Below are 144,179 nucleotides of genomic sequence, written 5' to 3'. Positions count from 1 at the left end.
CTAGGATCTTTTTGACCAAATCTGAGATAAACAAAAAGTTGTTGAATGCACTTCCGAAATCATGGGATATGGACGTGGCTGACATCAAAAAGACAAAAGATCTCAATCATCTTAGTCTGGCTGATATAATTGAAGAACTTAACGCTTTGAATTGTCAATAAACAATGAGTTCCGCAAACCTTCCGGTCAATGAAGTGTCGTGTTCTCATTCACGTGAAGTTTCATGTTCTCAATCATGTGAAGATACGATTAAATTTCTTCGAGAACAAATTGATTTATTAAAAAGGAAGTTGAGGACCTGAGATATAATGGATATCAACTCAGGAAAGGACAAAAACCCCTGAAGGCTAAATTAGAAGAAAAAACCAAGGACTTTAGGAAGCTTCAGGAAGAGTATAGCAACAAGTGTGAAAATTATAACTATATTAAGAGACAACTTGATGCTGTAACTGAAGAACTTAACGCTTTAAAAATTAAGTGTGGAAAAAGCAGACGTTAGTTTTAAAAATTATACTGCGTCAAGTCAGACAGTCGATTCCTTATATGAAACCTAGTTAAAATTCAAAGAAAATCAAAACAAGGGTCTAGGGTATGATAGTGTACCTCCTCCTTATAATCATAACTACACAGCCATCCCTATGACACAGGACGAAACTGACAGGGAGCCACATCTTCGATATGGCAAACGAGCTGGATTTGTGTCAGGAGGAGTTATTAATGTTGAAAATACTAATGTTTCTGCTTCATGTGCAGGTAAAGTAGCAGAAGATGAGAACAAGGAGAAAACCATTGAACAAACCAACATCTCCTTGAACTCTGAATCTGTTGCTTCGAACTCAGCTGTTTCTAATCAACCTGTCGTTGAGAAATACAGGCCACCAATTCCAACGCAACAGAGTTCTTGTGGAAAGTGTGCATGTGGGAACAACAAGAGACAAGGCAAGGATACGCCACTAGGGGCAGGAAGAAACAACTTCACAGTGAAGAAAAAGACATGTTTTCACTGTGGAACACCTGGACACATTGCCAGAAATTGTCCAAATCGCGCATACATTCCCTACTATGCACAAGGCTGGCAGAACGCGCCAAGAGGGAGATACTTCAAAAGAAACCCCTTGAGATCACGATTAGACATTGACGACTGGAATGCCAAGAAGGCCAAGAATTCAACTCCCAAGGCCAAGAATCAAACTCCAAAGGCCAAGAATCCGAATCCCAAGGGCAAGAAGGGAATGTCGGCCAAGAAGTCCAATCCAAGAGATGCTCCCATGAAGCCAAAATCAAATTCATCTCAACGACCAACATCAAGTTCAAAAGCAAGTACTGAGCCACCCATCGGATCGAAAAAGAAATGGGTTAAACCCAACTACAAATGGGTTCCAAGGGCTCAATCTCCCAAATCAACTAACGATTCTAATATTTCTATGTCTTCTGTTTGTGATAAACAAGACATGTCATGGGAGAGAGTAACGTGCAAGGATGACAAAGTTCGACCCAGTTTTAAAATGGACTGGGTTCCAAAAACCAACTAATCCCGCTCTGTGTCGGAGCAGCTATGGAGGCATATCATCAGACTTCGGTTTGTTGGTAGTAGCTGTTCCAGGCACATGATAGGGGACATCTCTCAACTATACAACATTCAGACCTTTGTTTGAGAGTATGTGTCCTTTTGCGGGAAAGGAGGAAAAGAAGGGATCACATGGGGTTAGTGCTTAATGATATGAAGAATTTTCGGATCTGTTCTGAGATTATGCTTGCTGTTCTCAGACCTTCTGGATGCAAATTCAACCAGTGACTTACGGTTTGCGTTTTCTTCTCTATACTCTTGAGTTTATCTTACTCTGATTCGTTTCAAAGACAAATTTTTGTTTTAGGATAGTTTAAATTTGCGCATTTACTTTCGTTTCTCTCCTATGCACAAATTTAGGGGGAGAAATAAAAACAAAACAAAAATTAGAAAATTTTAAAAATCCAAAAACATTAGAAAATCAAAAAATCAAAAAAAAAATTGTTGGTTATGAAATGTGCTGCTTGAGGGAGATGTTTTGGGAAGTGATATTATCAAGTGATAACAGGCAACCTGAGTCTGCGTAACGTACCCAAAGTTGAAGGTTCTATGCTCTGGTTTGATGCGTCGGTAGGCACGGAAATTTTTAAAATGGACATGACTAGGCAGAGTTGAATTTAGGAAATTTATAGACTTGACAAATTTTGACCTAGTTAGATCCATTCAGCGTGACAATACGACGCTCGGATAGGTTGAGCAGGGAGATATATATGGGAATCTACTTGTCACATTAATTGAACTCGTACTTGGAATCATGGTTTAACTTTTCCTCGATGTGCGGATTCTGTCCTTAATTCCGGTTGGATGGGGCGACTGGTAAATTCCGATAAATTAGGTCTGTATAATATCATTTTCTTTCTTTCCGTCTGTTAGTCATATGTTGTCTCCTTTGTGTGACTTCCAATCCGACCTGGTACACAACATATGCAACTCTATTTCTCTGCATGTTATATATGTGAAATACTTCTTATCTGTTAGCCATATGTTGTCTCCTTTGCGTGAATTCTAATCCGACCTGGTAGACAGCATATGCAACCTTCTACTTCTCAACCCCTATGAAGTAATAAGTAATAGAATTCTGAATCTATCCTCTCTCTGAATGGTTGTCTGCTCACCCAGTGTAAGGAGTACTCTGGAAGTTCTTGATGGCTGGGGCATATCAGGAAGCGGGAAACACGTTCTAGTACACTTAAAATTGAACACATACAGATTGTCTATAGATCTCGCTGCTCAATTTAGGTGGACAACAATATCCCTGGTCGTCGTCAGCTGAATGGTCCTTAAGATATAGTATCTAGGAACTTAGGATCAGATATAATATCTAGGAACTTAAGTTCACCTTGTCTTGTAACAAATAGTATGTCCTAAATTTGTCACAATTTTTCGTGTTTAAGTGGATCACAATACCGACGATCGACCAGACAAAGATGTGAATATGAAAGGTACCGACAAGTGGATTAAGGTTGTCTAAAAACTTTGATCCCAAATCACTCTTAAAGTTAGATATCATTTTTATTTTTGTTAAATTTGTCATAGTTTCTTCTAATTTAAATATTAGGGGAGAACTAAAAATTAAAAATTATGAAAATAAAAAAATCAGAAAAAATTCAAAAATCAAAGAAAAATCAGAAAATTTAAAAATCCAAAAATAGTGATATTTATGTTTTATTTCTTGTTCAGAAAAATCAAAAATTCCAAAAAAAAAAATTATGTTTCTGTTTTAATTTGTGTGCTAAGTTTTCTTTTAGTTTTGCTTTGTCTTGAAAAGTGATTTCAGGTATAGATAAGACTCATGGAGTTTGTGTTGAAGATTTCTGAGCCAAAGCCTCGTCCATGAGCATCGAAGAATTTGCATTAGAAGGAGCAACAAATGAAGATTATTCTTTCAACATTCAATCCTTTAACCCCAGAAGCAAGGTGAAGCTGCAATTGAAGATTATGTGACGAATTGCATTGAAGCCTCCTCAATCAGTCTGCTAATATCTTAAACCTGCTGAAGTGATCAAGAAGATTTGTTCTCTCTGATGTTCTCTCTGAATATTCTCAAGCTGAAAGCGCTATCTTTCAAGAATCAGTATGTCAAGCCTCCTCACCCAACGTGCGTTCAATGCCAAATTCTAAAGAAAAGCCCAACCGCTCAATATGAAGTCATTTATTAAAGATTCATCAAGTTCATCTTGAAGCTGTGAAGAATTTGAAGATAAATGTTGAAGCCAAGCTCTCGATGAAGATTAACAAGAAAGGTCAGCTACGTTTTAGGGGGAGCTTGTTGGGTCATTTAAGAAAAGAAAAGAAAGCTATAAACCAAGGGGGAGATTGTTGGGTCAATATTTTGGTTTATACTTTGCTTTTTCAGGAAATTGTATTTTTATGTAATATCTTATGTGTTTACGGTCAAGTTTATGGCCAAGGGGGTGTTTATGGCCGTAAACCCTGTTTACGGCCCATGTCCACCGACCCATATTCTTGTGTGTGTATATATATATATATATATATATATATATATATATATATATATATGGGGGTGAGGGGTGTGAGAAAAAGGGGTGATGAACTGAATAGAGAGAAACGGGAGCTTATGTGTGTGTGTGTGTGAATCTCATGTAAAGGAGCATCATTCCAATCTATTCAATACATTGGAGATTCATATTATTCTTCTTCTCCTTCTCTTCTACTTGATCTGACATCATCCGTTTGATTGGGATTCCGCACCATCAAACGGATTTGATTGATACATAGGCAATTTTGGGGACTTACAGTTGGTATCAGAGCTTGGTTGTATCAATCAATTTTTTCAGATCTGTAGCTTATTTGATCTGACATCATCCGTTTGATTGGGATTCCGCACCATCAAATGAATCTGATTAATACACAGGCAGATTAGGGACTTACACTACGGCTCCCCGTAGCATCACTACAACCTCTCTCTCTGATTTGTGAGTACTACGGCTCCCCGTAGCATCACCACAACCTCTCTCTGATCCGTGAGTACTACGGCTCCCCGTAGTATCACCACAACCCCTCTCTAAGCCACTGAACTGCGGCTCCCCGCAGTCTTACCGCACCAGCCCTTACCTCTTCATAATCTCATTTTCACATAGATGCCACACCGCGATCGTGAACTCATGCCCTACGGACCGGCCATGCGTAGGTGTACACACCTACTCAAACTATGCACTGTTATTTCTGACAGCATATTTCGATACTACAGGACACCATCACCACATCCCATGATGCCTTATCTCAATCACTGATCTCGCACTCACAGCATCATACATGGATACTGCCTCCCTTCATTAGAATCTCAAAGACGATCCCCATCTTGCAACACTTGCAACCTCGAAGTATTCGCTTTCCAAATTGAACACAGGACATCGCCATTAACTCGTAACTCGACTACAAGGACCCGTAAATTCACCCATTGCCAATCGCTACTCATACCATCTTACTCATACCGTCTCCGAAATTAACTAACAGACCAATTGTTGCTTTTCCTGGTAAGGAGATCACATTCTGGACATATACCTGTCAACCTTTGCTGCTGCTCTCTGAACTCAAGGAATTAACTGTCTCGTCTTGTTTAACACACTGAAATTCTGACCCGAACAACCTCTCTGACCAATGGCCACCTGCCATAGAATCACTCATTCCTTCCTGATCATGCACGACATGCATCATCTCACTTGCACCTCGCCCTATCCACCAATTTAGCCCTGAACCCATGAATCTGCCACATAATCACTACAACCAGACCTCTAACTGCCTCTGCACAATTCTCAAATCCCTTTAGCAATTACCTGGTTCTCCCCTACTTAGGGTTCGAACCATCACCAATGGGCGCACTTTCAATCCATCCACAGACTGCTTCCATTAATAACATCGCATCTATGCTCTGATTGAGCTATGCAACACTTGATGACCTAGCAAAACCAAATACTCTGAATCACAGGCGAAGCCCTCATAACTTCTCCTCATGACTTCCTTTAATCATTCAAGACCTCATACTGCCCCATAACTGGACATCCTAACTGCCCCGATTCACCTAAGACTCTCTGTTTCCATTATTGGCTCTATGGTACAAGGAATACTTCACCACAGACAAACCGCTCAAACACCCCGAAACATCACCACCAGTACTACTCCACGACCTCCAATTTCTGGAACCAGAAACTCGATAACTCATTCTCCTTCTCAAGAATGGAAACCACGTAACTCTCGCCATAAAAAGCGATGGCTCATCCATCAGCTGATGGCTTGACTCGAACCCTGCTTCTTCAATAACATCATCCCACTTATCCTTAAGCTATGCAGTTTCCACTGGCGACTCACAATTAAAACCTCTTAAAATGAATCCTATTTCTCTTTCAAGCATTCTCCCTCGAACTCGTTCAAATTGGCCCTCAAGCCGCATACTCTCTCATACCTGATCTCGGTATAATCAACACAATGGCATAACTGGTAGGACCAGTAACACTAATCATCGTAGCCATGGTACTCGAACCATGACACACTTCCCAACCTACTTCCAAGCATGGTACTCAAACCATACAATCCCATCTCATATGCCACTGATCATGGTACTCAAACCATACGATCCTCTCTCATCTGCCACTTAAAATCCCAGGAACTTTCCATGCATCGAGTATGGGTCCTCTGCTTTCAGTAGTACGGGCCCATACTACCTGCCACATCTACCCATACTTTCCACATAAATCATTCCAGATCTCCGAAGTAGCTGCTCAACCTCCTCACTTACAATTTCCGTCCTGCTGGCCTCTCTTCCTGCGAATACTCTCCATTATCCGCCTACTCATCTAACAAGGATCACTTCCCAGGCTCTTCCTAGGTTCCCACACCTTCCTGCCATCAGCTGCTAAAGAACTCCTAGTGATGCCACCCGTCTACCTCCTGAATATCGTCATATTCACTTAGCAGCCGACTCCCATCACCGAGAATTCCACAAAGCACGAAGCAAGCAACATTCGGGCATCGAGTAGTCCCTTATCAACACGTATCACCACTCTAGGTTACAAATCCGCTTGCTACACTCGTAATCAAAGACGTCACCGAGCTCAAGCAACTCCACCCCTCACGGGTATCCGACTACCTTCTCAAAAGGCTCCTCAAATGCTCATCTAGGTATCTCTCCTAGATTACTCCTCTGCTCAAATCCTTCTCTAAATAGGATTCCTGCTAGATACTCATAATCCGCACATACACAAAAGCAATTTACAAATAATAGTAACTCCTAGGCTAAGGCATCACAAATCAGGCCACTCTAGCACTAAAATATGAAATACCTAGCCTACTCTCTAGAATATATAACATTTCACATATTATTCATAACACACAATGTAAGGGTATTTTTGGGAAATCACCGTTCGGGTGCTGGCTGATTGTACACACTGCTTGTTGTCTCTTTCTCTTATAAATTCTCTTACTCATTTTTAGAAAACCCATTTCTTTTGAAAACCTTTTTCTCAATCCTCAGTTTGAGTCGGGACATACCCGAAGGTGTACCCGAATCCCTCAAACCAAGGCTCTGATACCAACTGTAACACCAAAAAATTTTAAATTTATTTTATTCATTTTTATTTCATTAAAATGCACATTATTCCATATAAACATTTTATTGTTTTATTTTCAAAAATCATCAACAAGGTTTTCAGAACATTATGGAATTCCAGGATCTGAATTCATCACCCTTTTCTCTTGTGTGTGTACAATCGAGTCGCCGCCTTCCTGCGATTCCGAAGAACCTGAAACACATAACACATAACACGGTAAGCACGAAGCTTAGCGAGTTTCCCAAAATACCACATTCAACACATACGCCACTCAAGGCTACAATATGACCCTCTGGTTGGTGTGTCTCAGCGGAACCCTTCAGTTCCGTATCGTTGGACCCTCCGGTCCGGTCTATAAACTCCGCATAGCATAAATCACAAAGACATGATGCATAGCATATCACATATAACATAATACTCAATGTAAGCACATAAGACCCTTCGGTCACACATAACTACCACTCAAGGTAACGTATAGTGAGGAGACTCACCTGCTACTGCCGACTGAAGAACAAGATCACGCTGCTCCAACCACCGTCACGAACCCCACCACTGAATCACCGAAACCAATAAATACCAAAATTACCAAATTACCCCTGGAAGTCAACTGGTCAGCTCTTGGTCAAATTCAAAGTCCTCAGTCAAAGTCAAACTTCCTGACTGACCCTACTCGCCAAGTCAGCCCGTTGACTCGCCGATTCCCTCAACTCTGAAAACTCCCATATCGCGACCCCACTCACCGAGTCGCCCCAAGACTCGCCGAGTCCCACGAACTCTGAGTCACTTCCTGCTCAACTCACCGAGTCGTCCCTTGACTCACCGATTCACAGCTCAACCAGGAAAGGTTAGGTCCTCATGACCAGACTCGCCGAGTCCAAGAACAGACTCGCCAAGTCCAAGGCTATCTTCAACCAGCTCGCCGAGTTGTTCTTCCAACTCGTCGAGTTTCTGCCTATCTTCATACAACTCGCCGAGTACACCCATGTGACTCGCCGAGTACCACTAGCTCTTAATCCAAACAGAGGCTTTCCAAGCCATGCAGGGTCTCAAATCCATAGATCTACTCTTCTACAAGCCATCCATCACGTAAAGTGGAAAACTTTACGTGAATCCAAAGAGATCTAAGCATAATATACTCTGGGGCTAGGTTTTGGGATAAAAGAACTTCACCAACAACTCTTGAGCATAGACTTTATGGTTTTCTGGATGATTAACAACATATATCTGAGGTAGCAACCTCAGATCTTACACCAAACTTGAGATGGACCTCATCTATGCCACAAATGATAGATCTAGATGCACAAAAGCTCAAACAGCAGATTGTTACCTCAAATGAATGCTCCAACTGATGAAAAAAAGCTAAATCCCTGCAAAGCCCCTTGCTCCAACCTTCTTGTTCTTCGATTTCTCCCCAAGATTCCCTCCACAAAGGCTCCAAATGCTCTCCAACTCCCTCACAACCGAAAGTTAGGGTTTCTGGACTTCAAGGGAGAGTAAAGAGGCTGGGGACAGGGTATTATGTTCTTTATATAGGGCTCAACCCCCAGAATTAGGGTTTTCTCCACACAACACCAACTCGCCGAGTCCACCCATGCGACTCGCCGAGTTGGTCACTTATCACGCGACCTGAGATGCGACTCGACTCGCCAAGTCTAACCATAGACTCGCCGAGTCGACCTTCTTATTTACACTTTAATCCCTTCAACTATACTTCTGAATTTCCAGGATGTTACAGTAAAACCCTTTTTATAAAAAGAATTTTGAAAAGAGAAAATAACTTTTAAAAGAACAATACATGTGATGTGCGCGACCAGCCGAGCTCAAGTAAGTTTTCCCCAAGATACTCATACATGCTATGTTATGAAATGATATGATTACGAGAACTGCATACTAGATTAGGGCTAAGGATCAAGGATGCCTAATATGCCTTTTGTATATGTATGAGAATTGCATGCTAGAATAGGGATAAAGGATCTAGGAAGATACCTGTTATGACTTATGTATATGCTTACTGAGTTGCATGATAGCTTGGATAGGATAGGATCGGTTTGGGTTACTTAATGCCCGAATGTTACGTGCTTTGTGCTAAAAGGAGTTCTAGCTTTCTTTAGTTAACTAGTAAGCGAATACATTACACTACATATTACAAGGACTAAATAATTTCAGAAGGTGAGGTCTAACCCTATTTTGCATCTCTTGTTTGGTCTAACCGTTGTAGGGTAGGACCTCTCACTCGAAGAATTATCTGGTCTTAGTGATATGTAGTGGTATTCGCGAGATAGTTAAGTGAAGGTGGTAGGAATTTCTTATGCAGCTGATGGAAGAGAGTAGATTGGAGAGTTACCCTAGGGTAAGCCTAGGATAAGATTAGCTAAGAGTTCAATAGTATGAGAGGGGACTTGGTGAAGTCAAAGCCATCCTTGAGGAAAGTACCGATAGATGTGGAAGGTAGTATGGGCCGGTACTACTGAAAGCAGGGGATCTGTACTCGAGTCAAGGAGGCCTGAGACAGAACCAGGGAACTTATAGAGTGTGTGAGACCCCCGAGACTATGTTTGGTTCCGAAGACTATGTGTTTTGTTTCAGGATGGTGATGATTACACGAAATGGAGGGGGAGGTTCAGGACCGGGATCTGGATCAGGATCCGGCTCGGGGTTAGGTGTCGAGCCAATTGATGAGGGACTATGTGAGTTCATTGCTTCTGAGATCACGAGAGGCATCCTTGAGTCGACCCCGGTGATTTTCGGGTCGATCAAGGAAATTATTATCGAGTTGATGGAGGATCGCCTCAGGGCATTTCGGAGTGACTGGGCGTCTAGCCAGTCAGGGGCGCGTACATTGTCCTTTAAGGACTTCAGGGGATGTGGTGCACCAGACTTCCACGGGGTGAAAGACCCCATCGCTGCCAGGAGGTGGGTTGCATACATGGAGTCTGCTCAGTTGACTAGCTTCTGCCATGAGGGGTCGAAGGTACGGTATGCTATTGGGTGTTTGAGGGACAGGGCGAGAGATTGGTGGGAGTCAGATGGTGATTCGTTGAGAGCCTCAGCAGTGGAGGCTATGACATGGTCCAACTTTGTGACCATGTTTAGGGTCGAGTTTGCGTTCGCTGTGGAGCTTCAGCAGCTGGCCAGGGAATTCCTAGACATGAGACAGACTACAGAGACGGTGGCAGAGATTACCGCCAAGTTTCGAGAGAGAGCCTTATTGGTACCTCAGTACGCAGGGGATGAGGATATGAGGAGGACCTGCTATCATGACATGTTGAGAGCTGATATCTGGGAGCATGTCAGCTTCTCGGCATGTCCGACCCTGGATTCTATGATTGCCATTGCGAGGGAGAGGAGATTGATCTAGAGCACATCCAGAAGAGGAAGGTGGAAGAGGGACAAATGAATGGGGTTTCAGGGAAGAAACCCAAGGGATCCGACGTTGGGTCGAAGGTCCATCAGGGCCGGAGTCGCTGCGAGAAGTGCGACAAGCCACACGATGAGGCGTGCAGACTAGGGTCATCAGGCCGCTCTAAGTGCGGCAAGGTTGGGCACTTTGGCAAGGATTGTACTGCCACCGCCCCCACATTCCAGACATCAGACCTAATTTGCTTTCACTGCAATCAGAAGGGCCACAAGAAGGCCAACTTCCCGAGATTGACAGCAACAACGCCAGTGGCGGCGCCAGCGCCAGCGACCCTGCGGATTACAGATGGCCGGCAGGTCAAGACCGAGACTCCTGTGGTGAGGATCCGCGCTTTCCAACCAACTACGGAGGAGGCACGCGTTGCACCCGATGCGGTGACGGGTATGATTTCTTCTCCTTAACTTTTATTATATGTGATGGGTTTTTGCCATAAGAGCTTTCTTATGTGCGCATGCAAAACCCTAATGCTTGGATCTAGGCTTTCTAATTAAACATGCTTTGAATCCAACACTTCTAATGGCTAATTAGGTTAAATAACAACATTGAAACAGATCTAGAACCATACCTTTGAATTCCTTGTTGACCTTGTTGTCTTGGAGCTTCTAGAGTCACAAATGTCACTCCTCTAATGGCTTACAAACACCAATAGCAAGGAAGATGATTTACAGAGAGAGGAGAGGGGAGGAAATCGGCCAGGGTTCTCTTACTTTTAGTGAGGTTCCGATTTCCCTTGCCCATGAGGTCTATTTATACTTGTAGACTCCTTAAGGGTTACAACCTAAACCCTAATTGGATAATCTTATCTTAAGACTATCCAAATCCTTTCCTTAGATAACTCATTGGACGATTTTTGAAGCTATCCTAGCTTCTAGAATCCGTCCACTATATATATTTATAAGGATTTATAGTCTAAAGCTTAACTATCAAACAATTGACAGTTTTTACCCCTTTATTTAATTAACCTCTTTAAGTCACCAAATTAATTCCAATTAATTCTATGACTTATATTAATCAAATAACAATATATTATTCTTTATATTATTCCCATAATATATTAATAATATTCACTCTCTCTTAATAAATCATCCTATCAAGTTGCTATGGTGAAGGCAACCCAAAAGGACCATGCACAACCGGGTCAAATACTTGCCTAATATAGTTGCAGCCTTAGACACTATTCCAAAAGTCTCCCACTTGGATAAGTCTAGTAACTATATGCACAAGTACAATTCGGTTTGCAATCGTAGCTCTCAAACACGCTGTCAAACTCTGATCTAATCAATCTTGTCCTTTAGATAAGGGATCATACAGTCCTCTGTTAGATATCATGCTGACAATACTATGGAATTGTTAGTCAAGCATTTAGGTTTCTCGATCTCTGATTTATTTGACATAGAACTTAATCGAACACATCAATTCAGTTCTGATCGGGCCCGACACATAAGTCAAATCAAATCATCGAGCGGCCGAGATATCACTTTTACCTTCTTAGATAAAAGTTACAGATAAACTTCGACTTATATGCATTTACTTATTCATTAATCAACTATACACAACAATGTGTTTTATAACACCGAGTTACTGATGTGTTTTCGCATTATCAATGTACAATCAATTAACAAATAACAAACCATATATCTAGGTTTTAAGACTATATGATATTATCTTCTTGCGATCACCTTTTAGATCGTATTCCATAAGGTGATTCCAGCAAGCGCGGGTTTGTTCCAATGCTCAAAACTAGTTCATAAGCACTCATGAACGTTGCAGCAACCCTTTGCTATGTCTAAAACCATTTAGACAATCTACACATCAATTCATGACAATCTTCATTCATATCTACTTCCAACATATGAACGATTGTGGACAATTTGAACAATTCGATTATTCTTAATAAACTCAATTATTCTGGAAGTCAAAACATGCAAAGTGAAACAATAGTTAAACAATTAACATAAGACAGTAACATTACTCATAAATAAAACTCCTTTATTTAATCATCAAATGTTAATTACATTTATCTATTACACGTTTCTAATACTATCTAATCTATGCTAATATCATCCTTCAGCCCAATACTCCTAGCATGCTGCAAGTGCTTAACCCTACTCAGTCCCTTCGTAAGCGGATCTGCTGGGTTATCTTCTGATGATATCCTCTTCACTACGAGTTGTCCTTCTTCTACACGATGTCTAATGAAGTGATATTTTCTGTCGATATGTCTTGATCTACCATGATCCCTTGGTTCCTTGGTTAAGGCAACCGCTCCTTCGTTATCACAGAAAATCTCCATGGGCTCCTTTATGTCAGGTACAACTCCAAGATCACCGATGAAGTTCTTTAGCCATATTGCCTCCTTCGACGCTTCGCTCGCTGCAATGTACTCTGATTCGCACGTTGAATTAGCTACGGTCTCCTGCTTGGAACTCTTCCATGTCACTGCTCCTCCATTTAGGGTAAAGACCCAGCCCGACTGCGAACGGTAGTTGTCCCTGTCGGTCTGAAAACTGGCGTTACTGTACCCTCGCACCTTCAAGTCATCACTCCCTCCGAGTACTAAGAACCATTCCTTCGTCCTCCGAAGATACTTAAGGATATTCTTCACCGCAATCCAATGTGCTCTGCCAGGATTCCCCTGATATCTGCTAACCATGCTCAAAGCGAAGGCTACATCAGGGCGAGTACAAGTTATAGCGTACATGATTGAGCCAACTGCGGAAGCGTATGGTACTCGGCTCATTTCTGCTATCTCAGCTTCGGTACTCGGACTTTGAGTCTTACTCAACTTGGCATTACTTTGTATCGGTAATTCTCCCTTCTTCGAGTTTTCCATACTAAATTGTTTTAGTACTTTATCCAAGTAAGTATTCTGACTAAGTCCAATTAGTCTCTTACTTCTTTCTCTTACTATCCTTATTCCCAAAATGTAAGAAGCCTCTCCGAGGTCCTTCATAGCGAAGCACTTCCCGAGCCAGGACTTAACCTCCTGCAGAGTCGGGATGTCATTTCCTATGAGTAATATTTCATCGACATATAGAACGAGGAAGCTTACTATACTCCCACTGGCTTTGACATATACACAAGATTCATCTTCGCTTCGTACAAATCCAAACTCTTTGACTTTCTCATCGACGCAAAGATTCCATCTGCGACATGCTTTCTTAAGTCCATAAATGGACTTCTCAAGCTTACACACTCTATTCGGATGCTTCGGATCCACAAACCCTTCTGGCTGAGCCATGTAAACATCCTCAGCCAACTTTCCGTTAAGAAAAGCGGTCTTGACATCCATTTGCCAAATCTCATAATCATGAAATGCGGCAATTGCTAGCATCACTCTAATAGATTTAATTTTTGCAACTGGTGAGAAGGTCTCATCATAGTCAACTCCAGGAGTTTGAGTAAAGCCCTTCGCAACCAATCGTGCTTTATATGTGTGTACCTTTCCATCCACGTCGGTCTTCTTCTTGAAGATCCACTTGCACCCAACAGTCTTACGTCCGGGCACATAATCAACCAAATTCCAAACTTGGTTATCATACATGGATTGGATCTCGCTATCCATTGCCTCTTTCCATTTCGCAGACTCCGGGCCAACCATGGCTTCCTTATAGCTATTAGGTTCATCAAGATTTATTAGCGTACCATCACTAATATACGTGTCCCCTTCGGTAGTAATATGAAAACCATAAAACTGGGGATGAACTCTAACTCTATCGGAACGTCTAAGAGGTAAGGATTCGTCAATCGGTTCAACCGGAGTTTCCTACTTGGGTTGAGTGTCAGCGGTAGAGGTTCCTTCATCTATCGACTCTTGAATCTCTTCAAGTTCGATTTCCCTCCCACTGTCTCCTTGGCTTATGAGTTCTCGCTCTCGGAAAACTCCTCTCCTCGCAACGAAGACAACATTGTCCTTCGGTCTGTAGAAGAGATATCCAAAGGATGTCTGCGGGTAGCCGATGAAAATGCATCGCTCACTTCGAGGTTCGAGCTTGTCGTGAGTATCTCGTCTTACGAAAGCCTCGCAACCCCAAACCTTGATATGTGCCAACGAGGGAGCTTTCCCTGTCCACATCTCGTGAGGTGTTTTGGCAACCTTCTTAGTAGGGACTCGGTTAAGGATATGGGCAACAGTCTCTAAGGCATACCCCCAAAAAGAGACAGGTAGTGAAGCACGACTCATCAGAGAGTGAACCATATCCAATAAGGTTCGATTACGCCTTTCTGCCACACCACTCAACTGCGGAATCCTAGGAGGCGTCAATTGTGAAACTATTCCACACTCCTTGAGATAATCGTGGAATTCAAGACTTAGGTACTCTCCTCCTCGATCGGACCGAAGCATCTTGATTTTCCTGCCCAATTGATTCTCCACTTCATTCTTAAACTCTTTGAACTTTTCAAAGGTTTCTGACTTTTGCTTGATTAAATAGATATACCCATATCTACTATAATCATCGGTAAAGGTCACATAGAAGCGGTTCCCATCCTTCGTGGTTGATCTAAACGGTCCACATACATCGGTATGTATTAGGTCCAATAGAACCTCTCCCCTTTCACATGTACTCGTGAAGGGTGACTTAGTCATCTTTCCAAGTAAACAAGACTCGCATGTGTCATCTTCCTTAAGGTCGAATGACTCCAACACTCCATCCTTTTGGAGTTGGGCTATGTGTTTCTTGTTGACATGTCCAAGACGACAATGCCACAAGGATGCTTTATCCATACTAGTGGAAGAATCTATATTCAAAACATCATTTCCTAAGTTATCAACAATCATAATAGTTTCATATATTCCATTACATGGTATAGCTTCAAAGTAAAAGACACCATTTAGATAAGCCAAAATAGAACCATTCTCATTATTAAAAGAAAATCTAAATCCTTGTCTATATAAACCATGAAATGAAATGATGTTTCTAGCCATTTCTGGCGAATAGCAACAATTGTTCAAATCTAAACACAAATTATTCCTAAGCACTAAAGAATACACTCCAATCTTGGTCACAGGCGATGATCTTCTGTTCCCCGTGATTAGATTGATCCTTCCTTGCTCCACATCCCTACTTCTTCTTAGTCCCTGCGAAAGATGGCTTGATCTTTCCTTCTTTGATTGCTTGCAGGTACTCTGGGCAGCTTCTCTTCCAATGTCCTATCTTGTGGCAGTGGTGGCACTCTGCCTCCTTCAGGTTAGGACAGGGCTTAGCGGGATCAACTTTGGTCCCACTAGAAGAGGCACTATCTCGGGCTTTGACCTTGCGATAGTTCTTCGATGAAGCCTTCCTCTTCTTTCCCTTTCCTTGACCAATAGCCAAGACAGGAGCAGCAGGCGGATTGGGAGTTGGTGCAACAGACTTGTCTTTGAAGTTGCTCTCAGCAACCCTCAAGAGACCTGGGAGTTTGCTTAGGGTGACCTCTTCTTTGTTCATGTGGTAGGTCATCCTAAATTGGTTGTACATCGGAGGCAAAGAATGAAACACCATGTCGATCGACAAGTCTTCTCCAAAGTCAACATTTAAATTACGAAGGCGGTCGACATACCTTTGCATCTTTTGCAGGTGCACGGTAAGAGATTCTCCATGACCCATCTTAGCGGAAATCATGTTGGTGAAAATCTCATAACGCTCTTGTCTCGCGTTCTGGTGGTATCTCTCCAATAAGTCTTGGTGCATCTCGTACGGGTACATGTCCTTGTAGGACTTTTGGAATTTGGAGTTCATGGTGGCAATCATGACGCAATGTACCTTCGTTGCATCTCGCTCATGAGTCTCAAAAGCGGTGATTTCGGCCGGAGTAGCGATTTCAGGGTTGATTTTCTCGAGCTTCTCATCGAGGACATACTCATTATCCTCATAGCGAGCAATGGTGCGAATGTACCTTATCCATTCGCTAAAGTTCGTTCCATCGAAGGTGACCTTTTGGCAAAGGCTCATCAACGTGAAAGAACTAGCAGCAGCGTTGTTTGCGTTCGACATCTACAAAAGAAAAAGGACAAAGATAGATTTGAATAAGAATCCCTAATTATCACCCAATAAGAAAATTAGGCTAGGATCCAACAATAACATTCACATACTAGAAAAGGGATGCCGTAATCTAACATGCAAATAAATTGAAGGTAAGTGAATGATGTGACAATAGTCAAATTCGGGTCAAGTCTAAGTCGGATAAGGTCAACGAGTCAAACCGGTCAACTCAATTAAAACCTTGTATAATAGGGTTTATATTATGTAATTACTGTATAACTCACTATCTTAATAAGAATACATCACTTGGAAAGTTCGTGTGTTTAAATTTCTTTAACCTTAGTGCTAAACAATGAACAAGAACAATAAAACAATGTTGCATACTCATAGGGAGTGTGTAAGATCCTAAAACATGGCATAACGGGGTCTAAGGACCTTGCATTGCGAAGCCGGACACTCACATTCATCACACACGAAAACGCTCTCAATCGTTTTCACTCTATCTCTTCTTATCAAAAATCTCTCCCAAATCTCTCTGAGTATGTGAAATGTCTCCCAAATATCTCTCTGTATGTGAAATCTCTCCCACATATCTCTTTGTATGAGAAATCTCTCCAAGTATGTCAAATCTCTCCCAAATCTCTCTGAGTATGTGAAATCTCTCCCAAATATCTCTCTGTATGTGAAATCTCTCCCACATATCTCTTTGTATGAGAAATCTCTCCAAGTATGTCAAATCTCTCCTAAATCTCTCTGAGTATGTGAAATCTCTCCCAAATATCTCTCTGTATGTGAAATCTCTCCCACATATCTCTTTGTATGAGAAATCTTTCCAAGTATGTCAAATCTCTCCTAAATCTCTCTGAGTATGTGAAATCTCTCCCAAATATCTCTCTGTATGTGAAATCTCTCCCGCATATCTCTTTGTATGAGAAATCTCTCCAAGTATGTCAAATCTCTCCCAAATCTATCTAAGTATGTGAAATCTCTCTCAAATCTCTCTCGAAATCTCTCCCAACTTTCTATAATCACTCGGGGCATCCCGACCCTCGAATTTGGCGAAAACAGCCCAAAAACGGAAGTCTACGCGAAAAACGGACCTTAGGAACCAAAACCCCTCTTAGGAACCGAAGGTACTGTTCACACTAGCCGAACCTCGCCCATAAGGAAGATCCGAACCGAAGGTACTGTTCACACTAGCCGAACCTTGCATAAAAAGGAAGAACCGAACCGAAGGTACTATTCACTACAGTCCCTTCGGTTCTGACTACACTTCGGACCGAACCCTCGCTTCGCTTCTCGCTTCCGGCTCAGCCTCTCGCTTCCGACTCAGCAGCAGCAAGGACCGAGTCTCGGCCTAGGGACCGAACCTCGGCCTAGGACCGAGAGGTCTCGCTGGGAAGCTCTTTTCTCCCGGTTTTCAATTGAATTCGCGTTTTAAGCCCGTTTTTAATTGTTTTAACATGGGATTTTCACCCAAAACTTTATTTTAAAATATAAGACCCCTAAATTAATAATTTAATCATATTTTAAGGATAAAACCTTATCCAAAAGAGAGTAGGTAAAGTACAAAGGTAGAGTGTTGACTTTACCTTATTTTATGACACAAGCAACCCCATACCCACTCCATGATTAACCCACACCCCTCCCCACCATACCTTGTCACTTCCTTGTACTTTTTACCCCTCTCACAAGCCATCCCCACGTTCTAGGGCTGGCCACTCAACCTCTCTCCTCATTTTTCTTCAATCACTCTCATTCCACCAAAGATTCAACTCCAACTTTTTCTCTCCAACTTCTCTCTCTAATTCAAGATCTCAAGGCTGATCATCAAGTGTTCTTCCACTCTTGGTAAGTGTAATCCATCCTCCTTGTGATTTTTACACTTCATTCTACTCAAATCATTGATAGCTTATACAAACTCCATAACTATGATGCTAGATTCTCAAAAATCTTCAAGGCATCTCCAAGTGTTCTTGAGTTAAACACCTTCATTCTTCAACAATCATCTACTGAAAACACTTAACGTGAGTTCATATCCCTACATTTTTTATGTTTTCTTAAGTTTTTAGGGGGGGGGGGGGGGGGGAATACAAGCTAAATCACCAAGAACATAACTAAAATTTTCTAACAGCTTTCATCAGAAAAGTTGGACTCCATTCACGGACTGTTTTGGGCAACCTAAACATTTTAGTTTGAAAAACTGTTTTAGGTGTAAGTAGTTCCAGTTATTAGCTTTAAAATGACTACTTGCACATCTCCATACGATTTTTCTACAATTTATGGTGATTTTTACAAAACTGTCTATCATTTCAAACACCAATCCGGACCAGTCTGTGATTATGGACTTGGTTACACAAGTTAGAGGTCCCTAAAAATTATGGGAAAATTTATGAACCAACTAGACTCATTTTCCAAACTCCCAGAAGTTACAGAACTTGATTTGGACATTTTATGATTTTTCTACAAATTTTCTAATAACAGTTACAGAAAATGTTATAATCAGAAAAGCACTAGCAATTTCATTACACCTTGTAACATGTTGAGCAAGGTGTATATTATTATGTGTTTATGTATATTGGCAATATGTGACATTCTTGTGTTAGTATCTAGACATAAACCTGTTAACAAATGGATTTTTACTAGATAAAGCATGGATTACACAAAGCGTTATTATTGAAGTATACCCATTACACACAAACATTTAATAAAACTATGTTAAGTAAAATTTACGTACTTTACTGTTACTACCTTTATTTTGATAAACTATAATAGGTATAGTTTACGATGGATTTCAAAATGCATACATTACAAAAGGGAAACTTTCATTATGTTAAGTGTAAATTCGTTAATAACTTTGTGAGACATTCACTTCGCATAAATCATAAGTCCTGTATTGTAACCAGAGTCTCCTGGAGGGAGAGCGTGATAGTTGTATATAGATCTATATTGGGCTTGACAGCCCACACCAGAGCTGCTTGCAACAGCTAGACCGACAGGTCTGTGGTGACAAGTGTCATTTCAGTTCTACGACGCCTGAAGAACGTCGTTTTCAGGCCACCTAGGTCATAGTATGGTTATAATAGCTCACGGAAAGTATTAACAAACTTAAGAATTTACGAGAATTTCACTAATATCATACGCGTTTGTATTGAAATAAACTTACATTATTTTCTGTAAATAAGGAAGATTACTCATACGTTTCAGTCTTTGGATACAAGACTACATTACTCATTTTAAGGAAAATATCGGATTTTTCTGGAACAACTATACAATTACATGACGAGCTTTTTCATAATTATATACAAAAACTTATGAACTCACCAACCATTGTGTTGACACTTTTTCAAACTGCTTGTATTCTCAGGAAATCGCTAAACAGGTAACAAAGTACTTTTGAGGATGGGACGTTGAGGTGTCAAACTTATCATATTTTGTCAACATATTGTAATTGATTTTGAAACATGTAATCCATACAATGATGTAACTCTTTCAATTATATATATGTTGGTTGTGTTTACTTTCATCACTATTACCATTGTGGTTATGATACTACACATGAAGTCCTCCACCCCCGGACGTTTCCGCCATCCTTGGTTTGGGGGTGTGACAAATGACGATTCACTAATTCTCCATCACAAAACTTAACTATTAGTCCTAAGTGTATTGAGAATTCCTAGGTTCGAATGAGATTCATTGAAACTATTCAATGGCATGTTTAAATCTCGATATGCCCCTCTTGTTTGTGACTGGGATACCGAGGATCACAAAGAGGGTGTGAATTACCATGCAAATTCACATGGTGCCTTCATTGTAACGATCACCTATTCGATGTGCCGGTAAACCACACACGCTCTATCGAACTATGATAAACAATGAATCACCCTTTGCCACCTTTTCTTAGAACCAATTAGTGTGCCGGTAAACCACACACGCTCCACTAACTTCTTAGCAAGGGTGCAAAGTGTAATTTCATGGGATTGCATCAATTCACTTTTTCTAAAGTAACTAAGATTGGGAAATTTTAAAAAAATGTTTAGTTACTTTGTATTACTTATTATACTTTTAATGAGAGGATGAGGTTGCCCTATCCTACCCGTTCGGCTAACGACCCTCCACCAATCAAGCAAGCGGTGGGTGTGAGTGTACACCCATTAAGCGCCATTTTATAGGCCGCAACCTTATACCCACCTTATAGATCGGCTTCGTGAATGAGGCCTACTAACGGTAAGACTAGCATTTAGTTATACATATATATATATATATATATATATATATATATATATATATATATATATATATATATATATATATATATATATATATTATTCTAGTAATATCATATTAGTATAGGGTTGTATTTTAAACCTTTTTAAAATCTAGGGTTTGAAATTTAAGTTGTCTAAATTAAAACTTTTAATCACAAATATAAATTTCAAAACTTAAGGGAAAGTTTTAAAACATTTAAAACATAGAGGATCAAATAACAAATAATTCCAATTAACAATTAATATCCTAATTATCTATATTTGATTTTATTCAAGATTTCTTTGAAATATAATTACCAAAATAATTAAAATAATTAATTAATTATCATATAAGGAAATTAAATATTTTATTAGTTGATAAATACCTTTAACTAGATCAAGATAATAGTCATATATATCAAAAAATCGGATTTAGGTTGATCTATTATGATTAAGGTAAGTTTCCATAAGATAATTATGAAAAAATCCCGAATTTGGCCATTCCTGACGCCTGGACTCGCCGAGTGCACAAAGGGACTCGCCGAGTCAGGCCTACTCGCCGAGTCCACTTTGGAACTCGCCGAGTCCATGACTCAGAAACCAAAAAATCAAATTTTGCAGGTTTGTTTCAGTTAATCAAGCAACAATTTAAAGAAAACCAAGCTAGGCTCTGATACCACTGATGGGTTTTTGCCATAAGAGCTTTCTTATGTGCATGCAAAACCCTAATGCTTGGATCTAGGCTTTCTAATTAAACATGCTTTGAATCCAATACTTCTAATGGCTAATTAGGTTAAATAACAACATAGAAACAGATCAAGAACCATACCTTTGAATTCCTTGTTGACCTTGTTGTCTTGGAGCTTCTAGAGTCACAAATGTCACTCCTCTAATGGCTTACAAACACCAATAGCAAGGAAGATGATTTAGGAGAGAGGAGAGGGGAGGAAATCGGCCAGGGTTCTCTTACTTTTATTGAGGTTCCGATTTCCCTTGCCCATGGGGTCTATTTATACTTGTAGACTCCTTAAGGGTTACAACCTAAACCCTAATTAGATAATCTTCTCTTAAGGCTATCCAAATCCTTTCCTTAGATAACTCATTGGACGATTTTTGAAGCTATCCTAGCTTCTAGAATCCGTCCACTATATATCTATAAGGATTTATAGTCTAAAGCTTAACTATCAAACAATTGACAGTTTATACCCCTTTATTTAATTAACCTCTTTAAGTCACCAAATTAATTCCAATTAATTCTATGACTTATATTAATCAAATAACAATATATTATTCTTTATATTATTCCCATAATATATTAATAATATTCACTCTCTCTTAATAAATCATCCTATCAAGTTGCTATGGTGAAGGCAACCCAAAAGGACCACGCACAACCGGGTCAAATACTTGCCTAATATAGTTGCAGCCTTAGACACTATTCCAACAATATGATGTGGTGATATTGATACACTATGTTGTCTGCTTTGTTTAGGATCGTTCCATGTGAACGGTATCCCAGTACAGTGTAACATCCGGGATTTTAGGTATATTAATTAATCTTTTCATTTTGAGTTTTGAGAAGGGACTCGGCGAGTTGGTGCATAGACTCGCCGAGTTAAGACGCGGGTTCTCATCCGGATTGATGCTCGGACTCGGCGAGTCACCTTAGTGGACTCGGCGAGTCTGCGACGTTTAATGAAACCCTAATTTCTCGGGTTTGCGGCCTATTTAAAGGGCCTTATGGCCGTCATTTGCACTCATTAGTCCCCAGAGTGAAACCCTAGATCAATTGAGTGATTCAAGTGAGGGAAGAAGCCATTGTTGATTCTTGGAGTTATTGTCTAGCAAGGGAAGAGAAGATCTAGCCAAGAGGACGCAAGAGAGGGGTGGATTCTTAAAGAGCTAAGGTCCAGGACATCACATCTGAGGTACCATTCGAATCCTTCTTTGTTATTGTGATGTTCATATAGATTTAGGGTTTTTGAACCCATTTGTGGCTAGATCTAGCATCATTATGGTCCCTTGGCGAGTTATGGCTCTGAATCTAGACCCATAGAGGTCCAGAGCACCTCCTTGCCCAAGCTTTATGTGCATCCATGGAGGTTTTAGATGGAGATCTATGTATTTAAGGCTAAACCTCCATTAATGAGCTATATGATGCTTATTTAGCACCAAGACTCGGACTTTACGTGGTTAATAAGCTTAAGGGGACTAGATCTATGAGTTACTAGAGTGGATCTGACCTTAGAAGGTCATTTAAGGTTGTGCATGGAGTGCACTCGCCGAGTCCAATCCCAGACTTGGCGAGTTGGTGCGGGTTGTTCAGGGACTTCGGACCAGGGACTGTGTAACCGAGTCGGGTGAGTAACTCGGTGAGTTGGAAGAGATTCAGAGGGAATCGGGTTCCTGTAGGGACTCGACGAGTCCACGCCAGACTTGGCGAGTCGGGTTGACCATTGACCGTTGACCGTTGACCAGTGTTGACTGGTTTGACTTGGTGGTATTAGTCAGTCAGAGTCAAGTAGTATTAAGTAAAGATACACCTGTGTTGTAGGAGGACGATAGCTTGGGAGATCGAGCACTAGTGGTTGAGAGCTTTACGAGTTACCGAGACATGCGAGGTGAGTCTTCTCACTATACGTTACCCTGAGTGGTATTATGAGTTGACCAGAGGGTCTTATGTGTTATGTATGAGATTATGCGCTATTTATGAGATTGTATGCTATGTGTTATTGTATGTTGTATGACTATATAGACCGGACCGGAGGGTCCAACGATTCAGATCGGGCCAGAGGGCCCAATGAGCTATGACTGGACCAGAGGGTCCGACGAGTTGCGGGACTGGAAGGTCCCGCTGAGACATCTTGACCAGAGGGTCGGGTTAGCCTCGAGTGGCGTATTTGTTGTATGTGGTATTTTGGGGAACTCACTAAGCATTTATGCTTACAGTTGTTATGTTTGATGTCTCAGGTACCAGCGAGGACCGTGGGAAGGCGACGGCTTGACACGTACACACACACACTGATGGAGATTTTTATATCAGAGATCTTGGGATTTGTTTGTGAAAATAGAATTGATTATGGATTTTGATTTGTGATGTGATACATTATGTGATTTTGGAAATGAAAAATTATTTTGAAAATTTACGGTGTTACAAGTTGGTATCAGAGCCTTGGTTTGAGGGATTCGGATGCACCTTCGGGCGTATTTGAACTCAAACCGAGGATTTGAGGAATTTTCAAATAAAACTAAATTTTGCTAAAAAGAAAAAGAGGTTTTTGGAAACGAACAGAGTGGAAGGTGTGTACGGTCAGCCAGCGCCCGAACGATGAATCCCCAAAATACCTTTACATTATATGTTATGAGTTATGAGATATTATGTGGTGCATGTTAGAGAGGCTAGGTATTCCTATTAGGACTAGAGTGGGCCTGATTTGTGATGCCTTAGCTTAGGAGATCATTGCTGCTAGGAGACACTTTGAGAGAGTGAGTAGGTAGCAGTGAGGAGCTCAGGGGAGGGCTATTGAGAGTAGCCAGTGCATAGCGAGAGTAGAGTGTTTGCGATTTGGGATCCTAGGAGGAGGACTTGGGTTGTATATCGATTCGGTGTGGACGATAGTATTGGGCCCGTACTATCGAAGACACCGGATTGGTGCGCAGTCCAAGTAAGAATCCTTGGGAGTACCAGGAGAGAGGATGTTTGAGTTACCGAGTGTGAGTATGCTCGAGAGTATTCCTGATATTTCTTATGTTGTATTTCAGAGGTTGATCATGGTTGGGACACGCCATAACCCAGAGAGCAGTGGGGTGAGCGATGAGGAGATCCGTCGGATCATCCATGAGGAGGTGGCCGCTGCCATCAGAGCCGAGATTCCAGAGATGTTTGGGTCTATTAAGACCACACTGATCGAGACATTTGACGAGCGATACGCTGCTTTGACTGATGTTGCTGTTGCTGCAGCCACCGCAGCTGTTGCGGCTGCGAGACCCCAGGGTGGTGATTCGTTGTTGTACCGAGAGTTCAGCAACACGAAACCACCGGAGTTCGATGGTACACAGGATCCGACCGCCGCTATGAGGTGGATCTCAGACATATAGGGGTGTTTCTATACGTGCTCATGTCCGCAGCACTTGAGGGTGCGATTCGCACTCAACCAGCTTCGCTTGGGGGCGAAGGACTGGTGGAAATTTGTGACCGCGAGCTATTCTACAGCTGAGCTGACTGCAGTGACCTGGGAGAGGTTTACTGCGATGTTTCGTGACGAGTACGTTCCCCAGGTGGAGAGGGAACGTTTAGCTCAGGAGTTTCTGACCCTCAAGCAGGGGACCGAGTCGGTGACAGTGATTACAAGGATGTTTCATGAGCGGGCGTTTTTTGCCCGGAGTTGGTGTCCACTGAGCAGGCTCGCATGAGCCGTTATCTGAGCATCTTGAGGAGGGACATCCGTGAGTTCGTGGCGAACTCGACCTATCGTACATTTTCCGAGCTCCAGTCAAATTCCAGGAAGAGGGAGATCGAGCTTGAGACACAGGCGAGGGAGGAGACTGAGTTGCAGAAGGGTGATCGGCGACCGGCACAGTCGCAGCCGGCCGCCAAGCGGGCAAAGCCCGCTGATTCTAGGACAGGCAGTTCGAGGGGTCGCACTTGTGGGAAGTGCGGCAAGAGCCATGACGGGTCGTGCAAGACTGGGGTATGCTACAAATGCGGGAAGGAAGGACATTTTGCGAGGGACTGTCCGAAGGGGTTCTCGATTTGCTTCCATTGCAACCAGACCGGCCATCGGAAGGCCGAGTGCCCCCAGCTTCAGAGATCAGCGTAGGGATCTGCACCTATGGTTCGAGCTACCGAGACCCGGCCAGTGAAGGCCGAAGCACCGAAGGCTAAGGGGAGAGCCTTCCAGCTGACTGCGGAGGAGGTCCGCGCAGCACCTGACGTCGTGGCAGGTATGTAATCTTTATCTATTTTATGTTGAGTTTATGCTATTGTAATTGCTATATGTTGTGCGTAGGTACTTTTCTTGTGAATTTTGTACCTGCATTGGTTTTATTCGACTCGGGTGCGAGTCGGTCTTTCATATCTTTAGCTTTTAGTCGGCGCATCGGTATTCCGAGAGAGGCGTTGAGTCGACCTCTGCGGGTTTCCATAGCAGATGAGCGTGACGTATGTGCTACCGATGTGATACGTGGATGCGTGCTGGAGATCTTCGGGGTGGAGTTCCTGATTGATTTGATTCTGATTGCTATGGGGGATGTATGTGTCATAGTAGGCATGGATTGGTTGAGCCGTTTCGGGGCTATCATAGATTGCGAGCATCAGTTGGTGACGATCCGAGATCCTAGTGGGGGAGTGCTGACAGTTTATGGCGAGGGGACTCGTGGTGGTTCAGTATTCTGTTCGGCTGCCAGAGCGAGGCGGAGTTTGCAGCAGGGCTGCAAGGGATTCGTGGCCTATGTGACGGATGTACGAGAGGCCGTAGGGAGGCCAAGTTCAGTGGATGATGTGCCGATAGTGCGTGAGTTCCGGGACGTGTTCCCCGAGGAGTTGTCGGGCGTACCTCCCGAGAGGCAAGTGGAGTTTCGTATCGATTTGATTCCCGGGGCTGCGCCTATCGCTAAGGCGCCATATCGGCTGGCACCGCCAGAGATGCAGGAGTTATCCTCACAGCTGCAAGAGCTGTTGGGGAAAGGGTTCATCCGTCCCAGTAGCTCTCCCTGGGGAGCGCCGATCCTTTTTGTCAAGAAAAAGGATGGTTCACACCGGATGTGCATTGATTACCGGGAGTTGAACAAGTTGACGGTCAAGAACCGTTATCCGTTGCCGAGGATTGATGATCTATTCGATCAGTTGCAGGGGGCGTCTTGGTTCTCCAAGATTGACTTGAGGTCGGGATATCACCAGATGAGGGCTCGGGATGAGGATATCCAGAAGACGGCGTTTAGGACTCGTTACGGGCATTACGAGTTCGTGGTGATGCCATTCGGGCTCACCAATGCACCAGCGGCATTCATGGATCTCATGAACAGGGTGTGTAGGCCGATGTTGGATCGTTCAGTCATTGTATTCATTGATGATATCCTGGTGTATTCGAGGACCAGAGAGCAGCATGAGGAGCATTTGAGGGAGCTCCTCGGGGTTCTGAGGTCGGAGAGGCTATTCGCCAAATTCTCCAAGTGCGAATTTTGGTTACGGGAGGTCCAGTTCTTAGGGCATCTCGTTAACCAGAATGGAATATTGGTTGACCCGGCCAAGATCGAGGCTGTGATGAGTTGGGAAGTGCCGAGGTCACCTGCGGAGATCCGGAGTTTCTTGGGGCTGGCAGGCTACTATCGGAGATTTATCAGGGAGTTCTCCAAAATTGTTGTGCCACTTACCAAGTTAACCCGTAAGGGTGTCACTTTATCATGGGGTCCGGAGCAGCAGACCTCATTTGAGACTCTTCGCCAGAAATTGTGCGAAGCTCTCGTGCTTGCATTGCCGGAAGGGATGGAGGATTTTTTGGTGTACTGTGATGCATCGATATCGGGGTTGGGAGCGGTGTTGATGCAGAGAGGGCATGTGATCGCGTATGCATCGAGGCAGTTAAAGCCTCATGAGACGAGATATCCCACCCACGATCTGGAGTTGGGGGCTATGGTTTTCGCCCTCAAGATCTGGCGTCACTATCTATATGGGGTTCGGTGTACGATATACACGGACCACAAGAGTTTGAAGTACCTGATGGATCAGCCAAATCTGAATATGCGGCAGAGGAGATGGTTGGATGTGGTAAAGGATTATAATTGCGGGATCTTGTACCACCCGGGCAAGGCTAATGTGGTAGCCGACGCCCTGAGTCGTAGGGCAGAGAGTGCCCCATTACGAGACATCTGTTTGAGGTTGACGGTGACGACTCCGATTTTGGACACCATCCGAGGGGCTCAGGCTGAGGCTGCGAGATTAGAAAATCAAAAGAGGGAGCGGGTGGTTGGTCAGGTATCGGAATTCGTTACCGATGGTCGGGGACTTATGACATTTCAGGGTCGGATTTGGGTACCGTTTGTGGGGGGGACGCGTACCATTTTGATGGAGGAGGCACATCGATCGAAGTTCTCGATCCATCCTGGGGCTACCAAGATGTATTTGGACCTAAAGAAGGAGTATTGGTGGCCCTGTATGAAGAGGGATGTTGCTTGGTTCGTCGAGAGGTGCCTAACTTGTCGCCAAGTTAAGGCCGAGCACCAGCGTCCGCATGGTAAGCTGCAACCGTTGGAGATTCCCGAGTGGAAGTGGGAACAGATTACCATGGATTTTATCACCAAATTGCCAAGGACTGCGAGAGGAGTTGATGCGATTTGGGTGATCGTGGATAGACTGACGAAGAGCGCTCATTTTCTAGCCATCAGCGAGAGCTCTTCTGCGGAGAAATTGGCAGAATTATATGTGAGAGAGGTGGTATCGCGACATGGAGTTCCGATGTCGATTGTCTCAGACCGGGATGTGCGTTTTACTTCTAGGTTTTGTAAGAAGTTTCATGAGGAGTTGGGTACGAGATTGCATTTCAGTACCGCATACCACCCGCAGACGGATGGACAGAGCGAGCGAACGATTCAAACGCTTGAGGATATGCTCCGAGCATGTGTTCTGGATTTTAGAGGGAGCTGGGACACCCACCTACCTTTAGCAGAGTTTTCGTATAACAACAGCCATCATTCGAGCATTGGTATGCCACCCTTTGAGCTGTTGTATGGGCGGAGCTGTCGCACCCCCATCGGCTGGGGAGAGGTGGGGCAGCGGGTGATGGGTAGCACGGAGATTGTACTCCAGACGACCGAGCAGATTCAGCAGGTCAGGCAGAGGTTGTTGACCGCGCAGAGTCGCCAGAAGAGTTATGCGGACAGGCGTCGGTCTGAGCTCAGTTTCAGGTCGGTGATCTTGTGCTCCTAAAGGTCTCTCCTTGGAAGGGAGTGATACGATTCAGGAAGAGGGGCAAGTTGGGACCCCGGTACATTGGACCCTTCAGGGTAATTTCTAGGGTAGGCAGGTTAGCCTACCGGTTGGACCTACCTGCTGAGTTGGGGCAGATCCATGATACCTTTCATGTCTCGCAGTTGAGGAAATGTATTGCCGACGAGTCGGCAGTGGTGCCATTGGAAGATATTCAGGTGGATGCGAGCCTGAACTACGCAGAGAGACCAGTTGCGATTGTGGATCGAAAGATCAAGGTTCTGAGGAACAAGGAAGTGCCTCTGGTACAGGTTCAGTGGCAGCATCGGAAGGGATCCGAGTTGACCTGGGAACCGGAGCGGGAGCAGCATCCAGAGTTATTTCAGGAATGAGACTTCGAGGGCGAAGTCAGATTCTAGTGGGGGAGAATTGTAACATCCGGGATTTCAGGTATATTAATTAATCTTTTCATTTTGAGTTTTGAGAAGGGACTCGGCGAGTTGGTGCATAGACTCGCCGAGTTAAGACGCGGGTTCTCATCCGGATTGATGCTCGGACTCGGCGAGTCACCTTAGTGGACTCGGCGAGTCTGCGACGTTTAATGAAACCCTAATTTCTCGGGTTTGCTGCCTATTTAAAGGGCCTTATGGCCATCATTTGCACTCATTAGTCCCCAGAGTGAAACCCTAGATCAATTGAGTGACTCAAGTGAGGGAAGAAGCCATTGTTGATTCTTGGAGTTATTGTCTAGCAAGGGAAGAGAAGATCTAGCCAAGAGGAAGCAAGAGAGGGGTGGATTCTTGAAGAGCTAAGGTCCAGGACATCACATCTGAGGTACCATTCGAATCCTTCTTTGTTATTGTGATGTTCATATAGATTTAGGGTTTTTGAACCCATTTGTGGCTAGATCTAGCATCATTATTGTAACGCCCGGATTTCAGGGCTAAGAATTTTTGTCAATGTAATAGTCTAGGTCAACTCTTGTAACTCTTTTTGAAGTAATAAAGATGAAATATTTGAGTATTATGTGAATTATATGTGTTTATTATTTAATTATAAATGTATAATTAATAAAGAATAAAAATGAGCGTCAAAATTAAAGTGTGAGATAATCCCGATATCTCTACATAAAGTTGTAGAATATGTCTCAAGGTTTCCGTGCATATAAGGAACGCCGAAATCCGAGTTATAACGAAGAAGTTATGACCCGTCGAAGTTTCACGACAGAACCGGCACGATACCGGGAAGCGTGAATAGTGAATTTACGATAGAGCGAGATTTAGCCTTAGTGATCTAAACGAAAGTTGTAGAATATGTTAAACTAAGAACATCGATAAAAAGAACGCCCAAATCTGACTTCGTATGAAGAAGTTATGAGATTTTAAACAGACCAATCCTGTCCCGGCTTGTTAAAAATATAACTTTAAAAATAAAGTCAAAATTAGCCGACGGAGTCTAAACGAAAGTTGTAGAGTACGTCTTCACCTACGCGTGGATATAAAGAACGTCAAAAATAGAGTTCGTATGAACGAGTTACAAATTATAATAGCATATTTACGTATTAAAATAAAGTATAAATCATGTATACGTACACATATATATACATATGTCTATATCATTAGAAAGGTATCGACGATGCGGTCATTATAAGACTAATGTTGAGTTCTTTCGACATTAGTTTAGTACAAATATCATTAAATCCATTTATAATAGTATTATAGAGGGGTGTTTAGTTGTTTATATAACTAAAAGGTCATTAAGTAATTATGGAGGGTAGTTTTTGAAAATTCAATTAGTATAAATAAGAGCCTTGGGCTCTCATATTTCTTGCACCATTCTCTTGATTAAAGAGTCTTTCTCTCCTTATCCCCCGAGCATTTCGGTCCCTCGTGATTCGACTTCTCTTTCTGTACCTTAGTATAGTAAGGTGAGCGCTGAAGCGCTGCACGAATCTTTCTTAGAAAGATTCAGCAACGAAGTTCTGCCCCTGCAGAGCCCGACTCCTAGCTAAAACCCCCTTGTAAGTAAGTTATGCTTACCTTATTTTAATATAGCTTATATTTAAAATTAGTATTGTTATTATGAACTTATAATAAATATTTGAGCTATTATTATAACTTATATAAGTGTCGTTATAATATTTTTTTTAACTACTCGCGGTACAGGGAATCTGGTTTAAAGGGCCGCATAGGGTTGTTGGATTTCAGAAGTGCTATATGCCGAAATGGTCCTGCCCTCCGGTGTTTTATGTCTGGCCCCTGTCTGTACATAGTGGTTGGAAAATATTGTTTAACGCTTATATAATAATAATAATACTAAGACTAATACTTGGTCACAGTAAATATTAGACTAAAATTTAGCGATAATAATGCTAGGTTTCGTCGAAAGAAAATAGAATCGTTAGAAGCAAGCGTTGCCCGATTTTGGAATCATCACCTTAACAAGTGAGTGCATAGTTACTTTCAACTTACACATAGATATGAAGTATTTTATATAAATTACGTGCTATGTGTGCATATTATCTGAATACTTGCTATCTATGCTAGATGAACGTTGTTATACATGTTTTCAATGATTTAAACTGTATATGTATTTTATATCTACGAAAATGTTGGGGTAAAACATGGGTAGATGCAATAGGTGATGTGTGATAAAATGATGAGAGGCCTCGATGTTGATGTTGTTGATTCTGTCATCTAGCGGAGTATGGATGACGACCACGGACTCTTCTAGACAGTCCAGTGGAACACTAGCAGGCTCGCAACCTATAGGTGTTTGTGAACGATATGTTCACCGGTGTACTCCATCCCCCACATGGTTGCCTTTAGGACATTTATTGCTGAGGAATGCCCTTAGCAGTAGTGTCCGTCCCGATGATGATCCTTAGGCTAGGTCCCTTATGATAGGTGTTTAGGGACGTAAAGTGAGGATAACGGGAACGGGTAATTGGGTTATTGTTGATCGATGAAATTAATAAACTTATTTATTGTGGGTTGAAAACCCTATGTGCTCACCAGGCTCCCAAGCTTGACCCACTCAGTTTTATGTATTACAGGTAGTGGCGCATGAGCATAGGTGTGATGTTTTGGATGAGGGATTACGGATATAGGCCTGTAGATATGAAATAATATAGTAAGGCTTATATTGTACTGTTTATGCTTTTGATCTGTACGAACATGACATCCCGGGTCTTTTAATGAAATACATTTCTATGGAAATGCTTTTGATAAATCTTTATCATATTTTTGTTTTGGGACAAATTCCGCAACACTTTCATTTAAAATGTAACTCTGATTTTTAAACAAAGCATAGACAAACCGGTCTTTTCTGGCCGTGATTTTGGGGATGTCACAATTATGGTCCCTTGGCGAGTTATGGCTCTGAATCTAGACCCATAGAGGTCCAGAGCACCTCCTTGCCCAAGCTTTATGTGCATCCATGGAGGTTTTAGATGGAGATCTATGTATTTGAGGCTAAACCTCCATTAATGAGCTATATGATGCTTATTGAGCACCAAGACTCGGACTTTATGTGGTTAATAAGCTTAAGGGGACTAGATCTATGAGTTACTAGAGTGGATCTGACCTTAGAAGGTCATTTGAGGTTGTGCATGGAGTGCACTCGCCGAGTCCAATCCCAGACTCGGCGAGTTGGTACAGGTTGTTCAGGGACTTCGGACCAGGGACTGTGTAACCGAGTCGAGTGAGTAACTCGGTGAGTTGGAAGAGATTCAGAGGGAATCGGGTTCCTGTAGGGACTCGGCGAGTCCACGCCAGACTCGGCGAGTCGGGTTGACCGTTGACCGTTGACCGTTGACCGTTGACCAGTGTTGACTGGTTTGACTTAGTGGTATTAGTCAGTCAGAGTCAAGTAGTATTAAGTAAAGATACACCTGTGTTGTAGGAGGACGATAGCTCGGGAGATCGAGCACTAGTGGTTGAGAGCTTTACGAGTTACCGAGACACGCGAGGTGAGTCTTCTCACTATACGTTACCCTGAGTGGTATTATGAGTTGACCAGAGGGTCTTATGTGTTATGTATGAGATTATGTGCTATTTATGAGATTGTATGCTATGTGTTATTGTATGCTGTATGACTATATAGACCGGACCGGAGGGTCCAACGATTCAGATCGGGCCAGAGGGCCCAATGAGCTATGACTGGACCAGAGGGTCCGACGAGCTGCGGGACTGGAAGGTCCCGCTGAGACATCTTGACCAGAGGGTCGGGTTAGCTTCGAGTGGCGTATTTGTTGTATGTGGTATTTTGGGGAACTCACTAAGCATTTATGCTTATAGTTGTTATGTTTGATGTCTCAGGTACCAGCGAGGACCGTGGGAAGGCGACGGCTTGACACGTACACACACACTGATGGAGATTTTTATATCAGAGATCTTGGGATTTGTTTTTGAAAACAGAATTGATTATGGATTTTGATTTGTGATATGATACATTATGTGATTTTGGAAATGAAAAATTATTTTGAAAATTTACGGTGTTACATACAGGTGTTGTTTGACTCAAGTGCCACTCGATCATTTATCTCTCTCGCCCTTAGCAAGAGGTTCCCTGAGTCTTCGGGCATGTTGGATTGCCCCCTTGAGGTTGAGATTGCAGACGACCGGGAAGTACGGGCGTCAGAGGTTTATAGAGATTGTGTTCTGAGATTATTCTAGGAACGCTACTTGGTCGACCTAGTTCCCATCCCGTTGCGTGGGAACAAGGTCATCATCGGCATGGATTGGTTGAGTCCCAATGAGGTTGTGATCGACTGCGCGCAGCAGTTGGTACGAGTGAGGACCCCAGGTGGGGGAGAGCTGGTGATACAGGGCGAGAGGCCACAGTGTGAACCAGTATTATGTTTGACAGCAAGGGCTAGGCACTACATTCAGCAGGGTTGCACAGGGTATGTCGCCTATGTTATGGATACCTGAGAGGCGGGTAAGGCGACGGTGAGCAATGTACCGGTGGTGCGAGAGTACGCGAATGTATTCCTAGAGAGCTTCCTGGGATACCTCCGGAGCGACAAGTGGAGTTCAAGATCGACCTAGTCCCTGGTGCGGCTCCAATAGCCAAGGTACCATATTGGTTGGCTCCTCCTGAGATGCAGGAGCTGCTGGACATGGGATTCATCAGACCGAGCAGTTCGCCTTGGGGAGCCTTGATCCTGTTCGTCAAGAAGAAGGACGGGTCACATCGCATGTGCATAGATTACCGGGAGTTGAACAAGGTAACGGTGAAGAACTATTATCCACTCCCGAAGATAGATGATTTGTTCGACCAGCTTCATGGAGCATCTAGGTTTTCCAAGATAGGCTTGTGGTCGGGCTACCATCAGATGAGGGTTAGAGACGAGGATATACAGAAGACTGCTTTCCGGACTCGCTATGGCCACTGAGAGTTCGTAGTGATGCCCTTCGGGCTCACCAATGCTCCTGCCGCGTTCATGGACCTCATGAACTGCGTGTGCAGACTGATGCTAGATCGGTCTGTGATAGTTTTCATTGATGATATCTTAGTTTACTCCAAGACGCAGGAGCAGCATGAGGAGCATCTGCGAGAGGTTTTGGATACCCTGAGGAGGGAGAACTTGTATGCCAAGTTCTCCAAATGCGAGTTCTGGTTGCACGAGGTGCAGTTTCTGGGGCACCTGGTAAACCAAAACGAGATATTGGTCGACCCGGACAAAGTGGACGCAGTGATGAGGTGGGAGCTTTCGAAGTCTCCATCTGAGATTCTGAGTTTCCTCGGATTGGCGGGCTATTGCCGGAGATTCATTCAGGACTTCTCCAAGATAGTCGTACCTTTGACCCGACTGAAAAAGAAAGCCGTTGTTTTTTGCTAGGGGCCTGAGCAGCAGGCGACATTCAAGACACTGAGACAGAGACTATGCGAGGCGCCAATCCTCGCCCTGCTAGAGGGCTTGGATGATTTTGTAGTATATTGTGATGCGTCCATTTCAGGTTTGGGCACAATTTTGATGCAGAGAGGGCATGTCATCGCCTACGCCTCGAGGCAGCTGAAGCCTCACGAGGCGAACTACCCGACGCATGATTTGGAGTTAGGGGCGGTCGTCTTCACCCTCAAGATTTGGCGACGCTACCTCAATGGGGTCCGTTGTACCATCTACACGGATCACAAAAGTTCGAGGCACCTCATGGACCAGCCGAACCTGAACATGAGGCAGCGTCGGTGGTTAGACGTGGTGAAGGATTACGATTGTGGGATCCTTTACCACCCAGGGAAAGCCAATGTCGTGGCCGATACGCTTAGCTGCAAGGCAGCGCCAATCAGAGACATCTGCATGAGGATGACCATGGTGACTCTGCTGTTGGAGCGGATTCGAGAGGCCCAACAGGAGGCTATGAAAGAGGAACATCGGAAGAGCGAGCGTATTGTGGGACAGGTTTCCTCCTTCGATTATGACAGCCGAGGGTTATTGACACTACATCGTAGGGTATGAGTTTCCTATCATGGGGGTGTGCCCCAGGTTTTGATGGAGGAGGCACACAAATCCCGATTCTCGATTCATCCCGGGGCGACGAAGATGTATAGGGATCTTCGACCCGATTACTGGTGGCCCTGCATGAAGCGGGACATCGCCTGGTACGTAGAGCGGTGCTTGACCTACAGGAAGGTCAAGGTCGATCACCAGAGGCCACACGGAAAGATGCAGCCGTTAGACATTCCCATGTGGAAATGTGAAGATATTACTATGGATTTCATCACCAAGCTTCCCAGTACTGCACGGGGAGTGGATTCGATTTGGGTCATCGTGGATCGGTTGACCAAGATTGCCAACTTCATACCGATCCAGGAGAGCATATCGGCCAAGAAGTTAGCCGATATCTACATCTGAGAGGTAGTAGCTCGACACGGAGTGCCAGTTTCGGTGATTTTGGACCAAGACGTGCAGTTTACTTCCAGGTTCTGGAAGAAGTTTCATGACAAGTTGGGTACTCGTCTACACTTCAACACAACGTCCCACCCGCAGGAAGACGGTCAGAGCGAGCGGACTATCCATACATTGGAGGATATGCTACGAGCATGCGTATTGGACTTCGGTGGTAGCTGGGATACCTACCTTCCATTGGCAGAGTTTTCTAATAACAACAACTATCATGCGAGTATTGATTATTCCCCCTTCGAGATGCTATACGGGAGGAAGTGTAGGACCCTGATATGTTGGGGTGAGGTGGGACAGAGGGTCATGGGGAGCACCGAAGTGGTGCTCAAGACGACGGAGAGGATACTATAGGTTTGGAGCAGGATTCAGACTACTCAGAGTCGGCAGAAAAGTTATGCCGACAAGCGACGTTTAGACCTAGAGTTCCAGGTCGGAGATATGGTTCTCCTGAAGGTGTCACCTTGGAAAGGTGTCATCCGATTTAGGAAACGGTGCAAGTTGGGCCCCAGGTACAGTGGCCTTTTCCGAGTTGTTGCCTGAGTGGGCAAGGTAGCGTATAGGTTGGATCTGCCAGCTGAGCTTAGCCAGATTCATAGTACTTTCCATGTCTCCCAGCTGCGAAAGTGCCTGGTAGACGATTCTGCGGTGGTAACTCTTGAGGATATTGAGGTGGATGACAACTTGAATTACATCGAGCGACTAATAGTCATTCTAGATAAGAAGACGAAAGTGATAAGGAACAAAGAAGTGGAGCTGTTGAAGGTGTAGTGGTAGCACCACAAGGGCTCGGAATGGACTTAGGAGCCAGAGGAAAAAATGAGGGAGTTTTAACCCAAGTTATTTTCGGCAGCAGCAACGGACTTCGAGGACGAAGTCTAATTCAAGCGGGGGAGATTTATAACATCTGGGATTTTGCCAGATAAAATGAGTAAATACCTTAAGTAAATAATGGAAATGTGTGGTTGGGCCTTAGATTGGGCTAAGGGAGACGCGTACATAGGGCGTATATTGCCATGTACGCCCAACGTACACATGAGGAGGAAACGCGGATGCCTTGCACGTACGCCCAGTGTACCAGGAGTATGCGCAACCTACGTGTGCAGGTCATTAAACCCTAAAATTTAGGGTTTACTAGAAGCATTTTGAGAGTGTTGTGTGGGTGGTGTTAGTAAGGAAAGAAGAAAGGAGTTTGAAGAAGAAGCAAGGATCCATCAAGAGCTTGTAGATCTAGAGGATTGGCATCATTCTTGATCCTTTTGAGATATCAAGTTCCGTTCTTGATCATAGCACGCTTAGATTTGTTATTTTGGGACTTTAGGTCATCTTTAGACCCCATTGTTAAGAATACTTGGGTATTAATGGGTCCAGAGCTTAAGAGTTGTCCTTTTTTACTCTTGGAGGCATTTAAGGTCATAAAAATCGGATCTTGATGGTTAAGCAACAACCATGCAAGTGCTAGTTAGTCTTGAAGCTTGTTAGATGGGCCAAGATCATTTTTTGACCTCAACCATGCATGCAAGCACATAAAGTTTGTGATTTTATGGCTTAGGAGGTCTTAAAGGACCTGGATATATATTCTGGACAAAAAAGACTTAACGGATTAAGCCATAAATGAAGTCTTAGAGAAACTGACCAGTACAATGAGCGTACTCCCTAGTACGTCGCGCGTACTAGGTCAACACCCTGTTTTAGTCAAGGCCAGCGTACACTGGGCGTACGTGCCAGGTACGCTGCACATACGCATGCAAATTGGGAAAATTAGGCTTTAGGGCTCTAAGAGAATGGGCCTGGACTTTTGGGCCTCATGGCCCACTATGAAGCATCATTTTGAACTTAGGAATCTGAAACTTAAGTATTGGGCCTTTTTGGGCCAAGATTGGGCCCTTAGGAGCTATGTTATTGGAATTGGGAATTTTTGGGCCCATTTGGGGAAGTAGGGTCCAATTCAAAATTGGACAATGAGTGATCCCTTAGGGAATCCTTAATGGGCCATAGGAGAGCTGAGCTTAATAAGCTCGAATTAGGATTTCAGTGCATCCCAATGGGGCCGAAGGGTAAAATGGTCATTTTACCCTGAGCAGTGTTATAGATTCAGATTAAGTTTTATGTATCTATGATAGTCGGGAGTCATCGGAGTAGTTGTTAGAGATTCCCTCGCGTGGTTCGACACGCAGTTTACGAAGTAAGTTACCTTCTAGTAGAAGTGAGTCTAAGGCCATAATGCCGACCCACTAGTAGGAGTTGTATGGCAAATGACAGTCTTTGTAATAATCATCTAGGTTGCTACTACATGATATGTGTTGTGTTAGCATGGTATGATGTTATGTGATAGTGGTAGTAGAATAGGGGAATAGTCCCCAAGTTCGGTTGTTAGGATCGAGAGGTAGGTAAGACACCCCGATATGTCTGACAGGGGAAGGTTGAGCACCCCGGTATGCTCAGCAGGGTAGGTCGGGCACCCAGATATGCCTGGCATGGGGTAGGTCGGGCACCCCGGTATGCCTGACAGTATGTGTTTTGTATGGTATGCGGTATGATGGGGGAACTCACTAAGCTTCGTGCTTACAATTTTCAGTTTTGTTTCAGGTACCTCTTTAGCAAAGGGAAAGGAGCTGGCGCGGTAGCAACACATCACACTCACACATGATTTCCGCATCGAGATTTCTGGGATGGTACTCTAATTTTTATTATTATTGATGATATGGTATTGAGACATGTTGTTACATTTTATGAATTGATTTGACATTAGTAATGTTTTTAGTAAACTATTTTATGAGCTCCTTAATTAAAAAATGAAATTTTTTGCCTTGAAAATCGGGATGTTACAGTTTGCTTCCTTTCTCGTATAATTAAAATTTTGATTGTCTTTGTGAAGATGTTAGGGTTCTTAATGGTGTGTTTGTTGTTATTCTTACTACAAGAAGTTAAAGTATATTGGGTTTGTTTTTACTTTTTGATTTCATTTGAAAAAGTCTAATAAAAATATATCTTCATAAAAGGTTATATTTTTTGTTAAACTTTTGCCCTTTTAACCTCGATCTTTGTATTACATTTTTAAAGTTGTATAACATTATGTTAAATTTTTCCCTTAAACCTCAAGCATTATTTATGTTGTTTAACATCCTCATTTTTTTGTGTTTACAACATTTCATTATTTTATAACAAAACTACTTCTTATCGATGTTTGGTTTTCTTTGTGTTTACCTTGTATATTATGTATATAAATTTGATATTTCAAATAATAAAACTTAATGAACCAGAAAGAAGATGATAATAAGTCAAAAACTGAAAGTTAAGAAGGTCAATTGTGGTGATGCCGTGATGCTTGATACGAATAATGATACCAAACAAAATAATTTCACGTACCTATCCTAAGACATTTGTTGTTTTACCAAAAAAAAAAAGACATAATAACAACATAAATAATATCATCATGGTTGAACGAACAAAATACATAAGTCATAATCCAACTGAACAATAAAAGTCTAAACATAACAAAAGAGTGAAATTCATAAGTCATAACCCAATTCAAAACATAACCAAGTTTCAAATCACCTTCAAATGATTCTTAGTTTCACTAAAATATTCATAAATCTTGCATCTTCACATTGCCAGGTTCATTTCCATATCCAATCCGAGCTCTAATTATACGTACCAACTTCTCTCAATCCTATACAGATAGTATAAACATTAAAGGACAAAACATAATATGTCAAAATATTAAAGATAAACAACTACCTTTATCAATTTTTTGTAGGTTTTCTCTATCTTGTTCAAAATCGATGTTGTCACTTATACCACCCCGAAGCCAATCTTAGGTACAAATTATACTTTCAACAATCTTAGGAGTCAAAGAACCCCTATACGGATCCAAAACCCTCCCGCTAGTGCTAAAAACAGATTCCGAAGCCACATTCGAGACAGGAATGACAAACAAATCTTTAGTCATCAATGATAGAATCGAGAATCTTGGACTATTCACTTTCCACCAATCTAAAATGTTAAACATTGACGAATCTTCTTCAACACTTTCTTTCAAATACTTTTCTAACTCGCCAATTGATTCAACTATGTTTGTTTTCATCTTTTCTCTTAGTTTATTTCTCAATTGTGGTTTTGGTGTCATAGCATCCGGATTTTGGCATTTCCCTAAAATTAACTATGAATTACTAGACCCAGTAGTACTAGAAGTAGTACTTGGAGAATGAATTCTAATGTAATCATTATATAATTCATACATAGAATCCATAATATATTTCTTTTTGTCCTCCATCTTTTCTTTTCCATAACAATCCTCAGGTAGTATAACCAAATACTTTACTTTGTTCCTCGGGTCAAGAATCAAAGCAAATTAGAGCAATAAATTCATTTTTTCTACATCGCCAAAATACTTATCAAACTTTACTCTCATTGCCAATGCAATATCACAGAGGCTAGCATCGGAAATAGCATCATCCAAGAGTATACGAATGGAATAAATATCTTCAATGCACATGTTTGATGTCACGTATAATGTCCCAGAAATCCTTTCAGTAACATCACAAAATGGTTTTAAAAAATGACACAAGTGCCTAACATGTTACCAATCGCTCGGTGAAGGAATCGATAAACCCACCTTTTCAATGTCGGAACACAACTCATATTCCTCTAGATCATATCTCTCAAAAGTTTTTTCATAATCTTGGGCAATATTCAACATACGATAAATAGAGTTCCATCTTGTTGGAACATCTCTTACCAAGTGTTTCGTTGTACCCGGATTAAAAAGGTTGGCAAACTTGGTGAATTTTCCAACTCTTGAAGGTGATTGCCTAATACACTTTACCGCCCATCTAATTATCTCCACCGTTTATCAACCTTTTTAATACCATCTTGCACCACCAAGTTTAAAATGTGGGCAACACATTTCATGTGTGTCCATTTCCCATTTAAGAGACACTTATTGGAATTTTGAAAGACTTTTAAAAAAAAAAAAACTCAATTCCACATCATTAGCACTTGCGTTGTCAACGGAAATTATGAAAACATTTTTATTCCCTAATCTATTAAGCATTTCTCAACCACTAATCCAATATCAACTCCACGATGACTCTCTTGAGGACAAAAACTCAACACTTTTTTTTTCAATTTCCATTCGTTGTCTACAAAGTGGGCGGTGAGATACATATAACTTGATTGTTGTGTAGAAGTCCAAGTATGGGTGGCCAAACAAATCCTACCAACATTTTTTTTAATAAAAGCTCGAAGTTTTTCTTTTTCTTCTTGAAACAATTGGTAGGCATCGATTGTACTTGTGCTTCTACATGGAATTTTAAACATTGGTTGAGTAACACTATTGTAATGTTTAAAGCCCGCACCTTCCACAAAACTAAATGGAAGTTCATCAACTACTAACATGTGTGCCAAAGCCTTCCTACTCTCTTTTTGATCAAATTTCCAAGATGTTAATTTGTTTTCATCACCAAAAGCTATTTGTGTTTGACCGGCATTTACTTTAGCCAAGTAAGGCACACATTTGTTTAAATGAGTTAAAAGATTTTTGGTACCATGCCCTTTCCCTTCACACTTGTATCGCCCGGAACCACAATGCGTACATTTCGATCTTTCAACTCCCTCTTTGTCCGTAAATATTTCGAATTCATCCCAAATTTTGGATCTTGGTTTGTACTTTTTTTGTTGTGTCTCATTTACTACCGGAACTGAATCATTGGTTGTGCTTTCAAGGTTAATCGTCTCATCTTCAATATACTCATTCGTTTCAGGCATCTACAAGTGTATAAAAAAAGTTCAACCCTTAAGGGAATGGAAGTTTCTTTGATATATGAAAATTAAATATGAATTGTATGGAGGTTAAGATATAAAAAAGGGGGGGAGGTGCAAACTGACTAGAGACCCGCTGCAAAAAATAAAATAGACGTCTTTCAAATTACCAACATTTACATATAAAACAGTAACAAGGAGCAAAAAAATTTACAACTGGAGGTCATTGGGATTTAAAAGAAGAAACTTTGTTACTACCTTGATATTTTCCTTACAAAACCCGTACTACTTTCAATCAAACTTGAGATAAAGAGCACAAAAAAATCTTACTGTTTTCCATCACTGATATATCCCGAGCTGGATCAAATAATGTCATTAGAGGATCCCAATTCAACAAAGAACATATTTTGCAGCTCACTGGCATACAATTAAGGAGCTCAAAATAAACTTTTAATTTTCGAACTAATTTCGGGGACCAATTATAGGCAGTTTTTCGACTTTTAATCTAATTATTCTTCCCATAGCAATTCATTTTTTTCTTGTATAAATAGCAATGAAGTTTCAGGATTGTGAATTGGAAAAGTAGCATCTCATAGATTTTACTAGGAATCAGCATAATATTAATGCCAACTAGATTGATATCACTTAAGTAACTAAATTAAGATAAAGAAGGATAAACAAATAGATCAAAATGGTTTCAACACATACAAAATTCATTCAATCAACTTCAACATAAGAGGCTAAAAGCCACAATAACTAGATCGGAGTTTCTTTGTTAAGATCAACATGCATATATAATACGGCCAAAATTTACTTGATATTTATTCTTTATATGATGAAATTGTTCCAACTTAACATGTGATTAACAACAACACGACAGAGAAATCAAAGAGGATGCAAATTTTGATCAATCAAGGTTCAAGGAGACTGGTACTTTTCTTTTCGGCGTGATCAAATGGAGAGGGAAGAAACCAAAGCGTGATCCGTTGGAGTCGATGAGGGTTTAACGTCTTTGAGGCTGAGACGATTGTGAGAATTGCGATTGCATGGGATTGCTTAACATCGTATTTGCTTGCGTCGATCATAAGAAGAAACCGAAGGGTTATTTTTTGAAGCGTGCCTACCTAACTACCTCCTACTCATGTATAATGTATATTGGGTATTATTTAAAAAATGAATTCGGGTATTTGGGTATGCCTGAAAATTAATATTCATTTCTTAAAACTGACCTATATTATTATCGGGTTAACCTATTACCCAAATGTTCATACTCGTTACCCGTTACCCGCTCTACCCGACTCATTTTACCCGAATTCGGAACAGATCGGATGGGTAGAACGGGTTTCGGTGTTTTTCGACAGGCCTACTGTCTATGGTAAATAGTGTTATAGGTGCTATTTGTTTTTTCTAAGGCAAAATGTCTGCAGTTTGCGGACCACATTTGTAGACCTCTGCAATAGAAGAGGTGGATCAAACGTCTGCAGCATGAAAAAAGAAGACTGTTTGTTTTTTTAACATCTGCAGGCTACTAAAATAAACCGAAAGCTACATAAACTGATTTTTTTAAACTTCAAAGTGATTTTTTAATATTTCTATGACTCTGTTATAAATAATTAACGAATCTAAATCAACTTTTATGTATTATTGTATAAAAAATAAAAATAAAAATTATATGAATTAACGTATATATTTGATAAAAACCAACAACTTTGGTTGCAAAGTTATAACTAAACATTATAATTAGTGATCAAAGAATTTGATACATAAATGGATGTAAATAAACTTCGATTCAACTAAATTCATTAAAAACGTATCATAAATATTTTCTCAAAAAATTGACGATACTGTATTAAATAATGTTTTACAAAATTTGGCAAAAAAATATAAGAATATATGATGATTTTTTTTCATATTTATATAAACAACTTCAACAACTATTACTATAACAAATCTTTATTTATAAATTTGTCAAAAAAAATCATGTTTATATCGTAGAACGTTTTTTTTTTTAAGTTTTGTAATTTTTTTCAAATTGTTTATCATTAATAAAGTTGGAAAAAATATAAATTAAAAAAACTTATAAATAATAAAGATATATATGTTTTTTTTAGGCTAGAAGATGTTAGAAGACTTTGGTCTACATCTGCGCCAAGAAGAGGGCGCATAAACGTTTTTAGGTCTGTCCACATCTGCGCCAAGAAGATGACACATATATATTTTTAGGTCTGCAGTCTTCGAGAAAACAAAGGGTGCAAATGCTAATGTGTGGTGTGAGGTCACCAAAAACTAAGGGTGACAAATCGTACTATCGTTTCGTGTTTCTGTCTGACACGACACGACACGACAAAGTTTTTGGTAATACGAACACGACACGACACGATGTCGTGTTTTTCTTAACTAACACGAAAACGAACGAAGTAAAACACAACAAACACGACACGACACGACAAATATAACATATACTAAAAACTAGTTTATTTAATGAATAATTTATCAAATATAACACGATAAACACGACAAACATGAAAACATGATAAAGAACTACTAAATCATGTCAATTTCGTGTCGAATTTCGAACACGAACACGACACGACATAGCATCGTGTTTTTTATAGCTAACACGAACACGAACACGACACGAACACGAATTCAAATTTTAATTTCGTCCCAATTTCGTTTCGTACCGTGTATTTTTGTCATGTCGTGTCATAAATTACCAAAAACAAACACTACCTTAGTGTTGCCTAACACATTTATTCGTAAGTCTCGGCGCTTGCGAGAATTTCCCGCGTAGCTGCTTTACCTGCCATGTTCCTTAATTCCAGAATACCCAAGAAAGCTCTCAGTAATCATCACATCAATTTAAAATTCTCAATTTACTCCACCAAATTTCTTTCCTCCCTTGTTTCTGCTCTACAGGTCCCATCAATTTTCCCCACAAAACCACACAACCAGCAAAATTTCCCTACTACGTTTGACCCTTATCAGTACCTCAATGAATCAGCGAAATCACGAGACTATACACATGAAGAAACCAAAATCATACATACCCATTTCCTCAAAACCAACGCCTTCCATTCGAATCCCGAGTTTTCGAATTATTTATTGCGCTGTTATTATAAAGCTTCGGCCTTTGATCACGCACTCAAGGTGTTCGACGCAATTCCTCACCCAAACATTAATTCTTGGAATCTCATCATCTCGTGTCACAATGGAAACCTTAGGTATGCAGAATCTTGGGGAAGTTTCTGTAGGATGCATTCTTTGGGTTTTTACCCCAATGAATTTACATACGGGAGTGCTATTTCCGGTTGTATAGCTTCCAATTTTGTTAATTGCGGGAAACAACTTTACTCACTCGCATTAAAAGATGGTTTCTCTTTGGATGGTTATGTTCGGAGTGGGATGATAGATTTATTCCTAAAGAGTTGCAATTTCAATGATGCTTTAAGGGTTTTTTACGATGAATCTTGTGGGAATGTGGTTTGTTGGAATGCGATAATTTCCGGTGCCATTAAACACAATGAAGACCGTCTGGGTTTGAATCTTTTTCAGCAGATGTGTCGCGGACTTCCTTCTCCAAATAAATTCACATTTCCTTCTGTTTTCAGTGCTTGCGCTAAATGTCAACAACTTGACCTCGGCAGATTAGTTCACGGGTTGGTTATCAAATATGGTGATGGAGAAGACGTATTTGTGTCCACTGCTATAATCGACTTCTATTCTAAATGTGGCCAAGTAGATGAAGCTGTGAAGATATTTTCACGAATGTCTGTTCATAATGTGGTTTCGTGGACTGCTATCATCACAGGTTTTGTTCAAAAAGGTGAGTTTGAATCAGCCCTCCAGTTATTTAAAGAAATGCTATCTTTAAAGGTAGAAATAAACAATTACACTCTCACTAGTGTTCTTTCCGCTTGTGTAAACCCAATATTATTGTTCCAAATCCATTGTTGGATTTGTAAAACCGGGTTCTATTCCGATCCAACCGTGAAGAATTCTTTGATAAATTCATACTCAAGAACAGGAGCAGTAGAATCATCCCAACAGATATTCAAAGACTCAAAAGATTCAATGAATCCAAGTACATGGGCAGCAATGATAACTTGCTTTTCTCAAAATGGAAGATTAGAAAAAACATTTAGTTTATTGAAAAGAATGTTTCGAGAAGGTTTAAAACCCGATAAATCTTGTATACCGAGTGTATTGAGTATCACGGATCGATTACAATTAGGTGAACAGATTCATTGCTATACGCATAAAACCGGGATTTTTAATAACCCTTTAGTGGGTTGTTCTCTCTTCACCATGTACTCTAAATGCGATTGCTTAAAAGAATCCTACAAGATTTTCCGGGAAATCCCGGAGAAAGACGAAGTTTCTTGGGCATCAATGATTGCGGGATTTACAGAACACGGGTTTGCATATAAAGCTATTGAGTTATTTCAAGAAATGCTTGTTAATCATATCGTATTAGATGAAAAGACTTTAACACCCGTCCTTGCAGCCTGTGCGTCTCTTCAATCTTTAAAATCCGGCAAGGAAATCCACGGATTCTTTTTCCGGCGACTCATCTTTGCCGGAAGTCCGATAGTTCATATGTACTCGAAATGTGGCAATTTGAAATCGGCTAAATTGGTGTTCAACATGATGCCTTTTAAAGACCCGGTATCGTGTTCTTCTTTAGTTTCGAGCTATGCACAAAACGGGCAAATCGAAGATGCATTTCATCTTTTCCGTGAGTTAATCGTGTCCGATTTCGAGGTCGATTCGTTCACGATCTCGTCCATTTTACGATCCGTAAACAGGCCCGAAACCGGGATCCAGTTACACGGACGGATCGTAAAACTCGGGCTTGAATCCGATACATCAATCGGGAGTTCATTGGTCACGATGTACTCAAAATTCGGGAATCTTGAAGATTGTTGTAAGTCATTTGAACAGATTGATAACCCAGATGTGATCACGTGGACCGCAATGATCAACGGGTATGCTCAAAATGGAGACGGGTTAGCCGCGTTGAAAGTGTATGAACTCATGGTCGAGTCAGGGATCAAACCGGATTCAGTGACTTTTGTGGGTGTGTTGAGTGCGTGTAGCCATGGTGGTTTGGTGGAAGAGGGGTATTGTTATTTGGAGTCGATGGTTAAAGATTATGGGATTGAACCGGGTTTGAGGCATTATGCATGTATGGTGGATGTTTTGGGCCGGGCTGGGAGATTGGAAGAAGCGGTTGGGTTTATTGGGAAGATGCCGGTTGAACCGGATGGGTTAGTGTGGGGTACATTGCTTGCTGCATGTAAAGTGCATGGGGATGTTGAGATTGGGAGAATGGCGGCTGAGAAGTTTATTGAGTTGGCGCCCTTGTCAGATGGAGGGTATGTGGGGTTATCCAATATTTTGGCTGAATTGGGGAATTGGGAAGAAGTTTTAAAGATTAGAAATGAGATGAAAGGGACTGGGATAAAGAAACAGCCAGGATGGAGTTATGTATGAGACTTAGGATTGTGTCTTTTTTTGGGTCTATCATATTAGAGGCTAGATGTAACTCAGTCAGATTCAAACTGTTTGATATCATAGTAGAAGTCTCCGTTCTAACTCTTCTAATTGTCCCTTACTTGGTTAGATTCAGGGCAGGCTAAGTTTGACTCAGTTAGATCTTGATTCAATCAACAACTATCAAAGAGCTCCATACATATAAAAAACTAATTGCAAAATAATTGAACTAAAGTTTTTAAAAAAAAAAAAACACTTGTGGATTACTGATTCAATGTTTTATTAATTGAAAGTTTTTTCTTAGAAAGTTTTTTATTTCTTACACCATCATACAAAAGTTCATATGCATAATAAGTAATATGACTCTTCCTTAACAAATCTTCCACAACAATCTTCGGAGCTGCAATCACCTTTTTATCTGCTTCAAATATGGTGTTTACAGTCTCAGGGACTACTTCCTTCTGCACCATCAGGTAAACGACACCTACTGCTTCATGCACTCTATGCTTCACACAAAGACAATTTATCACCTGCCCAAATGTAGCAACCGATGGTATGAACCCATGGTCAATCTCATCAAGAAGAAACTTGTAACCATGGTCAACGTCTCCTATTCTGCAAAACCCATCAATCATGCAACGAAAAGTGAAGTTATCTGGTTCAGGCATTTCATCAAACAGTTTCCGTGCGTCATCCATCTTCATCTTCTCACTGAAAGCTTTTATCATGATATTGAATATGGGAGTTGTGTGGGAGAGATTACATTGACGGAAGAGCTCATAGGCTTGTTCAAGATCCCCATTCTCACAAAACCCGCTGATCAATGTGCCATAGCTAACTTCATCCGGATTTACTCCAGTTTTCTCCATTTCCTGAAAAGCTTCCATGGCTTTATCTAGTTTTCTAGCTTTACAAAGGCTTTCGATCAATGTGTTGTAAGAAATTACATCAGGAACAAAACCATTGTTTTTCATTTCTTGAAAAGTTCCAATCACGTCTTCAGATTTCATATTCTTGCAAAGGCCATTTAACAGAGTGTTGTACGTGATAGCATCAGGTGTCACGTGATTCCACATTTTATCCACCATTTCAATGGCAATACTCATCTTCGACTGCTTACAATAACCATCAATCAAAGTGTTAAACGTGTATATATCAGGAATAAAACCTTTTCCCAAAGAATCATTCATGAATCTATCAGCATCCAATACACAACCCATCTTGCAAAGCCCATCAATCAACAAATTATAACTCCATGTATCAGGATAACACCCGTTTTTTGGCATTTCTTCCATTAACTCCAATGCCTGCAAAATTAGACCCTGTTTAGCCAAACCTTTAATCAATGTGTTGTACATAATAGTAATTGGTTTCACACCCTTTCTCAAACAATCTCTAAAAACAGCCATGGCTCGATCCACATCACCATCTTGGCAATATCCATAGATTAAAGAGGTATAAGTAAACTTATCAGGCTTAAACCCCATAAAAACTGCATCTTTAAGAATCTTGGAAGCACTTTCCACCATGCCCAGTTTGCAGTACCCATCGATTATGGTGTTGTATGTGAAATCATCTGGCTCAAGACCCTTGTTTACCATCATTTGTAAGTAACTCTCAGCTTCCATAACTTTTGAGTTTTTGCATAAACCCCATATGAGTGTGTTGAATGTGACAACATCGGGTGTTAAATTTTGTTTACTGGCAGAATCCAGCATTCTGGCAGCCTGGGTGAGCCGTTTGGATTTGCATAGACCTTGAATGAAGACATTGAATGTGAAGACATTTGGAGATATGCCTCTCTTTAGTACCTTGTTGAAAAGTCTCTCACTCTCTTGAACATTCCCTTTCTTGCAAAGTATGTGTACAAGCTTGTTAAAAGTGACAACATCAGGAAAGATGCTTCTCATGAGCATTTCATCGAACAGTTGGTATGCGTCGGATTGATTGTTTTCCTCATAGAATCCACCTACCACTGTACAATAGGTAACTGCGTTGAACTCACACCCTGACGCAGGCATGTTCTTGAGAAGCCTAAGAGCAGCTAAAGACCTTCTACTCCTACAAAACGCTTTGATTCTAATCGTAAAAGTATATACATCAGGAACAACTCCTTTATCTTTCATTCTCATATAAACTTTATGGGCTTGATCAAAATACCCGTACTCAACTAATATATTCATAATTGCGTTATACGAATGAACACCTGGTTCGCAGTTATAGAAATCCATTCTTTCAAATACGTTTACAGCTTCTTGGACCTTTCCCTTCCTGCCATAACTTTTCATGGCGAATACATAAGCTCCTTCTAATAAATAATTATCAATATCCGACCTCATTTCTGTAAACACACGTTCCATTGCTTCAAACTCACCATGATAACCGAGATTTTCAATCATACACTTGTAAGTTATCAGATTATGCTTAAACCCATCTTCATTCTTCGCAGAATTGAACATTTCTAGCGCCCTTAGTGGATCCTTTTGGTATTTCACAACAGCAGCTACATGTTTCGTAAGTAAATTGCGCCTCATTACATACCATTGATCGTAGTGAAAAATGGAATTTGGATTGACTAATCCGCCAGAAGTGGGTGCAGACCGCAGAATCGTCCTGTTGGTCTGCTAGTTTCAATGATTTTCCGTGGAGTGTTCGGGTGTGTTTTTGACCTTAGTTTTTTTAAAATATATATATTTTGATTAATTTTGAAGTTCAAAAAACCAATAAATTAATAAGTTAAAAAATTTTGGTTTAAAATTTTTGATTAAGTTCACATTGGTAAGTTACTTTATTTAAAAAGCTAAAACAAGTTTCAAAAAGCAAAATTTTACATGTTTTTTAAAATTAATAGAAAAGCTATTTGAAAAGTTTTTTTAAGTTTGCCAAAAAATTTTTTTTTGATTTGTTAGGCTTTTTAAAAAGTCAATAAGTCAATAAAATGTTTTGAAGAATTTGTGATTAAAAATAAAAACTCTTTTTTTTTCTTTAAATAAATCCTCACATCATTTTCCATCATATCAAACACATAATAATAATAATAATAATAATGTTTTTATTTATTAGACAAAATTACTTTAATTGTTAGGTTGGAAGGAGTGGAGTCGACATTAGCTAAGTCATCTCGACAAAATCGTCCCTTGAGAGCTCGACAGGTCAAATTGAAAGCCACTCATCTAGTCTCTATCCTCCCTCTCTGCTTCCACTAGGGTTGTACATGGGTCGGTTTTGGACCCAAACCCAACCTAATCCATAAATGGTCGGTTTCTGGTTTTCAGAACCCAATAGGATCGGTTTCTGGTCGATTCAGTTTCTTGGGTTCTAAGGTCGGTTTGGACGGTTTTCGGTTTCTTGGGTTCAACCCATACTCACATGGGTTCTGGGTTTAAACCCATGGGCTTTGGGTTTTAACTCATTTTCCATAAATGAAGCAACAAGTTAAATACTTCAAAAACACCAAATTAAAGTTAAATACTTTACAAAAATAAGTCTCACAACAAATAGTCTATTACAACCAAAACACAATCAAGTATGGGTCGGTTTCTCAGGTTGGATGGGTCAGTTTGTTGGTTTTAAGTATGGGTCAGTTTCTCGGGTTGGATGGGTCAGTTTTTGGGTAAAAACCGAAACCGAACCCAATTTTTCGATTTTAAAAAATTTAAACCCCAACTGTCAATTTTGATTTGGTTTCGGCTTTTTCGTTTTCGATGTTGTCAGTTTTAGTCGGTTTCTCGGTTTCTTGGTTTGGTTTGCTCACCACTAGCTCCCACGATGCTTCTCCATATATTTTCCCCTTAACCAAAAAATCCATCATGTGAACTCTCTCTCTCTCTCTCTCTGAAAGTACAGTGTCATTTCAGCTCAACCAACTTGGCATGCCACTATGAAAGGACAATGTATGCCATGTTTGCTACCCTCTTGCCGAGCAACTCCCACAAATCTAAGAAGTTAAGGAGTAAATTTTATGAATAGGTTAGAGAGAGACTTGTCCCATAAATAAAATTGTTATTAAGTTTAAAAACTCTTGTAAGAACGGTGTTTGTTGTTAACACACTTAAAAATAACGTGTCAGATTTTTATGAAATGTACAAATTATATTTTCTTATATTTCTTTTAAATGATTAAAAATTAAAGAAAATGACCCCATCTCTCTCTTTCTCTATCTATCTCTCTACCCCCACATCTCTATTTTTCCAAAAACCAATGTATTTGGACATTTCTTAAAAACTTAACTCGTTATACTAGTTAACAGTGTTAACTATAAAGATTATTCTTAGAATAGTTTTAAAACTTAAGGACCATCTATACTATAAAATCTTCGTAAGTATCAAATATGGTATGTTTAGCCGAACACATGGATCATTTGTGTATTTTTACATTTGATTAATGATTATGGTATTTTGGGTTGAAAAATAATAGAATTATGTTTTGCATAGGGATGAGCATAGGTCGGTTTGGGTCGGTTTTTGGCTAAAACCAAACCAAACCGTAGAAAGTCAGTTTTTCGATTTTTAAACCCATATAGGTTCGGTTTTTGCATGGTTCGGTTTTTCGGTTTTCCGGGTTGGGTTTATGGGTTTTCGGTTTTAAACCATGGGTTTATGAGCTCCTATTTTTTTTCTAGTTTTTGGGTTCAAACCTAGTGAAAATACGTTGCGATAAATAGTATTGTATCTACTTTAAATATACCAAAATAAAGAGTACGAATTCTAGTATTATAAAAACATAAAAATGTTTAAAATATCAAAGTTTAACACCATTAACAGTTTATTGAAAATAAATATAAAGTATTAAAGAGATAAAGTCTAAAGTCTAAAACTAAAAGTTTAAAACATAATAAATAATATATACGTGGGTCGGTTCGGTTTTTATGGGCGGTTTTATACGTCAAAACCGAACCAAACCGTTATTTTTCGGTTTTTGTAAAATTCAAACCTAAACCGTCGGTTATTGTTTTGGTTTCGGTTTTTCGGTTTTTCGGTTCGGTTTTTGCTCATCCCTAGTTTTGCATAAGAATATAAGCACGATTGAATTTGAACAATTTTGAAAATGGAGGATCAAATCCGTTAATATGACAAAGTAAGTGGACTTATTTGCATAAACCCTAAAATTGTGTGTAGGAGTCGTAGGCTTGTAGCAACTTTGGTTCAATTGCCTCACATCTCTCTCGATCGGCAGCAAGACCACCGGAGACTCGGTACGGTGTAGAGAGAATGGAGACGGCAGGACAGTGGTTAGAGAAGGCGTTACTAGATCTTTGCCGGAAGACAGACGGTTTGGAATTAGATGGAGATCTCATCTCAGGGCTAGTCTCCTACTGTGACCTTGCTCCTCCAGTTGACGCTAAGGAGTACCTCGATGTAATTGCTCATATTCCGTATCACTACTTATTCTAGTTATTCTGGTTTATCTTCCTTACGATTTTAATTCATCATCGTGCTATTTATTATAGACTTTTATCTTTTGGTTTAGTTAACTAGTAGGGTTTTGCATATCGTTTTGCTGAATCAATTGATGCATAAGGCAAGTTGATGGTTGAATTTATTTGAGGGTATCCATTGGAGTTTATTGAGTTTATGTATTACTGTGAGTCAGAATGCTATATTGATCATCTGAAATCAAGTTATTGGTTCAATTGGGTATAATGAAGTTGTTTACTAGCAATCTAAATTGTTAGATCGTCTTATTGATTCTGTGATACGCAAGAATAGGCAGTAGCATAGCTACAGGGCGGTATTTACCCTAAGTATGCTTAGAATTTTGATAGATATGCACTGGGCATTATCTTTCATTTGATTTCTAGAGTAACAAAAGTAGAATGTTAGATCAGTGTTTAGCTTTTGAAAATTCCAACATGAAATGCATCTTGCTCTCTATAAGCACACCTATCTGTTTTCACTATATTACCATATTCATTTTGCAAGTGCCATTTATATGAGGTTAAACAAAGATATGTTATGGCTCATCAGTTTACTAGATGTAGGGAGAAAGTGTTAGAAATCAAATGTAATTGCACAAAACTTTAACACATTTTGTTGTTTTCTTCTTGTTGTGATATACATATACAGAATATAGTTGGTGAGGAAGCTGGTCGACCCGTGATTAATGAATACCTGAAACGAAGAGGTTATATAGAGACCACCACCCCGCCAGATCATCCAACCACCCAATTCCGTGAGTATGTCAAACCACCATCAAAAGAAACCGTAGTCATGTCTAAAAAGCCAGTAAAACCTCCAAAAGAAACTCCACCCTCCACTTCGAAGAATGTCACAGCTCAGATCACACAACCACAAAACCAACAAACGGGAAGTCAAAGCAAGTCAAAGAAGAAAAAAACCGGGAAAGTCATATCTCTTGCTGAAGCTTCTAAGGGTTCGATCATCTTTCAGCAGGGGAAACCATGCTCATGTCAAGCCCGTAGACACAGATTGGTTAGTAATTGTTTGTCTTGTGGGAAGATTGTGTGTGAACAGGAAGGAGAGGGACCTTGTAGTTTTTGTGGGGCCCTTGTTTTAAGAGAAGGAAGCACGTATGCTGGCTTAGAGGAAGAAACCGTTCCCTTATCGGATGCTGAGGTGGCAGCTGAAGCTTATGCGAAAAGACTTGTTGATTATGACCGCAACGCTGCTTCTCGTACAACGGTTATAGATGATCAGAGTGACTACTATGAGATTGAAGGGAATAGTTGGTTGTCAATGGAGGTATCATGTTAGGTCACATTTGTCAGATCAGACATGACATAATAGGTTGTACTGTGTTTGTTGTGCATTGAAGACATTACAAACTATTATGTCATGTCATGTCATGTCAAGATTTCTCTGATATCTGATACTACGTGGTTGTCTAAACTTTTAACTCTTGTTGGACACAGGAAAAGGAGCTTTTGAGGAAGAAAAAAGAGGAGATAGAGGAAGCTGAACGAGTTAATCGCAGCAAGGTTGTCATATCATTTGACTTAGTTGGGCGTAAGGTAACTTCTTTACCTTTGTTATTGCTTTTTTGCATTGCCCTTCTTTCCTTTAATATCTTATTAATGTAAAATTATAAAACTGAAGTGTTTTCCATTGAGTCCTAACTTTTTGCACGACAAAAGGAAGTAGACCATTCCTAAAATTACGACTCTATTTAATTAATTTATAAATTAACATTGTAGGTTCAATATTGTTAAAATTTTGGAATGTCATTGTAGGTTCTTCTGAATGAAGACGAAGCGTCTGAACAGTTTCAGAAGAGTATCATGCTACAACCTGTTAATGAACGAGAAGTGAACCGCATCAAGCCCAATCCGACCCTTGAAATACAACCGGTTTTTATCGACCCGGGCCACAGAAAGAAAAAGCCCGAGGTGAAGACCAAGAACAGTCATGTGAAAAAAGGTGTATCTACTGGCTTGTGCTTGGAAATTAGTGGGAGAGTGCAACATGATTCTAGTGAGAACTAACACACTATTACCATTTGGTGGATATTAGCAACTTTTAAGATGGAGGTAAAAATCTGATGTTTATAAACACTTATGCACTTTTAAGAAGAGAATATTTTTGACAAACTAAGATGGGGGTGTTAGTGTTACATATAATATTCATCATATCTTTTAATCTAATTGGCGATTTTTTTTAATGAAAAACTAAATCTCTTTAATACCAATTCAACAAAAAAAAGTTATTAAATAAATATGTATGTGCTGAATTGGTCTCATTTTGCACCACTAGTTTTTTTTTTTCTTAGAACTTTGCACATCTCTCTCTTTGAGCATAGCCTAAACCCCACTTGTTACTCAAATGTTTGATGACGATAAAGTTACTAACAAATACTAAACTATTTTGTTAAGTATATTTTGCAAATATGATATCAACAAAATACATCATCCCTACGCAAGCGATACTTGATATATTTTGCAAATAGTTAACCATTCTTAGGTCTTGTTGTTTGATAGATATTTTTTCAGGTCCAAACAATTTTTTCTGACTGAATGGACCGAAAAGAATGTTTGATATGCATAAACAAATGGTAAGCTTCAAGAGCATTCGTTAGTAAAGTATTTTTATTTTCATCATTTTCGGTTTCATGTATCACCCTATGAAACACATTGTTAAAATGAGTTGCAATTGCATTTGAATGTCTCAATTTAGAGAAAGGTTAATCTTTACTTCGAGGAACATGGGCTTGACTGGGGTATGTTTCCGCGACTCTCCCCCAAAAATTACGCGCATTGTCGTTAATGTGGATTGGATCTTCTGTTACATCAATCTATACACGAGTGAGTAACATCTTTTCTTCAGAAGACCAAACACGAGCCACTTTTAGTGATGACATTTAAAAGAATATGACAAATAAGAAAGTTAAAAGAATTGAATTAAGAAGATTTGAATGAATGAAAAATGAATAAGGATGATGGTATTTATAGTTGAAGATAAAAGGTTTAAAATTTGAAATTCTGAAGAAAAAAAACGGAACAGTTACATTTAAAAAAATGTATTTTTTTGAAAAAAGGAATGTGAGTTAATGGGTAAAAAAAATCGTCTCTCTCATCGGCGAATTTCCACTGAGTTGTCGAGCCAAACTTGGCATGCCGAGACCTCGGCCGGTGTTTCGCCGAGAATGGCGAATAAGATGCCAAAGCCTCTTTGAGTAGCCTAATTAATATACTTTTTGAATGAATAATGATTTACTATTTTTAACACTATTCCTTGGAAAAACTATGAAAGTAGTTTAGTTATTGGGATATCGACATTTGACCATACAAGCGACTCAAATCTCACATAATAATCACCATTTTTGAAAACAACTACTTTTGACCACGAGTTTGTTTTTTGAAATCAAATTTTTGACATAAAATGATAAAAATGTTTGGAATTAGATTTTACAACGCTGACCACTATCCCAAGATTTTTTATTTATTTATGGTTTAACCATAGAAAACAGTGGGTTATTACTTGGTAGTTTGAGATTGCAAACCCTTGTATTAATCGGGAAATGACCTTGTGGTGATGATAACGGACAAGAAAGAGACACATCATGTAAATTGGTTATCAAGTCTTTTAGAGACAATAAGCATCAAAAATGAGTTTTTGATGGAATATTATTTAGAAGTATTAATCTTTTCCAAGTGGTAATATATTTTATAAGGGTTCCGTACATATAAATAACGCCGAAATCCGAGTTATAACGAAGAAGTTATGACCCGTCGAAGTTTTACGGCAAAACCGACACGATACCGAGAATCGTAAAAAGTGAATTTACGATAAAATACTTTCTAGCCTTAGCAATCAAAACGAAAGTCGTAGTATATTTTAAACCGAGAGTGTGCATAAAAAGAACGTCCAAATCTGACTTCGTATGAGAAATTTACGATTTTTCTAAGATTTAACATAACAATGCACAGCCCGAAAATTCAAATTTTAGATCGGTCGATTTTTAGCCAGTATAATCTAAACGAGAAATGAAGGTATTGTTAATAGGAGTTAAACAATAAAAAGACAGTCGAAAACGGAGCTCGTATGCGAAAGATATGGACGAAGCTTAGTCCTTACTTTTCGAGCGCGGCGAATTCGATATAATTTTGTAAATCTATGATAGAATGAGAATTAGCCAACGGGATCTAAATGAAAGTTGTAGTACTCATAAATACCAACGTTTGTATATAAATAACGTCGAGAATAGAGCTCGTATGTTAAAGATATGGACGAAACTTAGTCTCTACTCTTCAAGTGCGGCGAATTCGAATACAGTTTTGTAAATTTGAGATCGAATAAGAATTAGCCGACGGGGTCTAAATGAAAGTTGTAGTACTCCTAAATACCAACGAGTGGATATAAATAACATAGAAAACGGATCTCGTATGCGGAAGATACGGACGAAGCTTAGGGGATACTCTACGATAAAATCCCTATAAATAAGAGATGAACTCTTCATAATTTCTTCAAACCACAAGCCTCTCTTTCTCTCTCTAACTTCTCTCTAACCTCCTTAAACCCCTACCAAGTCTAGGGAACTTCCTTAGCACAAGAAGGAAGCCCCGGAGCGTCCGACGGCTTCGAGAAGAAAAGCTTTTGGCTCGGAAACGTTGCTCCAGCGAAGTCCGATTTTTAATAAAAAAAACTGTTGTAAGTGAGCTACGCCTACACTATTTCTAATATAGCTTTTATTTAAATATAGTAATGTTATTAGGACCTTATAATAATTATTTGGGATATTATTATGAGTTATATAAGTGTCGTTATAATATTTGTTTAACCACTCGCATAGAAAACATATCTCGTACGCGGAAGGTACGGGGAATCTAGTTTAAAGGGTCGTATAGGGTTGTTGGATTTCAGAAGTACTATATGCCAAAATGGTCCTGCCCTCTGGTGTTTTATGTTTGCCCCTGTTTGTACATAGTGGGTGAAGAGTATTGTTTAAGACTTATATAATAGTAATAATAGCTAGACTATTAATTAGTCTCAGTGAATATTAGACTAAACCTTAGCGATAATAATGTTAGGTTTCATCGAATGAAAATAGAATCGTTAAAAGCGAAGCGCTGCCCGAGTTTGGAATCATCACTTTAACAAGTGAGTGCATAGTTACTTTCATCTTACACATAGATATGAAGTATTTAATATAAATTATGTGTTGTGTGTGCATATTATCTGTGTTCTTGATATCTATGAGGGATGAACGATTTCTACATGTTTTAAATGATTTAAATTGTATATATATTTTATATCTACAGAAATGTTGGGTAAAACATGGGTAGATGAAATAGTTGATGTGCGATAAAATGATGAGAGGCCTCAATGTTTAAGACGATCTAGCCATCTAACAGAGTATAGATGACGACCACAGACTATTCTAGACAGTCCAGTGGAACACTAGTAGGCTCGTAACTTATAGGTGTTTTTGAACTACGTATTCACTAGGTATTTTTGAACTAAGTGTTCACCATATGTTTTGAACTAAGTGTTCACCATATGTTTTGAACTACGTGCTCACTAAATGTTTTGAACTACGTGTTCACCAGATGTTTTGAACTGTGTGTTCACCAGATGTACCCTGAAAAAAACCCTAACGACTATGAGACTTAGTGCCTAAACCTTGGCGAATATACAACTTAGTGCCTGTTTTATAAACCCTGGCGACTATGAGACTTAGTGCCTAAACCCTGGTGACTATGCAACTTAGTGCCTGTTGAGTAAACCCTGGCAATGATGGATTTTTTTGTTGATCCTTAAGATGATCCTTAGGAATGAATAAACGAGGAATAACTAATTCTTAGGGTAGATCCTTAAGAGTAAAAAAGATAACAGGGATGGGTAATTGTGTTGATTGTTTGATGTTTAAACATAATAATTATATTTTTGTGGGTTGAAACCCCTATGTACTCACCAGGTTTCCCAACCTGACCCACTCAAGCTTATTTGTATCACAGGTGTCGATACGAAGCTACTTTACACTGAGAGATTTAAAAGAGATGTAGATCACTAGAGAATGTAAGTTCTGTTTATGCTTATGTTTCTGTATTGACGATCACATCCCAAGGTTTTAAAAGGAATAAAAATACATTTCTTCGGAAATGCTTTGATAACGTATTTATCATGTTTTACTGGGAACAAATTCCGCAACACTTATATTTAAAATATCACTCTTATTTCTAAACAAAGCATAAATAAAATCGGTCTTTTCTGGCCGTGAAAATGGGGATTTCACAGACATGCGGAGTTCGACCAATATGAAGGTGGGGGTTTAGGGCTTGGTTATGAAACTCTCAAAATCTCCATCTAGTTGATCTTTTCTTCAGATTTGTTGGTTCACGCAACAACATCAGTTTTTGGTTGAATGATTTGGGGACACCATTAGCTTGATCATTCCTTAGGCTATTTGTTTTGGAAACAAAACCTTCTAACCTTAATTACAGGACGTTGCAACGTTCAAAGAGCTCTGTCTCGCATGCACAGTCAGTCGATTGATCAATGTAAACCCAGGTGATCGAGTTTTGCTTTTCATCCATAACCTGGTCGACATTATGACTTGACGGTAAATCAAGTATGTTAGTCCTTTCAATATACAATTTGCTCGTAGGTTTGTTTTTTGTGCATAGGTCTTTTCTTGGTTTCAGTCCGATCGTATTTTTTTCTTTTATTGTAAACATCTCGTAAGAATAATAAGAAGTTGTTTGGTAGGATCTGAATTTTTAAAATGTTTGAACTTTTAAAAGGCTCTAAATAATATTTAAGAGGTCGGAGAGGACAGCGAAAAGTAAAATGGAGAATGTTCTGTGAAATGGAAAGAAAACATGGAAAAATATTTGTTGAACAATTAGGATAGTTGGAACACGTTCTACTTTTTTATTTATTTTTATTTATTTATTCACATACAACTATTTCTTTTAAAAATTAAGAGAATCATGAACAATTAAAAGGCAAAAAATTAAAAGGCTATCAAATACTTTAAATCTAAAAAATTAAGAGTTTGTCTCTTATTTGATTTTTCAAAAAGTTAGGTTTGGAATGAGTTTGGGTTTAAACCCGAAAAAGATCTAGTAAAACTGAGAAACCAAACCAATTGGTTTTAGGTTGGGTTCTTGTTTTTTAAAAACCGACAATTCGATTTTGGGTTCGGTCTTACCTCAAAACTAGGGATGTCAACGGGGGCAAACGGGGCGGGGAGTGCATCTCCCGCCCCCGCCCCCGAAATTTCCTTGCTCCCCTATCCCCGCCCCCACCCCCGAAATGTTCAGCTTTCCTACCCCCGCCCCCGCCCCCGAATCCCCTTTATTACCCCCACCCTCGTCCTCGATTGATTTTGGGTTGTATTTTTATTGGCTAAAAGAAGTTGTTATTTACGCTAAAATAAACTATTTTTTAGGTAACAAATAATTATTTGTAGTAGAATTTTACATGTTGAAAATAAAAAAGTTATGGCATCTTAAAAACATTATACTAATAATTTAAAAACATGTTTTTTTTGATGAATTTTGGAAACTCAAAATCATGTTATAATTTGTTATATTTATATAATTAATATATGTAAATATATGTGTAATTTATTAACGGGGTCCCCATAGGGGTTTCGAGATGAGATTGCATATCCCTGTCCCCGCCCCCGAAATTAAAACGGGGGTTAACCTTGTCCCCGCCAAGATTTTTTTTAAAATTTCCCCCAACCGGGACAGGGCCCCACGAGACTTTTTGACATCACTACTCAAAACCGGTCCAACCGGACCCATGCTCACCCCATGTATTTTCCAACACTATCAACAATAAATTATTATTTCCAAACTAAACCATTATTTTGAAATATTCCATGCATTTTCAAATATCAATCAATCATAATACTTTTGAGTATATTGACATTTTTGAAAATATTCTTTGTTTTTCCAAACTACTTTACATATGAAGCAACTTGAAAATATAAAAACCTTTAATTTTCGAAAATTATGGTCAAATGTTAATATCATTTAAAAGAATGTGTAGCATGTGATTTACATTTACTTCAGCTAAGTCTAGTCATTGATAACTTGTTCTTAAGTTGTTTTTAGGAGAAAAATGAAAAGAAATGAAAGGATCAAAACGGAGGAGGGCCTTTTTATTTTTTTTATTTTTTTATTATTATTTTTTTTAATTGCATATTGAAGTCAAAACCTAAACAAAAATAAAAATCTCATCTGACATTAAAATATAGTTTTTTTTTTAATAATATTTGACATTTATTGTTTTTTTTTTAATTATAACTTACAAATATACATAAATACAATATAGCCTTTTTATGTTTAATGGAAACAATAACGAAAACATGGACAGAGATTCATGTACTTATATCTCTCCTCTAATAAAAGCCTCCCTAAGGTGCCACACGTTATTCTTGTCCTTTTCTACATTTTTCTCGGAAATTTGTTCCCACCCAAATCATCCCTATAAATTAGACAAAAAATCAGAAAATCAAAAGTTAATATTTGTTTCAAAAAAAATCTGTCTCCATATTAAACGACAAAAATGAAAAAGCTATAATTTGTGTGTTTGTGTAAATATACTTCTGTAATACAATGGCTTAATAAGAAAAAGACAAAAATGAAATGTTTTTTTTTGTAAAAAAAATCAATTTATAGCAATGTACTTTCAAAGCACATTGCTATAATTTGTGTGTCTTAATACTCCTGCACTACAATTGAAAAGTTATTTAACGTGTCCATAAATTTTCAAAATGTTATTTAAAACCCATAATTCAATTTTTATTTTGTCTTTAATGCCTTAATCCCATAATTATATATATATATATATATATATATATATATATATATATATATATATATATATATAATGCATTAATATAAATAGAATGCTTAAAACAATTTCTAACCTACTTTTAAAAACTCATTTCTCTGCACAGTTTGATCCTCCTATAATAGATGAAAAATTGATTAGGGGGAGGGGTACTCTTTCTATTGATTTACAAAATTATATTATCATTAATTGTGCATGTGGGTGTGTTAATGTACCTGTGTATGTTTGTGTATCTTTTTTTTTTATAGTGGCCAAGTATGTAATTTATTATAGTAGGACCTGTTATTTTTTTAATCTTTAAATGTTCAAACTTGGGTTTGGTAGCACCCAGTTCATCTTTTTCTTGAATATATATATATATATATATATATATATATATATATATATATATATATATATATATATATATATATATATATATATATATATATGTGTGTGTGTGTGTGTTATTTGCAGGTCAAAAAATTGATAATGGAAACCATGGAAGGTGCACTTCAATCCTCTAAAACAGCCCCTGGTCATGTTTGATCCATCACAAATATATTATTGATTTAGAAAATGGTCCATACGGCATTATTTTTTTTACATTTTTTGTCCCTTTATTAATAAAGTACACATTAGACATATAAACATTTTTTTAAAACAGGAACGTGTTTCTTTGGTCATGTTGCTTTCTATGTGTGTCAATATGTTTGTAATTAAATTACATATTAGTGTGTTATACCATCTATGTTTGTAATTAAATTACATATTAGTGTGTTATACGGTTTAAATCTAAAGGGTGCATATCAGTTGGTTATATTCTTAAAATTCTGCTTTTTTGGGTAATTTTTTGCCATTTTTTGTCTTCAAATCTTGCTATCAAATAAAAGAAATTGCAATCTACATTCATTTTTTGTTCTAAACCATTACTTTCAATTTCAAACCACTCACTAGGCACTGATATGAGTTTGTCCTCCGTTTTGCACATATATTTAACCCTAATATCTAGCTAATCAATATAAAAATCGCATTCCAATTTCGGAAGGTATATAAAATTAAAATTCAATTAATAAATTATTTGCTAACATTAATCAGATGCACAAATTTAACCCTAAAATCTTGGAAATTCAAATTTCAAAATTTCAAACTATTACACACAAAGTATGAAAATCATACTTTCAGAAAATTGAAAGTTACATGATTGTGTCTTCGCTCTTGACGTATTTCGAGTTACTCCTCATACCATTTCAGTTTTCGATAACTTCTTCATAAGAATCAAATTTCTGCCAAAAACAATCAGGTACAATTTCTTTCAACTAATCTATGTTCTGTTAAGAAAACAATCGTTAACAAAAATTTACATCTTACCTTCAATTGTCGCATCTTCATACCATATTCATTTGTACCTTTAATTGTAAAATCGGTATAAGCTTCTACTCCCTTCAAATTTGATTCGATGATTGTATATTCCTATCTCCTTCACGATAGCAATGGACAAACTTCCATATCTTTCTTAAATGAATGCCTTCGAAATGTTAATCTTGATTGCGGAGATATAAATTTCGATATTCGATGGTTCTAGGTCTCCATTTCTATTACAGCAAAAGGGAAAAATGGGGTTTGTTACTAATAGATGATTATCTTCTACGTGGGAGAATAGGGGTTATTACTTGTGTGAATCCTTCAAAAAAATGTTCTTTTTTTCTAATTTTTTATATCAATAATATTTATATAATTTGGATTGGTATGTATCCCATTTATTATTGAAATAATTATAGTTTAAATAATTACCTAAGATTTTATATTGATATGTCGTAATTATTAATTTCTAATTTAAGTTGACATAATCTATTTAAATTGCCATTTTATATATCATGCTCCACAATTTAATAAATAAATGTGATTTATATATAATTATGTAATTTTATGATTTAGAAATATCATTTATATCCTATTTGGTTAGTATTCAATTCGTCAAATGAAGTTTATACAAATTATATAACCTACCAATCGATGTATACTTTTTTATTTTTATTATATATCAAACAAGAACATGAATGCAATGGACCCTAGAGAGAGAAGAAGAAACAGAAAGTTATATTTGGATAACTGAAAATCCAAAAAACGTTGTACTACATCATCATCTCATCGTACACCTACTGGACATGCTATAAATTTTTGCCAATACGGTAATCTTCTTGCTTTATTTTGCATTGATAATTATAATATGTATTATTGATAGATTTTAAATATGTTATTCATTTTTATTTAAAAAATTAAAAGAAATTCTAATATATTTAAACTTAATATAAAAAAATGTCTTTAAGTTGTTTTCTATGATTTTACAGGTTCAAATAGTACTACAGAATCTACAAATGCTAAAGAGAGGAGAAAAATTAAAAAGTTATATTTGGATAATAGAAAATCCAAAAAATTACCAAGCACATCAAGCCATCAAAATTCATCGATTACACATACTTCTTACATGTCAAATAACGGTATTTATATTCGTTTATTTTACAATTGATTTGTAAATATAAAAATTATATTAAATTTGCAAAACTATTTAATTTAGTGTATTTATAATAATTAATATTTTTTTATTATTACTAACCATGTTTTCTAATTATGTAATAGATGTCTACGGTCATCGTGTTAAATTAATATCTACAGGTAATTATACAGACGTTACCTTAGATAAGGAAAATATAAACTCAGCCAAATCATGTGTATATCAACATACAAATATTCATCATACTTCAAATGGTACGAATTTCTATATATACGAATTTAAAAATATACGTTTCACATTTATATAACTCATAACAATTTCTAACATTCTAATTTGTATTTTAATTTCGTCAGGCAATTATATTTTCAACAATAAAGTTCAAACACCACTATCTATTAATTTACATAATTCAGTGTTTGGCATTGGCACGACATCCACCAATCGTTCCACAATAACTTATAATTCTCCTTCAACAAATATAAATGTTAGAACTCTCTTTTCTAACATTTCAAACGGTATGCATTTATAAATACACAAACTTAGAAATATATGCTTTATATTTATATAAATCATACCAATTGCTAATGTTTTGATTTGTATTTTTATTTTATCAGGCAATTGTATATTCAATAATAACCTTCAAACACCAATATCTATTAATAAACACAATTCAATGTTTGTGAATTCCACGACATCCGGTAATCGTTCGACAATAATCCAGAATTCTTCATCAATCAAGTTACCAAGAGGAAAAAATCAATTAAAAAGGAAGACTTCAGATATATCCTCTATACCTGTTTTTGACTTGACATTAGATGAAGAAAGTAATCATGATCATATTGTCGAAGATAAATTTCGCGGTATATCAAAAGGTGATAATAATTCTAATAATTTTAATATTATTTAAATTTATTTAATAATCTGATATATATATATTTTTTACTTTTTAATATTTTTTTCATTCAATAGATTACTTGGATCATGGAGACGAGATTGTTATATGTCAGATTTGTCATGCAAAATTATGGCTAGATGAATCGCTTAGAGGACAAAAAAAAGGCAATACGTCTTATTCCTTATGTTGTGGTTACGGAAAAGTTGAGTTACCACCCTTAAAAGAAGCACCGTCGTCTTACAAAAATCTTTACCGTTCCGTAGATTCTAAAAGCAAACACTTCATGAAAAAACATTCGACGTTACAATTCAATGTTTTCATTTACATCCATGGGAGGCAAAGTTCATTCATCCATCAACTCAGGCAACACACCATACATATTCAGACTTAGCGGTCAAAATTATCATAGTATGGGAAGTCTTTTACCTACAGGTGGATCATGACCAAAATTCTGTCAGTTATACATATATGATACAGAGAACGAGATTTCAAATAGATCGACAAGTATTGGGTATATTTTTATAATCTTCATCTAAAAATTAATTTCAGTTCATTTATCTTTTTAACTAACATTAAATAATTCTCTATAATATTTTCAGTGGACCAAGGAGCGCTTCTACATCAAGTTCAAGGTCATATGATCTCCAAATTATAGAATTTTTGAAGGATATGTTAGATTCAAACAATGCGTTGGTCAAGTCTTATAGGATGGTAAGAGACAGTCTTCATGATAATCCTGGTGCTAACTTGAAGTTAAGATTAATTGGAAAAAGAGAACAAGATGGAAGGACGTATAACTTACCAACTTCTTCTGAGGTAGCCGCTTTAATTGTCGGTGACATTTGTGATTCAATTGAAAAAAGAGACATCATTGTTGAAACCTCATCAGGATTACTAAAGCGTATCAGTGAATTACATCCTTCTTACCTTGCTCTTCAATATCCATTACTATTTCCATATGGCGATGATGGTTACAAAGTTGACATCCTTCATAGAGGTATTACATCTTCAAGTAACAACAAGCGCCCGACCTGTACAATGAGAGAATTTTTCGCTTACAGAATTCCAGATAGAGATCAATCGTTCTCACTACTTCTTAATGCAAAAAGGTTGTTCCAACAATTTTTGGTTGATGGTTATACAATGTTTGAAAGCGAGCGATTATTTTTCATACGTAAGCAACAAAAAATTCTTAGATGTGAGTCTTATGAGAATCTGCGTAATCACCAAGCACGTGGTAGTACAGATATTTCGAACGTTGGTCAACGTGTGATTTTACCTTCTTCATTTACCGGTGGTGCACGTTATATGATGCAAAACTATTTGGATGCCATGTCGCTATGTAAATGGTTTGGATATCCAGATTTTTTCATAACCTTTACGTGTAATCCAAAATGGCCAGAAGTTCAAAGGTTTCTTAAGGACACTCCACTTCATCCTGAAGATAGACCGGATATATTATGTAGGTTATTTAAGATAAAGTTGGATGCATTTATTAAAGATTTAAGGGAAAATGAAATTTTTGGCAAGGTTCAAGCAGGTATTTTAAAATTATACTTTAATATATATATATATATATATATATATATATATATATATATATATATGTGTGTGTGTGTGTGTGTGTAGGTTATATATACCTTCTTTAGTTTCTAACTTCTATTTTATGTGTATATTTTTACATGCAGTGGTTTATACAATTGAATTTCAAAAACGAGGTCTGCCTCATAGTCATATATGTTTGTTTATGCATTCTGACTACAAGCTTCCTACAGTTGAATATATCGATCCCATTATTTCTGCTGAGATTCCAAATATCGAAGAAGATCCAGAATTATATTCACTTGTCAGGGAGTTCATGATTCACGGTCCATGTGGAGCTGAAAATTTGAATTGCCCATACATGGTGGACAGAAAGTGTTCTAAAAACTTTCCAAAGCAATTCTGTAATCATACATCAGTTGATTCAAATGGTTTTCCCTTATATAGGAGAAGAAATGATGGACATTTTGTTGAAAAATCTGGTGTTCAGTTAGATAACAGGAATGTTGTTCCATACAACAAATATCTATTAAAAAGATATCAGGCACACATTAATGTTGAATGGTGCAATCAGGGATCTTCTATAAAGTATTTATTTAAATATATAAACAAGGGTCCTAATAGAGCGACTGTTGCTATGGAGCCAAGCAATAATGATTCTGATAACAATGATGCAGTGGATGAAATCAAAGAATACTATGATTGTAGATATATATCTGCATGTGAAGCATCATGGCGGATTTTTAAATATGATGTTCATTATAGGTATCCTGCTGTGATTAGACTACCTTTTCATCTTCCTGTTCAACAACAAGTTGTATATGAGGCAGACGACGATATTGGAGATGTTCTTGACCGACCTTCAGTTGCTTCTTCAATGTTCACATCTTGGATGAAGTGTAATGAAATCAATAAAGATGCACGGAAACTTACATATGTTGAATTTCCTACAAAGTTTGTTTGGAAACCTAAACTTAATATTTGGAAGCCAAGGAAAATTGGATATTCTATTGGTAGAATTCACTCGGTTTCACCTAAGCTTGGCGAAGCGTATTTTTAAGAATTCTTTTAAATAAAGTGAAAGGTCCAAAATCCTTCGAAGAAATTCGCACAGTCAATGGTGAAATATGTTCTTCTTTTAAAGATGCATGCTATAATTCGGGCCTTTTAGATGATGACAAAGAATACATCGAAGCAATTAAGGAAGCAAGTGTTTCTGGATCTGGTTTTTATCTACGTTTCTTATTTGCTACGATGTTATTGTCCAATAGTTTGTGTAAACCAGAGATTGTGTGGGAAAACACATGGGAATACCTTTCAGACGGAATTATTTATTCTCAACAAAAGAGATTAAACTCTCCAGGTATTATATATTTATTAAATTATTATTAAAACTGTATCATATAAATTTCCAATATGCAATCAATTACATTTTACCTCCCAGATTATCTTTTTTTTAATATGTTGTAAGTAATATAGTATTTATCGTACAGGTTTATCACTAAACGAAGATCAAATTAAAAACTTGACTTTGTTCTAGAACAAATTTTACTTCGAAACAATTCCAGTCTCAAGAACTATAGAAGGACGCCTTACCCAGATGCTGATTTGGTTTCATCTTCAAACAATCGTTTGATAGTCGAGGAGCTAGATTATGACATATCAAATTTGAAGAATGAGTTTGATCGGCTCTTTGTTTCATTAACCGACGAGCAACGCAACATTTTTCTTGATATAATGGCTAAGGTTAAAAATAATAAGGGAGGTGTATTCTTTATTTATGGTTATGGTGGAACTGGTAAGACATTTCTCTGGAAGACAATTTCTGCAGCCATTAGATCCCAAGGAGAGATTGTTTTAAACGTTGCTTCAAGTGGGATTGCTTCATTATTATTGACTGGAGGTAGGACAGCACACTCTCGGTTTAATATTCCCATAAATCTTACCGTGGATTCTTTTTGTAAAATAAATCCAAATAGTGATCTTGCGAGTTTAGTAAGAAAAGCCTCATTGATCATTTGGGATGAAGCACCAATGGTACACAAGCATGCATTTGAAGCTTTAGATCGAACTTTGAAGGATATATTTGATGGGTTTTGGTCCTAAGAACATCCTATGTGCTCATACAAACCCTAATGCTTGGATCTAGGTTTCTCTATTGTACATGCAAGTTATCCAAGACTATAAACCCTAATTCTAGCATACAAGTAATCATATTAACATAAGAATGGGTTTAAGATATTACCTTGATTGTTATGTAGCAATAACAATCCCAAATCTCCTTGTATTGACTTTAGAAAGCTTAGAGTCACAATTGTCACTCCTCTAATGGTTTACAAACACCATAAGCAAGAGGATGAAGAGGAGAGAGGATGGAGGCTGCCCAAAGCGTGTTCTAACCCTAGAAGAGATGTTCCCCACGTTTTTTAGCCTTAACGGTTCTATATGTAGTGAGGCTATTAGGGTTATCTAACAAGGAAACCCTAATTTGGATTCTTAAGCCCTAAGCAACCCATGGACTCCTTTAATTAGGGCCTTGGACGATTTCCTTATGGGCTTCCCCATAGAATTCGTCCACTCCTTCATATAAGGCAATCCATGGCCCAAATTGCAATTATCCTATAATTACAATTCCAGTCCCTTAAGTTTAATTAATCTCTTTTAGTCACAAAACTAATTACCAATTAATTATTGACTAATGTTAATTAAACAATATGATTTCTCCTTTAATATATTATTCTCATAATATATTAATAAATCATATTTAATCATTTTTCTCCATAATTCATCCTATCAAGTTGCTTAGGTGAAGGCAACCCAAAAGGACCATGCACCATCGGGTCAAGTACATACCAAAATAGTTATGGACTTAGACACTAATCCAACAGTCTCCCACTTGGATAAGTCTAATAACTATTCTGCGTATGACTTCAGATCCTGATCTGCAATCGTAGCTCTCCAAAGCCGCTGTCAACTCTGATCCTATCAGATACACGTGTCCTTAGATAAGGGATCATATATTCCTCCATTCTATATATCATATGAGATATGATTTAAAATCATTCTCTTTGTACTATATCTCGATTCCCGATTTATGACGACTGACTAATTGAACAAATCAAATTAGCCCTAGCCCGGCTGAGCATTTACGTTTGTCATCACAAAATCATCGAGGGGCCCAAAGATATCGCTTTTATCCTAATTTGGATAAAAGGAACGGATAAACTTTGATACAATGCTTGCTTGCACTTACTCACCGAATCACACACAACAATATGTTTTATAACACCAAGTTACTAGTGCGTTTACATATTATCAATGTGCAACCGATTTGCAAGATACAACTCACACATCTCGGTTTCAAGAATATAAGATGTTATCGTCTCACCAATCACTCGTGACACAATCCATGGAGTGATCCAAGTGAGCGTGGGTTTAATCCAATGCTCAAATTCATATTCATAAGCACTCATGAACATTGCAGCAAACATTTGCTTATGTCTAGTACTCGTTTAGACAATCCACACACCAATTCACGACAGTCTTCATTCATATCTACTTCCAACATATGAACGACTGTGGCCCGTTCGAATAATTCGATTATTCTTAATAAATTCAATTATTCTGGAAGTCAAAACATGCAAATTGAAACACAAGAATAATACTAATCCCATATGGCCTCAAACCTTTGAGTATAAACAAAACACCTTTTATTTATCACCATATCGATTACTCATTATTTGTCGTTTCGGGTAATCAACTTCTTACTTGAATTATTACACTTGTCTCATGCTCCTAGCATGCACACAATGTTTACCTATGGTTCTTACTTTGTGAAATAGACCAAATTGAGCACATTCCCAATCATTCTCATTTCACAACTCCAAATCCTTTTTCTATAAGTGAAAGAATATCAAATTCTTGCTACTTATAGATTATGCTAGATTCTAACATTTTATGCAATGATCCTTTCGTGATATCACTGCACCAAAGTCACAAAGACTATTGCCAATGATATTACAAAGTCCTCTATCGGAGATTGTTACAATACAATTCCTTAGATATGATGTCTTTCACTCAAAGTACATTCCTTTGAACATCCTTTTGCATAAAAGTTTCTAATCTAGACATAGATTTTCAGTATTCAATTCCTAATATGGACACATTTCCATATTTTCCATATGACAACTTATTCTTAATAGAATCTTATCTATTTATAATAACGTCGATATGGTACATTCAATATAGAAACATTTCCATATTTTCCATATGACAACTCATTCTTAATAGAATCTTTTCTATTCATAATAATGCCGATATGGTCCATCCAATACCATGCTTCCAACTACTCACAAGCAACCAATCCTCGTCGAACTTTGGATTGTCCTTTGATAGTTGTTTAATTATTTTAGTCAAAACCGATTCTAGTCCCTTTTCCCTCTAAATGCGCTAGACATTTGGAAAATTTTAGAATGGTCAAACATTAAAGCATTTGCAATCAATCCTATACTCGAAGCGTATGGGACACGATGCATAATGTTTTATTTGCTATGTTCTCAAAATTCGAATTGTGAAGAGGAATGCCGTAATCATAATCGAAATTTTAAGAACACACTATATACCTTTGACTAAATTTATTAACATTCCATAACCTAAGCCTTTAGATTTGAAATGAAGCATAATATTCTCTCCCTTAATTATAGCAAAACAACTTTACAAACCTTACGACTTTGCAAGGTATAACTCTTGTTTTCTATAATTAATATTGCCAACTTGCAATATGTGCCTTAATAATCATACAATCATAACATTTATGCTCCCACTATCATGATGATTATTATAAACATAATACTTATGCTCCCACTAGCTTTGACATGTATTCAGAAACAACTTAACTTTCAGAAAAAAAAAATTACTTATTGAATTTTTTAAGTTCATATTTCTAATACTTAGTGCTTTGATAATCTTTTATCAATGCTTCTTGAACTTATACACCTTTGCCTTAGATAGTTCATATGTGTGTCTAAACAATTAAGACTAATTGTCAAACCTCACAATTCAAATCATGGAAAGGGATACCGTAACCATGATCGAATTCGAGAATGCAATTTTACAATCACTATCCTCTTAAAATCTTTCTTAGTGAAAGCATTTCCTCACAATCATTTTCATGAAGGAGGAAATCTTATGACACTTAGATTTAAACGGTGTATTTGTTCCTATCCATATGAATTTGTCAAAACCAAAGTTTACGACAAATTCAAACTCATATGGATCAAACTTTCTTGATCTCGATTTCTTGCCTTCATGGTAGCACAGCTGCCCACCATGTCTTCCAAGTAGTTAAGCAGCTCACCTTTTCTTATCAATGTACTTTCCATTGATCAAGGTCCTTGCCTTTTATGCATTCAAATGAGAACTCATAGGACTCACATGCATAATTAACTCAAGTGGAACGACACAGAAACAAAATAATGTCAACACGATAGGTTGTAAACCTCAACTCGTGTGTTAGTGATGATTGATAAGGTCTATTTGATTTGTTCTTGAAACTTTTCAAGACCATTAAGACTCCCACTAACTCCTTGACATATAAGATCCTTTTGTCGATAAACATTTCTTGACAAACAAATATTCAAGAGTTAGTGTAGCTTTTATCTAAAACACTTCATAAATTGGTCCTAGTTGGTCTTTGTCTTATCCAAGACATCACAACTTTCCACGTTTGATGAAAGTTATAAACCTTCTTAATACTTTTCACTCATTGTCACAATCTTAACTCTAAGACTTGTTATGGAACGAAGTATGATTGACCTCTTGATTTAACCATTTCTTCAATTCTTGATTCCTCTTCTTAGACATACAATTATACTAAGACTCACTTAGAGGATCAATTGAGATATGGTTCTTAATCATTAAGACCTATCATAAAGCATAAAAGGTACTCTCCCTTCTTCTTAGAATGAAGAAACTTTTATTTTTCTGCCTACTTGATTCTTCTTATTCGTTCTGCTATTGATTTAAACTTTTTCAATTAGTTTAGAATTACACTTAATCTTATAAGTATAATCATATTTACTAAACCTTTAGTAAATCATGACGAATATCTTTGTTATTCTTATGGTGGATTTGATTAACACGTAACTTTGTGTGCTCGATCTCCTAGTCCTTCACTTGACACTTTGTCAATGAATTAGTCTAATTTCCAAATATGAAATTTCTCATTCATCGTGCAACCAAGTTGCATGATTCCAAGTTTCTGTCCAATTGAAACTTGGGCGATGATAAACTCTCCCTATTTGGTAAACTCTCGACTTTCCATAAATAACATAATAAGAACCAAATCCATTATTGCTAATAATAGAAACATTCAAACATCAATTTTTCATATACGCCATTGCAAGGATAAATAAATAATATAAAATCAAAATTTATTTTATTGCGGAAAAATTTTGTCCTTACAATGCAACTCATTGAAAAACTATGCTAATACATCTTTCTTAGCTATTTAATTCTAACTCTAAGTAGTAGCTCAAGAATCTAATCTTCTAGAAATGCGATCGAAATCCATTCTTTCACGGTTAGATTCTGCTCACTTCTTCCCTTAAGTTTCCTTTCTTTTCTTCGATCCTACAAAACATCAATTGTAATGTTATCACATTATGCCATAAGAATCTAGAATAGAAGCTTAAAAGAGTTAGTTAATGGATTTTACCTATATTAGAGCCATACATTTCGACTCTCCCATCTCTTAGATCTCTTAGGTAAATGGGGAAGCTTCGTCTCCAATGCCCCTTCTCTTGGCAATAAAAGCAAATTGACTCTTTTGGAACATGACATGGAACTACTTCAGACATTGCCTTTCTCTTATGATCAAACTTTTCGATCATAGCATGTCTTTCGTTGCCATTGTCTATATCCATAGAGGTCTTAAAGGCAGATTCACCAATCAACTTTGCTTTTCCATTGCGCCAAACCATTGCTGATTCAGCAGCAATAAGCATATAGGTGAGATCTATAAGGGTCACGTCGCGGTTCATCATATAATACTCTCTTACGAACTCACTATATGAGTTAGGAAGTGACTGAAGAACCCAATCAACATCCATCTCCTCACAGACAACGGATCCCAACATTCTAAACCTATCAATGTGTGACTTCATCCCTAGGACGTGTGCACACACCGACTTTCCTTCTTTATGTTTACTTGCCAAAAGGGCTTGAGTGATCTTGAACTTTTCAAGCCCTCGAACTTGTGGGTTAGGGAGAATAATTGGAGGAGGTGGAGGAAGTGAAGTATGATCTCTTGTTCCTTGATCGAATCGTGGAATATCATCTTCATGTGGAATGCATGTTCCACGGGATTTGAGAAGACCATAGTTGTCAAACTTTGACATCTACAAAACGGGAGAAAACGAATTCAAGTTAGTTGATTGATTGAGTCCTTAGTAAATCACCCAAATGAGATACTAAGGCTAGGACCCAACACAATATTCTACAACTCGGGAGAGGGATGCCGTAACCCAAATTGCAGAACATTTGAAGGTAAGTGAATGACGATTCACTAATTTCCACCATGAAAAACGAAAAAGAAATTTAAGTTTTAAATCTATGAAAACTCCTAGATCCTATGAGATTCATTGAACATTTCAATGGCATGTTTAAATCTCGATATGCCCCTCTTGTTTGTGACTGGAATGCCGAGGATCACAAATTGGGTGTGAATAACCATGCAAACTTACATGGTGCCCTCACATGTTACAGTCACCTATTCGATGTGCCGGTAAACCACACACGCTCCACCGAACTATGACCAACATTGAGTCACCCTTTGCTACCTTTGCTTAGAACCATTTAGTGTGCCGGTAAACCACACACGCTCCACTAACGTCTTCGCAAGGGCACAAAGTGTAATTTCATGGAATTGCATCAATTCACTTTGCCTAAGTAACTAAGATTGGGAATTTGTAAAACATTTAGTTACTTTTGTACTTCATTATACTTATAATAGAAGGTTTTGTCCTATCCTACCCGTTCGGCTAACGACCCTCCACTAGTCAAGAGTGCGGTGGGTAAGAGTGGATACCCATTCAATCGCCTTTTTATAGGCAATTTCCTTAAACACCCCTTATAGACCAGCTTCGTGAATGAGGCCTACTAATGGTAAGACTGACTTTTACTCATATATATATATATATATATATATATATATATATATATATAATGTTAGACTTTTAATGTTATATATAGTATAGGGTGTATTTTACAACTTTTAAAATACTAGGTGGTCAAATTTAATAATTATATTTTTAATTCAATTAAATTGTACATCAAGACTTTATGGATTTACTAAATCTCTTTTAATTATACACCTTAATTAATTAATAAAACCATAAGGGTGTGATTTGAACTTTTCAAAACAATATTAGGGTTTTAGAATTTAACATTCCTAAATTAAACTTTTAATCAACTTTTAAATTCTAAAACTTGAGGGCAATTTTTGAAACATTTCAAAACATTAGGGTTTAGAATTTAAATATACATCAAAATTAAACAATTAATCAAAATTCAAATTCCAAAACTTGAGGGCAAGTTTTGAAACCTTTTTCAAAACATTAGGGTTTCAACTATTTAAATTTCAAAACAACAAAACTTATGGGTTCAAATTTAAACTATAAAACCTAAAGGGGAAAATATGAAACTTTTCATAACAACAAGAATCAAATAACAAATAATCTAAATTAACATTTAATCACATAATTATCCATATTTGATTTATTTAATGATTTCTTGCAAAACAATTTACCAATTTAATCAAAATAATTAATCAATTATCACATAAGGAAACAATTATCTTATTAATTGATAAATATCTTCAATTAGATCAAGAATATAGTCAAATATATCATAAAATCGGATTAATATTGATCTAATATGATAAGACAACTATCCTTAAGCAAAAACAGCAAGAAATCCCGGTTTTCCCTCTCATTGACCAGTCGACTCGTCGAGTCAGGCACGGACTCGTCGAGTTCATCATGAACTCGGCGAGTTCATCTAAAAAACTCGACGAGTTCTGACCCCAGAAACACAAAAATCGAATTTTTTCAACATACAAAGCATCAATACAATAGAAACCAATCTAGGCTCTGATACCACTGATGGGTTTTGGTCCTAAGAACATCCTATGTGTTCATACAAACCCTAATTCTTGGATCTAGGTTTCTCTATTGTACATGCAAGTTATCCAAGACTATAAACCCTGATTCTAGCATACAAGTAATCATATTAACATAAGAATGGGTTTAAGATATTACCTTGATTGTTATGTAGCAATAACAATCCCAAATCTCCTTGTATTGACTTTAGAAAGCTTAGAGTCACAATTGTCACTCCTCTAATGGTTCACAAACACCATAAGCAAGAGGATGAAGAGGAGAGAGGATGGAGGCTGCCCAAAGCGTGTTCTAACCCTAGAAGAGATGTTCCCCACGTTTTTGAGCCTTAAGGGTTCTATATATAGTGAGGCTATTAGGGTTATCTAACAAGGAAACCCTAATTTGGATGCTTAAGCCCTAAGCAACCCATGGACTCCTTTAATTAGGGCCTTGGACGATTTCCTTATGGGCTTCCCCATAGAATTCTTCCACTCCTTCATATAAGGCAATCCATGGCCCAAATTGCAATTATCCTATAATTACAATTCCAGTCCCTTAAGTTTAATTAATCTCTTTTAGTCACAAAACTAATTACCAATTAATTATTGACTAATATTATTTAAATAATATGATTTCTCCTTTAATATATTATTCTCATAATATATTAATAAATCATATTTAATCATTTTTCTCCATAATTCATCCTATCAAGTTGCTTCGGTGAAGGTAACCTAAAAGGACCATGCACCATCGGGTCAAGTACATACCAAAATAGTTATGGACTTAGACACTAATCCAACAATATTAAGATTTGTCGATCCTAAAAACTCAAATATTCCATTCGGAGGGAAAGTGGTTGTTTTTGGAGGTGATTTTAGACAAATTCTACCTGTTGTTCCGGGTGGCAGTAGACAAAATATTGTTAACGCTTCTTTAAGTTCTTCGTATTTATGGCAACAATGCAAAGTCCATAAATTAACAAAAAACATGAGGTTAACTGTTGGCAGCGATTCATCTGCTGTTCATCGAATAACGGGTTTTTCAAACTGGCTTTTGGACATAGGAAAAGGTAATCTTGGTGGTCCGGATGATGGTGAAGCAATTGTTGATATTCCAGAAGACATTCTCATTAATGATCTATGTGATCACATTGGTTCATTAATCAAATTTGTATATCCTTCCATTCTTGAAAACTTCAACATTGCGGGTTGTTTTCAAGAAAGAGCAATACTTGCTCCCAAGAATGAAGTTGTCCAAGTAATAAATGATCAGTTGCTAAAACTGATTCCAGGAGAGCCAAAATAATATTTAAGTTCAGATAGCCTTTGCCAATTTGAGTTTGTCCTTGATCGGTTTGATGCAAATTTATACTCACCTGATGTTTTAAATGGTCTTAAAATCTCAGGTATGCCAAACCATAATCTCATTTTAAAAGTCGGTGTTCCGGTTATGTTATTAAGAAACATTGATCAGAAAAATGGCTTATGCAATGGCACTAGACTACAAGTCGTATCATTGGGCAAACGAGTAATCGAGGCAGTTATCATATCTGGAAGTAATATTGGAAACCGGACTTTCATTCCAAGAATGTCTTTAACTCCTACTGAAAACAAAATCCCATTCAAATTCCAAAGAAGACAATTTCCATTGGCTGTATGTTTTGCAATGACAATTAACAAGAGCCAAGGTCACTCTTTATCGAAGGTTGGATTGTTTCTCAAGGATCCTGTTTTTACACATGACCAATTGTATGTTGCTTTATCTAGAGTTCACAAGTAGATAGGGATTAAATTTTAGATAACCATGGTAGACTATCAAATAAAACATCCAATGTCGTGTATAAAGAAGTTTTTAGAAATTTATAAAAACTTTGTAAAACTTTATTATTTATATGAATTTATGTTTATGTTTTTTTTTTAAATTTATATTTGCATTATACAAAATGATAACTTTCTAACATATATACAAATACAAATTGCTGATTTCAAATTCAAACCATTATCATTTCATAATTGCAACCAATCATTATATCACTATGAAATTACAAACAAAACATTGCTCAATAAGTAAGTTATAATTTAATTGAATTATTTTTACATTTAAACCCGGGGTCGACCCGGCCGGTTGAACCGGTTGGACCGTGACCCGGTGTAGAAGGCGGGTCAATTGAGACCGGTTTTTTGTAAAAATACGAACCGGATCGAACCGGCCGGGTTTTCCCTAAACCGCGGTTCGACCGCTTATATCGAACCGGTTAAAACCGGATTGACCCGTTTTAATAGGGTTTGGATAGTTGGATACAAGTATCGAACGCCAAAACAACAAGCCGTTTGCGGTTTCTTTAATGTTTTTCAATGTTTAAACTTTGTGGACATTAAATTATTGGTTTTATATGTTTATGGATTATGCATGAAAGTAAAAATATATAAAAATAGAAAAAAATCATAAACCGGGTAGACCCAACGGTTCAACCGGTTGAACCGGTTGACCTATGAACCGGTCATCACACCGGATCAACTAAAAACCCGGGTTTTAAAACATTGATTATAACATAGTAATCTATAATTTTATATCAAAACATTCTTTTAAAGGATTAAAAAGTAACGGATAAGGGACCTAATTTCTCGCTACCAAGGACATCACACATATGATGGTATTGGGGAGCGCAGGTAGAGCCTCGTAGTAGGTGATTATAAACTCCCCAAAACCCTAACTCATCCGTTTTCACTTTTTCCTTAAACTCCCAAAAACCCTAAACGAAGCTCCTCCTCAACTCTTCCTTCAACCACACCATTTCTCTCGGACGAGAGCAAAGCTAATTCTCTGTTTCAAAAATGGTGGCTGACAAGGGTAAGAAACCCAAGATCGCAGAGAAAATCGTGGAAGAAAACGCCGAGCAAATCGATGGCGAACTTGTTCTATCTATCGAAAAGTTGCAGGAGGTCCAAGACGAACTTGAAAAGGTACTTCCCGTTATATTCTAGTTCATCGATCTTCAATTTGGGTTTCAAAAAACCCAATTCATTTATCTTAAAAAAAGTCCGGAAATCATGATTCTTGTTTAACATTCTAAGAGCATTTATTACAAATTTGATAGTTTCAAACTTATTATCGTGTTTATAATGTGTTCTAGTTTGGGCTGTCAGTTGTCTTACTAAACATATGCACATTCGATTAGATTAAGTCGAATATGGTGAACTGGGAGTAGTTGTGTATTTTAGTGGGGTTGATCGGAATATAATTCATAGATTGTTGTTGTATATCTGTATTCAGATCAATGAGGAGGCAAGTGATAAAGTATTGGAAGTGGAACAGAAATACAATGAAGTTCGAAAGCCAGTATATGATAAACGGAGTGAAATCATCAAATCAATTCCTGATTTTTGGCTGACTGCTGTGAGTGGTCTAATTTGATGTATTACGATGAGTAGTGAACAGTTTTCATAACTCAAATCTAATCTTGCTTGTTCGTGCAGTTCTTGAGTCATCCTGTTCTTTCTGATCTTCTGTGTGAAGAAGACCAAAAGGTTGAACCCTTAACACAATTAAAGAATTAGGGTAGTGTTTGGTATGATGGAAACAAGGAACGGAATGGTTCTTTCTGTTGCAATGACAAACAAGGGAATGGAACAGACCATTCTTGAAGGAGCATGATTCCTTTCATTTTGTTAATTTTTATTCTCTAGCCACGGGGTTTTCTTTTCCATTCCCACTATACATGATCATGGAATGTAATAATTCATTTCGTTATCTTGCTTACTCCATTACCTTGTACATTCCATTCCCTTGTCATTCCATCGAACCAAACAGACCCTATATGTATTAGACTCTGTAATCTGTTGACTTTTTCCGGTTGTACATGAATGCTAACTTGTTAAGTGATCATCTTGTTTCAATTTTTGCTTTTAGATCTTCAAGCATCTAACTTCTCTGGAGGTGGAAGATTGCAAAGATGTGAAGTTGGGCTACTCAATCTCATTTGTGAGTAATATATTAATGTCCCTGTTATGACACAAATCGAGAGATGACAGAACAAATTGTATTGTATTTGACATGCATTGTATTGAGATTCGGATCAATGTCAATGGGACAAAAATAGAAACTATTTGTCCACCCAAAAAGACGTAAATCCCCTTTTCAACTCCTTGTTTTTGCAATACAGCTAAAAAGCTTGTCCTGTTCTGTCCAGTTCATTTCTTGTAATGTAGACTCTTCCATCATATCCATGTCTTTGAGAAGAGACATTCAGTTGTATGTCTTATTTTTTCAGAGAGTTTCATACAAATAATAGTTATGGAATTTTATTTACTTTTTTTCAGAACTTCAGTCCCAATCCATACTTTGAAGACACAAAACTCACCAAGACGTTTACCTTTCTTGATGAGGGTACAACAAAGATCACAGCTACCTCCATAAAGTGGAAAGAGGGCATGGTATTATTTTTTTTAACATGTCGTATGTCTTGATTAATAATGTTTGTAAAATATAGGAAGTCTCTTTTCCTACTTTTCTGCATTAAGTTGTTCTTTTTCTTCTTTAAGCACAAAAGAAACACTTGCATATAGTTTAAAAAATTGTGTCATGTGATCAAAGTCCATTAAGTAAAAAAGTAAAAAAGTAAAAAAGAACATCTTAATATATTTTGTTTTTCTGAAGGGACTTCCTAATGGGGCTGCCCCTGAGAAGAAAGGAAACAAGCGGGCCCACGAGGAAGACAGGTTATTGACTTTTTTTTTTATTATTTAATTCTTTATGGTGGATACACACTGTTTCTTGCCTAATTTTTGTATTTCTTGAATGTCTTGATGCAGCTTCTTTTCCTGGTTCAGTGGAACTCAACTGAAAGATGGAGAGGAAGAGATCCATGATGAAGTATTAATCTTTGTGTATTTTATAATTTGATCATTTTACATCTTTTAATCAATTTAATGTTACAATCATTTATATTTCACAGGTTGCTGAGATCATTAGGGAGGATTTGTGGACTAATCCCCTTACGTATTTCAATAATGTAAGATCCCTTGTTAGTCTTTGCTTATTTTGAGAATATAGATAATCAATGGACGTTTAATGGGCATAGTTGACATTTTTACTTATTGTTTGTTGCAAAAAATTTATTTGTTTTAGGATGCTGATGAAGAAGAGTTTGAAGGTGATGAAGAGGTAAAAGTTTGGTTTTTTTTTTCATGATCAATTCTATGAAATTAACTGAATCACTAGCACCAAAATAACATTTGGTTAAAATCTTTATTAGAATTAAGCCCTTTTTTCTATTAAATGCTATCTGTATAAATGATGTTATAAAATTACTGGAGAAAATGCTCTGATACAGTTTGAGGAAATGGAAGGAAAAAACAAATGAGGGTAATTCTGTAAAAAGTTGTTAACTATCTCTATTAAGTTGTTTGTGTGTTAAGTAAAAAGGAGCACTTATAGTATAGATGAAGGTGTTGTTTGTTTTTGACTTAAAGCAAGAAGAATGACTTAATGGACTGTTGTTGATTAGAGTTGGTTTTGGTATTTGACAGGAAAATGGGAGTGATGAATCTGAAGATGAGGGTGAAGAAGAAGAAGATGAGGGTGAGGATGAATGAGTGTTGGTGTAAAGTTTTCAAGTTTAGTGGTTAGATGCTTTAAGATATAACTGTGTGGACGTAAAGACAGATGATGTTTATCGGTTCATAGGTCTATAATTAGATGTCATGTTAATTGTGTGAAGTTTCTAAGGTTTAATTTTGAGCTTTAAATCGCTTGATGCTGATCTAATGATCCCACAACTTATACATTTAAGCTCATTAATGAAGTTAGACACTAGTATATATTTTGGAAGAATTACCCATTTAGCAGCGTATGAATGGTTTCTTTTACCAAATATAGCAGTTAACCTGCTATATTTGATATTTGATCACTTAGAAATGAATGTTTAATTGAAAATCTTTGATATGTATTGCTTGTGTTGGTCCTTTAATCTTTAATGATATTGGTATTCATATATGATAAACAAAATAGCAAGTAGTTGCTATAAGTACTACATATACTAGTTCATATTTTTTAATAACTAAAAGAAATGGATATAGCAGTTAGGGGTGAGCATTTGACATGGTAGAATGGACTGGAAATAAATGGACACCAAAACCAGGTTCTTTGGTTTTTGGCTCGGTTCAGGACGGGCTTGGTATGCAACATATCCTTAAAGAGCGTGCTTACTTGTATAACCGAACTAAAACAATTGGGGTGTTTGGTTTTTAGTTCTCCATTTCCTGCTAAATCGGTTTTCGGTTCTTGGTCCGATTTGGTCTAGTTCTAGTCTGATGCTTATCCCTAATAGTAGTTATATGATAAATAACTCATGAGCTATAATGAATATTGAAAACAAGGGTTATTTACATATAATAGAGGAGCAATAATGAAAATGGGATGGCATCTTGTTTCATCGGTTTCCTAAGTAACATGTGATAACGTGGTAAAGGGTTTGGGTGAGTTGGATGACATCGGTCGACATATTCAATATTACACCACTAACTCACTCTGTAAACCTCTCATTTGTACTCGTCTTCCTCGTTTCAAATGATTGGTTCATTACCAACTTCAAGCATTAGGGCATCGGCTCGAAGTATAAAAAATACGCGAGGCGTGAAGTGTTGTCGTACAGTTGAAACTAGTTTTTGATTTCATGGACTAACTAGAACCCTAGAAGAAAGTTCAGGGGACTCTCAAAATTTAAGGTATATTTTTTAGCATCAAGATGATACATTGGGTAGGTATTTACTCCCTTTTGTCCTATTTTTTTATAGGACCCATTAAAATTTTGTGATTCATTCTTGTGGCTTGACATACCATTTCCAATTAAAAGTACAACGATATGATGTTAGAGATGCACGCAGACTTGTACAATGATATCGTTATGCATGCCTAACTGCAAATAGAAAAACATGATATGAGGATGTTCTCGTTAACAATGTTGGTAATATTGATAGTGGTGAGAATTGGAGTCATTCTCATGGTTGAGGTTGTAATGTTGATCAAATTGCTTTTGTAGTTAGCATTGCCCTAAGTATAGTGTTTTAGGTAGGTTTGTTAGTTCGATGTATGATATTTTGGTTAGTCCTAGGTAATATTGCTGGGTAAGCAAATTACACTTCTGATGATTGTATTATAATGGTTATGAATTGCTATTGGTATTGGTAATCTACTTATATTTTTGGATACGTTTTTTCATCGCAATTTAACTACATTTAGTACATTATTAAACTATTAGTAATAATTTGGAAATTGATGAATCAATGTACTTAGGAATAATAATGGCAATGTACTTAATAATTTGGACAACTGATAATGCAATATACTTATGACTTATAGTGGAAATGTAGTTAATGCAATGTACTTAGGACTGATATTTTGGATAATTGATAATGCAATGTACTTTATAATGACAATATACTTGGTAATTTGGACGGTTGATAATGCAATGCAATTTGTATTGATAAGGGCAATGTACTTAGCATTGATAATTTGAACAATTGATAATGAATTATACTAAGGAATGTTATTTAGATATACTTAATAAACCATTGAAGTGTTAATTGCATATAAGAATTATAATACATTTAAGACCAAACATCCAATTATACAACCATCATATAAATGATAATCTATTATCAGTTCTAAAAGAATGCCTAAATTAAAAGTAAATGTTGATAAATAATTGGATGTTTATTACCAAAATATGATATATGTTTATAAATATAACAAAAAAAGGAGGGGGGGGGGGGGGTGTAAATTATGACAAACACGATCCAATAACTACGTTTATGAGAAACTTATGTTTGAACAAGTCATGATATGTTAGAGAATGAAACCATTATGCTTCAAATTATGTTAAAGAAATGGTAAATTGATAATGCATGCTTTCGTTATGTTAGAAAGCGTGAGACTAGAAAATTGTATTGTAACACGTTATCATATCTATTAGACGTAAAAAAGTGCAAAATGCTTAGTACTTGGATATGAATACAAAAAAAAAAAAAAAACAGAGTAGGTTGCTATATTTGGCAAAAGAGATAAAGCAGATTACTCTAATGAGCAATCTTTGGACAAACAAAGATATAGTTAAATAAACCTGGGAATGAATTATAGTATATTAAATACATTAGTAAGCATGCCCAAGTATATAGGGAAATACAAAGCCTCTATTGTAGTGTTTGTTTTCGATTTTCAAAGTATGCCCTTTGAGTTTTCTTATAAAGGTCAAGTTAAACTACATGAAATAAATGGTTCCTTGATTCTAATGTGTAATAAAGAAGAAGAAGAAGAAGAAGAAGAAGAAGAGAGTAAACTCACTTGGAGTTTGGATTGAAGAAGTTATGACAAAAACAAGATGGGGTCGCCTTAAGCATTCTCTTTGATGGTGACATGCCTGAATAGTGAATGGAATACCATAGTAGTCCCCATGATGGTGATGATACTAAATGGAATATTATACCAATCCTTCATACACCCTTACTCTTCCTCAGGGTGACAAACTGCATTTACTACAAGTTTTAGTACCTCATGATCTTATCCTACACCCATTCCACCCCAATAAGTGTGTGAACCTAATGTGAAAAAAATGTGTGTTATTATTATTATTTTTTTTATATAAAATCAAGTTGAAATCAAAGGATATTAACAAGAATCAATACCATTAGATTTGGATTCAAGATGTCAAGATGTCTAGCTTCCATTTTCCATTCAGTTGATAAATTGTTTCCTTGTAGACTCTTACGTAACACTTGTGCCATGTCATGTGCTTCGAGACACCATTATTAATATACCATATTTCGTCTTGTGGCTCCTCATCTCCTCATCTCGCATCACACACACTTACATAGAGACACCATTATTAATGTACCATGTTTCGTCTTGGTTCCTGACATGTTAACGAATTTGACAGTTGAGTTTTGTTGGTTTAAGACATACTTAAATTTCTCTTTGTTTCTCTTGGTTTTAATAGTCTTGGTATATATTCTAGACAAGGTCCATTACTCGACCCAAATCATTTGAAGCCCAAATTCTAAATTCATTTTTGATGATGGGCTTCAGTCCCTCGATGAAGCTGACCAATTCTAATACGATCAAAGGCGTTGTCCGGGGAGCGTCCAGTTTGATGAACCTTCGTATGAACTTCCATATCGTTCCCATTTGCTCAAGAGACGACCACTGCTCATATAAATCACCACCATGTATCGGTCAAAACTTCTTCAGAAATAGGGTTTTTAACTCCTCCTATGTGGTTAGGGGATGTTGTTTGTTCGACCAACGATACCAGGCTAGGGAATCGCCGTTGAGGTTCAATATGGTTGCCTTTATGTAACACACGTGTTCCAGGTTGGTTAAGCCTTTTGTCATCAAGGACGAAAGATGGAGTTTTGAAGAAAACTTTGTGCCACGACGTGGTGCAAGGATGCCCACGACGTGTCCATGTAAAAAAGGAACGTGCATTTTATGGAGCCACCATGGCGTGGGGTAAGGCCACCATAATGTGGCAGCTGTTCAGGTCCAAGACCACGTAATTTAGGGCTGCTCCCATATTTAAGTATATTAACCCCCATTCTAGGTCATCTTCTTCAACCTCCATCCCTTCATTTTGATACCTTAGCTTCTATTCCATGGAAATGAGCTTGGTAGCTTGATCTTGAGGTCAATGTCTTCTTTTGGTGAAACTTGAAGAAGAAAGAAGTTTATCTTGGTGCAAGGAAGCAAGGAACAAACTTGGATCCAACATCTTCTCCACTTTTTTGAGTTATTGGAGGTATAAAGTTCATATCTTGACCTTTGTGTTTCCTGTTTATGTTTGAGCCCATTTTTGGATGTTTTGGTCCCATTCTTGGGTTCTCTTGGAGTTTGAGGAACTATAGAGCTTGATATGGTTTTCTCATGGTCTTGAACTTTTCAGTTAATGAGAAAAAGGTATTAGCTTGAGTCTTCTTGATCCCATGTTTGAGTTTTGGTCATATTAAGTGCTTATTGGACTTAGGGTTCATGATTTTACCTTTGGATGAAATCTCAATGGATAAAAAGGATAAAGTTGGAAACTTTATCCATTAAGTCATTGAGAAGGAGTAGATATGAAGTTTTGGATTTCGATATGTAAGGATTAAGTAGGGGTGGCAAGGGGCTGGATTGGGTCATAAACAGGTTGACCCGCTTAACAAAATGGGTTGAAAACCTCTATCCAATCCAACCTATCTAAATAAACAGGTTGAGAATTCCCAACCCAACCCAAATTTTTTAGTAAATGGGCTGAAATCGGGTTGGCCTATTTATTGTTTTAGCAACCCGACCTATTTACTAAACAGGATAAACCTGGGTTGATCCGTTTAAATTTTCACAAAAAACTCCTTAAAAATCAAATAATTCTTCAAATAAAATTCAATACAATTTAAATTTATAATCATTGTTCAAGTGTGAAAAATATACAACAATAACTTTATAGGCTCATAATACAAACACAAATAAGTGTTTACAACCATAAAACATTATAAATCTTTAATTTCTAAATTTTACACAACTCGGCTATCATTTTTACCAACTCGAATTCCAGTAATGGTTACTGACCCATGGTTTTTGATAAATAAAAAATAATCAAAATATAATGATCAATAAATAATAATACTATACAAATATAAATAAAAAAATATTTAAAGTTTTTAAATGTGTTGGCGGGTTGTAAATGGGTTAGGAATTTTAACCCTAACCCAACCATTTAATTAAATGGGTCAACGGGGGTTGACCCATTTAATTAAATGGTTTTAAAATCTCAACCCAACCTGCTACTTATTGGGTTGGGTTGGTAGGTTTGGGTTGGGATTGTCACCCCTAGGATTAAGTTCTTAGTAAAGAAATGACACTTTAGGCAGTTTCCCACGGCGTGCCGGAGTTTGAAACCTCGACTGTTTTGTCCTGGCATGGGCACGGCGTGGCCAAGGAAGGCCATGACGTGGCAATGGTCTGCATGTTAACTGTTTGACTTTGACTTTTTTGACAAGTTTGACTTTTTGTCAAACTTGAGTAGATTTGAGCTTTTGGCTAAGGATTGATTCGATTTAGCTTTAGGATGCTTAGGTTGTCTGTTCTATTGTTGAGGTGGCGTTTGAGCTTCCGATGAGTAGTTCATGTGAGTTTTCTCACTATACTATAGGACAATAGGGATTGAATGTGCTTGTAGTCTTTGTGACTCATATTATATGTGTTGTATGCCTATGTGCCTGTTTGCTATATGTATATGGGGTGAAATAGACCTGGTAGAACCTTATGTTGACATAGGTGTAACACCCCGAGTTCAGAAGTGCAAGTTCAGGGTTCTTAGTGTAAATAAGGAAGGTCGACTCGGCGAGTCGATGGATAGACTCAGCGAGTCGAGTCGCGATTCTGGTCATGTGTTAACTGAACAACTCGGCGAGTCGGAAGTGGACTCGACGAGTTGGTGCTGAAGGGAGAAAACCCTAATTCCGGGAGTTTTGCCCTATATAAAGCATATTATAGCCACCCTCAGCCTCTTTACTGCCCATTTGAGTTCCATAAACCCTAATTAGTGTGTGTGAGCCTCCATTGTTAAAGTTTGAGCTTGGAAGAAGAATGTAAGAGGAGAAAGTTAGAAGATCAAGAGGCTAGCATCGATGGATCATTGTAGATCCGGAATCTACTCCTTCTTAGGCACATTTCTGAGGTAACAAGTCGTTACCTTGAGTTTTCTCCTTCCAGATCCATTCTTGGTTGTTGTTTTGGGAATTTTTGCTTGATTAGAATCCATTTCGGGTTTAGAGGTTAGATCTGAAGTTGCAACTTCAGATCTAGGTTAATAGTGAGCCATGGAAGCTTAAAGCATCAGCCATGGGGCTTGATTTAGAGTATCTTTGTCCCAAAACCTCCTTGTAGCTTGATTAGAGCTTGTTGAGCCTTGCATGCACGTAAAGTTGGAAACTTTACATGTGAATCTGGCCCTAGGAGTCCAGATCTATGTATTGGAAACAATGAAATGGCCTGAAATCGTCTGAATGAAGATGTCACGTTTTGGACTCGGCGAGTCTGTTCTTGGAGTCTGGTCGTGGAACCCTAACCTTTTCTGGTTAAGCCTCGAATCGGTGAGTTGAGGAATGACTTGGTGAGTTAAGCAGGATAGGACTCTGAGGTTGTTGGACTCGACGAGTCTTGGGGCGACTCGGCGAGTTGAGTCGTATTATGGGAGTTCTGAGTAAAGGAACTCGACGAGTCGACAGGTTGACTCGGCGAGTAGGGTCAACCAGGAAGGTTGACTTTGACTGAGAACTTTAACTTGGACCAAGGGTTGACCAGTTTGACTTCCAAGGATATTTTGGTAATTATTGGTGTTTATTGGTTTTGGTTATTTGTTAATGATCAGTGGTGGAGTTCGTGCTGGTGGTCGGAGCAGTGTGGTCTTATTTCTTCAAGTCGCAGTTGCAGGTGAGTTATCCTCTCTATATCAACAGGGTCTAAGGCACCAAGGCCGACCTTTTATCGGATGGAAATCCGGGTGGTTGTTGTTATCTTATTGCTTTGCTATGTCTGCATCCTGGTAGTTAGGATGGTATATGTTAGAGACCTGGTTAAGGTCGGTATCCTGGTATATAGGATGATGCTATGCTAGTGACCGGTTAGGTCTGTATCTTGGTTAGGATGTTGCTATGTTATGTGATATGCTGGATCAGTTTGATTAGTTGTGAGATGTTATATGATTATATGTTTATATGCACACGGTTGTTGGACTGGGGTTGGGTTGAGGCGGGTACTGCTTTGTGTTGTAGGCCAACATACTCAGGGCGGACTGATTAGACCGAAGGCCCGACGAGCGGTCCGAATAGGCTGAAGGCCCGACGAGCGGTCCGAATAGGCTGAAGGCCCAAGAGGGCGGACCAGACGTGCCGAGGCTCGGAGAGTGGACTAGACAGACTGAAGGCCCGGTGCGGGTGGACCAGTCATACTGTAGACTCAGAGAGTGGACCAAGTGGACTGAAGGCCCGGTGCGGGCGGACGAGTCATACTGTAGACTCGGAGAGAGAGTGGATCGAGTGGACTGAAGGCCTGGTGCAGGCGGACCAGTCACACTGTAGACTTGATATGCATGACTGTTTTGTTTATGATATGATATGTTATGTGTGTGGTATTGTGGTTGGTATTTTGGGGGTAACTCACTAAGCTTTTGGGCTTACAGTTTCAGTGTATTATTTCAGGTACTTCAGGAAACCGTGGCAAGGCGAAGGCGTGATCGTACCGCTCCTCAGTTTTATGTTGATGTTTCTGGGATACTCTGATAATAAATGAACTGAAAACCTTTTTGTAATAACTTAATGAATATGGGTTGTTTTTGAAAAGTTTAAATTGGTTGTAAATTTTCACGGTGTTACAATATGAGTTCAAATAGACTCGGGGGTGAAATAGACTTGATAGAGACTTGCACTGGCATATGAGTTGAAATGGACTCAGGGGTGAAATAGACCCGGTACAGCCTTACTGCTGACACATGAGTTGAAATAGACTTGGGGGTAAAATAGACCCAACACAACCTCTATCTGGCATATATGCATGGTAAGTGGTATTTTGGGGAACTTACTAAGCTTTGTGCTTACAGTTTGTGGTTTGAACATTTTCAGGTACTTCCAGTTTTAAAAGGAAGAGCCCGAATTGATTGTACGACATCCCCTGAAGATTTATTCCACAATGATTATTTATGATTTTACTCTAATGTTTTGAGAATACTCTTATGTCAATCATCTTTTGAGATCATGTATGAATGGTTTTGAATTATATAAAGTGAAAATTTTTACTCGAAAATTTTGGTACATTAAACTTTATCTTCTCCTCGTTGATCAGTTGATAAATTGTGAAATAACACTCAGCTTGGAGGATCCACCTATTAGGATCAGACCCGTCGAAGGAGGGCATATTCATATTATGATGTCTATAATCATATCTTCCCCTAATCTCATATTAGCATCAAAGCATGCAACCCTATATGTTGGGAATATTGGCAGTACCGAATCCTCCTTTCTCGTTCTGCTTCGCACCCAGTTCCCGAGTTTTAGCAAAGAAAAGAAAGGAAAGGAAAAGACTGTAAGGAGATAAAAGAAAAGAAAGGAAAGGAAAATAAATTTGTATTTTGTGTCACCGAGTTGGTGAGAAGTGAGAAGGAAATTAAACATTTTGTTCTTTCTCTCCGAATCCTTCCAAATCAGAAGGAAAGTTAGGAAGGAGCGTGATCCTTCCATTTTCTTCCACTTCCCTCATCTAATGAAAATTTGGGAACATCAACTTCTTTTAATTTCTTCTCACTTCCACCCATTTCCTTTTCCTTTTCCTCGTTAAGTTAAACTCGTGAACAAGGTGTTAGATCGATGAAAATCACTTTAGGGGTTTCTTATCCTTCCATTCTAGAACCACTACTAGACCCTTCCTCTATGAGTTTATTCCCATGGTTTAGGTGCACTCCATCTTTTTCTGTGTTCTTTGAGACAACTTTTTGGATTTATTCTTCGACTATATCATCCTTTCCCAGTTACGTTTCAAAATTAACAATGACCCTGTGTGATGTTGAATCATAACCCCTTACTTTTGAATCTCTTATTGTACTATTCTCCATGCCTCCTCACATTATCCAATATTTTATTGGTTGCAACATCTTATTTAGTAGCGACCATTGGTTCTGATACTAGTTGATAGCCCTGTTAATTTAGAAGAACATTGGTAGTAGCAATGATCAATTCTGAGAAACAAGGAGCCAAATTGAATTCAAAGAAAACCCACTTTAGAGAGGTGGAAACTCTTCGTACACATACTAAACAATTATTTGCATACTCTCTTTCCTTTATATATATATATATATATATATATATATATATATATATATATATAGAGAGAGAGAGAGAGAGAGAGAGAGAGAGAGAGAGAGAGGATCGGGTGAGGACACAAAAATTTGTGAGGACTGGGAGGTTAAATCTTAGTCATTTAATGGTCTAAATGGATGATTGAGATTTGGTTAAAGTTTTGACCCAAACTAAAAAAAGAGATGGTGTAATTTCTTGTAATTATTTATGGATTTTCGTCACTTTCCTATAAGAGTAAAATGATTTAGGGGGTAAAATGGGAAAGGAGAAGAGAGGTGGTATAAGACCAGGCTGAGTGGTTGCGGCTGAGGCTGCACTCCCCTTGCCACATAAGCACGAATACCGCCCCTGGGTGCAGTCCAGGTGCGGTTGAGGCCACACTACGGCCAAAATTCAACAAAAATTCAAAATTCAAACGGTCAAAATTCAACAAAAATTGTATTACCGTTTGCAAACGGTCAAAATTCAACAAAAAATATTTTTTTTTACTAACACTATAAATACCTTATCATATTAACCAAAATCACTCATAAAAACTTTATTCTTTTACCATCTTCTTTATTTTAAAACCCACAAAAATGTCATCCTCCAAAAATCTCACCAACCAAAAAAACACCCACTAGAAAAACCAGAACTCCAAGACCTTCACTCGATCAACTAGTTTATTCGCCTCCTTTCTACCACTACGGGGATATGCTTCCTTATTTTCCGTAACATATCCAACAACCATAACGCCATACGCAACCATTTCCGCAAACACAAACACAATTTGACCTAGATTTTGATCCTTTTTGATTTTGATTCTCAGCCAAAGTTTGTTCCGCAGACACAATCACAACCACAAACACCAATTTCCGAATCTGAACCATAATTTGTTCCACAAACTCAACCATCTCAACCAGGAAATAAAAGAAAAGAGAAGACATAATCTAAATTGTGGGAACCTTAAGAAGTGTTAGTAGTAGCACAATCATGGATTGACGTTTCAGTCGTTTTAGAGGACGTGAATACGGGAGGGGATAAAAAACATGATCGTTTTTGGATGCGCGTTAGAGCTAGATTACACAAGGAATGAACCTAGAACCATATCGTACTAAACATCAAGTGTACTCAAAATGGGGAAAGATGAACAAAGACATCATGTTGTTTAATGATTTATATAACAACATGAAACGACAATGGAAAAGTGACGAAAGTAATGAAGTGATTTTGGAGACAACTTTTAACATTTATCAAAAAATGCAAAAGAAGACTTTCAAGTTTTTTGAAGTTTGGAATCTACTCAAATGCAACAAAAAATAGCAAAATTTAAAAACAAGCGACGAACACATTGATAGTGAATCAAAACGCTCAAGAGCTTCCGAAACTGAACACACTTCATGGGATGCTCGTGTTGGTTTCGACCTCAACGAGGATGAGCCCGTTCAAGTGTCCCCCCCCCCCCCCCTCCCGACCAATAGGAAGGGACAAAACAAAAAAACAAAGGCAAGGACAAAGCGCTGAAATCGGATGACTTGAAAGAAATGGGCGATAATATGTAAGACAAAAAAGATAGAATGGATATTGCAACTTGCTTTGAATAGAGAGAGTCGGAAACAAAGGGACAACAACATGAGAGTGCTAGCGATGGACATGTTGAATATAACTGGGGATGCGCTTCAAACTGTTTTGGTGATGAAGGAAAACGTGAAAAAACGTTACGTTAATCGTGGATAATTTGTAGTCGTTTTCCATGTTTTTAATCATTTGATGTGCGTGTGTGTGTTTTTTTAGTTGTAGGTTTAAGCTTTCTAGTTTTTTATTTTCTAATTTTCTATGATTTTTTTAACATCATGTTTTTTTAAGTAATGTAATGGTTTTTTTAATTAATGAAATCTTTTGATTTTAATTAAAACTAAAATTTTTATTTATTTAAAAATAAAAATAATTAAAGGAGTGTGGCACCAATCCTTGGGTGTGACACAAAACCATACTGTTGTGGTAGTCACTGACGTGTCGCCTACATGTCAGTGAAAGGAGTGCAACTTTTGTAGCACCGCTCACTTCAGCTTAATGCACACTCTAAAACTAACGTATTACACCAAAACATCGTACGCACCCACTACAACCTATGCCACGTGTACGCCTGAGATTAAATGGGTTTTTCCTTTCTTTTAATTTGTTTTTTTGCCATAAAATTTTAATTTCTTTGTAAAAAAAATCTGAAAAAATCAAAACTTTTAAAAATTAATTCTCTACAAAATGAGCATAATCATGAAAAATTGAAAAAAAATATTTTAAAATTTTTTAGTTTATAAAAACCCAAAAAGTATAAATATTTTCTAAAATTATAAACATTTGGGGAATACTTCTAACACACTTTACTAGTATGATATTGTACAAATAAATTTTAAAAAATAAGTTTTTGAAATGTCCATATTTTAATTTTAAAAAATAATAGTTTTATTAAAATATTGCGGAAAACTTTTTTTATCCAAATTTGGAAAAAAAAATAATAGAGTTATTCATAATTCTATTTTAGTGAGTTTGTAAAATAAAATTAAAAAATATTGTTGTTAGGAGTAAAAACGTTTTGTTTAAATGATTTTAATTTTTATACAAATTTAAGATGTGAAAAATTTCATTCTCTAAATTAAAGTTCATTTTGAAGATTTAATAAATATTATATAATATGAACTTTTTGAATAGAAATTTTAAAAAATAAGGTTGTTTAGATCCTAAACTTTATTCTAAAAGATTACAATTTTTTTAATATTATAATCCAAAATGAAATGATTAAAAAAAATATGATTGGGCATGTATATGATCCTTTATTCTTTATTTGTTAGGATCTAAAAATATTTTGATTCAAATATTTTGTAATCCTTAATTATATCTTTTATGATTCAAAATAACTTGATTCAAAATATGTTAGGAACAATTTTTTTTATCTGGTTGAATATATTATTAAATCAAAATTATATGATTCAAAATTGATGTGATTCAAAATAATATTATCTGAAATATTATGAATTAAAATGATATGATCTAAATATATTATGCAAGCTAATATGATATAAAATGTTATGATGTAATATATTTTGCAACAAAATGTTATTATCTTTAATTATTAAGATCCAAAACAAATTTAAAAATTTAAAATCCGACAATCGAAGAAAAACGAAAAAATAAAAATGAAAGAAAAACAACGTAAAAGAATTAGTATGTCTAGATTCGTATAAATGAAAAAAAAAAAATTATTTTTAATAATATTGAAAAATACATACAAGAGTATGATAATAATATTAAAAGACGAAAAAAAACCAGTGAGATGCCTTTAATGATTGAGTCCGAAAAAGAATAAAAAAATGATTTTTCAACTTGATTTTATGCTGCACAGTGGAAGTGTCTAGGCCTCACGATTTGATTATGCATCCAACCATCTGGGTACCGAAATATATCAGACGCACCACTATTCAATCCAAAAATGTGGAAGTGGCCCACACGGCTCACAACATTTGGCCCAAAACACGGAAGTGGTCCAGTTTTGACGGCAGAACATATGTTCCAATTGTTAATTAGTTTCGATTTTATATATATATATATATATATATATATATATATATATATATATATATATATATATACCTTAATAAGCATTTAGCATGTTTTGCTGAATTTTAAGAGGTACAACTCATATTACAAGATATACAAACATTTTATGCATTGAAAACATAAAGGTCTTGGTCAAAATACTTGTTAAAACCTCGACCCCTGTTAATTCGGTCCCATTCCCTATCCTGTTCAACAACCTTCCCACTACCAACTATATCGCCAATTATATCGCCCATTCTTTTGCCCTATAATGCTACTTACTCCTCTCTTTCCTTTGTACTTTCTTTCTCACGACGAGCTAGGTTGTCGCACACCCTTCAATCGACGACCACTTGTTTCTTCTCATCCCCCCTCAACTAACTCTCTCTCTCTCTCTCTCTCTCTCTCTCTCTCTCTCTAACGTCGAGTCAGTCACCACTATAATCATCACCACTGTACCTCCTGGAACCATAGCCTCACCACAACGCTACCACCATCACTTTCTTTTGTTTACCAGGTTTGTATTGATGACTTTGTTGGATAAAAGAGTCATCTCTCTCTCTCTCTCTCTCTCTCTCTCTTTCTCTTTCTCTCTCTCTCTCTCTCTCTCTTTCTCTCTCTCTCTCTCTCCCATCATCATGCTTATCACCCAGATCTACGATATGTTGTATACCTTTTCCAACAAATATAGTTGAAGTAGAATTCATATATTCTCTAATTTCGTTATTTTATCGTTTTGAGTGACCCAGTTGAAGGAGGGCCTCTGCTCCCTCTTGCTTCTTTTCATTAGAGACAATGGTGCTAAATTCTTACCTCGTAGTCTCGACAAAGGTAAAAAAAGCCCTCATTTCTAAAAAAAGCGATTTTCTAGGTTAAGGTGTGTTTGGGTTTTTGAATGAAACCATATGGTGATTCTTTTCTTTAATTTGTAAAGTTCACACAGTTTATGTTCATCTTTCAGGATGTTAGAGGAGAACTGGTGCAATTTAGAGTTCAGAGCAAGCATGATTATATCTCTATGAAGCGGGGCACATTTTTGGGGTACATAATTATATCGGTCGGCAACCTGCTACACAACTGCTTTTCTTTCTAAAATCATAGACATCGTTGCTGCTCTTTTCTATTTATATGCTATATTGTATGTGTTATTTCTTAGATTGGTTGACATACTCCTTGAGAGGGTAAAAAACTGCTATTACTCATACAACCTATTTTTTGACGAAAATGTCCTTATAAACTTGTGTATTATGTGTACAGGAAATAGAGAGTTTGCTTGAAAGGGGAAGACAATAGAAAACTAAAAATAATTGTGTATTTTATTTATTGAGATTAATTTGGACTCTAGATATGAAATATGTTATTATCTCGACCTTTTGTATTTTTTTTAGGTTAATGAGTATAGTTTTCAGAAATAGCTTGACTGGAAGAGACAAAATCAGCTTAGCAAACACTACTTCAGTCCTTATAAGACGTTAAATTAAAATTAATATGTGTAAATAAATTACTAACCCTTATCAAATCTCCAGGGGATATTAAAATTTAAAAGCTAAAAGTTCATAGCTTTTTAGTATATTGAGTTCGTTTGATCCAATTTGGAATATGTAAGCAATGGGTATTTGTTTTTACTTTATTGCTCTTTTTCAGTTAATGTCAACTAATGTAATTTTTTATTTTCCGATTAGTCAGAAATTATCTTAGCTTTCGTGGTTATGGAGATATTTGGCATCAAGGATGCTCAGGGTTTTTGTTGAAGTTATCATTTTTATAAACTCATATGAAAGGTACATATGTTTATTGATTACTATATAGCGTTAAATGCAAGAAATAATAGTTTACTTCTGTGGATGTGTTTATAATAAGAACTAAATTGCAACTATAATGCTATAATTGTACTAAAAAGGAATGGAAGTAGGATACTTTAATACACATATAAATAAAAATATGTTTCTCTTTCTTGCATTTATCCCTCGTATTTAATGTAAGAAACAACAATATATTTTTGTTGATTTGTTTATTATAGCATCCTACTTTTGTTTCTTTCTATTTAACCCTTCATTTTTGTATCTTAAGCTTTTGAAGAAAAGAAATTATGTTGTCATAAATGGGTAGATCTGTAGATATAACAATGGAATTCAATTTACCAAAAGTTATAGAAAAAAAAATTCAAATTTCCTTTTTTGTTGTTAGATGGTAGCATGAATTAGAGCATTCCAGGTTTATTCCGTGTCCATTTAGGTTAGACTTCTTCATCCATTTGAATCTTGACTTTTTTTGATATTTTCTAATGTTCATATTCATGTTTCAGCAACCAGCTTCCACTAAAGATAAAGTTAATAGTAAGATATATAGCGAGAAGAAGATGACGGTAATGTTCCTTATGCATGTTCAAAGGTCATAGTGCTTGTGTATCTGGCTTGCAATAGGTAAACCCAAAATAATTCTTTAAAATTTCTACTAATCTATTTAATTTTCAATGATTTATTATTATCATTTAGATTGAAAGAGAAGTGGTAAGTCCCAAAACCGAAATAGTCACATCCCCCCCCCCCCCCCCCCCCAAATCACACACACGACAAGTTTTGACATTGAATATAATTATTTTAAATGAGTAAATCATGGGAAATTACTAGGATACCCTCACAGATATCTTCATTGTATTTAATGTGTCTAGAAAACTTCCAAATTCTTTCTTAGAAGTCTGATATTTGTATGGTTGAAGGTAACATTCATTGATTGATGTGGCTCATATAGGTAAAGAAAATGGTAGTGCCTATAATTATTGAGTCCGACATTAATCTTGCAAATGATGTCATAAAGTACATCATCAGTAGCGTGGGGAAGAATGTAAAGTTATGTCATACATCCACTTACAAAATCAGTAATCCCAAGAAAAGGTGGAATAAGTACTTTTTGCAGAAGTGATTTATTTTTTCAATATTTTGATGTTTATAATGTTTAATAGTTTTGTTTCTTAAATGCTATGCAGATAAAACACATCTAAAACAAAGTGTTTGTATAGAGGTTTTTTAATATGTTTTTTTTTCATGTGAACTAAATATTTGATTTGTAGAGACATTTCTTAAAATCATATCACCGATGAGATCCAATACAATATTATGGTCTTTCAATTTCCTATCCATTTGAAGATTAATTTGTTCCTGTATATTTCTTTTATAAATGGTTGTTTGTGTTTTTGACATGAGAATAAAAACAATGGCACTATTGGTTTATATTTTTTTTTTATGAATTATGTTGTTATTGAAATTGATTAATAATAATTAAAAATGTATTAAAAAGAGAAAATAAAGTAATTATCAGTTAAATAAATGGTTGTGTCATTCACTATTCTCATTGTTATTCTTGGTTTGTTACTAAATTCAACAATATCTTGGATATGGGCCGGAAAGAACTAATGTCCTATAGCAAAATAATTTGAAAAAAAAGACTATTCGCACCCGTTGCTTAGCGCGGGTAAACGGCTAGTGTGTGTGTGTATATATATATATATATATATATATATATATATATATATATAGGTTTAGGTTCTATGGAAAAAAAACCCTAAAAATCATAAAAAATGCATAAAAAAATACTTAGAGATCACAAAACTTTTTTTTGAATTTTTTTTATCAAAAAAGCACATCTTTTAATATAAAATCGCTGAAAATTTTTCTGAAATTTTTTTTAACAAAAACTTAAAAAAAAATTGATTTTTTATTTTTTTTCAGCGAAATTGTCAAAAAGGTTGCGATTTTTTGATAAAAAATTCAAAAAAAAGTCTTGTAATGTCTATGTATTTTTTTATGCATTTTTATGATTTTTAGGGTTTTTTTTTTTTTTTTTTGTTTTCCAAATAACTCTTCCCTATATATATATATATATATATATATAGGTTCATGTAAGACGGCCTAATTTTATGAGACCGTGAGATGCAATCTTAGCTACTCATTTAATAGATAAAACAAAAAAAAAAAATTAAATGCAATGTTTTTAAGTTTTTAATTATCAAATAAACTTAAATCGCAATGCTTCTGTATCTTAATTTTTGGCATATTGAGTTGACAACTTATGTTAAAACTTTCCCAAAGACATGACATTACACAAATTACAAAATAAAGTTAACCAAATGTAACTATTTGAATGTGACTTAAGTCATAAACAATATTTTTCAAAATACGATTATTATTATTATTATTATTATTATTATTATTATTATTATTATTATTATTATTATTATCAAAAAACAAATGTTGTTATTTAGTATTATTTTTCCCTCTAACATAAACATAAGTACATAATCAACCGAACAAGGTTATGTTTAATTGGATTTTGGTTATTCGATTCGGCTATGTTTACACTCATATTAACAACTTGTCGGATTTGGGTAGAGTTGTCGTTATACAGTGCATGGTAACAAAGTTGAATATAAGAAATAACAATGTGTTTTTTAATTTTATTTTTATTATAGCATTGTATTTTCGTTTTTTCTTATAACGACATTGTACTTTAAAATTATTTTTTATTAGAGCATTGTAGTTTGAAAAATGCTACATATTGAAGCAATAAAAACATCCATAATATGTAGTTTAATACAATAGTTGAATGAGCTGGAATGCATAGTGTTTTTTAATGACTATAATATTATAAAATCAACTAGCAAGGAACATCAAAATGGCATAATAGGGTTTTGAAATTTATTAAACTCAAGAATGCACAATGCAATGAATTCTATCAGAGTTTAATGAATTGACATGCATTCCACTATCCGTATCTACTAAACTCTCACTATTATATTTTTGGTTCTAACCGACCGCACTTGAAAGTGCAATGTGGTAATAAGAAAAAAAATCAAGGTAGATTTGCCATTGTACAATGCAGGGTAACAATTTACATAATGATGATATAGAAGAAAGTAAAATAAATATTTTTTTATTACACCGGTCAACCATCCACCGAACAGGTATAAAATTAGTTAACTATATGAGTTTGAGGCGAGGCACAGGGAATGCTAAGTCTCATCGGTATAGTATATCGAAATGGAGTTAGATTATTTAGGGATCAATATTGATTGTTTTTAGAAATATTATTTTTTTTCTTATGATTTTGATTTGACCATTTAAAAATAAAATATTTGGACATTTTTATTTTAATTAAATAGAAATAATCATGATAAAGGTATAAAGTTAAAACATATTTTTTAAATTGGAATAATAAAAAACACTTATGAAAATATCAACCCATATTTTTATGTTACGAGACTATCCTTGTTTGGTCTAGCAATAAGTTAGCCAAAAAAAAAAAGACAAAAGAAAAGAAGTATAATAACTTTGTTGACATCTTTTGTGTTATCGTTGAAATTGATTGAAGTTGATCAAAAAAGGAATTGCTTTTGCAGATTTTGTTGTGATTGTTGTTTTTAACCTTTTTTATAAATAAACAAAAAATAATTCCCAATACTGTCATAATTTTAATGTACATATAGTTTAAACATATTTATTAAGAATAAAGTATTTGTTAAAATTAAGAACAATTGTGCAGCACCAATCAACAATTGTACTAATACATTAACACGATTAGTAATTGGTAAGTTCAATTAAGAACAATTGTGCAGCACTAATCAACAACGTACATTTGATGGGAAATTCAACATAAACATAAGATGTAAGATATTTTGTTGAAGATATTGAGCAACAACCGACAAACGACCATACACTCCAGTTATAAGTTGTTTTTCTTTAACTAAACATGTACCACCACAAAAAAACGCATTCATGTCCATGTGTCATCCTTCTTCTAGCCTACATTTTTTAATCATAAAATGGATTTAAAATGATAATAAAAAATAGATAAATTAAAATTGAAATAAATAAATAATAGTGATGAATATGAGGATGAAAATTAAATATAAATTCATTAGAGTTAGATTGATAAAATAGAGTTGGAAGGACCTTAAATCATACGGACTTAAATGTTAAATATATGATTGAGAAGGGTATTTATGGAAATATTGTAAAGAAATGTTCAAAAGCATATTCCCAACTTAATCAAATCTTTTATTAATGGAAGCATCACATTGTTTTCGTTTACTTGCAACTGAAATCTCACTATACAAGACCTAATTTACTCCCAACCCAATCTATACATGCAATGATAGACTTATGAATAAGAACAAAACAAGATAGAACAAAACCTTAGAATTGAAACCCTAGAGGTTTCAGTTCGAGAAAACACAAGAGAGCTTGAGAGGTGTATGTGTATGTGAATTGATCTGATTGACGAGAAACAAGTTGCATTTCCAAATATATATTTAGGAGTGCTAGGGTTTCTGCCAAGAAAAAGGCACCTGTGAATTTTCTGACTGACCCGTTGGAAGGAAGATCAACACTTAAACCAGCTGATGTTTTAGTATTTGGATGAGTTGGAGGAAAACATGTATGCGTGGATCTAACAGGGGTTTCCCCTCTTGTGGGTTTAGGGAGTGGGGTTTTCACTGTGGGGCAAGCTGCTTTAAAGCTGTTTCAAGCAAAGTGACAAAACAACGTGCATGGAAAATCAACGCACGTTTATACCCTTTGCATTTGATACTTTTTGTTTCCTTGTGCCAGAAGCTGTGGAGCTACTCAATAGAGTCCAACGGGTCATGTATAGTAATGTTATGACTCCAAGATCAATAGATGTTGTTTTCAAAAGAATTAGTTTTGCCATCCAAAAGGGGGTTGCGGCACAACTTGTTGTTCGCTTACCCGCTACGTTTATGTAAAACTTTCTTCTTTATTTTATATATAAGAGTGATCTATGTGTAAAAAAAATTATAAAGAACAACCCTTGCTCTAGCGAGAATATGTGTCAATGTATATAGGTAAGCCATTAAGTCGTTGTAATCTTCAGTTGAATATTACTATGATATTGTTCTTCTAAAAAAAATATATTCAGGTAAAGATCCGACTCATGGATCACAAAGGTCTGTGTGTAAACCCGAACATCTTTGAAAAAAAAAGAGGCACATTTCAAATGTTCATGTATATTTACAAAGTACACCTAAAATACAAATATAGAACAAACTTTACCCTTACACACTTACCAAACACACCCATACAATTATATAATATGTTAAGGTTGCACACATTCAATTTAAGATATTTTAACACCCCTTCGCTAACTTAACATGGAAAAGTTAATCATTTATGAAAGGATCAATTAAACCAACCTTTTTGAGAAGAAAATCATGTTGAGAACTAACCAAAGACTTGCTTAATAGATCATCATTTTGATTTGAAGAATCTGTTTTAATAATTTTCAAAATTCCATTAGTAACATTTTCTCTCATAAAATGTAAATCAACTTCAAAGTGTTTAGTTTTTTCATAAAAAAATTGGATCTAAGAAAAGTTTAATGGCTGAATCAGTATCACAACAAACATTAACAGGAATTAACTCTTTTATTCCTAAATCAAACAAAGTTTTTAACACCCGCATAATTTCACAAACTCTTTTATTCCAAAATCAAACAAATTTTTTAACACCCACATAATTTCACACGTTATAGAGCCTAGAGCCATATATTCAGATTTAGTAAAGGAGCGTGAAACAATAGATTTACCCAAATATACAAAGTATCTAGTAACAAACCTTCTTGAAACAAGACACATAGCCCAATCAGTATCCACATACCCCATTAAATCAAAAACTTTAGACTTAATTATAGAAATACCTTTACCAGGGTTGCCTTTAAGATATCTAAGCAATATATGTAACGCCTGGTTCCTGGTATGCATTTAACTCATTGATTTATTTATTTTGAAAGGGTAACTCGACGAGTCGGTGGCCCTAACTCGTCGAGTAAAGGGCAGATTATACGCAGGGTTTAAGCTACCTACTCGACGAGTCAAGAGCCCTCGAATCGACGAGTAGACCGGCCAGAGTGAAACCCTAATTTCGGGGTTTTGCACCCTATTTAAGCTCCTTAACCACCATCCCTTGGCCTCATTTCCATCCTCCCTATCCCAAACCCTAATCCACGAAACCCTAGAGTGTTATTTGAGAGTGTGAGCCATTTTTAGTGATCTTTGTGTACTTTTAAAGCTTGTGGAAGAAGAAGAAGATGGTGGATATAGTGTCTAAGTCCATAACTATATTTGGTATGTAGTTGACCCGACCCAACATGGTCCATTTGGGTTGCACTTCACCCGAACAATTTATGGATAATCTTTTGAGAATAGTATAAGTTATGATTTATTAATATATTATAAGTTCTAATATATTAATATAAAATCATATTATTTAATTAGTATTGATCTATAATTAATCTACAATTAATTTAGAGATCAAAAGTATTACTAATTAAATATGGGCTCTTGTATTTATATAGTGTGGGCTAATGCTTATTTGGAATGGGCTAGGCTTGCATGGAAAGTCCATGGATACTCCATGGAGCTTTAACCCATGGATCTCATGGAAATGAAAAGACATGGGTATTAGGGTTTACATGGATGTAACCCTAATCCACCACACTATATAAAGGAGGCTTTGGTTCTTGAATCAAACTAGTTGTAGTGAGTATACTAAGAGGGCCGATTTCAAGAAGGTTGTTACTATTCTCTCAAGGTTCCAAAGTTTGTGGTGATTTGTGATTTCCATTTGAGGCATCCACACTATTGGTGCTAGGCTCTAAAACTCCAAGCAATCAACTACAACTACAAGGTAAGTAATTCTACTAGCTTTATTTGATTCAAGTTCCCCATGCCATGCTAGATAGGATAAGAACCTTGGAAAAATAATTATTTGCATGTATCTTAGTCAAACATAGATCCAAGGTTTCTAGGGTTGCATGTACACCATAGGAGTGTTAGAATGTTCAAAACTCATCAGTGGTATCAGAGCCTAGGCTTGTTTACTTGATACTTGATGCAAATAGCTTGAAAATCGAATCTTTTTGTTCACTGCACATCTGAACTCGCCGAGTCCATGGGGGGACTCGATGAGTCCATGAGGAAATGCATGCTACTCATCGAGTCTGTTCATGCACTCGACGAGTAGAGGCTGCAGTGTCCAGATTTTCGAGTTTTGCTGCTGGAAATGGACTAGAAACATTACCCTAAACTGTTTTGGTGTTATAAAACTTGTTTTAGATGGTGTAATGTTTATGCTAATCCATTTACAATGCCTATTATCAAAAATTACAAGTTTTATGAGTAATTTATGATTCTTGAAATGTTCATATTCATGTTCTTGAACTTATGAAGATTAGATGATCATAGGAATTGTTTGTAACCTACTTGGTAGTTTAAATTCATGATCATTATGTGTTTTAATGGAGTCCATAACTTGTCCTCAAGTTATGGAAATCTAAAGGTCACACTTTAATAAAAACCATTGTAACACTCTAAAAATCCAAGCCAATTTAAACTTTTCAAAAACCACCCAGTTTCATTAAGTTATTAAAAAAAGGTTTTTAGTACATTTATTATCAGAGTATTCCCAGAACCATATCATAAAACAAGAACATGAGGAGCAGTACGATCACGCCTTCGCCTTGCCACGGTCTCCTAAAGTACATGAAAAACATTAAACCACAACTGTAAGCCCGAAAGCTTAGTGAGATACCCCCAAAATACCAACCACATATACCACGCATAACATAACATAACCGAACAGAACAAACATGCACTTCGGGTCTACTATATGACTGGTCCGCCGCATCGGGCCTTCAGTCCACCTGGTCCACCCTCCGAGTCTAGCCATATCCATCAAGTCTGCAGTGTGGTTGGTCCGCCCGCACCGGACATTCAACTCACCTGGTCCACTCTTTGAGTCTACAGTATGACTGGTCCGCCCGCACCGGGCCTTCAGTCGGCCTGGTCCACTCTCAAGCCTCGATACGTCTGGTCCGCCCTCGTGGGGCCTACAGCCTATCCGGACCGCTCGCTGGGCCTTCGGGATAACCGTTCTGCCCTGGGTATGTTGGCCTACAGCACAAAGCAGGACCCGCCTCAACCCAACCCCAGTCCAACAACCATGTGCACATAAACATACAATCATATAACAATACGCATCAAATCAAACCGATCTAGCAGATCACATAACATAAAATCATCCTAACCAGGATACCGACCTAACCGGTCACTAACATAGCATCATCCTATATACCAAGATACCGACCTTAACCATGTCTCTAACATATACCATCCTAAATACCAGGATGCAAACATAGCAAAGCAATAACATAACAACGATACCCGAATTACAATCCGATAAAGGGCCGGCCTTGGTGCCTTAGACCCTGTTGATATAGTGAGGATAACTCACCTCGCCACTAATGACTGAAAAGATAAGATCACGCTGCTCCAACCTCCAACACGAACTCCACCACTGATTAATACCAAAAGACTGAGCTCATAAAGTACCAATATTTACCAAAATACCCCCGGAGGACAACTGGTCAACTCTTGGTCAAAGTCAACCTTCCAGACTGACTCTACTTGCCGAGTCAACCCGCTGACTCGTCGAGTCCCTATACTCAGAACTCCCAGACCACGACTCAACTCGCCGAGTCCAACAAAATCTGAGTCCTTTCTCGCTCAGCTCACCGAGTCGTCCCTCGACTCACCGATTCACAGCTCAACCAAAAAGGTTAGGACTCCAAGACCAGACTCGCTGAGTCCAAGAACAGACTCGTCGAGTCCAAGGCAACATTCAACATACTCGTCGAGTTGTTCTTCCAACTCGTCGAGTTCCTGTCTATCTTCATCCAACTCGCCGAGTTGTTCTTCCAACTTGTCGAGTTGCTGCCTATCTTCATGCAACTCGCCGAGTACACCCATGTGACTTGCCGAGTACCACTAGCTCTTAACCCATACAGAGGCTTTCCAAGCCATGCAGGGTCTCCAAACCATAGATCCACTCCCCTACAACCCATCCGTCACGTAAAGTGGCAAACTTTACGTGAATCCTAAGAGATCTAAGCATAATACACTCTTGGGCTAAGGTTTGAGACAAAAGAACTTCACCTACATCTCTTGAACATAGACTTTATGGCTCCTTGGGTCATTACAAGCCTAGATCCGAGGTAGCAACCTCAGATCTTACACCAAACTCGAGATGGACCTCATTTATGCCCCAAAAACCCCACAATTGATAGATCTAAATACACAAAAGCTCAAACAATAGATCGTTACCTCAAATGAAAGCTCCAACTGAAGAGTAAGCTAAATCTCTGCAAAGCCCCTTTCTCCAATCTTCTTGCTCTTCAATTTCCCTCCAAGATTCCCTCCTCCAAGGCTCTAATCTCTCACAAAGGAAAGCTCACACGAATCTAGGGTTTTTGGAACTCAAAGGGAAGGTAAAGAGGCTGGGGAAGAGGTGTTATGTTCTTTATATAGGGCACAACCCCCGGGATTAGGGTTTTCTCTCTTCAACACCAACTCGTCGAGTCCCAGCTACTGACTCGCCGAGTTGGCCACTTAATCCCGCGACCAATCCCGCTCCGACTCGGCGAGTCGGAAGACCTACTCGTCGAGTTCCCGTCTTAATTTACACTTTATCCCTTCAACTTTGCTTCTAAATTTCCGGGATATTACAATTCTCCCCCACTTAAATTAGGCTTCGTCCTCGAAGCCTTCTGCAACACACAATTCCGGATACCACTCCCACAATGCACCTCCCGGTATCAACCGACCCAACTTCCTCCAACCGCTGCTATCGAACCTCTTATAAAGTCCCACTCTTCTCTCCCAGAGTTTCGTCAACTGATTCAAGCCGGCCACCGGCTTCTTTCTATGATAACAACCCTCATTAATCAATGATCACCCGATGATACTTCCATCGCCCCAAATCACAACAATCACTTAACCCTTATACAGCTAGACATCACCCTGGACCACCGGGTCTTGACCCGGTACCAAACTGCTATCCCTTTCCTTGACTAGCATAACCTTTATCAAATTTACTTCTGGGACTCGTCCCGCTTCCATTCCGAATCCAACTCTTTTCTTTCTGCGCTGACAGGATGACCCATCCTTCAGCTCCTGAGCAACTCTCATGAGCTTTCCTCTGCAATAACATATACATGTTGAACCTGTTCTAACATCCTCGGGCTGGAAAACCTGACACACTAACGATACCTCCAAGCATCCCCAGGATAAATTATCAAACATACATCACCTCCTGATCATACCCATTCAGTAAATCCAAGGCTCCATCCTTGCATCCCCTCCGGACTCTTATGGTTCTACACTACCGGAAATCCTTCCGCAACCTCAATAGACACCCAACCCGGATGTGTTCCCATACCACTGGTACCGTCCCAGTACTTACTACCAATAGCTGGAGTACTGTCGGTAATCCACTTACTCCACTTCCTCCTCTGCTTGAGTACCCACGCTCCTTCTGGAGCTACATGCCCTTCCTTTTCAGGAAATCCACTCAACAACCCTTACCGCACCTACACGTGCCACAGAGCTATACTTCACTCTACTTTATCCATGTAGAGTAACTGCTATCCTTGCACTTCTATATACTCTGAATCTGCTCGCGAGGACTCCCGGGTCCATGCGCTGCTTTCCACTAACACGATCAATACCTGGGGCCAGACCATATCAATCATCATTCCCTGGCGACGCATTTCCTCCTTCCCTTCATCCAGATCCACTAACACATATAGATTCTTCAGCATGACTGGACCACCCTTCCAGGCCTTCAGCCTATCTGGACCACTCTTGGAACCTTCAGCATGTCTGGACCGCCCTCTTGGGCCTTCATTCTGTCTGGACCGTCCTCCGAGCCTTTGGCCTGACTGGTACGCCCACCGACCTTCAGTCTATCCGGACCGCTCAACTAGCATTCATCATCCCGAATTATCCCTCCTGGAAAACTCTCCCATGCATATTGTTCTAGCCCTCTAGGGGTTCCGAACTCTAACTCCATCCTACATACTCAATCCCGGCCTGATCCTAGGCCTTCCACAATCAATCGCCCTTTTTACGAAACCCTTGGTCTGTATCCCGCCCCGACTGTCTGCCCCTTACTCATACCAGCCTACGCACTTGGCTGACAGAACCGCTGCTGAATCCCAAACAGCTAATCAATCTCTCATGCTTGTCGATCTTCCGGAGAATTTTCCAATTCTCCCCACTTAGAGCACTAACTATCAACCACCGGTCGCCATAACCGACCTTCCTTAATAACCTTACACAACACATTACCTTACACACGAACTGATTCCTACTAGAACGAGCAACCTTCACCAAAATCACATATCAACACTGATCATCTCGGACTTGAAAGAAGCCCGACCTTCAGCTATCCACTCCTCAGACTGCAGATGTTACCCGACATTCAGACCAAAAGCCTGATTTCCCACTAATAATCCCCATGGATGATAACCAACGAAACTCCCAATACCAAAACCCTTAACCATACCATAACCCTCAAGGAACAAACGAATACAATACCCAAAATTCACACAACGAGACTAGCAGATATACAATACTCCATAATAATCACAAGATAACAAAATATCAAGAAGGAAACATACCCGCAGCTGCATCCGGCACTGCCCTGACCTCCTCTGCTATAAGCTGAGAAGCACGACCCTGAGCCCTTGAGGGCTCCGCTCCACCCTGACCTCCACCCGTAATCCTCAAAGTGGCCGGTGCTGGAGCCTGCACCGGTCCTGCAACAAGCTGTGGACAGTTGACCCTCAAGTGTCCAACCTGATGACAGTGATAGAAAATCCTCAAATCCTGAACCGGGGCTGTCTGTCGACAATCCCTCGCATATTGCCCCTCCTTTCCGCACTTGCGGCATGCACCACCGGACCTACAAACTCCGGTGTGACCCTTCCCACACTTCCCACAAGTGCGGCTACTCTGATCTCCCAATCTAGAATCAATAGTCTTGGACCGTTTCGGCGCTGACTGCGACTGCACCGGAGCCTGCCTCTGCTCTCGCAACTGCAACTCAATCTCCAACTCACGCCGCCTGGCGGCCTCCTATAACTCTAACAAGGTCTCGCACCTATGCGTAGACACAAACTGCCTGATATCCCTCTTGAGCATACTCAAATATCGGGACATCTGAGTCTGCTTCGAAGCAAAATCAGGACAAAACATCGCCCTCTCAGTGAACATCCTGGTGATCTCCATCACCGACTCTGAATCCTGCTTCAGCTCTAGGAACTTCTGTGCTAATCTCTCCCTCTCAACTCGCGGAACATAGCGAGTACTGAACATCTCTCTGAACTAATCCCAAGAAACCGCAGCTCGCTATGCATCAGAATATGATCCCGTGGTCAACCTCCTCCAATCCTTCGCCTCGAGCCTCAAAAGGTTCAGAGCACACCTCACCCTCTGATCAGCAGGGCATGAACACGTGAAGAAACACCCCACCACGTCTGACAACCATCTCATAGCAGCAATCGGGTCCTGAACTCCATCGAAGGTAGGGGGCTTCATATTATCGAAGTCCCGGTACTAAAAACCTCTAATGGCTCCTCCCCCTGCTGCTGCTACAGCTGCTGTAGCTGCCGCGACAACTGTCTCTGTATGAGCTGTATAACGCTCATCAAAATACTCAACCATAGCGGTCTTGAGCGACCCAAACAGTTCCGACAACTCAGCCCAGAACATGGCAGCAACCTCATCATGTAGGATCTCACGAATCCTAGCATCCAACTCGTCGGTGCTCATCTGACCAATAACCTTGGGCGGTATTGACCCACCCTGATCGCCCTCTTTTGCTCCCAATCTTGATCCGGATCCGCTCCCAGCATGCCTCGTAACCACCATACTGAAAATACCACAAAACATCAAATACCTCCCACTAACCCGGGAACCGACTCTCAACCCAGACCTAGGGGTTGTGACTTCCTTGATACGTATATGGGTACCGTGCTTTCAGTAGTACGGGCCCATACTACCTTCCACACCTACCCATATTTATATCAAGTATCACTACAACACCCTAGTGAAGAAAAGGCATAACAAGCGCTCAACCCTCACTCCTAGAGGAACACTGGAAATATCAAACAGAAAGAAACCCTAGGCTAGCAGGCATCATAAATCAGGCAACTCTATCATGCAATTCCTGAAGATCCCTAACTTAGTACTAGCATGCTGTTCTATCATATCTCAAAACAGTTATCTTGTATGGCATTTTGGGGTTACTTACTGGCTCCGGCTGATCGTACCTCCGTGTCCTCCTTTACTCATTTTGAAAACCATTTTAAATTCTATTTTTGAAAACTCTCCTTGATTTGAGATTGAATTCACACAAATGTTCCTCCAATTCACTCAAACCAAGGCTCTGATACCAACTTGTAACACTCTAAAAATCCAAGCCAATTTAAACTTTTCAAAAACCACCCAGTTTCATTAAGTTATTACAAAAAGGTTTTCAATACATTTATTATCAGAGTATTCCCAGAACCATATCATAAAACAAGAACATGAGAAGCGGTACGATCACGCCTTCGCCTTGCCACGGTCTCCTTAAGTACCTGAAAAACATTAAACCACAACTGTAATCCCGAAAGCTTAGCTACCAACTACATATACCACGCATAACATATCATAATCGAACAGAACAGCCATGCACTTCGGGTCTACTGTGTGACTGGTCCGCCGCATCGGGCCTTCAGTCCACCTGGTCCACCCTCCAAGTCTAGCCATATCCATCGAGTCTGCAGTGTGGTTGGTCCGCCCGCACCGGACTTTCAACCCACCTGGTCCACTCTCTGATTCTACAGTATGACTGGTCCGCCCGTACTGGGCCTTCAATCGGCCTGGTCCACTCTCCGAGCCTCGACACGTCTGGTCCGCCCTCGTGGGGCCTACAACCTATCCGGACCGCTCGCTGAGCCTTCGGGATAACCGGTCCGCCCTGGGCATGTTGGCCTACAGCACAAAGCAGGACCCGCCTCAACCCAACCCCAGTCCAACAACCATGTGCACATAAACATACAATCATATAACAATACGTATAAAATCAAACCGATCTAGCAGATCACATAACACAACATCATCCTAACCAGGATACCGACCTAACCGGTCACTAGCATAGCATCATCCTATATACCAGGATACCAACCTTAACCAGGTCTCTAACATATACCATCCTAACTACCAGGATGCAAACATAGCAAAGCAATAACATAACAACGATACCCAGATTACAATCCGATAAAGTGACGGCCATGGTGCCTTAGACCATGTTGATATAGTGAGGATAACTCACCTCGCCATTGATGACTGAAAAGATAAGATCACGTTGCTCAAACCTCCGACACGAACTCCACCACTGATCAATACCAAAAGACTGAGCTCAATAAGTACCAATATTTACCAAAATACCCTCGGAGGCAACTGGTCAACTCTTGGTCAAAGTCAACCTTCCAGACTGACTCTACTTGCCGAGTCAACCCGCTGACTCGTCGAGTCCCTATACTCAGAACTCCCAGACCACGACTCAACTCGCCGAGTCGCCCCAAGACTCGCCGAGTCCAACAAACTCTGATTCCTTTCTCGCTCAGCTCACCGAGTCGTCCCTCGACTCACCGATTCACAACTCAACCAAAAAGGTTAGGACTCCAAGACAAGATTCGCTGAGTCCAAGAACAAATCCGTCGAGTCCAAGGCAACATTCAACATACTCGCCGAGTTGTTCTTCCAACTCGTCGAGTTCCTATCTATCTTCATCCAACTCGCCGAGTTGTTCTTCCAACTCGTCGAGTTGCTGCCTATCTTCATGCAACTCGCCGAGTACACCCATGTGACTCGCCGAGTACCACTAGCACTTAACCCATATAGAGGCTTTCCAAGCCATACAGGGTCTCCAAACCATAGATCCACTCCCCTACAACCCATCCATCACGTAAAGTGGCAAACTTTACGTGAATCCTAAGAGATCTAAGCATAATACACTCTTGGGCTAAGGTTTGGGACAAAAGAACTTCACCTACATCTCTTGAACATAGACTTTATGGCTCTTTAGGTCATTACAAGCCTAGATCTGAGGTAGCAACCTCAGATCTTACACCAATCTCGAGATGGATCACATTTATGCCCCAAAGACCCCACAATTGATAGATCTAAATGCACAAAAGCTCAAACAACAGATCATTACCTCAAATGAAAGCTCCAACTGAAGAGTAAGCTAAATCTCTGCAAAGCCCCTTGCTCTAATCTTCTTGCTCTTCAATTTCCCTCCAAGATTCCCTCCTCCAAGGCTCTAATCTCTCACAAAGGAAAGCTCACACGAATCTAGGGTTTCTGGAAATCAAAGGGAAGGTAAAGAGGCTGGGGAAGAGGTGTTATGTTCTTTATATAGCGCACAACCCCGGGGATTAGGGTTTTCTCTCTTCAGCACCAACTCGTCGAGTCCTAGCTACCGACTCGGTGAGTTGGCCACTTAATCCTGCGACCAATCCTGCTTCGACTCGGCGAGTAGGAAGACCTACTCGTCGAGTTCCCGCCTTAATTTACACTTTAGCCCTTCATGTAACAACGTAAATTTTCAAACAAATTTTTTCATTTCAAAATAAGTTATTTTCATTCAAAACAAGGCATAAACATTTCAATTGTCATGTTAAGTTTACAAGTCATCTAAATCCCAAGATCACAAAACATCCTTCAGTGTGTACAGATCACGCCGGCGCCTTTCCACGGTCCTCGCTAGTACCTGAAACACATACATAACAACTGTAAGCATAAATGCTTAGTGAGTTCCCCAATATACAACTTACGCACATACGCCTTTCCAGGCCCTGACCTTCCGGTCCCTGTGTCTCAGGGGACTTCCGTCCCTACTGGGTAAACCTTCCGGTCCTACCCACGCCGACCTTCCGGTCCATAACACAACGCCTTCCGGCCCATAACATATTCGCCTTCCGGCCCATAACATAATGCCTTCCGGCCCATATCAACTATATCATACATAGCACATAGAACACACATAACACATATCATATCCGACCTTCCGGTCACATAGTCAAACCCTTCCGGGTACAGTATAGTGAGAAGACTCACCTCGTGAATGTCCAAAGCTAGCAAATCCCGGAGTCACTCGTACTCGATCCGCCGAGCTATAATATCCCTATAATATCATACATCTCTTATTAACACTTTTATCTTCTAAGTTTGACTATCCCTAAGAGGTCAAACATAGGTCAACCCTGGTCAACGGTCAACGGTCAACCTGACCTGACTCCGCGAGTGCTAGGGCGACTCGGCGAGTCTAGACGTCCTCACCAGTTCTCTAAGATTCCCTTTCTACTCGTCGAGTATCCTCCTTGACTCGACGAGTTTCTCCTGGAAGAATCGCGGGGCCACCCCGACTCAACTCGCCGAGTCTGAAGAACAACTCGACGAGTCCCAGTTAATCTTCAAGCTACTCGCCGAGTCTGTTCATCGGACTCGGCGAGTCTATGCCATGCAACCGCTCAAACTGCTTTCTAAGGTCAGAACTGCTCCGACCATTCCTAGGTCTGGCCTTCCTAGACTGATTCATCACGTAAGGCCCTCATTTCGGTGCTCATAATACACCCCATGACTCATAATTTACATTTTGACCTAAGGCATAAGGATTCCAATCCAAAACCTCCATTGATTCCCGAAATGCTCAGGCATGGGACATTCTGGACCTCCAAAGGTCCCAATACAGAGTTCCAATCGCTTGGGGGACTAAGTACTACTCAATCTAGCCACAAAAGGGTCCAACAAACCCTAAATCCATATACACATCAACATAGAGGAATGTAACTCGAAATATTACCTGAATAACGTGCTCTCTGTGTCCCCAATCTACAGAACGTGGCTTCCCTTGTTGTTCCCTTAACCAAAGCTTCTTCTTCCTTGCAAACAACACTTCCAAAATCAACAATGGTCTTCAACCTTGCTCCAGGCACTCACAATCGATTTAGGGTTTCTCTCAGAGGACTAGGGTGGACAATGACGGCCATAAAGTCCCTCATATACGTCCCAAACCTGAACGGTTAGGGTTTTCGCTAAACAGCGCAGACTCGCCGAGTCCATATCCGGACTCGTCGAGTCCAGTCGCGAACCCGCGACCAGATCCGCGATCCTACTCGGCGAGTCTAGGCTCCAACTCGCCGAGTCCCCTATTAAAACACCCAAAACATAAATATAACAATACCTGAAATTCCGGGCTGTTACAACTCTCCCCCACTAGGACTAGACTTCGCCCTCGAAGTCTCACTCTGAAAATAGTTCCGGATGCTGCTCCCGCATCTCACGCTCCGGCTCCCAAGTCATTTCCGATCCCTTCCGGTGTTGCCACTGAACCAACACCACAGGCACCTCTTTGTTCCTCAGAACCTTGATCTTCCGATCCCTGATGGCCACTGGTCTCTCGGCATAATTCAGGCTCGCATCCACCTGAATATCCTCTAATGGAACCACTGCCGACTCATCGGCTATACACTTCCTTAATTGCGACACATGAAAAGTGTCGTGGATCTGCCCCAACTCAGCTGGCAACTCCAAACGATAGGCTACCCGGCCTATCCTTGCAATTACATGAAATGGCCCAATATACCGGGGTCCCAACTTGTCCCTCTTCCTGAATCGAATCACTCCTTTCCAAGGAGAGACCTTCAGGAGAACGAAGTCGCCGACTTGAAACTCAAGCTCGGATCGGCGTCTGTCTGCATAACTCTTCTGTCGGCTCTGGGCGGTCAATAACCTCTGCATAACTCTCTGTCCCACCTCTCCCCAGCAAATGGGGGTCCGACACCTCCTACCATACAACAGCTCAAAGGGTGGCATACCAATGCTCGAATGATGGCTGTTGTTGTAGGAAAACTCTGCCAAGGGTAAATACGCATCCCAGCTACCCCCGAAATCTAACACACACGCTCGAAGCATGTCCTCCAGCGTCTGAATCGTTCGCTCGCTCTGGCCGTCTGTCTGGGGATGGTATGCGGTACTAAAATGCAATTTAGTACCCAGCTCCTCATGGAATTTCTTCCAGAATCTGGAAGTGAAGCGCACATCACGGTCTGAAACAATCGAGATCGGCACCCCATGCCGAGATACCACTTCTCTCACATATATCTCCGCCAACTTCTCCGCTGAAGAACTCTCATTGATGGCAAGGAAGTGTGCACTCTTCGTCAGCCTATCCACAATCACCCAAATTGCATCGACTCCTCTGACAGTCCTCGGCAATTTGGTGATGAAATCCATAGTGATTTGTTCCCACTTCCACTCGGGAACCTCCAATGGCTGCAACTTGCCATGCGGTCTCTGGTGCTCGGCCTTAACTCTACGGCAGGTCAAGCACCTCTCAACGAACCATGCGACGTCCCTCTTCATACATGGCCACCAATACTCTTTCCTCAAATCCAAATACATCTTCGTAGCCCCGGGATGGATCGAGAATTTCGATCGATGAGCCTCTTCTATCAAAATAGAATGCGTACCACCCACGAACGGTACCCAAATCCGACCCTGAAACGTCATAAGCCCTCATCCATCCGTAACGAACTCTGAAACCAAACCAACGACCCGCTCTTTCTTCTGCATCTCTGGTCGCACAGCCTCAGCCTGTGCCCTACGAATAGCATCCAATACTGGAGCTATCACAGTCAATCTCAAACATACATCTCGTAGTGGAGTGCTCTCCGCCCTGCGGCTCAATGCATCGGCTACTACATTAGCCTTGCCTGGGTGATACAGGATCTCACAATCATAATCCTTGACCACATCCAACCACCTCCTCTGACGCATATTTAGGTTGGGCTGATCCATCAAATACTTCAAGCTCTTATGGTCCGTGTATATCGTACATCGGACCCCATACAGGTAGTGACGCCAAATCTTGACAGCGAACACTACTGCCCCCAACTCTAAATCATGCGTGGGATATCTCGCCTCATGAGGCTTCAGCTGCCTCGACGCATAAGCTATCACATGACCCCTCTGCATCAACATTGCACCCAGCCCCGAAATCGATGCATCGCAATATACTACAAAATCCTCCATCCCTTCCGGGAGAGCTAATACCAGGGCTTCGCACAACCTTTGGCGAAGTGTCTCAAAGGAGGTCTGCTGCTCGGGTCCCCAAGAGAATGCAACACCCTTCCGGGTCAATTTGGTGAGCGGCACTGCGATCTTGGAGAAATCCTTAATAAATCTCCGATAATACCCTGCCAACCCAAGGAAGCTCCGGATCTCAGAAGGTGACTTCGGCACCTCCCAACTCATCACCGCCTCAACTTTGGCCGGATCGACCAATATCCCTTCCTGATTAACAACATGTCCTAGGAATTGGACCTCCCGCAACCAGAAGTCACACTTGGAGAACTTTGCATAAAGCTTCTCCGATCTCAAAACCTCAAGGACCTCCCTCAAATGCTCCTCGTGCTGCTCTCTAGATCTTGAATACACTAGAATATCGTCGATAAATACAATCACTGACCGATCCAACATCGGCCTGCATACTTTGTTCATGAGATCCATGAACACAGCCGGTGCATTGGTGAGCCCGAAAGGCATCACCACAAACTCATAATGCCCATATCGTGTCCTAAACGCTGTCTTCTGGACGTCCTCATCCCGCACTCTCACCTGATGGTACCCTGACCTCAGATCGATCTTGGAAAACCAAGATGCTCCCTGCAGCTGATCGAATAAATCATCGATCCTCGGTAACGGGTAACGGTTCTTGACCGTCAACTTGTTCAACTCCCAGTAATCAATGCACATCCGGTGTGAACCATCCTTCTTCTTGACGAACAGGATAGGTGCTCCCCACGGCGAACTGCTCGGCCGAATGAATCCCTTCCCCAGCAACTCCTGAAGCTGCGAGGACAACTCTTGCATCTCTGGAGGTGCAAGACGATAAGGCACCTTAGCAATAGGCGCGGCCCCCGGAACTAGATCGATACCAAACTCTACTTGCCTCACAGGAGGTACTCCCGGCAGCTCCTCGGGAAAAACATCTGGAAACTCACGCACCACTGGGACCTCCTCAACTGATCTCGGTCTCTCGGAAACCTCTCGCGTATCCATCACATACGCCACAAAACCCTTACAGCCCTGCTGTAGACACTGCCTCGCCCTAGCGGCCGAACAAAAAGCTGATCCCGAACGGGTACCCTCGCCGTACACCGAAAGAACTCCCCCACTAGGGTCTCGTATAGTCACCAGCTGACGCTCATAGTCGATGACGGCGCCGAATCGGCTCAACCAGTCCATGCCCACAATGACACAGACATCACCCATCGCAATAGGAATCAGGTCAATCGGAAACTCGACCCCGAAAATCTCTAACACACATCCCCGGAGAACCTCCGTGGCACAAATCACTCTCTCGTCAGCTATAGAAACTCTCAGAGGCCGACTCAACGGCTCGCGACTAACGCTGATATGCTGACTAAAAGCCAAGGATACAAAGGACCGACTCGCACCCGAGTCAAATAACACTAAAGCAGGCACAGAGTTCACAAGGAAAGTACCTACGCATATCCTAACATAAGCATAACATCTCGACATCAAAATAAATACATGAAATAAAGCATACCTGCCACAACATCAGGCGCAGCGCGGACCTCCTCCGCAGTCAGCTGAAAGGCTCTCCCACGAGCCCTCGGGGCCTCGGCCTTCACCGGTCGAGTCGCAGTAGCTCCAGCAGTAGGTGCAGATCCCTGAAGAAGCTGGGGGCACTCGGCCTTCCGATGGCCTGTCTGGTTGCAATGAAAGCAGACCGTAAACCCCTTGGGGCACTCCCTGACAATGTGCCCCTCCTTGCCACACTTGTAGCAAGCACCAGATTGACATGCCCCATCATGACCCTTGCCGCATTTTCCGCAAGTGCAGCCCTTCGGACCTCCCGTCCTCGAATCGGCGGACTTAGTCCGCTTGGCTGCCGGCTAAGACTGAGCCGGCCACCTGTCCACCCGCTGAGACTCGGCCTCCTCCCTGGCCTGGGTCTCCAACTCAATCTCGCGCTTCCTGGCATTCGCCTGAAGCTCAGCAAAGGTATGATAGGTGGAGTTTGACACAAACTCCCGGATATCCCTCCTCAAAACTCCCAAGTACCGGCTCATCCGAGCCTGTTCTGTGGACACCAGTTCGGGGCAGATAATCGCCCTCTCATGAAACTTCCGCGTGATCACCGCAACCGAATCAGTACCCTGCTTGAGGGTCAAGAACTCCTGAACCAATCGTTCCCTCTCCACCAGGGGAACGTACTCGTCTCTGAACATAGAGGTAAACCCCTCCCATGTCACTGCTGAAATCTCTGCCAACGTGAAGTTCGCCGTCATGAACTTCCACCAATCCTTCGCTCCCAGACGGAGCTGGTTCAAGGCGAACCATACCCTCAGATGATCCGGACATGAACAAGTGTAGAAGCACCCCTCAATATCAACGATCCACCTCATCGCAACAATCGGATCCTGCGTCCCATCAAACTCAGGTGGCTTCGTGTTGCTGAATTCCCGAAACAGCAACGAGTCACCCCCTTGTGGCCTGGCAGCGGCCACGGCTGTAGTAGCTGCAGCGGCTGCAGCCTCGGTCAATGCGCCGTACCGCTCATCGAAAGTCTCCATCAAAGTGGTCTTAATAGACCCAAACATCTCCGGAATCTCAGCCCGGATCGCTGCAGCCACCTCCTCATGAATCATCTGACGAATATCCTCGTCACTCGCACCGCTCGAACTAGCTCGGTGGCGTGGTCTAACCATGATGTCTCTGAAATACGACATAAAACTATCAGAGACTCTATCGAGTATAATCGCACTCGATAACGCAACCCTACTCAGTCTCCGATATCCAGGGATTCTTACTTGGGCCTCCCACTGACCCGGTGTCTTCGTTAGTACGGGCCCAATACTACCGACCACACCGCATCAACATTCATCCAAAATCTTCCTCCCCAAACACCGGATAGTGAGTACTCTACTTTTGATATGCACTATCTATCTGTACGCTATCAAAGCATCTCATATCAGCAAACTTCCCTAGACTAAGGCATCACAAATCAGGCCATTCTAGTCCTATCATGAATACCTAGTCTTCTAGCATGCATAACAGTTCACATTATATCTTATCTCTTAACATAACATTGTAAGGTATTTTGGGGATCTTTACCGTTCGGGCGCTGACTGATCGTACACACAGTTTCTTTCTTGCTTACCATAAAATCATTTATAAAAGTTTATGCCTTTATTTTTAAAAGTGTTCCTCAAATCCTCGGTTTGAGTTCAGTTACACCCGAAGGTGCACCCGAATCCCTCAAACCAAGGCTCTGATACCAATTGTAACAACGTAAATTTTCAAACAAATTTTTTCATTTCAAAATAAGTTATTTTCATTCAAAACAAGGCATAAACATTTCAATTGTCATGTTAAGTTTACAAGTCATCTAAATCCCAAGATCACAAAACATCCTTCAGTGTGTACAGATCACGCCGGCGCCTTTCCACGGTCCTCGCTAGTACCTGAAACACATACATAACAACTGTAAGCATAAATGCTTAGTGAGTTCCCCAATATACAACTTACGCACATACGCCTTTCCAGGCCCTGACCTTCCGGTCCCTGTGTCTCAGGGGACTTCCGTCCCTACTGGGTAAACCTTCCGGTCCTACCCACGCCGACCTTCCGGTCCATAACACAACGCCTTCCGGCCCATAACATATTCTCCTTCCGGCCCATAACATAATGCCTTCCGGCCCATATCAACTATATCATACATAGCACATAGAACACACATAACACATATCATATCCGACCTTCCGGTCACACAGTCAAACCCTTCCGGGTACAGTATAGTGAGAAGACTCACCTCGTGAATGTCGAAAGCTAGCAAATCCCGGAGTCACTCGTACTCGATCCGCCGAGCTATAATATCCCTATAATATCATACATCTCTTATTAACACTTTTATCTTCTAAGTTTGACTATCCCTAAGAGGTCAAACATAGGTCAACCCTGGTCAACGGTCAACGGTCAACCTGACCTGACTCGGTGAGTGCTAGGGCGACTCGGCGAGTCTAGACGTCCTCACCAGTTCTCTAAGATTCCCTTTCTACTCGTCGAGTATCCTCCTTGACTCGACGAGTTTCTCCTGGAAGAATCGTGGGGCCACCCCGACTCAACTCGCCGAGTCTGAAGAACAACTCGACGAGTCCCAGTTAATCTTCAAGCTACTCGCCGAGTCTGTTCATCGGACTCGGTGAGTCTATGCCATGCAACCGCTCAAACTGCTTTCTAAGGTCAGAACTGCTCCGACCATTCCTAGGTCTGGCCTTCCTAGACTGATTCATCACGTAAGGCCCTCATTTCGGTGCTCATAATACACCCCATGACTCATAATTTACATTTTGACCTAAGGCATAAGGATTCCAATCCAAAACCTCCATTGATTCCCGAAATGCTCAGGCATGGGACATTCTGGATCTCCGAAGGTCCCAATACAGAGTTCCAATCGCTTGGGGGACTAAGGTACTACTCAATCTAGCCACAAAAGGGTCCAATAAACCCTAAATCCATATACACATCAACATAGAGGAATGTAACTCGAAATATTACCTGAATAACGTGCTCTCTGTGTCCCCAATCTACAGAATGTGGCTTCCCTTGTTGTTCCCTTAACCAAAGCTTCTTCTTCCTTGCAAACAACACTTCCAAAATCAACAATGGTCTTCAACCTTGCTCCAGGCACTCACAATCGATTTAGGGTTTCTCTCAGAGGACTAGGGTGGACAATGACGGCCATAAAGTCCCTCATATACGTCCCAAACCTGAACGGTTAGGGTTTTCGCTAAACAGCGCAGACTCGCCGAGTCCATATCCGGACTCGTCGAGTCCAGTCGCGAACCCGCGACCAGATCCGCGATCCTACTCGGCGAGTCTAGGCTCCAACTCGCCGAGTCCCCTCTTAAAACACCCAAAACATAAATATAACAATACCTGAAATTCCGGGCTGTTACACTTCAACTATGCTTCTGAATTTCCGGGATGTTACAACCATTAAAAGAACACAAGAGTTAGAAAAATGAAGAGTCTTCACTTTTCATACTCAATTAAATTCATAAGTTATAAGAAATGAGAAGTTTTGAAAGTTTACAAAACTTGCCCTCAAGTTTTGGAACAAGTCATGATTAAAACTTTAGTTCCAACCCTTAGAATTTTAAAAGTTAAAATTCAACCCTTATACTTTATAATATTATATGTTAATAATATATATATATATATATATATATATATATATATATATATATATATATATATATATATATATATATATATATAAGATCAAGTCGTCTTACCGCTAGCACGCCTCATTCACGAAGCCGGTCTATAAGGGGGGTATAAGGTTGTTGCCTATAAAATGGCAACTTAATGGGTGTCCATTCTCACCCACCGCTTTCTTGATCGGTGGAGGGTCGTTAGCCGAACGGGTAGGACAAGGACTTATAAATTCTCATTAAAAGTATAATGATAATACTAAAGTAACTAAACCTTATTAAATTCCCAATCTTAGTTATTTTAGGAAAATGTGAATAAGGTGCGAATCCATGAAATTACACTTTACACTTTGTTTAAGTCGTTAGTGGAGCGTGTGTGGTTAACCGGCACACTTACTTGAACTTAACAAGGTAGGTAAAGGGTGACTTAATGTTTATCATAGTATCGATGGAGCGTGTGTGGTTAACCGACACATCGATTGAGGGGTAATACATTAAGGGTACCAAGTAATTTGCATGGTTACTTCACACCTTGTTTTGTGATCATCGGCATCCCAGTCACAAAACTTGAAGGACACACTCGAGATTGAAACATGCTATTGGAGAAAGTTCAAAGAATCTAGGAGTTTCTAAACCAATTAAAACCTAATTAAATATTTCGTTTTTCGTGGTGGAAATTGGTGAATCGTCATTCACCTACCTTCAAATATCTTATAGCTTAGATTACTGCATCCCTCTTCTAAGTTATAAATTATTGTGTTGGGTCCTAGCCTTAATATTACATTTGGGTGTTTTATTAAGGACTATATCTATATCTAATCTAATCTATTCCCTCTTCTTTTCAGATGTCTTCCAATAACAATGCTTCTGGCTCAAACCCTACTAGCTCCTTCTCTCTCATGAATCTTTGTGGGACAGTCATCTTTGATGGGTCCAACTTTACAGATTGGTTCAGAAACATCAGGATGGTCACTCGATATGAGAACAAATAATATGTTCTCGACAAGTAGCTGAAGGTACCCGAACCAACTGTTACTCCTGAAGAGCTTGCTGAATATGAGGTACATGAAAGAGATGCTACAAAAGTGGCATGCATCATGATGGCCACCATGACACCCGTGCTCCAAAAGTCCTATGAGGACTATTATCCTTTTGAGATGAACCAAGACTTGATGGACCGCTACCATCAAAGTGCTCGTCAAGAGCGATATGAAATAATCTCCTCCATGATAACAACCCGAATGAAGGATGGTGAACCCATCACGGGCCACCTGCAGAAAATGCAAAGGTATGTAGACCGTTTACTGAAGCTGAATGTGAACTTCTCCGAGGAGTTAGCAATAGACATCATTTTGCACTCTTTTCCATCGTGTTATGATCAATTCTGCATGACATATCACATGAACAAGGAAGAAGTCACCCTCAGCAAACTTCAAGGACTCTTGAAGACCGTCGAAAGTGTTATAAAGGGTAAGTCGGTTGTTACTGCTCCTACTCCTACTCCAACTGCGGCCAATGTCTTGGCAATCGGGCATGGCAAAGGGAAGAAGAGAAAGAACCCTTCTAAGGGTACCAAGGGTAATACCCTTGAAGCCTCATCTTCAAGCAAAACCAAGAAAGGTTTTGTCACTCCTTCTGCTAACCCTAATGAGGCTGAATGCTTCTATTGCCATGAAAAGTGGCACTGGAAGCGAAACTGCCCAAAGTACCAGCAAGATTTGAAGGATGGGAAAGTAAAACCCAACCATGCAGGTATATACACTATATTGTCTAATAACTCACCTCATTCTAAGTCTTGGGTCCTTGATACAGGTTGTGGTATTCACATATGTTGTGATTTGCAGGGACTAAGAAGAAGTGAGAATGTGGAGCAGGGAAAGATAAACTTGATCATGGGAAACAGGAAAGCTTCACTTGTCACCAAGATAGGAGTTTATTCCTTAGTGCTAAATAGTGGGTTTACATTAAATTTGAATAAATGTTATTATTCGCCAGAAATGGCAAGAAATGTTATTTCTTTTCATGCATTGTATAAACAAGGTTTTACCTTTTATTTTGATAATAATAATGGTGGTATTGATGCTTTCTTTAATAATGTTCTTTATTTTAAAGCATTACCTTGTGATGGAGTGTATGAAACTGTATCTGTTGTAGATAATCTAGGAAATAATGTATTATGTATTGACTCTTCCACTAGCTTAGATAAAGCATCTTTATGGCATTTTCGTCTTGGACATGTAAGCAAGAAACGCATAGGTCAACTCCAAAAGGATGGAGTCTTGGAGTCATTTGACCTAAAGTCAGATGATAGTTGTGAATCTTGTTTGCTTGGTAAAATGACAAAGTCACCTTTTACTGGCACTTGTGCTAGGGGTGAAGGATTGTTTGACCTCATACACACGGATGTGTGTGGACCCTTCAGAACCACCACAAGAGATGCTAATCGCTTCTATGTGACTTTTACTGATGATTTTAGTAGACATGGATATGTCTACTTAATCAAGCATAAGTCAGAAACCTTTGAGAAATTCGAAGAGTTTAAGCAAGAAGTGGAGAATCAGTTGGGCATTAACATTAAGATGCTTCGATCCGATCGTGGTGGTGAGTATCTTAGTATTGAGTTCCTTGACTATCTTAAGGAATGTGGGATTGTGTCACAATTGACACCTCCTAGGACACCACAGTTGAATGGTGTAGTTGAGAGGCGCAATCAGACCTTTTTGGACATGGTTCGTTCCATGATGAGTCGTGTTTCGCTACCAATCTCATTTTGGGGGTATGCCTTAGAGACTGCCGCCCATATCCTTAATCTAGTCCCTACAAAGAAGGTTGCCAAAACACCTCACGAGATGTGGACTGGAAAAGTTCCCAGTTTAGAACACATCAAGATTTGGGGTTGCGAGGCTTTCATGAGACGCGAGACTCATGATAAGCTCGAACCCCGAAGCGAAAGGTGTATTTTCATCGGCTACCCATAGAAATCTTTTGGCTACATCTTTTACATACCCAGTGATATTGTGGTCTTTGTATCAAGAAGAGGATTCTTTCGAGAGACAGAGAGAGAAGTCATGAGCCAAGGAAACAGTAGGAGGCGAGGAAATTCAAGAGTCAAGTGGTGAAGGAACCTCAAACCCTAGCCCTCAACCTGAGGAGGAAACTCCTGTTGAGCAGACTAAAGAATCTATACCTCTGAGGCGTTCCACCAGAGTTAGGAATGCACCTGAGCATTATTATGGTTTCCATATTACTTAAGAAGGTGAAACACTTATCAGTGATAACACACTGGTAAATCTGGATGAGACTAACAGCTACACGGAAGCCATGACAGGCCCTGAGGCTGCTAAATGGAAAGAGGCTATGGATAGCGAGATACAATCCATGTATAACAATCAAGTTTGGAACTTGGTTGACAATGTATCTGATCGTAAGATAGTTGGGTGCAAATGGATCTTCAAGAAGAAGACCGACATGGATGGTAATGTACACACTTATAAGGCACGACTGGTTGCAAAGGGTTATTCTCAAACTCCGGGAGTTGATTATGATGAGACCTTTTCACCAGTGGCCAAGATTAAGTCTATTAGGGTTCTGTTAGCCATTGCTGCATTTCATGACTATGAAATATGGCAAATGGATGTCAAAACCACTTTCCTTAATGGAAAGTTGGCTGAAGATGTTTACATGGTTCAGCCAGAGGGTTTTGTCAGTACAGAGTACCCTAATAGAGTGTGTAAGCTCGAGAAATCCATTTATGGATTGAAACAGGCACCTCGCAGATGGAATCTTTGCTTCGATGAGAAAGTCAAAGAATTTGGCTTTTCAAGGAGTGAAGATGAATCTTGTGTCTATATCAAGGCTAGTGGGAGTATAGTCAGCTTTTTGGTACTGTATGTGGATGACATACTACTCATAGGAAATGACATCCCAACCCTGCAGGAAGTAAAGCCATGGCTTGGGAAGTGTTTCGCTATGAAGGACCTTGGAGAAGCTGCCTATATCCTAGGGATAAGGATTTTAAGAAACATGAGTAAAAGACTAATTGGACTTAGTCAAAGCACCTATGTGGACAAAGTGTTGAAAAGATTCAACATGCATAACTCCAAGAAAGGTGAGTTACCTATCCAATGTAATGCCAGACTGAGTAAAACTCAGAGTCCGAGTACAGAGGCTGAGATAGCTGAGATAAGTCGAGTACCATACGCTTTTGCTGTAGGCTCGATCATCTATGCTATAACTTGTACTTACCCTGATGTTGCCTTTTCTTTGAGCATGGTTAGCAGATATTAGGGAAATCCTGGCAAGGCTCACTAGACAGCGGTAAAGAATATTCTCAAGTACCTGCGAAGGACTAAGGACTGGGTCCTTATCCTTGTTGGGATGATGACTTGGGAGTTGTAGGGTATAGTGATGCTAGCTTTCAGATTGACAGGGATAAATTCCGCTCTAAGTCGAGCTGGGTCTTTACCCTAAACGGAGGGGCAATTACTTGGAAAATTTCCAAGTAGGACACATTGGCTGATTCCACTTGTGAATCAGAGTACATAGCAACAAGCAAGACAACAAAGGAGGCTATATGGCTAAAGAACTTCATCGGAGACCTTGGAGTTGTACCAGCGATAAAGGAGCCAATGGAGATTTTCTGTGATAGTAATAGTGCGGTTGCCTTAGCCAAGGAACCAAGAGATCATGGGAGATCCAGACACACTGACATAAATATCATTTCATCAGACATCGAATAGAAGAAGGAATCCTCGTGGAAAAGAGGGTATCATCGGATGAGAACCCAACAGATCCCCTCACGAAGGGACTGACTTGGGTTAAGCATCTCCAGCATGCTCGGAGCATAGGGCTGACGGATGATATTAGTTTTAGTAGTTAGATAACCTTGGAATTTGTAAAATGTAATTGACATTTGATGATAAATAAAAGCTGTTATTTATGAGTAAAGTGTTGTTATCTCTTGTCAATCGTTTACTATTATTTCTTTTTGCATGTTTTGACTTCCAGAATAATTATGTTATGGTTAATATCATATTATTCAAAATCTCCACATTCGGTCATATGTTGGAAGTGGATATGAATCAAGACTGTCATGGGTTGGCTTGTAGAGGTCTAAGATGTTAGAAAAAGCGGGGCTACAACACTCATGAGTGCTCATAAGTTCTGAGTATTGGATTCAACCCACGCTCACTTGTATCACTTCATGGAATTTATCTCGAGTGATCGTGAGACAGTAATATCATATAAGTCTTCAAACCTAGAGATATAATTTGTTGCCTATGAGTTGGTTATGCATTGATTGCACGAAAACGCATTCGTTACTCGATGTTATAAACCATGCTTTTATGTGTAATTCAACAAGTAGTAGAGCAAACATATGAGTTGAAGTTTATCTGTTCCTTCTAGGATTAGAAGCGATATCTGGGCCCCTCGATGATTTTGTTTTGACCTATGTACCGGGCCCGGTCAGAACTAAATTGATGTGTTCAGTTAAGTTCTATGTCAAACAAATCGGAAATCGGGAAACAAATGCTGGACAATAAGCAAGACCATGTTCCATGTATTTGTCCGGTTGATATCTAGAACAGAGGATTATATGATCACTTATCTAAAATGGCGCTTTCTAGTTCAACAGAGTTTAAAGAGCTATGATTGCTGATCGGTTCCTGAAGTCATACTTGCAACTATAGTTATTAGACTTATCCATGTGGTAGACTGTTGGATATAGTGTCTAAGTCCATAACTATATTCGGTATGTACTTGACCCGACCCGGCATGGTCCATTTGGGTTGCACTTCACGCGAACAATTTATGGATAATCTTTTGAGAATAGTATAAGTTATGATTTATCAATATATTATAAGTTCTAATATATTAATATAAAATCGTATTATTTAATTAGTATTGATCTATAATTAATCTACAATTAATTTAGAGATCAAAAGTATTACTAATTAAATATGGGCTCTTGTATTTATATAGTGTGGGCTAATGCTTATTTGGAATGGGATAGGCTTGCATGGAAAGTCCATGGATACTCCATGGAGTTTTAACCCATGGATCTCATGGAAATGAAAATACATGGGTATTAAGGTTTACATGGATGTAACCCTAATGCACCACACTATATAAAGGAGGCTTTGGTTCTTGAAATCACACTAGTTGAAGTGAGTATACTAAGAGGGCCGATTTCAAGAAGGTTGTTACTATTCTCTCAAGGTTCCAAAGTTTGTGGTGATTTGTGATTTCCATTTGAGGCATCCACACTATTGGTGCTAGGCTCTAAAACTCCAAGCAATCAACTACAACTACAAGGTAAGTAATTCTACTAGCTTTATTTGATTCAAGTTCCCCATGCCATGCTAGATAGGATAAGAACCTTGGAAAAATAATTATTTGCATGTATCTTAGTCAAACATAGATCCAAGGTTTCTAGGATTACATGTACACCATAGGAGTGTTAGAATGCTCAAAACCCATCAGAAGATAGAGGGCTCAAGAAGGGAAGAGTAGATCCAGAAACTACACGCCAGTTACTACATTTTCTGGTAATCAAGTTTCTGTCTTGGCTATTAGTTCATTAGATCTCTTTATGTCCATCTTTATGAGGGTTTTTTTTATCCAAGACTGATAGCTTTTGGAGAATGATCGACCCAAGTGGGTATTCTTCCAGATCTAGGACCTAGAGGGGCTGATATGACATAAAGGTGCAAACTTTATGCCATTTGAGCGCCCATGCAAGCCTTAGAGGGTCATATTGGCCTTTTTAGCCCCAAAAGGTCATGCATGTGGAAAATGTGGGAACTTTAGGTGTCCATTTAGTGTTAGGAGTGTAGATCTAAGGTTGTAAGCTTTATTTGGGTGTAAGGATGGCATAAGGACCAAGTTCTAGGTCCCAAGGAGTTAGGGTTTGAGCTAAACCCTTTAAGAAGAGGTACTAATGGGTAAAGTTAGAAACTTTACCCTTAAAAGGGCATTGTAAGGGTTTTTATGAAGTGTGAAGCTTGGATCCGAAATGTAGGGGCTTAATCCATTAAGATAGCCCAAACAGACATGGGAACTCGGCGAGTCTAGAAAGGGAGTCGACGAGTTGAGTAGGGTTGTCCCGATTCTATGCCACGTACAACTCGACGAGTCTGTAAAGGGACTCGACGAGTTGACTCGGTTGATCACGAGTCTGAGTAGTATAGGAACTCGTCGAGTCAGGAGGTAACTCGACGAGTTGAGTCGACTGGGAGTTGACCTTGACTTTAACTTTGACCTGGACGTTGACTCTGACCAGTGGTAAAATGGTCATTTTACCCTAAGAAGGATTATCAGATTTTGATTAAGTGTTATTATGAAATTGATAGTCGGGGAGTCGTTGGAGCAGCCGTCGGGGATTCCTCACACAAGATTTCACAGCTAGCATACAAGGTGAGTTTTCCTCCAATAAGAATGGGTCTAAGGCACCAAGGTCGGCCAGTTTAGCTAGTAGTAGTTCCAGACTACGGTCTGATGTCGGGCAGGGCCCAATGTAGGTTTATATGCTTTTCTGGATTTCGATCTAATGTCGGGGCGGTCCCGAGAAATGTTTGTATGATTGATGTCTTCGTGATTCTTGCATGTGTATGTACTTGTATGTTTTTGGACTTCGGTCTGATGTCGGGGCGGTCCCGAGGAATGTTAGTATGTTTTCGAACTATTGTCTGATGTCGGGCGGGGCCCAAGGAATGTTTAAATGTTAATGATATATGCTTAGTTTATATGGATTACTTGATTGTGTTCACATGAATTCCGAGATGTGCTCGATGCCGGGCGAGGCTCGATGTCGGGCGGGGCCCGATACCGAATAGGGCTTGATGTTGGGAAAGCTGATGTAGAGCCCGACTCGATGTAGCAGGGGCGGGGCCCAAGATATGTTTATGTGATATGTGTATGGTATGTGGTAGTTGGGAAGACTCACTAAGCTTCGTGCTTATAGTTTTCAGTTTTGGTTTCAGGTACTTCCACTAGCAAAAGGAAGAGTTTGGGATGACTGCATGGCACACACCACAGCTTTTAGCCTGGGAGGATTCACTATGATATTTGACATATGATTTTGTTGCATTAATAGATGACATGATATTTTTGAGATACACGATTTATGACATTTTGATACTTGTGGTTTTGTTATTATGATGTTTGACAAATATGGGTTTTCTTAAATGATTTAAAACGAAATTTTTGGGATGTTTCAATGTAAAAGTAATATCTAAATGAGATTTACAAGGTTTATGCATAAACTGACTTAAAATCTGATTAGAATATGAAATATATGGACGAGTTATTCTAATATATATTAGTTTACCTATCAACTTTTGAAACTCAGTTGTAACATCCTGCTTGAAATTAAATTAATAATAAAACCTAAAATCTTGAGATATAAATGAAGGGTTTTAAGCATTCTAACACTCCAGTGGTGTACATGCAACCCTAGATGCTTTGGATCTATGTTTTCTCTATTATACATTCAAACTTTCAATTTTCCAAAGTATCATCCTAACTAGCATACTATAGAGTATATACACTATAAAATCTAATTAGATGACTTACCTTTGTTGTAGCTTGTTAACTTGGAGCTTTTAGAGCCTAGCATCAATAATGTGAATGCCTCAAATGGAACTACAAATCACCACCAACAATTGGAGGACTTGAGAGAATGTTTCTTGCACACAAAATCAGATATGCTCTTCCAAAGACTCACTAGTACTGATTTCATGAGATAGAGGGTTTCTTATATAGTGTGTCATGATTAGGGTTACACCATGAAACCCTAATGTGCATGACCTTCCACATTCCTTAGGCTCCATGAGTTTTAACCTCTATGGAGTATCCATGGGTCACCACATGGGTTTAGCCCAACATAAAGAACTATGGATCATAAGCCCACTTTATAAGAATGAATGATTTACACAATCAATCCCCGTATATTAATTAGTCTTTTTTTATCACAAAATTAATTCCGAATTAATTCTTGATCAATACTAATTAAATAATGTGATTTCATATTAATATATTAGAACTTATAATATATTAATAAATCATAAATAACCTCTTCTCAAAAGTCCATCCTCGCAAATTGTTTCGGTGAAATGCAACCCAAATGGACCATGCTACTATTGGGTCAAGTACATACCAAATATAGTTACAGACTTAGACACCTTATCCAATAGTCTTCCACTTGGATAAATCTAGTAACTATAATTGCAAGTATGACCTCAGGATCTGACTAGCAATCGTGGCTCTTAAATGCCTTTGTCGAACTTAGACGTACCATTTTAGATAAGTGATCATATAATCCTTTGTTCTCAAGATATCAACCGAGCAAACACATGGAACACAATCAATCTTATTGTCCAATAGTTTGTTTCCCGATTTCCGATTTGTTTGACATAGAACTTAATCGAACACATCAATTTAGTTCTGACCGGGCCCAACACATAAGCCAAAAAAAATCATCGAGGGGACCAAGATATCGCTTTTAATCCTCCAAGGACTAAAAGGAACAGATAAAATTCAACAATATATGCTTGTACTAACTATTCATTGAATCATACACAACAACACGTTTTATAACATCGAGTTACCGATGCGTTTTCATACTATCAATGTACAACCAACTCATAGTCAACAACTCATATATCTAGGTTTGAAGACTTATATGATATTATCGTCTCATGATCACTCGATATGAATTCCATGAAATGATATAAGTGAGCGTGGGTTTAATCCAATACTCAGACCTAATGAGCACTCATGAATGTTGCAACAAACTTTGCTATGTATAATACCATTCAGAAAAATCTACAAGCCAAAATCATGACAGTCTTGATTCAATACCTACTTCCAAGGTATGATCAACTATGGATAGTTTGAATAATATAATTATTCTGGAAGTCAAAACATGCAAAGTGAAACAATAGTAAATGATTGATACAAGACAGTACCATACTAGTAAATAAAAAACACCTTTTATTTAAGCATCAAATGTCAATTACATTTCAACTATTACAAGTTTCAAGAGCTATCTAACCATAAAAACTAATATCATCCTTCAGCCCAATGCGCCTCGCTTGCTGTAAATGCTTAACCCACCTAGTCTCTTCGTGAGGGGATCTGCTGGTTTCTCATTTGATGATACCCTCTTTTCCACGAGGAGTCCATCTTCTATCTTGTGTATTATGAAGTGATATTTCCAGTCGAAATGTCTGGACCTGCCATGATCCCTTGGTTCCTTGGCTAAGGCAACCGCACTATCGCTGTCATAGAAAATCTCCACATACTCCTTTATAGCTGGTACAACTCTAAGATCTCCGATGAAGTTCTTCAGCCATATCGCCTCCTTTGTCGCTTCGCTCGCTGCTATGTACTCTGATTTTCACGTTGAATCAGCTACAACCTCCTGCTTGGAACTTTTCCGAGTAATTGCTCCTCCATTCAGGCTAAACACCCAGCCCGACTGAGAGTGGAAATTATCTCAGTCGGTTTGAAAGCTGACGTCACTATACCCTGTCACTGTCAAGTCATCACTGCCACCGAGGGTATGGAACCAGTCCTTAGTCCTCCGCAGGTACTTGAGAATGTTTTTCAATGCACTCCAGTAAGCCTTGCCAGGATTCCCTTGATATCTGCTGACCATGCTCAAAGTAAAAGCCACATCAGGGCGAGTACAAGTCATATCATACATGATCGAGCCAACAACGAAAGCATATGGTATTCGACTTATCTCAGCTATCTCAGCCTTTGTACTTGGACTTTGAGCCTTGCTCAGTTTGGAATTGCTCTGGATCGGCAAGTTACATTTCTTGGAATTATGCATGTTGAACCTCTTCAACACTTTGTCCAAGTAGGTACTTAGACTAAGTCCAATTAGTCTCTTACTCTTGTCTCTCAATATCCTTATCCCAAGAATATAGGCAGCTTTCCCCATTTCCTTTATAGTGAAACACTTCCCAAGCCAGGACTTAATCTCGGGCAAGGTTGGGATGTCATTTCCTATGAGTAGTATGTCATCCACATATAACACCAGAAAGTTAACTATACTCCCACTAGCTCTGACATATAAACATGACTCATCCTCGCTTCTCGAAAAGCCAAACTATTTGACCTTCTCATCGAAACAAAGATTCCATCTGCGAGATGCTTGTTTCAACCCATAAATGGATTTCTTAAGCTTACACACTCTATTAGGGTACTTTGCATCGAAAAAACCCTCTGGTTGACTCCTGTAAACATCCTCAGCCAAATTTCCATTAAGGAAAGAGGTTTTGACATCCATTTTCCATATTTCATAATCATAAAATGCAGCTATGGCTAGCATAACCCTAATAGACTTAATTTTCGCTACTGGCAAGAAGGTCTCATCATAGTCAACTCCCGGAGTTTGAGTAAAGCCCTTCGCAACCAGCCGCGCCTTATAAGTTTGTACCTTTCCATCCATGCCAGTCTTCTTCTTGAAGATCCATTTGCACCCGACTGTCTTACGACCCGGTACATTGTCAACCAACTTCCAAACATGATTGTCATACATGGACTGAATCTCGCTGTCCATCGCCTGTTTCCATTTAGTAGACTCGGGGCCTGCCATGGCTTCCTTGTAGTTGTTAGGTTCATCTAAATCTCGCTGTCCATAGCACCAATTTCAATATCAAATGAAAAACTATAACCTTGTTTGTACAAACCCTGAAAGGAAATAATAATTCTCGCCATATCAGACGAGTAGCAACAATTATTCAAATCTATTTCTAACCCACTACTAAGCAATAATGAGTAAACTCCAATATTGGTGACAGGTGAGACCTTCCTATTCCCCATGATCAAGTTTATCTTCCCGTGCTCCATATCCTTACTTCCTTTTAGGCCCTGCACATTAGAACAAATGTGAAATACACAACCTGTGTCAAGAACCCAAGATTTAGAATGTGATGAGTTTTTAGATAGAATAGTATAAATACCTGCATGGGTGGGTTTAACCTTTCCATCCTTAACATCCTGCAAGTATTTGGGGCAGTTTCGCTTCCAGTGCCCCTTTTCATGACAGTAGAAACACTCTGCTTCCTTAGGAATACAAGAAGGAGCAACACAACTAGCCTTGGTTCCACTTGAATAGGATCCATCAAGAGACTTTCCCTTGCGGCTATTTGAGGGAGCCTTCCTCTTCTTCCCTTTCCCTTGTCCAATTTCCAGAACAGGGACGATTACGGTAGGAGTAGAAACAACATTTTTACCTTTGAGACCGGTTTCAACAGTCCTCAAAGCCCTTGAAGTTTGCTAAGTGTGACCTCCTCTTTGTTCATATGATAGGTCATGTGAAACTGATCATAACATGGACGTAAGGAGTGTAGAATGAAATCTATATCTAGCTCCTCAGGAAAGTTCACATTCAACTTTAGCAACCGGTCCACAAACCTTTGCATTTTCTGCAAGTGGCCTGTGATGGGTTAACCATCCTTCATTATAGCTGTTATCATGGAAGAGATGATTTCATACCTCTCTTGACGAGCAATCTGATGGTATCTTTCCATCAGGTCCTGGTGCATCTCAAAAGGGTAGAAGTCCTCATAGGACTTTTGGAGTTCAGCTGACATAGTGGCAAGCATGATACAAGCTACCTTGGTGGCGTCCTTCTCATGTGCCCTAAACTCAACAATCTCCTTAGGAGTAGCAGAAGACTCATTGATTTCCTTAAGCTCCTTGTCTAGGACATATTCCTTGTCCTCATAGTGAGTCACCATCCTAATGTTCCTAATCCAATCATTGAAGTTGGAACCATCAAAGATGACTCTCCCATAAAGGTTCATGAGAGAGAAGGATCTAGTAGGGTTTGAGCCAGAAGCAGTGTTGGAAGACATCTAAAAAGAAAGAAGGACAAAGTTTATATTAGATAAAAAGTCCTTAACATAACACCCAATATGAAATATTAAGGCTAAGAACCAACACAATATTTTACAAATTGGAAGAGGGATGTCGTAATCCAACTTGTAAAATATTTGAAGGTAGGTAAATGACGATTTACCAATTTCCACCATGAAAAACGAAATAGTTATTAAGTTTTAATTGGATTGAAACTCCTATATCCTTTGAGATTCATTGAACAATTCAATGACATGTTTAAATCTCGATTATGCCCTTCAAGCTTGTGACTGGGATACCGAGGATCACAAACAAGGTGTGAATAATCATGCAAATTAACTTGGTACTCTTAATTTTATCACCTAATCGATGTGCCAGTTAACCACACACGCTCCACCGATCTATGATAAATATCAAGCTACCTTTTTCCACCCTTACTAGTCCAAGTTAGTGTGCGAGTTAACCACACACGCTCCACTAACGACTTGGCAAGGTGCAAAGTGAATTTCATGGATTAGCATCAATTTCACATTTTCCTAAAGTAACTAAGATTGGGAATTTATAAAGGGTTTAGTTACTTTATATTTATCATTATACTTAATGAGAATTATAGTCCTATCCTACCTGTTCGGCTAACGACCCTCCACCAGTCAAGGAAGCAGTGGGTGAGAGTGGACACCCAATAAACTGCCATTTTATAGGCAGTAACCTTATACCCCCTTATAGACCGGCTTCATGAACGAAGCCTACTAACGGTAAGATTGACTTGATCTTATATATATATATATATATATATATATATATATATATATATATATATATATATATATATATATATATTATTAACTTATAATATTATAAAGTATAAGGGTTGAATTTTAAACTATTAAAATTTTAGGGTTTGGAATTAATGTATTCTAAAGTGACTTTACAAATTCCAAAACTTGAGGGCAAGTTTTGAAATTATTCAAAACCTTTCATTTCTATAACTTATGAGTTTTAATGACTTTTAAGGAAAAGACTTTTGGAATTCCATAAATTGAGGACAAGTTATGGAGTCCATTAAAAGGCATTTAGATCAACAATTAAACTAACATGAAATGTCAAATAATATCTATGATCTAACAAAACTCATAAGTAAAGATAATTCACATCAATTTTACAAACTCATGTGATTATTTACAAACTCCGTTCCATTTTATGAACAAACAATTTTAATAGTTATTTCAAATTGGTTATCTAAAATATTAGAAAAAGATATAAAATAATCAAACACTTCTTCTTTAGACCTTAAAAGATACATCCAGGCAATCCTTGTGAAATCATCCATAATAGTAAAAACATATCTAAACCCTTCACTAGTAGTCACTCTATAAGGTCCCCAGACATCAAGATGAAATAACTCTCTTAGTTTAGAAGTAACATGATGACTAGAAGTAAAGGAATCATGAGTTTATTTAGCTTTATGACATACTTCACAAGGTGTAAAAGGTCCATTATCAAAATTTAACTTTTCTTTTAGAGTACGTAATGCTTGATCACCAAGATGACCTAACCGATTATGCCAAGTTAATTTTGAGACACAACACTTAGTCATATTTGTTTTACAAGGTATATTACATAAGAGAAATCTATCAAGGTGATATAAACCCCCAGACTCTACCAATCTCCATCATCTCCTTTGATTGTAAATCTTAGATTTTACATGTATGTTCATTAAAAAAAACCTCACACTTGGTGTCTTTGAAAAGTTTATGTACTGATAAAAGATTCACATTAAAATCAGGAATAACAAAGACATCAAAGGGTGTCAAGTTAATAGACAATTGAAGATTTCCAATTTTCTAAATCCTTTCAGATGAACCATTGGGATTATTCACCGGAAGATTAAGTTTGGAAACATCAATAGTGTCATGAAGAAGTGATTGTTGTCATATGTTGATTAGCTCCTGCATCATCCACCCACTTTTGAAAGTTAAAATGTAGAATTAATATATTTAAACATTAGATTTACCTACCATATTAGCACTAGGTGCTTCATCAGTTTAATGCTTATCATTGACGAGACAAAGAAACTTATTGTACTGTTTACTAGTGAGATAGTGAGCATCACTTCCTCTAGTGGAATCAGAAGAAATACTAGGAATATTGATAGAAGAAGCACTAAAAGAATTTATAGAGAAATATCAAGATTGATTACTTTCATTATTATACTCATATTTAGGTTTGAAATCTTTTGCATAGCCAATTAACTTGTAACACTTCTCAATCAAGTGAACTTTCAGACCACAATTCTTACATTGTAAATTTTGATTTCTTCTCCTATTTTGGTTTTGTATTTTCATATTATCATTAAATTTACTATTAAAAGTAGATGACTGAGTTTTAGCAACATTAGAAAAAGACAAAAACCCATTCTTTTGATGAGATTCCTCACGAGAAAGAATAAAAAAAGTAGTCTTGACATTAGGTAAAGGGTCCATTAAAAAATGTGACTCTGTAATGCCCCGTCCTAAAAGTATTTATTTATGGATTCCCGAGATCAAGAGTAACGGCGTTTCGGTCTTTTATGGGCAATGGGTTTCATTCGAGAAGGTTTCGGACCAGGGTGTGTTGCTAGAAGCGTAGGGCTTCTCGCTACCTTTTTGTGGATATAAAGTTCGTTGGGAACGGACTTGGAATAAAAGAGTTATGATACTTTGAAGATATTGCCATTTATGGCCCTTAATGGAAAAAGTTGACGAGGAAGGCCATGCATGCAATTTGGGACACGTGTGGGTACGCCCAACGTAGGCTGGGTTACACCCAACGTAACAGCGTAATTGGTCGCGGGTGCAAGGACGTGTACGCCCAGCGTACACTCAGAGTCTTAAAACCCTAATTTTAGGGCCAGCCACTATTTAAAGAACATAAGGGATCAACCCTAGCCTCCTTATCTGTTCCCTTATCCTCAGAAAAACCCTAGATAGCCGTTCCATCTCCATTGTTGGGTGTGTTCGCCTTGTGGAGCTTAGTTTAACAAAGAAAAGCTTAGAAGAAGAAAGAAGAGGTTGGCAAAGAAGGAAACTTGGTGGCTGGAGCTTGTAGATCCGAGATAGCATCACCCTTTGCAACCACTTGAAGGTATAAAGCTTCTTGCTTGACATCTATTTTGTGTAGATCTAAGTGTGGTGAAGTTTTGACACCATTTCTTGTCCCAAAAACCCCATAATGATGCATGATGTGTTTTGGTTAAGATGAGCTGTCCTTTCAGACCATAAGAGAGATCTTGAGTGAGAAAAATGAGGTGCCAATGGCTTTGGTTGTCTCATGTATGAAGTAAGAAGGTCTTAATGGGTTAAGACCTTAAGTTAAGAGCTTTATGGACGTCCAAAAGGATAAAGATTGAGACTTTATGAGTCCTAGGCCCTTTTTGTCACTAGATCTGGCATATGGGCTTAAGTGCTTAAGCCATTAAGCACATGGAAGCATTTTTGGTACAGACATGCATACACCCCGCGTACCAGAGGAGTACGCCCAACGTACGCCCTCTGTTGGGTTTTCGATTTTGGGCCATGAAGTATTGGGCTGTTTATGGGCTAGCTGGGCTTGGGCCGTGACTGAACATTATAGATGGAGTAATTTGGGCCCAATAATTATTATGGACCTTGGATCTAGGCCCGATTAGAAAGGTGGGACCAATTTAGTAAATTGGGCAAATATTGGGCTTTGCATAAGGACTTGGTTTTGGGACTTGGCCCAATACAAGGAAGATGGATTTAATGAGTGGATTCTAATGTGATGATTTTCATGTGATAGTTGGGATTTCCGGTGAGTTATCCTCACTATACTCAAGGGTCTAAGGCACCAAGGTCGGCCCTTTGAATTGTTGTTTAGAGCTTGTTATGCTTATGTGATGATATGCTTTCTAGTATCCTGGTAGATAGGATAATGATATGAGGATATACTTTGTTAGCTTAGTATCCTAGAGGAATGGATAGTTAAGTGATGGCTAGTTCTGTTGGATCAACACCCTGGTAGTTGGGTAGTGGTTATGAGTATAGACCTGTAGTTGGTCTTGCCTTATGTACGCTGGTAGGAGGTTACCTGTGGTATATGCATGTCGAACTGTAGCAGAGGGTATTCCATCTCGGTAGGATGATAGGGCCCTAGTATGATTATGTAGAGTATTATGTGGTTGCCTTTTATGTGTGCATGTTTGCTAGTGAGGGGCATTCCAACCCGATGGTTGTGGGCCAAGAGTATTCCATCCCGGTAGGATGATTGGACTCATAGTAGGCTGGTATTCCAACCCGATGGTTGAGGGGCCTTGGGTATTCCATCCTGAGGGATGATTGGACCCATAGTAGTAGTAGTTACTGTATGTATAGGAAGTGGGGCATTCCAACCCAATGGTTGTGGGCCAGGAGTATTCCATCTCGGTAGGATGATTGGACTCATATTATGTTGGCATTCCAACCTGATGGTTGAGGGGCCTGGGGTATTCCATCTTGTGATATGATTGGACCCATGGTAGTTATTGTTGTACATATAGTTGTATGGGCACTCCAACCCGATGGTTGTGGGCCGAGAGTATTCCATCCCGGTAGGATGATTGGGCTCATAGTATGTAGGCATTCCGACCCGATGGTTGAGGGCCAGGGGTATTCCAACCGGAAGGTTGATTGGACCCATAGTAAGTTGTTCTTTGCTGTATGCGTATGTTTGTGTGTATGGGTACTTTGGGCTCACTAAGCTTTCGGGCTTACAGTTGTGGTTTATTGTTTCAGGCGCTTCAGGAGATCGTGGCAAGGCGAAGACGTGATCGTACCGCTCCTCATGTTTTATGATTTACGTGATATGGTTCTAGGGGATACTCTGATGTTTAAACTATTTTGAAAACTAGATGCATGAACTTAATGGTTTTTGAATGAAGTAAAATGTTTTAAATTGGTTGAAATTTTTGGTCGTTACAAGTTGGTATAAGAGCTTTGGTTTGAGTGAATAGTCTCAAATCAAGGAGAGATTTTCAAAAATAAGTTTTCAAATGGTTTTCAAAATAAGTAAAGGAGGACGCAGAGGGTACGATCAGCCGGAGCCAGTAAGTTACCCCAAAATACCATACAAGTTGTTTGTCTATGTGATATGTTAGAACAACATGCTAGTACTAGGCTAGGGATCTTCAGGAATTGCATGATAGAATTGCCTGAGTTGTGATGTCTGATAGCCTAGGGTTTCCTTGATATGAGCTATTCGGTATTCCTCTAGGGGTGAGGATTGAGTGCTTTCCATGTATGTTTGTGCTTAGGGCATTGTGGTGATACTTGAGACAAATATGGGTAGGTGCGGAAGGTAGTATGGGCTCGTACTACTAAAAGCACAGGACCCACACACATGTCAAGGAAGTCACAACCCCTAGGTTGTTGGTTAGAGGTTAGTTCTCGACGGTTATGCGAGGTATCTGAGATTCTTATGGTTCATTTCAGTATGGTGGATGCGAGACGTTTGGAGGCAGGATCCGGTTCAGGATCGGGATCAGGAGAGGGTGGTCAGGATGGACCAGTACCACCCGAAGTCATTGGTTAGATGAGTACGGATGAGTTGGATGCTAGGATTCGTGATATCCTGCATGATGAGGTTGATGCTATGTTCCGAGCTGAGTTGACGGAACTGTTTGGGTCGATCAAGACTGCCATGGTTGAGTATTTTGATGAGCGCTATGCAGCTCTGGCAGTGACAACGGCCACGACAACCACAACAGCTGTGGCAGCGGCAGGGGGGAGCCAGTCGGGGCTTTCAGTATTGGGATTTTGACAATACGAAGCCCCCTTTCGATGGAGTTCAGGATCCGATCGTTGCTATGAGATGGTTATCAGACGTGGAGGGTTGCTTCTTCACGTGTACACTCACTAAGATCAGTAATACCATCAAATTCTTTCCAAAGAGAATCAAGTTTATTAAAGTATTCAAACAATGATGATTTGTTTTGTTTAACTGAATTAATTTGTTAATAAATATTAAACACCATAGAACCATCAACCTTATTATAAGTTTCAAAAAATTCATTCCAAATGTCTTCAAGAATTTCAGAATACAGATGACCAGCATAAATTGACTTAGAGATAGACCCAAGAACCCTAAGAGCATACAACAACATTAGCATGTTCCCATTTTAAAGTTTTACTTTCATCAGCAATACTCTTTTTTAAAGATCCATCTACAAAACCTAATTTATTTATGGCTCTAAGACGCCTAATCATAGAACTATGCCATAATAAAAAATTCTCATTGCCACTAAGTTTAATTGTCACAATTGTAGTAACATTATTATCAGATGGATGTATATATAAAGGATCATCAAAATCAACTGTTTCAGTTTTACCACTACCACCAGGAGTATTAGTAGGACCAGCCATAATAGAAAGCTAGTAAAACAAACAATAAAACACATAAAACTGTGTAGACTACATAGTCCATATGGTCACCACAATATGTCTTGGCCCAAGAAAAGCCCACACAGAGTCACAAAAAAACAACTAATCAAGCAATTTGCGCAAATACGGTAACAGATGTACTCAAAACAACCAGGATCTCCCACAACTACAACTAGAAAAGAGAGTAAAAGGGTAAAAAGAAACAACTCACAAAGGTCCAATAGACACTTTTGGATAGACCGTATCTCTTGGTCCCGTTCCTTACTAGAGTCATTTCAGTGACGAACTTTTTTTCTCTAATATACTTAAATCAGAACCTCTACATAACAAAGGAAATTGAAAAAGAACTCCTAGATCAACACACTTAATGTACGATCTAAATTGAATCACTCAAGAAAACCCAAGCATAGATTTGACATAGTTTGTATCAGATCTACAAGGTTTGATGCAAAACCCAACATTTGACACGATCAATATCAGATGTAACGACCAGAAAATACTTTCGTTAACGATGTTAACTTGCCATTAATCGAATATTAATTGTTGTGAAGTTATTTCAATTCTAAGAGTATAGAATGGAATAAATAAAATAAAAGGGTGTTCATTTATAAATTATACCTAAAAGAATTATCTGTTTGAAAGGTATATAACTTAATTAATTGGTTTTGGGAAAATGGGGTAAATATAATTCATTAAAAGGTATAATTAGAATTGATGGGTAGGTTTTTCATTAAAAGAAACCTGGAATATCATGTTATTCTGGAAATTACTAGTACATTAGAGTATTTTGAGTAGAAATGATTCTCTCAAAATAATAAAAACTCTAAGAATGTCATAATCGATACACAACATATGTTACAACGTAAAGACCTAACGATCCTGATCACTATCGCATGTCTTCTCTTTTCATCACTTTGCATCATATTCAAGTCTTCATCAGTCTTAACACCGCTACCTGTCATGCATACAAAATAAGTGGGCCAGGTTGGGAAACTTGGTGAGATACATAGGGTTATCAACCCGATGATGTTTTTGTTGGGTTTTGAGCATTCTAACACTCCTATGGTATACATGCAACCCTATAAACCTTGGATCTATGTTTTCTCTATTATACATGCAAATAAGAACTTTCCAAGGCTTTAATCCTAACTAGACTACTATGAGGTAATTATACTACAAAGACTAGTTAGATGACATACCTTTTGGTGTAGCTTGATGTCTTCAAGCTTTAAGAGCTTAGCCCCAATAGTGTGGAAGCTTCAAATGGAATCACAAATCACCAAAACACCTTGGAAGACTTTAGAGAATATGGATACTTGGTTCTCTCTAGTGAAATTGGCTAGCCCTCTTAGTGTACTCACACTAGTGCCAATTTCACAAACCAATGACATCTTTATATAGTATGGAGACTAGGGTTAAACCCATGACCTTTCATTTCATATGATCCATGGGTTAAACACTCCATGGACTATCCATGAAAGCTTAGCCCAACCTAAATGAACTTGGCCCATTCCATATATATAAGATTCCATATTTAATTAGTTCATTTTGATCACTTAATTAATTCTAAATTAATTCTTGATCAGTACTAATTAAATAATATGATTCCATATTAATATATTAGAACTTATAATATATTAATATTAATCATAAATATACTATTCTCAAAAGATTATCCATATAAATTGTGCCGGTGAAGTGCAATCCAAATGGACCATGCCGGGTCGGGTCAAGTACATACCAAATATAGTTATGGACTTAGACATTAATCCAACAGTCTCCCACTTGGATAAGTCTAAAACTATTATTGAGTATGACTTCAAAACCAAAACCTAACTGGCAATCGTAGCTCTTAAAGCCGTTGTCGAACTCTGATCTTGTCAACGAACTTGTCCATTAGATAAGGGATCATATATTCCTCCATTCTAGATATCATATGGACTGAGACATGGATTATAATCATTCTCTCTACCCATTTGTTGTTTCCCGATTTCTGATTCATGATGACTGACTGATTGAACAAATCAAATCAGTCCTGGCTTGGCCAAGCACTCACATGTGTCATTATTAAATCATTGAGGGGACCACAGATATCGCTTTTATCCCAAACGTAAAAGGAATGGATAAACTTCGACTCATATGGCTTGTTCTACTACTTGTAGAATCATACACAAAGGCACGTTTTATAACACCGAGTTACCGAATGCGTTTTCGTGCAATCAATGTACAACCAACTCATAGTAACAACTCATATCTCTAGGTTTGAAGAATATAAGATATTATCGTCTCATGATCACTCGTGATAAAATCCATGAAGTGATTCCAATGAGCGCGGGTTTAATCCAATACTCGGAACTTATGAGCACTCATGAGTGTTGTAGCCCTTTGTCCAACATCTTAGACCTCTACAAGCCAACCCATGACAGTCTTGATTCATATCTACTTCCAACATATGACCGACTGTGGATGGTTTGAATAACCTAGTCATTCCGGAAGAATAACCTAGTTCATTCTGGAAGTCAAAACATGCAAAGTGAAACACAAGAATAGATGAATCAAATATGGTATCAAACCCTATGAATATAAATAAACACTTTTAATTATCACCATACTGATTACTTATTATTCATTGTTTCGGTTTTATCAACTTTATACTTGAATTTAAAACAATAGTTGTCCCATGCTCCAAGCATGTACACTATGTTTTCTAAACACTAGTCATGCCATACACAAAGTATGCATACTATGCTTGTCTATGATCTTTACTTTGTGAAATAGATCAATTGAGCATAACTCCAATGATCATATTTTCACAGTCCCAAACCCTTACTGCAAATGCAAGAATTCCAAATTCATGCCATTTACTGAAATCTGTTAGAATCTAAACTTATATGCATTGATCCTCTTGTAATGATTATGCACAAATTCAACCAGACTTGGCAACAATCATTACAGAGTATTCCAACGGAGATTAACTCCTTGGAAACATCCTTCTTGCATTAAGTTTCCTAATCTTACAGATTGAATACTTTCTAACTTTGAACCATTTCCATATTCCATTTTGACTATCACTTCCGAACAAGAGTTGCCTCTTTTCAGACTATGTCAATATGGTCCTTCCAAAGTCAACACTATACTTCCAACTGTCCTTGAGCAACCAATCCTTGGTAAACCTTAGATTGTCCTTAACAATTGCTTAATCATTTTAATCATATCCAATTCTAGACCTTTTCCCTTCTTAATGCCCCAGGCATTTGGAAAATTTTAGAAAGGATGAATATAGCACATGTAATCGATCCTATATCCGAAGCATATGGGACACGATTCATGATGTCTCACATAAAGACTAAACCAGTCTTTTGCTATAATATTTCCATTTCTATTTGCCAAGTTCTCATAATTCAGATTATGAAAAGGGATGCTGTAATCATAATCGAATTTTAGAACACAAATAATGAACCCATACATAGAATTTCCTTATGTTGAGCCATTCCAACATGAAATTCATATATATATATATATATATATATATATATATATATATATATATATATATATATTCTTGACTAAATACGATTAAGACCTCAATCTAAGCTTTTAGATTTGAGATGAAGTATATGTGACATCCCCAAAATCTCGGTCAGAAAAGACCGATTTCATTTATGCTTTTTAAAACATTTTCAGAGTAAATCCGTTTGATTTTAAAAGAGATGCGGAATTTGTTCCCAAAAACAAAACATGATAAAATAAATATTTATCAAAACATTTCATATAGAAATATGATTTCATTTCATAAATCAGAAGTCGGGATGTCATGTTCCGATACAAATCACAAAACATAAACGATAACATTACAAGTCGTTCAACAAATATATACATATACAGACTTGTAAACAAAAACAACTTGATGATTCGCCCATCTTAAGCTCTTGCGCCACTTCCTGTAATACAAATCAACTGAGTGGGTCAGGCTTGGGAGTCTGGTGAGCATATAGGGTTTTCAAACCCACAATAATTATATTTAATTTCATCAATCAACAATAAACCCGATTACCCATTCCCGTTATCCTCGCCTTACGTTCCTAAAAATAACGTCTATTATAAGGAGCTTATTTCAGGATTTTCATCGGGACAGACATTACTGCAGAGGGGCTTCCTCAACAATAAGTGTCCTAAAGGCAACCATGTGGGGGATAGAGTACACCGGTGAACACGTCGTTCACAACACCTACAGGTAATGAGCCTGCTAGTGTTCCACAGGACAGTCTAGAATAGTCTGTGGTCGTCATCCATACTCTGCTGAATGACTAGAATAACACCAATAACACCGAGGCCTCTCATCTGTTTATTACACACCAATTATCTACCCATGTTCTACCCAACATATTAGTAGATAAAAATATACATTTTTATACACTGTTTAAAAACCTGTATAACATGTTTTAATCAATACATATTCCACATAACAGATGAGGCATACACACATAACACGTATTTCATAGAGAATATACATTCACACATATAACCACAAAATATATACACGTAGCACGTATTTTATATTAAATACTTCATAATATTGCGTTGGAGAGAAAATAACTACACACTCACTTGATCAGAAGATGATCCGACAGCACTACGGCTTATAGAAGTAGCGTCTCTCCGTAGATCTGGAAGATCTTCACAAAAACCGGCTCCTCGCGGGCAGGGCTTCGGCTCGGGAATAACGCTCTTCGGGATTCTTGGGGCTTCGGATCTCGCTTCGGGGCTTGGGAATAATATCGGGGCTTCGGGATATGATTGGCACGCAATTTGAGGCAAAACTTAGAGAGAGGGAAGAGTTTGAACAAGAGAAAATGGTTGATTTCGAGTTCTATTTATAGGTTGAGGGTCTGGGATTACGCGGGGCGTAATCTCAAATTACGCAGGGCGTACTCGGTTACGCGGGGCGTACTTTGACGTCACTGCATGCGTCGATCTGTGGCACTCGAGTATTGGTCAGGCAACTTGCATCCGACTGAGTACGCGGGGCGTACT

The 144,179-nt window shown here is 38.7% G+C and overlaps 6 protein-coding genes and 2 long non-coding RNA genes across 8 annotated transcripts; 6 read left to right on the top strand and 2 right to left on the bottom strand.

The window, feature by feature from the left end:
• Positions 1-44,110: 44,110 nt before the first annotated feature.
• On the top strand, positions 44,111-47,005 carry OTP87 (pentatricopeptide (PPR) repeat-containing protein). The gene has a single exon (XM_079004972.1). It carries the CDS (start codon positions 44,162-44,164, stop codon positions 46,847-46,849), a length of 2,688 nt encoding a protein of 895 aa, XP_078861098.1. The 5' UTR covers positions 44,111-44,161; the 3' UTR covers positions 46,850-47,005.
• Positions 47,006-47,105: 100 nt separating this feature from the next.
• On the bottom strand, positions 47,106-49,492 carry LOC145057250 (Pentatricopeptide repeat (PPR) superfamily protein). Its single transcript, XM_079005063.1, has one exon. It carries the CDS (start codon positions 49,381-49,383, stop codon positions 47,113-47,115), a length of 2,271 nt encoding a protein of 756 aa, XP_078861189.1. The 5' UTR covers positions 49,384-49,492; the 3' UTR covers positions 47,106-47,112.
• Positions 49,493-51,972: 2,480 nt separating this feature from the next.
• On the top strand, positions 51,973-54,395 carry LOC145057076 (transcription regulator/ zinc ion binding protein). The gene is made up of 4 exons (XM_079004878.1): positions 51,973-52,206; positions 52,915-53,550; positions 53,721-53,819; positions 54,039-54,395. The coding sequence occupies exons 1-4, from the start codon at positions 52,060-52,062 to the stop codon at positions 54,288-54,290; spliced, it is 1,134 nt and encodes a 377-aa protein (XP_078861004.1). The 5' UTR covers positions 51,973-52,059; the 3' UTR covers positions 54,291-54,395.
• A 6,104-nt stretch (positions 54,396-60,499) lies between these two features.
• On the bottom strand, positions 60,500-62,751 carry LOC145067632 (uncharacterized). Its single transcript, XR_013688866.1, has 3 exons — positions 62,461-62,751; positions 62,290-62,375; positions 60,500-60,741 (listed from the first exon to the last, which is right to left on the bottom strand). It is a non-coding gene; the product is annotated as an uncharacterized LOC145067632 (long non-coding RNA).
• A 398-nt stretch (positions 62,752-63,149) lies between these two features.
• LOC145051931 (uncharacterized) lies at positions 63,150-68,147 on the top strand. Its single transcript, XM_078999762.1, has 9 exons — positions 63,150-63,186; positions 63,441-63,590; positions 63,730-63,765; positions 63,958-64,119; positions 64,219-64,464; positions 64,574-64,862; positions 65,099-66,039; positions 66,188-67,091; positions 67,610-68,147. The coding sequence occupies exons 1-9, from the start codon at positions 63,150-63,152 to the stop codon at positions 68,145-68,147; spliced, it is 3,303 nt and encodes a 1,100-aa protein (XP_078855888.1).
• Positions 68,148-76,186: 8,039 nt separating this feature from the next.
• LOC145051922 (uncharacterized) lies at positions 76,187-76,978 on the top strand. The gene is made up of 2 exons (XM_078999753.1): positions 76,187-76,406; positions 76,605-76,978. Exons 1-2 carry the CDS (start codon positions 76,187-76,189, stop codon positions 76,976-76,978), a joined length of 594 nt encoding a protein of 197 aa, XP_078855879.1.
• An 889-nt stretch (positions 76,979-77,867) lies between these two features.
• NRP1 (NAP1-related protein 1) lies at positions 77,868-81,031 on the top strand. Its single transcript, XM_079004767.1, has 10 exons — positions 77,868-78,162; positions 78,473-78,595; positions 78,676-78,726; positions 79,109-79,180; positions 79,519-79,632; positions 79,856-79,917; positions 80,011-80,071; positions 80,154-80,210; positions 80,327-80,362; positions 80,728-81,031. Exons 1-10 carry the CDS (start codon positions 78,034-78,036, stop codon positions 80,791-80,793), a joined length of 771 nt encoding a protein of 256 aa, XP_078860893.1. The 5' UTR covers positions 77,868-78,033; the 3' UTR covers positions 80,794-81,031.
• A 12,849-nt stretch (positions 81,032-93,880) lies between these two features.
• Positions 93,881-96,194, top strand: LOC145056931 (uncharacterized). The gene is made up of 3 exons (XR_013685946.1): positions 93,881-94,482; positions 94,613-95,432; positions 95,957-96,194. It is a non-coding gene; the product is annotated as an uncharacterized LOC145056931 (long non-coding RNA).
• Positions 96,195-144,179: the final 47,985 nt, after the last annotated feature.

The sequence above is a fragment of the Lactuca serriola genome, chromosome 1 (assembly GCF_051521515.1).
Source record: "Lactuca serriola cultivar US96UC23 chromosome 1, Lser_US96UC23_V15, whole genome shotgun sequence".
Classification (NCBI taxonomy): domain Eukaryota; kingdom Viridiplantae; phylum Streptophyta; class Magnoliopsida; order Asterales; family Asteraceae; genus Lactuca; species Lactuca serriola.
Note: the sequence above shows the minus strand (reverse complement) of the source record. Positions and strands in the feature narration are given on the sequence as shown.

Coding starts and splice junctions, on each gene's coding strand:
- LOC145057076 (XM_079004878.1), top strand. CDS start 52,060: ATGGAGACGGCAGGACAGTGGTTAGAGAAGGCGTTACTAGATCTTTGC. Junction 52,207..52,914: donor ACGCTAAGGAGTACCTCGAT/GTAATTGCTCAT, acceptor ATACATATACAG/AATATAGTTGGTGAGGAAGC. Junction 53,820..54,038: donor TTGACTTAGTTGGGCGTAAG/GTAACTTCTTTA, acceptor ATGTCATTGTAG/GTTCTTCTGAATGAAGACGA.
- LOC145051922 (XM_078999753.1), top strand. CDS start 76,187: ATGAGGTTAACTGTTGGCAGCGATTCATCTGCTGTTCATCGAATAACG. Junction 76,407..76,604: donor TGAAAACTTCAACATTGCGG/GTTGTTTTCAAG, acceptor TTAAAATCTCAG/GTATGCCAAACCATAATCTC.
- LOC145051931 (XM_078999762.1), top strand. CDS start 63,150: ATGCAATGGACCCTAGAGAGAGAAGAAGAAACAGAAA. Junction 64,863..65,098: donor TCATTCATCCATCAACTCAG/GCAACACACCAT, acceptor TAATATTTTCAG/TGGACCAAGGAGCGCTTCTA. Junction 67,092..67,609: donor TCACCTAAGCTTGGCGAAGC/GTATTTTTAAGA, acceptor AAACAATTCCAG/TCTCAAGAACTATAGAAGGA.
- NRP1 (XM_079004767.1), top strand. CDS start 78,034: ATGGTGGCTGACAAGGGTAAGAAACCCAAGATCGCAGAGAAAATCGTG. Junction 79,633..79,855: donor TAAAGTGGAAAGAGGGCATG/GTATTATTTTTT, acceptor GTTTTTCTGAAG/GGACTTCCTAATGGGGCTGC. Junction 80,363..80,727: donor AGTTTGAAGGTGATGAAGAG/GTAAAAGTTTGG, acceptor GGTATTTGACAG/GAAAATGGGAGTGATGAATC.
- OTP87 (XM_079004972.1), top strand. CDS start 44,162: ATGTTCCTTAATTCCAGAATACCCAAGAAAGCTCTCAGTAATCATCAC.
- LOC145057250 (XM_079005063.1), bottom strand. CDS start 49,383: ATGAGGCGCAATTTACTTACGAAACATGTAGCTGCTGTTGTGAAATAC.